Source organism: Oenanthe melanoleuca, chromosome Z (assembly GCF_029582105.1).
Source record: "Oenanthe melanoleuca isolate GR-GAL-2019-014 chromosome Z, OMel1.0, whole genome shotgun sequence".
Lineage (NCBI taxonomy): Eukaryota > Metazoa > Chordata > Aves > Passeriformes > Muscicapidae > Oenanthe > Oenanthe melanoleuca.
The window spans coordinates 43,542,305-43,664,200 of NC_079362.1; the positions used below are offsets into that span (position 1 = coordinate 43,542,305).

Genomic DNA, 121,896 nt, shown 5'->3' on the forward strand with positions numbered 1-121,896 from the left:
GTGAGGAAGCAGGGCTGGTCCCTGCATCACATCCCCTCTGCAGGACCTGTGCCTGCAGGCAGCTCACCTGCCCACGGAGCCTCAGGACGGCCCCAGAAGCACTGTCTGGCAGGGGCGTCCAACACCAGCTGTGCAACACCACCTGCCAGCTCAGGCTAATTTTCTGTGGGACATTTCCTCCTTATGTCTCCGTTCCATTATTCATACATAGAAGAACATACACATTATTATATACATTAATGGAGCACGTGGCACTGCATGAAAGCAGAAGTACTCTGGTCATCACCTCTGTCCCTGCAGTTCCTTTCTCACATCTGAGACTCATGGCACATGTGCTGTGCTTATTTGTGGGAAATCTAAGTGTGCTGAATAGCAGAAAGATTCTGTTTGGCTCTAAAGTATGTTTATTTATTAAGAGAAAGCATTAATTTCTGTTCCAAGTAAAGTTTCATCAAATTAACTCTATAGAATCTGAGTTTACTATGCCCACATAAGAAGAGTGTACCACGTCTGCATATTTAATTTTGGTTTTTAAAATGTATTAGTCAACTGCCCAACAAAATTACAGACAGAATGTGACTGATGAGAAAATAAATCCAGTAAATAATTACACTTCCAGTTTCTGTTACTAGCAAAATCCTTTGTTTTGAAGCAGCCAGATTTTTCCCTTTCACTCCCCCAAAATAAAACACCAGGCTAGGATAAAACTGAGTACTAACTAGATTGGCAGGAGTTAAGTACCACACAAACCCCTGGCAATTCACAACTGATTCATCCATTTTGAAATCTTGGACTAGCTAAGCCACAGACGAAATAAAACAAAACATAGTTCCTGGGCCCTTTAGAAGGGACAAAAATTACTCACAGATGGAACAATTTTCCAGAAGTAGATTTGGCTCTCACAGTTTGCAGGCAAGCCCACACAGGATGAAGCGAGTTCCATTTTAAAGGCATCTAAACCACAAATCCTTTATTTACTATATAAACTCCTACACTGACCCACGTGACTTTCAACCCTGCATGCTTCCATTCCAAGCTTACTTCCCACACCTAGCATTCCTCCCCAAAATGCCCCTCCAGCAAGGTGCAGCCTCTGCCAGACTCTGGTTTTTTGCCTGTCCCAAACCTTTTTGCATTGGTGCATCTCTACTTTGATACAATAAAGCAAACAGCCTGCATGCAAAGGATAAGATTTGAAAGAGTAAATTTCCATGGAAACCATGAAGCATCAAGGCTCATGCTAGCAAAGGCCACACAGATCTCTGATACACATGTAGGGCATCTACAAGTAATGAGAGACCCAGCCCCTTGTGCCTGAACACCACTGTTGGTGTTTCACTGCTCGGCCCGAAAAGTTCTTGCTGCACTTGAGAAATGAGGTTGTCCCCTTAAAGGACCAAAAAAAAAAAAAAAAAAAAAAAAAAAAAAGAAAAAATAAATTTGTCCAAAAAAGTGGATTAACAATTTGGCCTTCTTTTGCCAGGAGGAATTTCTAGTCTTTCACTTGAGCTCAAACACACAAAATCTCAGCACACAGCCAGCCTTTTCCCCATATCAGGCAGAATTGACACTTAACATGGTATTCTGTCCATTCACTGTTTTTCCAAGAAGGTCTGACAATAAACTTATTGCTGGAAAAACAATCATACTGTCATAGGCTGGCCTGCTGTGTTCAGTATGGAAATCAGCCACCCTGTTCTGAGTTAGTTGTGCATCACCACACTGATTTCCAGGCTGCTCTTCTTAAAGAAACGACAGAAGTGCGTGTTACAAAAGGTGAGAAAACTTCAAGAAAGAGCTACAGCTTTCATCTCAAGACATCTTGCAGTAGATCTGAACATGTTCTTTCAGGTTTCAGGTTGTTCTTCTCTTGCTCTGTGCCAGCAAGATGACTCAAAAAATCTTTAGTTCAGCAAGGGTTGTCAATCATTTGCTCTTCATGTTTAGAGAGAGAGGACAAATTTAATGGACTTTTGTTACCTGGGCTCTGCTGGATCAGTTCCCAGGTGCATGGAGAGTACCACAAGGCACTGCTTCCCTTTATTGTCTCCCTGTTGCCCTAGAGGCAGAGTATGCAGAAGCAGACTTCTTTCTCCTTTTACAAGTGAAGAGATTGCCCTTAGCACTAAGCATTTGTGTCTCAAACTCTCCATATTGCCCATACTAAGAAAAGCTGCTGTTTCAAACCCTAAGCCAGAGCCTGTGTGCAAAAACTTCAAGTTGGTTTTGTGAAGAGTATCATGTTTCTCTTACTTTGTTGAAAAGCTTGCCCTTTGTAGCATCAGCTGTAATATCATCACTGACAAAAAGACTGTAAAGCTGCTCTCCTTTTACCCTCTGGGGAGTAGTCAAACTTAGTTCAGTAACAGCATTGATTGGATCCACTTTAATTCTCTCAGAACATTTAAAGTTTGCTTTAAATGGATCTAATGCTGTTATCATGAAATACCAAGTTTAAAACTGCTCACTTACCTGCCAAAACATTGCATAGTCAATAGCATGCCTGTTTCTTACAAGTACAGATTTTCATTGGCAGAAATGATCATGGATATGCAATAAAGACTTCATAAGCCACAAGAAGATTTTTAGCTTACTTCCTCTACCTAGTGCTGAGAAATACAAGTCTGGAGTACCAAGAATAGAAGGGAATCAATATGTATTTTATACTACAGTTATAGTGCTCGGTTTAATTTTAATTGTATGTGTAAGTGTTAAATCTCCCTTGACCTGGGGCATGGTGCATTTACTATTTACCATTTACTATTAAATGACAAGAGTTCATAAAAAGGCTATTCTTTCCCAATGATTACAGAAATCAGTAAAGATGCTTACTCATTCTTGGCATTAAAATGGAGCTATATTGAATAAATTTTGCATTTACATGTAAATTTCATGTCTTTTAAGCACAGCTAAGGAGACAAACCAAGATGCCACAAGCATCTTGCCAAAGAGACAGTACAAAACTGCCTGAAAGCAGTAAAACATATTTTGAGAAGCACCTTCTCAGATCTTTTGGCAAAAAATATTTATCACTGGAGACTGCATTCAAGGTAGCACTGGCCTTTTGGTATTTGGAGGGAGACTTTTAGGTTCTGCAGGAAGTGATGCTGGTGGTCCAGCTGCAGAGAGTTGCAAAAGTCAACATCTCTTAGATGTGACACAGAACAGAGGTTCTTAGCACTAGAGATTACATATCTGGGATAAAAAAAAAAAACCAAACCAAAACCAAAACAACATACTCAGATCAAGTAATTGCATCTGTCTTCTTAAATTTTTCTTAATGTAATGAACATATTACAGTGACCTTTAGAATGTCTAATGGGTGATGCATTTAAGCTTTTTGAATATTTAAGTCACCTTCAAATTATGTTTCACTTGTTTATTTCTACCTTAGTCTGTGCAATAAGTGGCATCATAGTCAAGATGGATTAAAAACAATCCAACCACCACATACAGATAATTCCAGATCTCAATTTCATATTTTGTCTTAAACCTCAACTATAGAAATAATCCTCTGCTGTTTCACTTGAACTACGATGCTGGTCTGGTCTGTTTTTCTAATTAATAGAAAAAGCTACTACAGTAAATAAAAAGATCACTGCTCTTCATTTGTGATCAGAATCATTCTACATAAGGTTTGTAAGCATCAGAAATTTGAATATATTTTGGGATGTATTTATCTAAAAAGCTCTTAATGAAAGCAGGAAGATTACACAAACTTGAATTATTAAATGCAAGACAGAGAGTCTTCCATTTAAGAAAAAAAAAAAAGTGTGTCTTGTCTTCTGCAAATGTCTTCAATCGTATTTATTTTGATTACTACTTCTATTTTATATTCTATTTCCAGATCCCATTGTTAGTTTTTTTCTTTTCATAGGACTAATTCTTCAGTTCTGCTTTAAATCAGTCTTTCACCTTGTTCTGAAATTCAATATAGCGCAACTCAGTGCTTTGACCACAACCAAATACAAAGCCCACTATGTCAGCTGTTCTTTGAAAGATTTTTTTTCCTTTTGCAACCACTGCAAATTTTGAAATTCTGCTGATAGATGGGGTCTCTTGTCTACTGACCTGGGCATGCTTTAGCCCACGATGTAAGCACTCTCTGCAGGACTCTGTAACAGTGAGCAATACAAATTGGTGCTATGCAGACAAGGACCTAGCAGTGTAAGAAGGAAATAGTCCTTGAATTTTCTTTATTTTCATTGGCAATGTCAAGGGGTTAGCATTGACTTCAGTCATAAAAAAGATTTTCTTATCTCTTTCATTTTGCTTCCTCTGTACTCCAACTCTGTGCACAGTTAAGCATAGTTCGTAAGTTCATAGTTCACTATTTCAAACCTCACTATCTGAGGACAATTTTTAATTCATATTTATTCCCCTGAAATAAATCCAAAAGTGTGTAAGAATGTACCTGAAAACTAGATTACTGCAGAGATGAAGACAAATAACTTGTAATTCACAGAGTGCAAGGATTATGAGAATCAAGGACAGAGAAATGGTGGAAGAAAGGAATTGCTATGTGATATAGCAACAAAGACAATTTAGTTTGTAGGAGGAGTATGGTCAGTGGGAGTATTTCTGACACAGAGTATTTCTGTCACAGAACTAAGTGTTAAGCTGTTGTGGTTCTGCTCTGAGATGTTCCTCTCAAGCCTAGATAAAGAGAAGGAAGATTTATACTTTCATTGAATTAGACTGTCCTTTAAGGAGACTGTTATGTTATAATGACATCATTTACAATTGCCTTATTTCCAATTAGTATTTCAAACATTATATTAAAAAAAAACATTATTTAGTGTTCTGGAAACATAGCCAAAAAAGCTTTTGTGTTTAAAGTTATACTCAGTTTATATTTTCCTCTCACTTCATTCACTAGCATAAACTGGAATTTTAAAAAAGCAGTTAGTTTTAGCCTTCTTAATAAAGTTTTTCATGGTGCTCATTATAACTGTGGAGTACACAGGTACAGTCCCCAGATTCCTCATCTTATTTATTTCTAAAAACAAACAAATAAAATAGACCCAAAAAATCCCAACCAAAAACAAACAAAAAAACCCCTAAAACACCAAAAAACCTGAACCAAAACCAAACAAAAACTCCCTCGAAAACTCTGAAAGCTTTAAAAATTAATTATTTATTATAAAATGTACACTTTCATTACCACTGATCATGGTATATAATAATAGTACCAAGGCTGTTTCAAAAGGTGTGTAATGGCAAGTAACATTTAACCAACTGCAAGTTAAACAGAAATGTCAGATGATCTTTGAGGCTTAATAATAAGTAAATACTAACAGAGGAAGGTAAAGCACGTATTTTGCATCTTTTGCAGCTAACTCCCAAAGGCAGGCTAGTTGATGGTATGACAGCAAACTATAATAGTTACCCAGTGATACTGATCTACCTGCATTTTAGTTTGTGGTTTTGACTCAAGTGAAGAATGAGTACCATTGTGTATATGTTTGTATTTTGTTTCCCAATATACAGAGTGCTGATAAGTAACATTCCTAACTTAAGGCACTTGTAGGATGTACTCATCACTAAGAATTTAATTTCCGAATACTAAGTTTAGATGTCCTCTTAATATGGGCTACTGGAAACTTGTTACTGTAGTTACTTTAAAGAATTATAAAGACCATATCCGTGCTGTTCCAGTTTTGTCTGGGATAGAGTTATCTACAAGGGCTATGGGCTATCTCTTGAATTTGTATCAGAAAGGGTGTTGATGTCACAGGGATGCTTGCATTACTGCTGAGCAGGGCTTAAGCAGTGTCAGGCCTTTTCTGCTCCTCACAGCACTCTACCACAGCTCTCTAGTGGGCTGGGGATACCCAAGGAGCTGGGAGAGGACACAGCTGGGACAGCTGACCCCAAGTGACCAAAGGGATACCCCAGACCATATGGCATCATGCTCAGCATACAGAGCTGGGGGAAGGAGAAGGAAGTGTTCCTCATGCCCAGCTACCATCCTTCCAGGAGCAAACCTGCTCCAGCACAGCCTTTCCCATGGCTGCATCCCCCCTCAAGGGGCATATGTGCCCTGCCATGGGCTTCTCCCTGGCCACACACATTGAGGGGCTCCAACAAGGTGTTCTTGCTGCAGCATGCACTAATCCCCGGGCCACAGCCCTCCCAGAGGAGTACCTGCAGTGGCACAGGCATATCCATGGACACAGACACTTTGGGGTGCCCTGCTCTCTCCTGTGGGTACTCATTCACAGGCCACAGTGCTTTCAGCTGCTTTCACAGAGGAGGGCCAGCCTGCCCAGTACAGAATGAGCAGTGATGCCCTGGCCATCACCACAGCATTCCCAGAACATTCCCAGTCCCAGCAGAACAATGTGATCAGCAGCACAGCCCTATGGCAAGCAGAGAAAGCAAAAAGCAGTCATTAACAAGCACTAATACACAGCCAGGCAAGTGAGCAAGCAAGCACAGCAGCTTGTTGATTAACAGCTAAGCAGCATAACTGTTAGTAATTCAATCTAGCACATTCCTATCAAACATTATTTTGCACCCTTTAATATTCACACTGAGTAACAAAAAGGACTCTTGTGGTTTAATTCTACCATCAGCTAGCTACAGGGTCACTACCCCACATGAGGATAGGAGGCAGAATCAGAATGATAAAGGTGAGAAATCTAATGGTTTTGCAATAACAATGATTTAAAAAATAAACAGAGGCTGCACATGCAAGCAAAGCAAAACAAGGAGTTAAATAATCACCTCCCATGGGTAGGAAAGAGCTCATCCATCCCCAATAAAGCAGTCTTCCATCATATATGATGATGACTGGGGAAAACAAAGACAATCACCATGAACATTTCTTGTTCCTTCTCCCCTGCTCTATATGCTGAGCATGATACCATATGATCTGTGATATCTCTTGGGTCGATTAGGTTCAGCTGCCTGGTTGTTTTCCTTCCAGCTCCTTCTACACCCTCAGCCTTCTTGCTGGTGGGGTGGGGTAAAGAAAAGTAAAGGCCTTGATGCTGTGTAATGAAACCAAGTAATAAAGCATCTTTGACTTACCAACACTGTTTCCACCACAAATCCAAACTATAACCCAACAGTGGCTATTACAAAGAAAATGATCTCAGCTGAAACCAGAACCAGAGTTTTAACTTAACTCTATGTTGTCATCTTTTCCATCCTGTTTCACTTGTTACAAATGGCAAAGTGTGAAATAATTTAGATATTTCAAATGTCACCTGTTCCAAACTGCAATTAGCATTTAAAAGCTTAACATCCATTTTCATTCAAATATGCCGCCTCTGTAGTCATGGTAACCTCCTCATCAGCTTTATCTTCCAGCTTTAGAAGGTACTGCTGGGGTACTGGGAGATGTTGTTATTTAGGATTTTTCATTTGTTTCCCTCCTCCTTCCCTCTCCAGCACAAAAAAACACACCTCTGTGCTTGCTTTTACCAAGTTGATGGCTTACAGCAGCAAGAAAATAGACAAAACAAAAAAATACTGCAGATATATATATATATATGAACGTTTTACTTCTTGGAGCTTCCTGGAAATAGGAATTGGTGAAGAAGGGTGGCTTATGAATTCAGATGGCTCCTCACACATGATGCAGTAAACTACAGATAAGGTATTAAAAGCTATAGATCAGCATAAATATAAATAAAAACAAAAATCTAGTCACATTTACAAATGTGTAGGAGTAGAATCCAAATACTTAGCAGAGGTGCCTTCTCCCCTCTCTTTAAAGGAAAAACATTGAACCAACTCTGAGGCAAATATTGCTCCATTCAAATGATTTAGTTATTCTGTATTTAACCACGATACACTCTGGTGTTTAATTTTGTGTGAAAAAAAAGAGATTTTTCTTATTGTTATTATCCTTCTTATACTAATGTAACTGTGCTTATTTATTTCTCTCTTGATTATTAGGCAGCATTTACATGAGAATGGGTCAGCTGATTCAAAATGCTTAAATCATTGGTAGAGATACTCATCTGTGAGCCACATAATTTTTTTTACAGATATTATTGTCCTTGGCTTGCAACGCATTTTTATTGTTGGGAGAAAAATCATTTCAAGTACAGAGAAACAGGTGGACATTAGAATTCAGATACATGGAGTTTGGATAGTAGATAATATTATTATAGAGAATATAATAGCATAATTATAGGAGATTTTCTACATATTCTCCCTGTGGTCATTTGTAAAAGTCACCTAGTTCCAATTTTTAATTCATAAAATTGGGGTACTATGCACAAATCTCAGCCTGCCTCTGGGCCATCTGTGAAGCTGTAAAACCATTTTTGGTATTTTTTCAAGTGGCTGCTTCTCACAGACCGCAATCCAACAATTCAGCAGTCACAAGAAATTTTGTAAGCATACCCACTCTTAGTCCCTGTCGCACTGTACAACAGGCACAGGTTGAATGTTTGAGTTGTAGCTACTTCATTTAGGTCTTGCAAACCTGGATACAGAAGTAAATCTCCATTTTACCTAATTCTTATCTACATGGGGTCTCTGGAAGCACGGCTAAAAGCAATCTCCACTTGTGTTCTTGCATCATCCTGAGACTGAACAAAGGCAAGTGGAGATAGTCAACAGGCCCCCTCCCTCAACCCTCAGCCACTAATGACCACCTCCCAATAGGTAACATGAAATAAATGTACACTGCACCAGCAGATTCTGGCCTTAAAGGGCACTCTGTGTGTGTGACTCAGCCATGGCTCTCACTAGAAACCACCGAAATTTTGGAAATATCTTTACAACCTTTTAAATCTCCTTGATGGCCACATAGTTCCTAAGATGCCTGCTGTACTTTGGTGTACCTGGTTTTGCCATCTCCTAAGTCTTTAAAAACTTATAGGTTTCCCATTTATGCCAAGGGCAAACCAAACAGCCCAGGTCCTACAAAATACCTGTGCACACCAGACTTATCCTAACAGTCCTTATTTTTCATGTGATGTCCTAATATACTTATAATACCCATGTATTATAATTTAGGACAAATTCTTACATTTTTGTATTCTTTGTGAAGCACCAATCGGCAGTTATTTTCTGTTTGCCGAGGGGTGAAATCTGACCTCAAAATGAAGCAGGTAGAAACTGCAAAAGGTTATTATTTATCCCAAAGAGAGCTCACCTCTTACAGTAAGGTTTTTCAGAATGTGGAAAGGATGTCACCAAAAGCAGAGAAGTGTTAGTGAGCTGTTTGCCAAACTCTTCTCGAACTCAACAGCTATCCCACCCAAAACATCCAAATATCCTTGCTCTTGTCTGGACTCTGCATTTTTCAAGGACTTCCAGATGAAGTTCTTCTTAAACTTCCCTGAGCCAATCAGGGTCTTCCTGGGGTGTTGGCCTGCCTACACTGGATTACTTTGGTTTATCCGTGGATTACCATGTAGGTTTTTTTAACAATGGCGTAAGGGTGAAGTGCAACTGGTATTTCAAAAGAGCATCACCTGTGTACTCTAACACTTCTCTGGCATACGTCAGAGGAAATTAACTATGGCAGAGCTGCATTGTAGCTGTTTCAATGTTTGTGAATTTTGAAGCAATTGCTTAATGAAGCACAGCTTACTGGGAAAATACTAGTTTTGGAAGCAGAAGATCAAAATAGAAGGGGGCAGCTCTGGCTAAGGATTTCTCCTGTTTTCTCGTGTGTTCAGTGCATCTTTATTGTTCTCTTTGGCAACTTTGAAATGCAGTTAGAAGAAATTTCTGTTCAGCAGTAAATTAATCACGAAGAATAATTTAATCGTGGTCATGTCGTCTTCCTTAAATCAAAACCAAAACGAATCGTCCTTCTCTTTCATTTCCTCATTTCCCTTCGTGTGTCACAAAGGATATTTTGATCAGAAGGCCTCACCTCTTTGAAATAACCCCGCTCTTCGAGGCTTATTACCTTTGCTAGAAGCGCTGAATTTCACCTCGCTTAAACCGCGCCAGCTAACCCAGGATGAAGGGGGGAAATTAGAAAAAAACCAATCGGTCGCCCCCGCGGCTCGGCCGGCGACCCCGGTCCCGCGGGAGCGCGGCGGGCGGGGCGGGCACGGCGGCCCCGCCTGCAGGGGCGGGTCCGCACCGCCGCCCGCCGCAGCCGACCGAGCGGGGCTCAGCCGGGCCGCCGTGCCCGTCCCTTCCCTGTCCCCGTCCCCGTCCCCATCCCGCTCCTTGCTGCCCGTGCTGCCGGGCGCCCGCGGCCGGCCCGCAGCGCAGCGCGGCGCGGCGCAGCTCCGGGTGAGCGCGGCCGGGAGCGCGGGCGGGGGTTGGGCTGCGGCGGTGCGGGGACTCCCATCGGCGAATTCCCGCCTCCATGGGCGGTACCTGCTGCCCAGGGGTGACCGCTGCCCCCAGCCCGCCGCCGGTGCCTCCGCGGCTCTCCGCGCTGGCGGCTGGAGCCGCTCCCCTTTCCGAGGTGGAAAAAGTTTGTGCGGCGCGGAGCGGAGCGCGGCGGAGCGGTGCGAACTTGGGCTGAGTTAGGCGAGGCTCTGCGGCATCTCCGCGGGGGGACGGGGAGGAAGGCGGGGCGGCGGGGCCGGGGTCCGCCGTGCCGGGAGCGGTCCGGCCGAGCGCTGCCGAGCGATCCCGGGCAGCGCAGGGACAGCGGGCGCTGCTCCGCATCCCGCTCGCCGGGCGGCCCCGGGAGCGCCGGCACCGGCCCGTCTCCGCCGGCGGCGCTCGGCAGCGCTGGCGGGGCCGTTCCGGTGTCCTTACTGCTTAATGTTGCTGTGGCAGTCCGTCGAGTGTTAACTCTGAGGCGGAAAGCAAGTATCTCTGCTGTGCTGCTGCGTCTTGCGGATGAAGTATGTCTCTATGACGTCTTAGCGTGGAAACTGTTTGAAAAAATCAGGAGAAACTGCGAATGACTTAAGAACTTATAGGGAAATAACTGCATGTAAAAGCTATAATCCTGTATTTGAGGATACAAAATCAGTAATTCTGCTGATTGATAGAATGTTCAGAATTCTGCTACTGCTACAAATGACTTGAGTACGAGATGTAACAAAGTATTTTTGGGCAGTAATTGTAAAGACTAACATGCAGTTTTATTGAGACTGTATAATGTATTTTGTTTCTTATAAAATACAATACTTACTGTGCAAGATGTATATGTAGCTAACTTCTACATTACACATATCCTTCTAATTCCTTAACCAAAACACCTGTTCTTATCTAGAGGTTTTTTCTTATGTTAGAAGTGGTTATTCAAGAACGCTCATCTCTGGCATGTATGAATAGTCATTCTTGCATAATTCCTTACCATTTCATTTGTTTCAGGATCAACTCTTCTGTAAATTTAAACAATTTTCTGAAGTGTTGGTAAGAGGGACACTTTTAAAAGGTGCCACATAGGTTTTCTTACATCCCACATTTATTGCTGAATGCATGATATAAAGCAAAATGAGGGATGACTGAATGTTTTGTCTTGACTCGTCCAAGACAGTGTCCTAAGTTTGATCAGAAGCAAGCCAAGTCTCTCTGTAAACCTTAGTCCTAAAGAAAGGACCTAAAGGAACTTCCATTTCAATCCTGTTCCAGCATCAGAGTGTTCTACTTACACATCGATGACTATTGCTTTGTGCACACATAACAGTTCAATTAATGCTGCCTCAGCTGTCTAAAGGTCTGATGAGATGCTTGTTAGCACTTTGATTGCTTTTTCTGGCACTATTGCCCCTGCATTTGGGATTTGGACATTTCATGTTCATAGTGGAAAGTAATTACAGCAGGTAATAATCTTTGGTATATCCATTAAAATAATAGGTTCTTCATTTTTCTACAACATCTGAGGACAGTTTTTACCTTCCACTAGGTCTTTGTTTTTGTTTGTTTTGTTTTTTTTTTCTCCTTTGTCAACAACTGAAGAGAGCAGTGGCTCAGAGGCATGCGAGAGCCATAAAATGAGTATTGGTAAATTGTTGTCCACGGGGTTACTGCTTAAAAAAAACATATAATTGCTGTGGCTGGTGGGATGTGATAGAGCTTTATGTTACATATTCTGCTTCAAATTTTAAATGTAACCCGGTCTGTAAAATGCTTTCATAAGTTTCTAATCACTTCCTGTTTCACTAATATCAATAATATGTTTGTCCTTTTAAGATGAATGAAGAAAATACATCCTATGAAGAGTAAAAGTACTTGATTCTGGGAAGACTCTTGCAGCACTTCTAACTTTAAAGCTGGAGAAAAGTATGAAGGAACAGTCCGTCTGACTCCCTCATCATCTTGCAGAGAACTCAAAATGGCTCTTCAGAAAAAAACTGTTTTTGGTGTCTTGGAGGAGTGGTGTTTGGCAGAACCGCTGTTTGGTTGCAGGTGGCACCAGAATGTCAGGAAAAAACTGAGACTGATACGGATTGTAGGGCTCCTTGTCAGTGTAGTGGCCATTAGTACTTTCTCGCTTTCAATGAGTGCCTTTTTCGAGATGGAACCACGTAGCATGGCGCTGGCCAGCAGCCTAGGTAGCCAAAAGCTGGTGCATGGGCACCAAAGAACTCTCTTGGATTTCACAGAACAGAATGAAAACGGCACTCCAGATCCACATGCTGCTATGAAACACGAAGCTGGGCACGACAATGAAACAGATGATCATGCGAAGGGAGAGTACCCCGAGGACCTTTTCTCTCTTGAGGAGAGAAGACAGGGAGCAGTGATCCTCCATATAATTGGAATGATTTACATGTTCATAGCCTTAGCCATAGTCTGTGATGAGTTCTTTGTTCCTTCCTTGACTGTCATCACTGAAAAACTGGCCATTTCTGAGGATGTGGCAGGGGCAACCTTCATGGCTGCTGGTGGATCAGCCCCAGAACTCTTCACTTCTTTGATAGGAGTGTTTATATCCCACAGCAACGTTGGCATTGGTACCATAGTGGGATCTGCCGTGTTCAATATCCTATTTGTTATTGGAATGTGTGCTTTATTTTCTAAAGAGATCTTGAACCTTACTTGGTGGCCACTCTTTCGAGATATGTCCTTTTACATCATTGACTTGATCTTGCTAATCATCTTTTTTCTGGATAACTTCATAATGTGGTGGGAAAGCGTAACACTCCTGACAGCATATTTTTCCTATGTGACATTTATGAAGTTCAATGTCCAAGTAGAAGAATTGGTGAAGAAATTTTTAAACAGGAACAAGGTTGAGAAGGTAACAACAGATGCTGAAGGGAAGGTTGGTCAATTTTTAGTTGAATTATATATGTACTAATGTCCTTATAAGTGCTGAGTCCTTCTATAGCATAAGGCTTCTAATATAGTCCAGTAAGCGATATAGAAAAGTTCCATGTTTTGGTCAAATGTCTTTTTGTTTAATCAAACTGATATTACTGAAAATAAAAAAACAAATAGCCTTCTAGTAAATCAATAGCTTTTAACTCCAGAATAATCCTGATCTCACAGAAAGCAAGAAAGAAAATGCCAGCAAAAAGACATAAACCTTTACTCAGCATTTTGGCACATTGATGAGGTCTGAGCTATTTTTTCCCTAAGCTTTTGGATTAAGCAGTGACAATAACTGGGGAGGATCTTGTGACAAAATTTGGCTTTCTATAGACTTTTAATGCACTTTCTTCCTCAGAGAAGGTGCAAATAATTCAGAACAAAATTATACAAAGGTATTTTCATACACCATCTAGTTTTTCATCTACCCAGTGCTAATAATACAACATTAACTTCCTTTTTAATTAGTGGCAGTTATCTGAAAAAAACTCATGAAAAGAGTGACCACAATGGCAAAAGTAGTAGGTTTTCTGTTTAAGGAGGATGGTTTCCATATGCTATTTGCAACTATGCAAACTGATTTTTGTCCACAAGTAGATAATGAAATTTATGCACAGAGGGCTTGGTTGGGTCTTCAGCAATTATTATAATCTTTTAAATAGCTTCTTCTTAAAGCAAGCAATATTTAAGGGACCTATGAAGCTGAGTTGGTTAATACTTAGGCAGGTAGCAATATGTTGGAATGTCTGCTTTTATATAACTCTGGATATATTCATCAGATAAGGTTTTATTATGCAGTAATTATTCAGATTATCAGGGAACTAGCTGCTCACTGTTCAGTTTCTTTTATTTAGCAGTCCTATATGAAATGGTTCAAAAGAGACACAATCCACCAATGTAAGTGCACAGCACGTTAACAGGAGGATAGAGACACAGCAGAGCTGGATATTTTAAAAGTTGACAGACAGATTCACTTCTAGGGCAAGCCACAAACCACCAAAATTAAACCCAAAAAAAGTCTCTTTTTTTTTTTTTTGTTTTTTGTTTTTTGTTTTTTTTTTTGTTTTATTGTCTGATGGGGTTTAACAGCTGTACACTTACTTGTAACTTTATCTTTTCTCTTTTTTTTTTTTTTTTTTTTTTCTCAAAATCAGCATGCTTATCTTAGTCTTTCTCAAAATGTGTAATTGGGATTTTATACGTTAGTGAAAAGAAAGGTCAACACCAAAAAAATACTTGCCTCTATTAGCAAAGGGTTTCTTTAACTACATTAGTTGGTTTCTAAATAATCTAAGAGTTCATAGTGCACTCTAAGTCCTTTGACAGTTAGTGCTAATAATATGTAGATAGAAAGACTGTGGTATATGAAACAGACTTCATCTGTCCAAAACTGAACAGAAAATATAAATCTGTAACTGGTCTGAAGCATTTATCAATGTGAAAAGCCTTGTGTTGTCCAGGCAGGCTACAAGGTAAGGGAGAGTAGATGTATATCAAAGTGTTTAATTATTTTCAGCTGAACAGAAGAATAAATCATATGCGAGCCACATTGAACATTATTTATATTTGAAGTACTCTAGATGGACTTGATTTTAAAAGGATACCTTTAGGACCACTGATTTATTATTTGACATTTTAATTACTTAGTGTTTGTTTATAATACAGGTTCACAGGTTTCAGATAGGGGTGAAAATAAAAATAAAAAAAAGGCTACTTTTCCTAAAGTCACAAGCCTTGCATCATACGTTTCATAAATATATTTTTCCAGAATTAACTTGAATTTAATTAGAATGATAAAATAATGTATTCATAAATCATTGAGGAGTGAAGAACGATGGAAGATGCTCTAATTTTGTTGCAATTTAGCTAATACATATTTTGTGCTTCCTAGGGAAAATAGCTTCTCAAGGTGTCAGGCCATGTTTCTACTCTGTGAGCCATGCTGTAAAGACATCTTTTTGAATATTTCACTGATGCCTTGAAATTATAAGGCATTATGAATTATATTATTCTTCAGCTGAACAGCATTAAGCAGGATGAATGAAATTATTTTCTTATAGCAAGGATTTCACAGATTATGTTTGTTGGATAAAATCTCAGTGAAGTTTTCTCTTAATTCATTTGCTATAATTAGATAATTGGTTGTCTTGCTTTTTAAATTAAAAAAAGAAAAAAAAAAAAAAAAAACGGGAAAAAGAAAAAAGAAAAACTATTATGTGTAGTCCTAAGCCTGATAACTAGGACTTTCAGCTTGAAGTTATGTCTAAAGCAAAGGATAAAAGGCTTTTATAGTCCCAGATCTGGTGCCTCATAGTGAACAGGATGCACATGAATATTTATTTCCTAAACACTGAGGGTTATAAGTATCACAGAAGTGACAGTTTTGGCTTTTGGTGGCAAAAAATATTTCATTTCTATGTTAGCTGTTAGCCTAGATTGCTTCCACTCATCAAGAGCATGTATGTACAATTGTATGCATTGAATTAGTACACCGAACACAGAATTTGCAATCTCAGTTGTTTCTGATGGAAACTCTTTTGCTCTCTCTCTTCCCCCACTGAGGCAGAAAATTAATAGTCAGCTATCTGGAACTGGGTGTGTTAAAGTCTCTTGAAATATTTTAATTTCAGGAGAATAGTGAAAATTCTCTTTCCTATAATCAAAATTTCCTCTGCCTATCTGTTGCTGATTCTGCTGCTGTCACACTGGCAAGTATTCTGCTAAAAAAATGCATGTGTTGTATTTATCTTTAAGACTGTTGTAATCTGAAAGCAGCTCAACAAATTTGAGAAGTCTAAATAAGGCATCATAAAGCTGGATAGTGAAGGGTTAGGTGGCTTATTAGCAAACAAGTATCAAAGAGTAAAAAACTGATCTTGAGATACTAAAATGTGTTTTATGTTAATTTCAATGCTTTTATATTCAGTTGCCTTAAGAGGGTAAAGAAAGTTTTACATTCTCAAGGACAGTATTTCCCATGAGGAAAGGCCTTAGGTATGAACTGATCTTTTTTCTAGCACTCTCTTTCTCTAGGTGTATTCATCAGGTTACTGGAATGGATGGGTATCTCTGTAGATGAGTTTTAGGTTACTATCCCCATTCTAAAAAATTAAAGCACACTTTTTTGTACTAGAAAACTGTGAATGTTAGAACTTCAGATCTTATTTTCTTTACTGTGTTAGTAACTTGTACAAATGTAAATGCAGGCAGAGTACTCTATGAATTTCATTGAGCTCACTATATTCCTTCACATGCTTTCAAACATATACAGTCTGGATTATTAAAGTGTCCATGCTGAGAAAATCTGGTAACTTTAATTTTCAGAACAGTTTTGTGGCACTGTTGAGAACAGACTTGCAGCTTTTTGCATTTGGAGTCCGTAGGGTTCATTGGCAAGGTTCTGCTTGAGCTGTGGATAGTTCTGTGCTTTGCACCACCCCTTAGGGAGCCTGATGGCCTGATGCTGATGAACTCCAGAGATCACTGTGAAAAGGATAAAAGGAAGGAAGATAGATGAGAAAGCAAGGCAGCATGAAAAGACAAGATAAAAACCAGATGGCCAAGTTCTACAGTGTAGGATGGCATATGGTGCATGTGGATCAAGGTGGGTCCCTAAAGGTCACACTGAGTCAGCCCTACAGTAGCAAGTGCCATCCCACCACTGGATATCCCCAAAGCCCCTTCCAGCCTAACTTACTCTGTGGCATGACTTTTAGCTTTTATGTAGCTATCCTACAAAGAACAGATCATTTTTAGGACTGAGGTGGAGAGTTTGGTATTAATTTGGTATCTTCCTCAGCCAAATGAAGATATTTAAAAACATAAGCCTGCTACTGATTATAATAGGAAGAAGAAAATAGAAAAGGCTGATGGGAAAACTTCTTAAAAATATGACTTTTTAAAACTTTGCTAAGATTTCAGTCTCTTCTTCTTTGTGTTGGTGAAGATATGTTGAATGTATTAAGTCACATTAAAACATCATGTGGAACTATATTTCAGTGCTAAGTACTTTTTATTCTTTTGATGTAGCATGGAGATCATTGCAGAAACGCTTGAATCTGATTGTTCAGTAAATAATTCAAAACTGTTCTGTTTGGCAACTAGGAGAGCAGAATGTGGGTGGTGCAGAGATATTGTGCAGTGACATCTGTTTTACTGACAGTACTATTTTAGATAAATAGCTTATGGTATATACAATGGCATAGACAGTTGCAGTTTTTCTACATTTACAGAGAACTGCGTTTGGAAAATGAGCTATTTTTACCAACACAGCATAGTTATTATTTTATTGCCAATTTTGTTGTCTTAAGAAACTTGAATAGCTTGTGTGTGGTATTTTAAGATCCACATTGATCTCAACTGTTGCCACAGTATACTTAATGGCAGTATTTGCATTCTAAAGGAAAGCAGCAGTATTTTAGGTACTTCTCTGCTTCGTGGTTGTATTAGCACTGCACATGCACATTCACTGTTATAATGTCTGATCTAATATGTGTTCAAGGTAAAACAAAATTATCTGCACGCACACAGGAAAAACTGAAATTTCCTTTTTTAATGGCTTCTTAATTTTGAATCCACAGATCCAGTAACTGTAACTCTATCTATAGAATAACCTTTCTTCTCTCAGTACCAAGAAAATACTTTTTTTCATAGTTTTCGTAGTATAGTTCATAGTGTTTAACAGTTCTTAGGAAGATTTGACTTCTTTTATTCTGGAGACATTTCTCAGCTGGTCTACTTGTGCAAGAATATGTGTGAATGCAGAGCTATGAGTATCCATATCTTGCAAGACAGTGGCATTGTTTTAAGTACCTGTTTGAAACGGAAGCCTCAGCACTGACATTGAACCATCTTTTCTTTAGAGAAATATCTGGTTTTGTGCCATGTTTATCTGCTTTTATTCTCTCAAAAAACTTTAAATCTTCTTCTGTGTTAATTTAATGGTACTCCAGTAGCAGTAACTATGAGTTAGTTTGCCTTGAGATTTTTAGCATTGTTGTTCAATTTAGGGCTATTAACTGACATAACCATAGGCTGGTACTTTATATATGGAACCATTTGTACAGTGAAATGGGTACTAATCTCAGTTTCTTTTAGCACTTCTCAGTAATTTATTGACTATGAAGCAATGATTATAATTTTCACCGCTGGAGTCTCTGGTTTTTTTGGTAAAGAGGAAAAAGTGACAGTGTGCAAATGCTGTGTGGATTAAATGCTCTTAACACACGGCCATCCACTAAGATGCTGCCCTTGTTAATTACGATGGGAAAAAGAAGTCTAGAATAAACTAGCATTGATTAATAGCAGGGCAACAAAATATCCGTCAATATATTTAAAAATAAAAAGCATATGTAATTAAAGAGAAGTCAACTGATACATCTTAGAGGCTGTGCAAAACCAAGCTGTGTTGGCAAATGTTCACCATGCTGTGTCAAGACACGGTTAAATTTGTTGTACCAGAAGCTGTACAAAGAGAGGGAAACTGGGGACTTTGTACATATTTTTCCCCTCTGTCATCTCAGTTTTGCATACTTTGGTCCAGATCCTCCACAGAATGTGAGAGCTACGGGAGACTGTAGGTGGAATTTCACCCCAAATTGGTATATCAGACCTCAAAATATCAGCCAGCTTTGGAGTGCTTGATGTCTGGAGGAGCTTTACTTTAAAATCAAAAAGAGGTTCAGAGATCTTTTTTTGGCTTAGAGGCTGGTTCAGAAATGCCAGACATGGGTCCAGCAGTATGGTACTACTCTTCCATCTGAGCCATATTCCTCTACCTTTTCCCCCAAGATAGTTCTTCAGGTTTACCTCTCAGATAAATGTTTAACAAAATCCAAAGGCTTTTACAAGGTCTTCAGAATTTGAGGATGAGAGTGCTCCACTTCTATGAAATTACAGACAGATCTCCCACATTCACGGCTCATTTTTATTTGGTGCCACACTCATCATGTAGAAGTTTTGAGTGGCAAGGCACAGCTGACTGCCCTACTTTCCTGGTCTTGTTTTAGAAGGCAATAGTGACCACTCCACAATGTACATTTCAGGCTGTGGATGTGGGATGTGGGTAGTGGAGGCTGCCCTAGGGCAGTGCTTGTTACAGTGTTGAGGGTGCCACATTTGGAGTGTGTGATGCTCTGAGCACTGCTGACTTCAGAGTGACCTTGGCCTTTCTGAGTGGTGACATTCCCCAGGCAGCCAGTACTGCCAGGGCCACAGGCCAAAAAATTAGGTTTGATGAAGTGCCTTTTTCCTGCTAATGATCTGAGGTTTTGTTGGTTTTATTAGCAGGACTCAGTTCTCCACTGCCAGCTGCAGAGGTGAGAAAACAGACTCTATTTTCTCCTTTCTCCTTTTCTCCTCTGATTTCTTTTCCCCCAAAAATTAATGGATTTTGCTTTTGTAACTATGGAAGAAGATTATAACCAATTTGAATTTTTTAGTGTGTAATGGACAGTGTGCTCACAACAAATAGAGCACTGCAACAAAAATTATATAGAAGTGGAGATCAGGAAAATTCTTAAAAATAAGGTATGTGCTCGTGCTTCTCTTAAAAAAAAAATCTGTGTGGGATGAATGAGTATTAAAAGTGTTTTATACATGACATATAGAACAGATGGGAAGATGTATTGGAAATGAGTGTAAATGAACAGCTGTAAAACCTGTAACTCTTAAGACATTCTATATAGCAACCTTTTTTTTTTTTTCTGCTTATAAAATGAACTTCAAAAGAATAAGACTTCCTTATTTCTTCCTTATTTCTGCCCAGACCAAGTTTTGTCTAAACTGCAAACGATGACGAGGGTGACATTAATAACTCTGCAGAATAAATGGTGTTTCTTCCACCTTAACCTAGATCAGCCATGTTCTGTTGTTTTTCAGCCAGCTTTTATTTAAACACCTCTTCTTACTATTTAACCTAATGGCTGCTTTCATTATTCTTTGCAGCAGTAAGTGTGCTATTGGCACAAACCAGAGATTCAAATGTTTTCTTGGCACTGACAAGATTTTTTGAACCTACAATGACAAGATAGACCAAATACTGGGTAATTGTATTAAATTTATCATGCACAGGTATGTATCATGAGATACAGGTGGCTTAGAAAAAGAAAGGTGACTAGTTTTGTGACTTTTTTTTTTCTTTTTTAAATTCAAAACCGCTTATTAAATACTCCTGAAAGTCACTATCTTCCTTTATCAGTGCAAACCAAATACCTGAATAATACTTAGCTGTGCATTTCAAAATGCTGGGAAATTGATCTCTCAAGCAGAGTGCCTTATACAATGATCCTGACACTGTATTGTTCTGAGATAGGCACGTATTTTTTAACTATTTTTAATTTTCCTACTGAAGTAATGCAATAATATCTGGCCGCCCCTAGACTAGGTGCTTAGATAACTGTGTGAAATCAGTTTCTTTCCTCATTGGAAAGAAACTCATAGTGGGAAAAAGATAAATGCAATTCACAGTACCTGATAAGAAGAATGTGATTTGTCATGTATACAATTTTGTGTACAGTTAGCATACCATCAGTGTTTTCCTGCTCACCCAAGCTGTCCTTGAGCTGCTGATTATTTATTAAACATAGATGTCCAAGAGGTGATTTAAAGAAGTAGCTTATTTCTCTATATGATCTTGCAATAGATCTTCACAAGTGTCATCAATGATATATCTGGTAGAAGGCAGCATTTTTTATGTTACAGGACCTAAGTCAAAACAGTACTGTTGATGTTCTGTTTTGCTTTTGGGGAAAACAGTCAGGTCAGATGGTTTGGATGTAGTTTGGTGTTACTGTACATTTGTGTGTTTGAAATCCTTGTAATTGTATTGTTAAGAGCAGGTCAGTTTCACAAGCAAACTGCAAATCCTAAGTTAGAGCAGACTTGGGGCATGGTTTTGGCCCACAAATTGCATCTGACAGAATATATATTGTAGTACATTACCACATTTTGTGTATTTTGCAGGCAATACCCTTTTCTTTGAGGAAATTAGTTATTTGCTGTCATTGGTGGTTTGATAATTTACCTGGGTTCCAATCTGAAAAAAGGAAATGAAAAAAAAAAAATGCTATGTTGGAAAAACAGCCACTGCCTTGCTGGTAACAGAAGTGGACCTCAGGGCTGGGGAGGGCAATGAGAATTCAGTGTGTTGATCATGTATTTGTTTCTACAGCAGGTGGAGGGTTCAGAGCTCATGCTGCTTTATCTAGCAGTATAACTACTGCCCTGCCTTAAACACTCACTCACTTTGGGTGATTTTACTGTCCCTGTCAGGTACAATTTCATCAGCACAGCTCAAAGAACAATTGCTGCTAAGTTACTGTGTTTTGCTCTATTCCATTTCCATTCCATTGTCATCCATATTGTGATTTACATGAACAGCCATAAATAGCTGTGATCTTGGATGACTTTCTTTAAGGTGAGTGTGTGAAAACAGGCTTAAAGGTGTGTCTATGCAATGATATTAAAATTGCTATGAAGCCCTGTTTTTAAGGGAATAATAGATTGGTGCAAAATATTTTCCTGTATGAGGAACAATAAAGATAACAGGAAATTTGTACTACAAACTATGCTGACAAATTAATCAAAAATTTTCCTCAGGAATTAATCCTGCTTTATCACCTCTTAGCTGCTTAATGCTGTGAGTCTAGTCTGAAGTCACCAGTAATACCAGTGACATTTATTGCATAACCAGCTACTGTAAACTCTTCACCCTCCCACATCACTGTAAAACAGCTCTAGCTGATATAGATCACTGAGGAAAAGGCATGTCTGCTGTCACAGCCTTTGTTTGGTGACCTTCAGGGCATCATTTGACACCTGTCTAGTTATGTAGACTTTTGCCCAGGGGAGAATTCTGAAGTTTGTAACATTGGAGGGTGAGCACCTCTTTTGGGATTAATTAGATGTTAATTTTGTTGTTTGTTTGTTTTTTAAATCTGTGCTGCAAGCTTTTATCAAATTACTAATTAAAGTTCTTCTATTGCTACCAGGCACAATTACAAAGTTATCATTTAACTAAAATCTATGGCAATCAAGTGTTTGAGTGGAAAGCCCCTGGATTTTAGAACTCCAAAAATTTCTGTGTTCCAGGAGTATTTCGAAATAATTCATACTATTAGTTACTTAGAGATTTTTAAAGTCAACTAAAATAATTTGAAAGTATCGTGCTGTCTTACAGCTAATTTTGTTACCATATATATTTATTTTAATATTCCTGTTTTCTGCTTTATTCTTAGTATTAGTTGTATTTATGTAATACACTTTCTTTTCATTTAGAATGTTTCTGGGTAGAAGCATATTCTGTTTGAAGTCTTCATCTTGGCTGGATTTTTCAATCCTGCAGTGAAATTAATGTGACTAAATACTCTACAAAGTTTGAGTTAAGAAGTGGTTGGTGTTTACTCTCTACATTGTAAATCCTGGAAGGCCATTAAGTTTTCCAGTTCTGAATGAGTTTTTTGGAAGCAGACACAGCAGTGCTAATTTCTTTCCAGAAGCCACAGGCAGAATACATGAGTTTCCTCTCAAAACCCGTGGCAGAATTTCTGAAGAATTCTTCTTTTCTGAAGAATTTCATTCTTCAGAGAATGATCCTGGGACTACATTGAGGAACATTGGTGTAAGTTTTTTGTTCTGTTTCTGAAAGAAAATCACTGCCTGCTGCCTCTCTGAACTGTGCTCTGCACATTATGATGGAGTGGTTCTGTAGCCTTTTGTCTGTCTCATTGCCATTTCCCATTTCTGTGTGTGTTTGGCACACCTACATGTACTTGTGCTTGTGTGCACACTGTCAGTCTGAAAGGTGCCATGTGTGCCATATAGGAGGTAAATCAGAAATGCTGCAGTTCTCCAGGATGGGGATTTCCATGCTTCCTACACCATTTCACCTCTCTTCTGCCTAGTAACCCTTTCCCAAAGACTCACTCAAATATTTAAGGTTTTTGAGGAGCACATTCCTCATAGGATATTTCCAGAGTACTTATTCAGAAAAAAAGGTCTCTGTTTTCTTCTTAAATATGGACTCTTTCCAAGCAACAAACAAATAATTCCTGCCTGAGGCTGAGGACATGATGTTCTGAACTATTGACATATTTTACTGTATCTAATGTATCACATTAATGAGTCCCTGTCCTGTACCTCTACAGAGATAGAAACAGGAGGTCTACATCATTGTAGTGGGATGATTTCTTGCTTTACAGTGAGGTAATTGTGATTTGATTCTATCATGGGAATGGCCCATGGTGCTATTCTTTACTACATGACATTTCATACAGAGAAAAGGCATTTCTTATTCAGGTGAAAGGCCAACATCTCTAATTACAGTCACTAAAATTTGTTACTTCAGTAAGAAACTGCAGTAAGTTGGGGTGAGAATTTATTACTTCATTCATTTAAAGTTGCCTATAAAGTGTAAGTCCTTCTAAGCAAAGGAATAGAAAAGTTTCTGTACCCATTCCTTAATTATCTCTTATAATACTAAAACATATTAGTAATTATTTGCAAATATCTATCTGTCTCAAAGATAAGTATTTTCAGATAGATTATTATTGAAATTACTTACTGAACTATTTGGATAACTTTGTGTGTCCATTTTGTACTTGCAAGAAACACCTTAAGCATATTTAGAATATAATATAGTGTTTATATATTTAACATTAAAAAAACCCACCCAAACATGCAGCCTCTTCTTTTTAGGGCCATGAGAAATAAATGTTGATTTATAATCTCATACATAGACATGTGTGAAGAAATGCAGACTCTCATCTTAAAATAACTGCAATAGGCTTAATGACAGGCTGGACTGAATTGCAAACTCATGCCTTAGCTTTGGATTTAAGGGTTAAGATGTGTTTCTCTCTTTCATTTAATTGTCTTAGAAACCTGTGTTTTTCAAGCCTCATATAACATTGTACAGTGTCCTGTAGGAAAGTTTGTTTTTTTTTCTGCTTGCTTGATTGGATTACTGTATGCAAGAAAATAAAAGGTCAGTGTATTGATGGCAAAATGGTCTTGAAGCAAAGCAAGAACATGGTGGCATCTGAGAAAAAGGTGGTCAGGCTTGGTGGAAAGAAACCAGAGATCATACATGAGGCTCTCATTTTGCATCATGCTGGTTTTGAAGCATCTTGGTAAGCATATCCACTTTGCCAAAGCTTTAAATGTTAGTAAATTTTCTGATAAGAATTCTTCCCATCATTAACTTAATCATCCTTCCTTAAAAATGTTAGGAAGGATTGTAGGGAAAAAAGTCAAATGGAACTTGAATAAACCCTATATGTGCAGATTTTTATAATTTCAATAATTATTTTGTTTTCTTCTTTTGTGAGGTAAAGGACTAAACTCAAGGAAAGGTGGCTTTGAAGTTGATGACAAGTTTTCCTGTTGATTTTGATGAAAGTGAAATTAAGCCCAGAAGTCAGGACATTGAGATTTAAGATCTGGCTGCTTCTCTGATCTGTATGTGCCACTGTATGATTCCAAGCCTGAGCTTGGAATTAAATCATCCCTAGCAAAAAAAGAAAGCAATTTCTTTTGCACTTGTAGCAAGAGAAACAGGCTTTATCAGCTTTCTGTGCCCTTGGACTCAAACTGGAAAAGGGCACGCAGTGTTTCACAGCATGATCTGTCCTGTCATGTGGATTATTGATAAATATCAAAGCAATTATTAAGTGGTGGGATCATAATTGTCTTTTCCCAGACCACTGCTAGAAGCCACTGCTGCTTTCATCCTTTTTAAGGGGTCTGTCTCTTAAGGGGAAGAGTGGGCATGGGAAAAGTCAGTTGATTTCTTTCTGAAAGGTAGGAAAAGCTATTAGCTATTTTGTTACACATACAGGCACATTTTTGTGAGTGATCAAGTGGAAGAAAACTTTTCTCTGTGGATTACATACTCTTCATATAGAAAACTACTCTGCAAAAATACAAAGGTTAATTTTCAGATTTAATTGATCTACATTCAAAATTACCAGTGAGAAGCTCAAGATGCAGACAATTGCAGAACCCAGATTCATCTGGCTTAGCTGTGCTGCCTGACCTATGAATACAGTCTCCTCTTGTGTTACTTACGTAATCACTATTGAAAATGGGCATTTTTTTTAGTGTCATAGAGTCATTGAGGTTGGAAAAAACACTTAAGATTACTGAGTCCAGCTGTTAACATTGTCACCTCTACCACTAAACCATGTCCTTAAGAACCACATCTACACAGTTTTCAAATATCTCCAGAGGTGATGGAGACTCTCCTGGGCAATCTGTTCCAATGTCTGACCACCCTTTCACTGAAGAAATTTTTCTTAATACCCTGGTGCAACTTGAGGTCATTTCCTATTGGCCTATCCATTGCTATTTGGGAGAATAGAATGGCCCCCACCTGGCTACACCCTCCTTTCAGGCTAGCGGTGGTAGTGTAGTGAGTAGTAAGGTCATTCCTGAGCCTCCTTTTCTCCAGGCTGAACAACCCCAGCTCCCTCAGCCACTCCTCACAGGACTTGTGCTCCAGACCCTGCTCTGGCTCTGTTCCCCTTCTCTGGACATGCCCTCAGTGTCCTTCCTGAATTGAGAGCCCCAGAACTGAGCACAGGATTGGAGGGGTGCCCTCCCCAGTGCTGGGTACAGGGGACAATCCCTGTCCTGGCCCTGCTGGCCACACTGTTGCTGGAACAGGCCAGGATGCCCTTGGCCTTCTTGGCCACCTGGGCACTGCTGGCTCATGTCCAGCTGGCTGTGGACCAATACTCCACCAATAGGATCTTTAATGTTTAATCCTCTCCTGGCCTGGAACTGGGCAAAAATCTGGGTTATCACCTGCAGCAATAGATTGGTAAAACCTGAAAAGTTGTTTCCTGTGCTTTTATTGCAATACCATGAGTAATTACCACAGTGCTGCCTTTTCTAAAACCTGGAATTACATGAGGTTATATGAAGGTGATAGCCTGATGTCATTTAGCATAGGGTCACCTTTGAGATAGAGTTAATTCAAAGTTACTGTTTTTCTGTGCCACGAAGCAAAAGAAAATGCTTACATTTATTTGTTAATCTAGTCTGTGAACATTTAATTTGCTCTCTTTCTATTCAGGTTAGTATGTAGATACTACATATGGTTCCAAACAGGTACTTGAGGCAAATAAGCTATTAAGTGAGTCTTACTGTTATTTATAGAAAAGTTATTGGCACTGCAGCCACAGACACTGTTAATGTACATGATTCATAGCAGATTTTTCTGGATTATCTTTTTTATAAAATGAGGCATCCTTTTAACTTTCAGAGAATTACAATATTGGTTAACTACTTAATCCATTCTTTAATTGATCAAATTTCTGGTCTTCCATATGGATGATTGAACATTTACAACAAATGAATTAAATTGCATAGAGCTCCTAAAATAGCAGGGAAACCCTTGCTGGGATTCAGCAACTCCAGCTTCCAATGGAAAAAGGAGTGGTTAATTAGGAAAATTCAGATTACATTGTTCTTGTTCCATCTGCTTATAACTGGTTTTGGGTGTTTGTTCTTCACAATTAAATGGTAATTGTTGTTTTCAAATATTTCACAATTTAATGAGGGAACAGAGCCTGCTGTAAGGAGGTGTGTACATACAGTCCTTAACAAAAGGAAATCAATTTGCAGTCATGGCTCTTTCAGGCTTGTTTGTTGAATTTCAGCAAGTAATTTATTTCACAATGTTTCAGATCTCCTCACAGTTGTAAAATCCTATGCCTGCCTTATTCATTTGTGAAGAAGAACCTAGACCCTGAGAGTCCTTGGATGTCATCCCATTAAAATAATCAGTGTTACAATATCTGTGTGAAGAAAGAAGACAGTAGCATTTCACTGATGAAATGCAGAGCATCAACTGTTTCTTCCTGTTGCAGTGGTTCTGACCATCACCCTATTTTGACATCATGAGTGAATTGTCAAATTCATCATTGTAACGATTATCTTGTTCTATCAGTGTAAGGGTGAAAGAATAAGGCGTAAGTGTAGGAAATTAGTATTGAGAAATGGGTATTTTTAAAAAGCAAAATTCCTTCCATTGCAGTAAAGATTTCATGCCACACTTCATTGTTATGTCTGTGCTACTTCATCCACTAATTTTGTGCCATACATGTCAGTGTCCATTTGCCAAGGAAAACCTAAAATTTACTCTGTTCCCTTTGCCAACCACCCCTTTGAGACATGAGTACCTTCTTTCTAAATGTAGAGGATGGGGTGGGGGAGATTGGCCGATGGTAAGCCTCAGTCCCTGCTCCCTGCCCTCTTCTAGGGCCAATGCTGGTTTGCAATTTGCTCACCAAGCCTCTTAGAGCAAGGGAAGAATAAAGAAAATTATCAGGTTCTGGTCAATGAGCCTTTATTTACCTGATTTCCTAATACGTTGACATTTCTGTTCCAATGTGTCTGCTTTGTCAGATGCTGTCAGGGACTGAGATTGTTGCATCACTGTTTCCCAAAGTGTGGGCCAAGAAACGCTTTCTGGCAGTCTGTGAAAGACCACATAGCAAAGTGCATCTTGACATCAAGAGCGGAAAGATCTGTTCTTTCAACTCTCAAATGTCAGCCAGGATTGTGCACTGCAGAGAGCTGAACAGCTGCATGGGACTGGCTTTCTGCTCACAGTAGATGGATATCAGCATTGTTGGTCTTAATGGGTTTTGGATAGATTCAAAGTGCAAGAAGGACTTTATGTAATTGCAGCGTATTCTGTGCAGAAAGTGCTGACCATTACAATGTTGTTCAGCATCGAACATTGCCAACAAAGGACGCAGGATTTTCTAACTCATAGTGATGTCCTGTACCTTTCTGAGTTTTTATATTGGAGGGAAGCTGCACTGCTCAATATTAACCCCTTCAGCAAGGAGAACTTTGATAGAAATACAGTTTTTCTAGGCTTTAACTATTGCTATAATCTGCAGTGCTCCTGATATAAGAGGCTTACTTAACTTCATGAAATATAAAGTTCAGTGTTGAGAGAGCTGCTAATTTCTATGATCAGAAATAACTATGGAATGTATCTGTGTTTATGAATTTTACTTTTGATAAATGCAGCACCATTTCCTGTGAAAAATGCTGCTGCCTTTTTCAGTTTACTTCCAAAATATGATGCTGCTATATTGTCTGCTGGGTGAATTTACTCCTTATAAAGGGCATGAAAGCTTATTAAAAAAATACAGGAAAAATGTTTTTCATGTGATTGAACTCTGTGGGGACTTCTGGCAGGGCTCTCCCAGGCCTGTGGTGGCTCTTCTCTTGCTTTTGGTTAGTTTCACTTGGGTACTTAATGTCCAGGGAAGCATGAACTCTCCAAACTGGAATTTAGGAGAAAACCTTTTGTTCAGATGACCAGTAAGGTTAGATACAACACTGAAAAGCCAAACTCCTGATCAGCACAAATAGTCATGCTTGTGGTGTTAGCCAGTGGTTTTCTTCATCAACATTAGTGGCTTCTCCAGTGCAGCATGTATGCCAATAATACACTTGACATGAAGTAAACTTCTTTTATTAATTCTGCTACCACATTAATCCCTTTCAAGATTATGAAAAGGTGACTGCATTTTGTCAGAAAAAATTCAGTCAACCTTGTGCAGGTCAGGACTTCTTGTAACAGTTGACCATTTCCATCCAAATTTCAAGGCCTGTTTTTTTTCCCTGTTTCACCACTTATGAGTTGGCTGAAGTATAAGATATAGTTAACAAAAAAATATGCTATGAATGGGATATGTGAAAGCAAAATAATAATTTACTGAGTCTATTTCTTTGTCCTGTGAGTCAGGAAAGAACTGCTAGGTGGCTTGTATAAGCTTTCAACAAAGCTAAATCTGAACGAAGCTAAAAAACACCTACAACCTTGAAGCATTAGCAAGTCTAAATTACTCTTCTAAATTACTATTCTAAATTACTCTTTTAGCAAGCTATAGAACTAATCATGGCACGCATATCAGGGGATCACAGATTAGTAGCCACAGAAATGAGCAATCGTTTTCTGTTGTAAAATACACATATCAAGAGTGGTTCAGACCATTTGTCTGTGTTGTGGCAATTAGGAGAGTTAAGGTTAATATTTCTTCTCACATTGTTGAAAGATGAGCTGAGGCCAATCATGGGAGATTCAAATGTCAGCTTTCATTGTGTGCAGTATTTTTGTGATAGGCATGCAGATGCATTTTAATTGGGTCCAAGATGCACCTTGGACATTCCGGCTGTCTGTTAGTATATTAGAGAAAGGTACCTATTGTAAGTATGCCTAGGGCTTTTAATCTCTCTGTAATGACAGCAGAGGGTTTCAGCTTACCAAGAGGAAAAATCAGCATAGGCAAATGTGTGTGCGTTCCTGCTGTGATGTGTTCCCATTACATGCTAGTCCTTGAGCAGAGAAATACATAAATAACAGAACAGTCCATACCTTTCCTCTTTTTATATCTGTATTTAAACCTTCAAAAGAACATCTGTGTCTCAGAGGACAGTTCCTCTGGAAGAACTTGTTAAGGATGCAGAGATTAAAACAGAGAGGCTACTCTTCACATTTGTCCTTAATAGATGTAATGCTACAGTAATAATAACACCAGTGCTTCCACAATCAAAAACTTTTTCTGTGTATTAAGTCTGAAATCAGGATGACAATGTGTAATAGTGCCATCTGGTGACCTTCTTTCGGATTGTGCAGTGAAAATATGTGATTCAACACAAGACATTCCACTCAGAAACACAACTAAGCCTTTAGATTTAAGTTTATAGATTCAAATTCCTTTGAAATTTGGAGTTATAAAGAGAGGATATTTTATCAGCCCCTTAGAAATAGATGAGGGTATGCTGTCCAAGCATGTGTATAAAAAAATGGAGCTCTAGTGATACTGGTATTGAAAAAACACAATTTTTACATATCCTGATAGGTGTATGTGTCTTGTTGCTTCAGCTGAGAGCTGTGCTACCCATTCAGTTTGATGAGGAATTCAGATTATTCTTAGTGCACCGTTTCTTCAGCAAGTCAAATGACACCTCCTGTACAGGCCAGCCTTGCTGTTGCTGATTAGAGCTGATCTGTCACGGCATTTGTCATGGGGCTCAGTCTCCTGTGGGAGCAGCACATTCTCCACCCTGCTGCAAGCTGTGGCTCTCAGCCTCTTGCTTGATCCTGAGATAATAGGGCTGAAGATCCTGTCCAACCTCTCAGCTGCAAAGAGCTGCAGTAAAATAAAAATACAGCCTCCTGGCTTTGCAGATGGATCGCCTGGAGATCTCTGTACCCCTGCTGAGCTTACTCAGAAACAAGACAAGAAATCTGATAATGCGTCTTGCTCAGCAGCAGCTGAAAAGCGAAAGATCATCTTAAGCTTTTTCCTAAATATGTTTCCCGTTTTCCCCACCTGCTTGTTTCTAAGCAGGGCAGAGGTAAAGGAGACACGGTTGAGATTTTCAGTAGGTTACCAGTGTTGCAAGTATGAACAGAAATGTGCAAATAAATAAGAACTTTTAATAGGCTAGACTATACTCACAAACACCATGATTTTATTTAATGGCAGTAGTAAAAAAAAAAAAAAAGTACTACAAGGCGCGCACCAGCAAAAGTATTTTGTCCTTCAAGTCCTTAAATTCTGGAAGTCAGATGGCTCTGTTAAATTCTGTAACCTTGAAAGACAAGGTGAATGTAAGTTAAGTTTTAAGCTTTCTTTTGTTATTGAAGGAGTTTGATGAAATATATTGCCCTTCTGAGCACAGAGAGTGTAAGCAAGCTCACTGAAATAAACAGCTTTCATTAAAGTATTTCTAATGAGGTTCTCCATTTAGAATCACACCTGGGTTGAGGCTTACCTTCCTCTGGAGATTGTCCAGACTCAGCCCACCTCAGGCAGCTCAGCTACTGTGGGTTATGTGAGGGCCATACCTGGCTGGGCTTAGGAACCTTAAGGAGAGAGGATCCTCACTGCCCCTGGGAAATCTGTTTGACTACTCTTGTAGTTCAAAATAATTTTCTTCCAAGGGTTAAGAAAAAATGTCTTGTATTTCAGTCTATGCCATTGCTGCCTTTTCTTTCCCTGGGCACTACTGGGGAAGGTCTGGCCCCTTTATACATTCCTGTCAGGTACTTATGCACATGTGAAAACTGTCCCTGAACCTGCCCTGCTCCTGACTGACCAGCCCCAGCTCTCTCAGACTCTCTTTCTACAACATGATCTGTTCTGCCTACTACCGAGAACATCTGGAATGGAAACAGGCAATTATTTTTCTTTCCTGTGGGCAAATTCAAGAGTTCAGCGTCTTTCCTCAATCTGAAAACTGTCAGTATTTTAAGGAGTTATTTTCATGTCTGGGTATTAATTTTTTGTGGTTTTTATTTTATACATTAATTTTATACAGAACACCCTCATGTTTGTTTTATATTTGAAATTAAAAAGGCAGCAAGAAGTGTGGTTAGGCTGTTACATACACTACATCAAAGTAACTATGTATCAAGCAGAATTCTTGTTGGTAACCTCCAAGTACAAAACCTCAAAGTTTTTAGCCAGAGGAGCATGTGTTTGCATTTTTGTGCATTAAGTGTTGTAGATGTGCTTCTCCCAGATCAATGTTTTAGATTTTGCTGAATAAATTCACTCCAGCGAATTTCAGCTTGCATAACTGTTCTGAAAGGGCCAACTTGCTCTGCACAGCATGAGATTTGGAGGAATGATATGGAGAGCTACTTTAATGTTGATCTGGACCTCTTGCTGCCTATTTAGGGTATCTTAGCAAAAGCTTCAAAAAATGAGTACCTGGAGAGGACATAAAAGAACTCATTAGCTGGTGTCCGTGAAGAACATGACATAAACCAGAGGTGAGCAGGTTGTCCTTCTGGTGCAGGTGGAATATGAATGAGTAGGGGAAGCAGCACTTTTCTTACAGAGCCAACAAGTAAAAGGTGTTTGTTGAAAATGCTTGAGACATGCTACTTTTTAACAGCACAACCTATTCCTGCCGGTCACTTTGGCTGTCTTGCTTGGGACAGCCCCATGGCTTTCTCTTGCTGGAGAAACCCTGAGTAGTGCAGAGTTGAGATTGAGACAGAGATTTTTTTGAACAAAAACCGAGGTGCCCTATAGGGCCACTAATGCCAAATTCTAACACAGCTGGAGTACATTATAGAAATCCTTTTATATCTCTGATTTCTGTTGGTCCATGAGCCTGGTATGAGATATCCTTGCAATTATGATGAAACAAGTTTAACTGAGACAAAACCTACTTTTATATTTTGTGTGTTTGTATTTTAAACCAGTCAGCCTAATGGCAACATTCTGAAATTTTGCCTATTTTAATTGTCGACTCATTTTTTCAAAGACTCTTTTCACTAGAGGGAAGTTTTTGAGAAGTTTCGGTAGCCCTGTCTTATCACAGCAGGTACATTGTCCATCACAGTAGGAGTTTTTTGGACAAGAGAAAGTAGGACAAGAGAAATGGGAAGCTATACTGTTACCTGTTTTCTGCTAAGTACTTGCTTTTTGCAGTGGACTAATGTGGTTTTGGCATATGGCTCTGTTGTTTGATTCATATTAAATCCCTTGTGAAAAGCACATAAAATTTTTGTTTATGTAAATTAGTTATTCCAACAAAACATACAGAAAGGCTGTTTTAATGATAATAAAGTATGAAGCACATGAAAAACACTTATATGAAATGGCAACAGTTAACATTTTGCTTGCAGAATCATACCTTGGTACCAGGCCAGTCTTAGGAGAAAAGAGCTGAAACAATGATGTGACTGTATTCCAGAGATTACTGTAAGCATTTTTTTGCCCACTCTCAAATCTTATAGAAAAACATACCGATCTCTGATGAACTTTTCTTCAGGTACAACATAAAGAAGAACTAAATTAGTTGTTTGCTTACTTTATACTGTCATGGCAGGTGCTACAGTGGAAACCAAATGCCTTCTGTGTGAGCAGGCTCTGAAGAATTGACTAGGACTAGCTCAATGGTCTGTTTTCCATAGAAGTAACATCTTATTGAAAACTTGGACATCCAAGCAGCTCTAAACAGGATTAAAATTCAGTGTTCTGCCCAACACCCCCATCCTTTTTTTTTGTTGTTGTTGTTAAAATTACTAGTAACAGAGCTTGCTCCTGAGTAGCTGGTATTTTTCTCATTATATGAAAATAAGTTAATCATTACCTTTATTTTATCAACTGTTTCTTCCTCAACACATTTATCCTTTGTGCCTCACAGATTAAAAAACCCACCATTATATTTACTTACTGTTACAGCAGCATTTTAGTTTGGAAGGCAATAAAAATACATAGAAAGCCACAAGTGCTTGCTTTCATGTACACCAAGATGAGATTTATCTGGTGTAAGGCTCTTCTAGTATGGGTATTATGATCTGACTCTCTTCATAGTCCACAAATAGAGGTAAATGCATCTGCAGTGCTTATCTAAGACAAAAAAACCCTGTGTCCACCAGAGTTTTATTACTGCATTTAAACTAATGCATCCTATCTCAGTCACCAGAACAGTTTGTCTTTAATTATATATTCTCTGCAAGGAATGACATGCCAATCAATTTCAGGGCTAACTTCAATCCGTTGAATCACCCTACCTATCAGCTGATTTCCTTCCAGTTATTGGACCATGTCTGACAGTTGCTAAATGTGAACATCCTTTGAAAGAGACAAATAATCAAGCAGGTATGTGAGACATGAAGTGAGGTGCAATGCAACCCCACCTTTTAAAGGTCCACCTTATTCCCCAGGAAGACTCTTCAGACAAGGCTTCAGAAACAGTCCTCAGAAGAGTGATCAAGGTTGCTAATACAGGATTGACCCATGTCTGGGATCCTTTTAGCTAGCAACCATGATGGGCAGGTTTTCTGGCTAATGTGTGGCAAGTATTAGGATCACATTGCCATGAACCCTTAAACCTGAATTTCAGTTTTTGCAAGAAACTGGTGAGTACCTTCAGTATCTAAATCATAGAGTTACAAAGATTCCAAGGATTCACAAAGGTTTACCAGCCCCTTTGTACCCAGCACAAAGTAAATCACCACATCAGGAGGAGTAGAAAGGATTAAAACAATTGACTAGTTATGAGTGACTGCCAAATGCAAATTGTAAATTATGAAGAGGTGGAAGAGGGAGTAGAAAAATCAGCTGGCAGATTGTTGTAGCATTCCTATTTTCTATCTTCTGTATGCTGATGATAGAAAAATATCCTCAATCTTTGTGAAAATAGAACTAGTTTACTGAAGAGTTAAACAAGGTGAATGGCAGCTGTCAAGCAACAGGGTTAATTTCAGTTTGAATGAGTTATTTAGGAACAGTCAGGGACAGGCAGTGGCTGTTGTGACCTTGACTGAGGTAGACACACACAATTGTTGACACATTTCAGGTTTTTCTGCTCACAGCTTTATGCCAATGTCCTGAACAAAGAAGTATTTATAAGAAATCCTCTGTAGGTGTACCAGTGCTTAATTTCCATAGATATGACAGGACACTATAACCACTAGGACATGATGCTGTAGGTGTACCAGTGCTTAATTTCCATAGATATGACAGGACACTATAACCACTAGGACATGATGCTGAAGGCAGTAAAAGCTGTGGTTTGCTTATGCCTATCTCACCAATATTCTGTGCACTGTAGTGGTTTCAGCTGTCTGCAGCAGCTTGATGTGGCCTAGGAGTGTTCTTTGCATTCAGTAATAAAGGGGCAGTTTTAAAGCAGTTGCCTCATTCAAATGTGGTAATTGTTCTAGCAGGGAGATTTCTCTATGTAGGGGTCCTCACTGAATTAGAGCTAACTAGGCATGCTGCATAAATCACAGTGGGACTAAGTAATTTAGGAATGGGCTCTGTGGGGCTGTTATTCATCAAGAGTGGCAGAAACCTATCTGTTCCATCACGTGCTGTCGTGATTCTGTGAAGTGAGAACTCTGTGACAAGACAGACCTGCTTTTTGTGAGACGAGGTCCTTCTCTGGTAGCTTGTACAGCCAGTGGCAGGGTGCCTCATGCTCATGGGCAGTGTGCAGTCACTGGAGCTCGATGCAAATGGGAGTATTGTTGTAACAGCCTGCCCAAAAGCGGCTGTGCACCTGAGGATGCTTTGGCATTTTATTTTTATGTCTCACCATAAGATAAAAGTGAGGGATAAGGCTAATGTAAGCTACGACTATATCATATCTGACTGAAAATGTTTGGGGAAAATTAATTACTGAACAAGGCCTAAGTACTGCTGGATCCTATGTTTATTTCTTCTTTCATGGAAATGTGCAAAATATCTGTGAAGTAGGTTCTGAAAAATACAAATAGGTATTTGGTTGTTCTCGTGGTAGAAGATAGTCTTTCTGTCCTCACAGGTAGAGGGGTGTTCTATCTTGTATACAGGACATGATGTGAAAACAGAGACATTCAAAAGCAATACTACATTCCATTTGTGATCCCTCCTAGGCTTAATCTTTTTAGGTTCTTAAAGGAGCTTATTAAGTCTTGTATATGATAGCTGAGGCATAGAATGAGGAGAATACAGAGGTGAAGTCAACTTTATTATAAAGGTCCATAAGGAGTCCTCGTCTACAGGAAAGGAGTCCTCAGACCCTACATCATCTTATTCTTTGCAAAAATCTGTGGAACATTGGTGAATAATAGGTAACTAATTTTAAGGAAACTAGTCAGCAAGGATAATGCTCCCTCTGTCATATTAACAGAGTAGAAAGCCTAGTAATTTCTTCAAGTGAATATCTACATGACAGCTAGAAATTGAAAGCTGAATTGCTCTATATTAATCGGCAGTTATCCACATACCTATCAAGTTAACCTATGCTGGTTAACCAAAAAGGGAAGGGAGAGAAAATCACGTTTCACAGAATGTTCAGCTCTGAATAGGTCTGTGGGTCCTGGTGATTCAAAGCAAAGCTCTCTTTTAACATGCCTTTCTGTAGAAACATCATTTATTCCAGCCATCCAGCAGGAAGAAGAAATACTTGATTTAATATCATTTTAATCTCTTCCTACTTTAGGCACTGCTCTGCACCTTACACAGACTTAGCATTCATCAGCCCTGTTATGTAAACTGAATTATACACTACTTTGTTGAGTGGAGCTCAGTAAAGCAGCTTGCAGCCACAGTTCCTGGTATTTGAGCAAGCACCCCATTCTGTAGGTTTAGCTTGGAATGGAATTGCTGACACTATGAGGAGCAGTTACTTGTTTTTTAATTAAAGTCCATATTTGGCAGCAGTGTCAATTGAGAAGGGTGATTCTTTCACAGAGTCAAATAGCTGTTTGAGTCTCTCAATAGAAGCAGTAGAAACTACAGAGTCTCTCAATATAAACAGTGAAATTCCTAATTCCTAAATTGCTGCATTATAATATCTGTTATCTCATTTAAGTATTGTGCTGATCCTAACCGTCAATAAGCCAACAACAGCACTATGACTCCTTATATTCATGAGCTGATTTTTCTGGAAACTTCAATATTATTTGGTTTAATATTCAAGTAATATTCATGTAATTCAAGAGTGAATTTCTGAATTACTGTGAATACTGTTAAGAGAGTTGTTTATGTAGAAGTGTCTGCACCCCATCATTTTTTAATCCTTCATTTTCATGGGCCTGGATTGCTCCATTTGTGGGCAAGGGAGAGGCAGCAGGTGCAGAGAACCAGCGAGCACAAGGTCAGGGAGGCTGTGCTGCTGTTTTTCCTGGGGATCTCGGCAGCAGTGGCACTGCTGGCTGCGTGGTGCCTGTAACCTCTGACGGGGATTGCTGCACCACAGGGCTTCTGGGTGCTTCTGAGATGTGGGCAGCTGCAGCAGAAGTGGCTCCTCAGCAGGCAGGGGCTGTCTCAGAGCCAGGGCTGACATTCAGGATCCAGCTGTAAGCTGGGGCACAGAAGCAGAAAGGTGCATCTTCCTGCCACCTGGAGTGAGGTACCAAAACTTTCTTCTGCCTGTGTCACCCCACCTACCATGTCCTACTGTCTGTCCCAGTAGGTTCCCTGCTCATGAGCATGGGCTGAGCAGGAATTCATTTTGAGGCGCTTGTTCCATGTGCTGAATGTGAGGCCAGTGGGCCTCAGTTAGGAATTTGGTTCCAGGTTTCTGTCCCTAAGATCCTCTCCCACCTGGAGTATTGTGTCCAGCTCTGGAGTCCTCAGCACAGGGAGGACATGGACCTGTTGGAGAGTGTCCAGAGGAAGCCACCAGGATGCTCAGAGGACTGCAGCAATCCTTCCCTGAGGAAAGGCCGAGAGAATTGGGATTGTTCATCCCAGAGAAGAGAAGGCTGCAGGAACCTGTCTGTAACCTGCCAGTGCCTGAAGGGAGCCTGTAAGGGAACTGGGGAGAGACTTTTCAGCAGGGCCTGTTGTAATAGAACAAGGGCTAATAGTCTTAAACTAAAAGAGGGTAAATTTGCATTAGAATTTAGAAGTTTTTTTTTACAGTGAGGGTGGTGAAACCCTTGAACAGGTTACCCAGAGAAACTGTGGATGCCCAGTCCCTGGAAACATTCAAGGCCAGGTTGGATGGGGCTCTGAGCAGAGGTGTAGAGTGGAAGATCTCCCTGCTTGTTGCAGGAATGTTCAACTCTATGACCTTTTAAAAGTCCCTTACAACCCAGACTGTTCAATAATTCTAAGATATCTTCACAGGCTCGAAGACTTTTGGAGCTGCCAACATGTCTGTGCAGTCTCAACTATGATTTTGCTCAGTGTTTATTGCAATACAACTTGTTTGCTACGCTCTGATAAGCAAGAAATATTGATATGATGGTAAGGAAAGATGTGGAAAGAGAGGTTATTGAAGGTGATATTACTTTCAGGAACTGATAAGCCTGCAGAGGAAGAGCCAAACAGATTTTTTTTTTTAAAATTCCTTATTAATTTAAAGTAGGATGGTTAAATCAGGCCTCACATAATGGCAGTTTTTGCTACAATACAGCTGGCAAGATAGTTTAAATGAATACTTCTGTTCCAAGAAAAGAAGATGACATGTTTAATTCCAGAAGTTCTTGGCTCACTTTTAGACAATATATTTAACTGAGTTTTTTCCAAATTCTACAAAGAATTATTGGTATGCATCTTCATAAGTAACTCCTGTATGTCAAAAGTATAAGCAGTACTCTTTGTAAGATGTGAAAAAAAATGCTATGTTTATATTACATTTATTCTTACAATTTTTCTGATTTTATGATATTTATTTTATTTCCTGACTCTTTTAAGTTTTCACTTACAATTAATGAACTCACCTTGCAAAGGAAAAGCTTTCAGTTATCTAATGTTTGTTTGAATACTCACTTCCTATATAGAGAATATTGTAGATGTTAAGTGAAATTATTTAATGATAAAATTATTTTGCCATAATATGACACAGTGCTTTTTGTGATTTTCCAATTTATATTCATTCCTCATGGTAGAGCTATGTAAGTAATAAACTGGGTGCTCCTATTGAAACATTGCCCATAAAATATTCTTCTATTAGTAAGATTACAATCTATTTTACAAGATAATAGGCAGCAATAATATAGTTGGTTAGGGTTTGACTGCTTTTATAAATTACATACTCAACTAAATATTTTAATATAATTATATAAAACTGATTCTAAGTTAGTCAGCTGTTGTGGAAGTATTTAAATTTTAAAGATGAATTTTTTTTAAATTAAGTGTTCTTTGGGATCTGCTAACAATGGGATAAGTTTAAAAATAATTAAAATTGAAAAGATGACTTTAAAATGGTAATACAGCAGACCCATAATAATCCACATATTTCTAACTCACACAAAAATTGTCTCCCCTGTTCTCAGGAAAAGAGGAGAAACACTTTATCAGGAAAGACTTCACATCAGGCTTTTGCAGCCAGGATTACTAAGCCATTGCTTTCTGTCTGTTTCATGCAGCTAGTGCATTCTGATGTGTTACCATAAATAATTGCTGAACAGCATGTAATGCCTTGTGCCAGTGCACCTGTGGAGGTACTGAGCTACAGTTCCCTACAGAGCTTCCCATTACCAGCTCCGATGTCGCACTGGTTCATTTATTCTTCTAGAAATGTGAAATCCCATTTTTGCCAGCAACTGAAATAATTTTTAATTCACATGAAAGGATCTCCGCGCTTTCTGCTCATTTTTTAGTGCACAGGCATTGCAGAAAAACTGCAGAATCACAGAATGGTTTGGCAATCCAAAAAGATCATGGAGTTCCAGCCCCTCTGATGTGGGCACGGATGCCACTCACTCACACACTCACTCACTCACTCACTCACTCACTCACTCACTCACTCACTCACTCACTCACTTACTCACTCACTCACTCACTCACTCACTCTTGCTCAGGACCCCATCCAACCTGGCCTTGAATACCTCCAGGATGGGGCATCCACAGTTTCTCTGGGCAATCTGTTCTAGGGTCTCACTGCCCTGTTAGTAAATAATTTCTTCCTAACATGTTATCAAAATCTCTCCTTTTTTAGTTTAAAACCATTGCCCCATGTCCTATCACTCTCTGCCTGTGTGAAAAGTTCCTCACCCTCTTTTTTATGAAATCTCTTAAGTTTATAAAATATTGACGCTATTGACATTAAAACAACAGGAGGGGAAATTATTTCCAATGTGATGAAGTTGTGTCTGTGCAGTATCAGATAGCTCTTGGAAGTGGTTGTATTTTATCTCACTTCATGCATTCTTTCACTCAGATGCAACAATGTGCAGCAGTTTTCATTAGCACATTTTATATCCCCTTTTTAAAAATAACAGTAATGAATTACTTGTTCTAGTGATGCAGCGTTCTAGGGGTTTAATAATATTGGGAGGTTGCTGCATGTGATGCTGTGTCAGCAAATTGTCTCTGCTTGATCCCATGGCAGGTCCTAGTGGAAGGGCACAGAGTAGGCATCATCAGAAAGCTGTTGCACAATGGGTAATTTAAGTTGTGTCTGAAACTCATTTTAAAAGTCATGAGATATAAATCAGGCTCTCTCACCAGACCTTGAAAAAGAAAAATAGGCATTCTAAACCATTATTTTTCTAAAGAAACATTCATAAGACATCATTTCTGATGTGGTGATTTAATTTCTTCCTTCTCCTTGCTCCAGAGACATAATTATTCACTGCTACCATCTATTCTAGTTCCCCCCCACCATCTCCCATTTCTGTAATGGCTTTAATACATGCTTTTTGAAATTTTGGAAGATTAAAGTAAAGGTCACAGTTTTCTTGAGGTCCATGTCTCTGTCTTAGCCAAAAACTTACTACCATGCCACATGATCACATAGCAATACTATTGCTGGCAAAAGAATATGAAGGCAGAAGTAGTGAAAGAAGTAGATAGGCTATGCATTTTTCCCAGGACTATAAATGTAAATTTTAAACAGACATTTGACTGCTATTCTTGCTCAAAGTAATTTTCAGTCAAAGATTAAAAAGAAATTAATTATACATGGAAGTAACTCTGTAGGAATTCTATGAAGAAGTGAGTAGATGCCATAATCAAAAATACTTTCCTGCAGTAACTCCCTCTTTAAAAAACAGACAAACAAAAACATTGGAAAAAAAGGGGAGAGATACTGCTACATAGTGAAGCCTTGCAGCAGGTAATCTCTGAGCTGCAGAGATTGAACTTTTGCTCCCTTCTGAAGAGGGGAGGAATAGGAAAAGGGGGAATAGGGGGAGAAAACTTTTAGTCATAGTTTCATGAAAAAACTTAACCATTACATTTTTTGCCTGAGAGATAAAACCTAAGAGAACAGTCTCTGAAGTAGTGGACTGGGACAGAAAAATATTTAGCCACTGGAAAAAGGAATATTCTTTTCTGGAATTTCGTATCACATGTACAGTTTTTCCCAAAGATGCATCTGCTTGAATTTTCATTGATCCCATTTCTAAAGGTTTAAAATTCTGCATTATCAGAAGTTTTAGGGAAAAGTGAATGAGGTTTTTGGGCGAGGTGGCAGAGATAGGAAGGTTTCTGAGTCAGTTTCCTTGCCTGTCTACTTCTTAAACCATTAGCATCCATGGATTAGACTGCAGAAGTGTTTGTGAAGGAGTTTAATGTGCCAGCTGTGCAAGGCAAAATGGCATGGTGCCTTTAAGGTGTCTTCTGCTAGGAAGAAAGGATTTATAAGGCAATATGAGTACAGTCCCCTGCTGAGTGCTTGAAATAGTCACTATCTTCTGTGGCTTAAGCACAAAATATCCCATCTTGGTAGGCATGAAGTTACAGATAATCTTGAATTACTGCTAATTGTCACTTCACATCTAATTCTAGTTTGCTTATAGTAATTCTGACTATAGTAAAAACCTTCAGAGATTTTTGTTTCAAAATTGTTATTTAGTGTACACAGAGAATGCAATTATATGAACCTTCTTGCTGTTCCGTCACAAAAATAAGCAGATTTCTCAAAGTGACACATGAGATGCAAAAATGTACTCACTTTCTGTCAGTGAGATTTATTTTTGCAGGTGACTACAAAGCTTTCTAAAATATCCTTTCTGTCCAGAGCTCCTTCCTGGGAAATAATTTACCCCAGTTTTTCAATCTTCTCTTCCCATTACCATACTTTAAGTGGGAACAGTGACAAGATCCCATCCTATCAGGAGTCTGCAGAAGTCTAACAACTGTTGAAGTGATGACTAGAAGACAATTTAAAAAAGTAGGTTTGCTTATTAAAATAAAGTGTTCTGATAGTAATAATAATAATAACAACAAGAATAAGAACAACAACAGTAACAACCACCAAATCAAAACTACAAATTCTGCTTCTTTCAAAATGTTGTGTTTTGAAGATTAGAGGGGGAATGTGTATTTATATGTTTTGAATTTGCTGCTGTTAAAATTAAGAAGAATTCTGTAACTTGCGTATCACCAAGTAGATGGAATGCTCTTTTGATAAATCTTAGTAAAATTCAAATCTCCTCCTGGTTTTTCAACAGGATATGTTGCAAGTATTTATTGCAGTACCTGACAACATAGCATTGGCATAGACTTACTTGTCTGGGTGCTTAAAATCAGAGGCAATTATTTTATGCTATCCTTTTTACACACTTCTCAAAGCCACAGGAAAAAGGCAGATTCAAGTGTGGGTCCTCAGAATTTGACCATTCCTATATGCCAACCCCCTTTTTTTCAGGATTAATTGTTTCTCTGACCAGTTTATAACCTTTTGTTCTGTCCTTGCTTCACTGATGCATTTTGAAAACTCCTTTGTGTTCTCATTATTGTATTTTTCGTATACAGAGAAATAAAGCTTTGAGGTCTCCTCTTTTCTCCTGTTCACTGGCACCCTTCCCAACTCGTGCCCTAATCAGAACCTATATTTCCTTTTGGCATATGACTGGAGCTCTTCACTGTCTTGCAGTTGAGCCTTTGTCAGTGCCTTTTTGAAGGGCTGCCAGTCTCTACTAAAAACACTTTTATTGGCACATCCTAGCATTTAGCTTTGCCACAGTGAAAACATACTCATGATCATCCTGTTACAGAGTGTGACCTTTCTCCTTTTCTGTAGCTTCTTACTGATAGTTCCTTGCAACAGTTATGTTGCTGCTTAATGAACTGTGATTCCCTCAGTTTTGATCAGTTCTGCCTAACTGAGGTAATGGAATATCTTTATAAAACTCTTTCTCTATATGGACATAATTGTAGGTACCTATCCAAAGTATGCAATCTGTTATTTACTTATTAATGCAATTTCAGTGATTTTTACTTACTGTAGGTGAATTCCAAAATTAGATGGCAATCCTTTTTTTAACAGCAAGTTACTGAAGCCAATGAAGCTCTTCTGTGCACCAAAACATCTTAGAAATAATGCTAAAGAATTCCATTATAATTTTGCTGAATTTTAATAATGTTTAGGAAAAAAACCTGAGTTCACAGATTTTGTTAGAATCAGATTTGGCTTCATCAGTACTGAAGGGCATAAAAATGCTTAGGCAGTGAAACAGGAACAATATATCTTGATTTGCAGCTTTCTGCCCCAGTAAGTGTCTCAGGACAGACAGCATGAACAGTCTTTTGTTTCTGTGTCTTCTCATAGGTGTTGCTTCTGTTCATTTTGTAACCAATGTGTACTCTTTATAAGGTTGTAAATTAGGTTCTGTGAAAATATCAAAAGCTTTACAAATAATTTTAAAAGTCAAACTCATCTTCTAACTCCTTTCTCAGTGTCACAAAACAATTCAAGTGAAAACCAGTAATATCTAAGTATAACTGAGTATTTCAAGGCAACATTCAGTCTCTTTCTTTGACCTTTTCCTGTCCATTGGGGAACATCTGCATTGTTTTCATCAAACAAGGACAGACTTTAGTCAGTGTTGTCAGCCTTATCTCACAGCAAGAGCTATATTATAACACATGCAGGGAAGGACATGGACTGATTTCCAGCACATCATTAGTGCAGAGAAGTCATCAAATAATGATATTGCCAAATGTACTACTTAAGCTTCAACATTCTTCATGAAAACCAGAAAATGATAAAAGACAATTTCATCAGAAAAAAAGCTTTAATGTTGTTTTGGGAGAATGAATAAAATATGTATTCAAAACCAAAACAAACCAAAACAAAGAACCTTCCAGTTTTGAGCTTTCTTAGCTTGAAATCAGTTAGTAAAGCCAAAGAAATACTCGAAATATTGGAAGATGCACTATGCAAACACCTGTGGATATAGCAATACATGCAGAACAAGAAACATCTGTGACAAAGCACATACATTTTAAGAATTGAAAAGTATACATATAAACTTCTGGGAAATGTGAAAAGAATGTTATACACATTTATTTAACCACTCTGCTGATGATTCTTCTTACATTGATTTGGTCCTTGATTATAACGGGTGACCATGTTGGTTCATGCTTACTTATGTTACAGTCTTGAAAAGAATGCTTGTTTTCCATAACACAAAAAATAAATCATTCTGAAAATATTTTTAAGATGCTTTGAATCTCTTCTTCAAATTTATATATGCATTGCAACAATAAAAAGCAATCTGAGCATCACACAGAAATAGTAGCTCTTCAAATATTTGTTTTGTCACTGACCAAAAAGTGTTGCCCAAGACACATGGGATTTAACCAGAAGCAGATGGAATTAGAAATATCAATTAACAAGGGACTAGTGAAGATGCTGGATGATTAAACTAAATATTTAGCTCATTCTTTTAATTTTTTTGTATGATTGGCAAAGCTCTTCACAAAAAGTCTATATTATTATCTTAAATTTGCAGATGAGGAAACAAACAGCAATAGAGTGCATCAAAGGGACTAGCCCTTTGGTGTTAGCAAGTACATCTGGTTTGTAGAAATTTAAAACTCTGTAGATTTTTCTAAATGTGCAGCAATGGTGCAACTCTATCTAGAAGGAAAATTGTCACAGAGAAGACAATTTCAGCTCTTGGCACATTGCTCTTGTACTTGCAATATTTTCAGTGACTAATAAAAAAACTGCATAATTCATTGAGGACCTGCCTCACAAAGGTTCTTAAGCACACATTTTAGTGGGATCAGAGATACACTTAATAAGATTTTCAAAATAGGCCCCTCAGTTTCCAGCATTTGGAGCAAGTATTCTGTGAGGCTGCAGAGCTTGCACCAGGGAAACAGAATTTGCCAGTTATAGGGAAAAGGCAGATTTAGTTTTAGGACTCAACTAACATTGTATGACCTCAATGTTTTACTGTATTCTGTCAGATCTATCACAAGAAGCACTTGTAAATATCTCTGTTCTCTTCTCCACCTCTGCTGGGACTGCCCAGGTCATCCAAGTCTTACCTGTCTTAATAAACAATAAAGCTTCCATTAAAGGCAGGATTCTCATGCTTTAGGTCACCAATGTCCTTGCAAGACTAGAAAGAGTGGCTAGAGGATATTTTTAAACCTTTCATTTATTGGTAGATGAAGAGCTTAGATCAAGTCCTGCCTTAAAGAAATATATTGCCTCACTTAATCAGGCTCATTATTGAATCAATATTGTTTTCCATTTTGTATTTTAATTAATTAAATAAATATATATACAAGTTCTACATAGGTACCTGCTTAGATACTTAGAAACTGTAAAATGAAAGCTTTCAGTAGGTTGTATGACCATTTTCTGCCCTCAGAATTGTAGAAATTCTGTCCCTGCTTTTGTTTATAATGGTTCAGAAGTGATAGGACGTACAAGATTCAGCAGCACTAATTGATGCTTTGTGGATCTGTTCTAGCATTTAAACCAAGAAATTTAAATACAGTGTAAAGAATGCAATTCCATTTTCTGTTTAGAAACAGGAAAACAGGATCTAAATCTAGGTCAAGAAGTTGACACCTTCTTTGTTAGGTTTCATGTTTCTTTCTAGCTCTTCCTTACTGTGCATAATTGAGACCATTTACCTGCCCAAAATGAAGGAAATGGTAAAATGCAAAACTACAAAGACCTGTTATGAAGTGCTGCTGCTGCACTCCTTGCAGCCACTTTAGGGCTTTGTCTGACCATTCCCCCAGCTGACAAATCTGTGACTGCCTTCATGTGTACACAGCTCTGACCAAAATGTATAGACTGTATAGGAGTGTACCCCCTTTTTAAAGAAAATATTTGTAAAGTGTGGTGTACTGAGCCGAGTTCTGTAACTATTGTGGGAAACCTGAGGCTGCTTTACTGAGGTGAATCGAGTTCCTTTGGTGCACAGTTGTCTGGCATCTAAATAAACTTGTGAATTAACATTGTTTAAATAAAAATGTGGGTATAATGAGGGGAAGAGATCTTCCGTATTATGGAGCTAGCATTAGGCTCCCTTATCTTCCAGCACCCACTGACCTGTGCTTGTACACTCAGGAGATGTCCAGGGGTAAGTACATTCCTGTTCTAATAGAAGAAATGACAGACAGAAATTTCCCTCCCATCTGGCAGGCAAAATTATGCCCAGCTCTGTCCCAGCAAATCTCAGAGAGGAAAGAGATGTCACAAATTCGTCTGGTCAAATGCCAGATCCTGATTATCCTTTCCATTTGCATAAAGGACAGCACAGCTGATCTAAGCTGACTGTAAAGCACCTCTGGTAAGAGTGATTTGGATAGCCTAAGGATCTTATATTTAAATGCGACTTAAGTCCACTACTAATTTTATTCCATTTGAAGGAAAGATATTTGTGCAAAATTACTCAGAACTTATCTAACTTGTCCAGCACAGCAAAATCCACATACAGATGCAACTGAGATTTGATCATTGTTTCTGTGATTCCTTCAAAGGACTGTAGAAACAGTTTGCAGTTTTTTCCACTAGCCCTGCTATTCCCCCTCAGAGCTCATCATCTGTGTGGGAGAAGCAGCAGATCAGTGTTTGCCCCAAATCCAGAGAGGACTGCTCTTGTTCTCACTTCAGTGGTTTATAGTCAACTGCAGCAAAAGAGCCTTAGCAAAATTTCTGCTGTGTTGGTCTCTTCTGGTGATCTACACAGGTATTCATTGTATTTAGATGTAGTGGGGGGACACAACAAAGGGAATTTATGTGACTCCTGCCTTTGGTTGTGTGCAGCTGTACCAGGGATGCTATGAGAATCAGGGGTAAGGAAAGAGGCCTCATTAGTCACTGTGGACGTGGGCTTCCACTGAGATTTGTCTTAGTCTTCTGGGACTTACATAAAAGTCTTTTAATAATAAAATATTAGAAGGAGCAATTCATGTTATCCAGAAAAAGAGTCAGTATGAGGAGCACTGTACTGTGGATGTAGAGTACCTCACAAGCCATTCAGGTAAATTCAGGTGAAACACAGCAGCCATGTGGCAGCACACTACAACAGTGACAACGTAAATAAAAATACAGAAAACTGTTGCACTCGTCAAAAAATATTTAATATAGACCAAATAGCCCTTTTTTTTTCCCCCAGATGTTTCTTATCCTCTCTCTGTCTTGAATTTTTGTGTTGTTTTACAGTGAACTGTAGCTCTCTTTCAGAGAGAAATAAAGGGACTTTCTTGGACAGCCAGCGAGAACAAAAGGTGTTAAAGTCAGTAGAAGTTTAACTTCAGGAGCAGGCTGAGTGATTTTCAGTCCACTTTTTCCAAATGCTTTGTAAAATAAACACAATCATTGCATTACTTACATAAGGCTTAAAATAAATGAAACTTCTGAAATTTCTATATTGCAGCCTCTTTGCCTGCAAGCTCTCTGACTGAACAAATCAAAGGCTTGGTGTTGGGACATGGGTACTTTATTTTACCTTGTACTGTAACAATATTTTTTATTAGTTTTGTGTCGTTGAGACCAAACCTGGAATATCTATATCTAAAAGATATGAAAACCATGGAATAGTACACTTAACAAGTGCTTGTAATATATTCTCTAGAAATCCAAACTCACCATACTCACTTTCTCTGAATACTGCTCAAACATGTAGACAGTGAGCACTATTTAGTGACAATAACAATTATAAATATGGTGAAGGGATTATTTTTGTGTCTGCTCAGTTCATCCTCCAAACAGTCTGAAACACTAGTCTTTGTCATCTAAGACTTTCTGACCCATACTGTTGTTTGACATGGTGTTTTGTTACAATATCAGCTGGCATGAAAAAAGTAAAGAGGAAAAAATAATAAAATCAGCATTACTTGAGAAGATCAGACCTGGCCTTTTGTTGGAGTCAGGCAAAGGATGACTGGAGTGTAGGTTCTGTGTATTGCTGCAGCACCCATGTCTAATATAGTAGTTACATTTTACCATGGAAACAGACTCATCTTTTTATTTCCAATCATAATCAGTATAGTATTGTTAGGCTGGCTTATCTGTAAAGCTTTTCTAATTGTTATTTTTGGATTATTATCGCACATTATAATTAAATGGTCTTGGAAGTTAAACTTTCCCAGAGCTGGGACAGGAAAGGCAATTAAAAATAAAGAAAATATAAAGAAATAGTTTGACGGAATGGGCACTTCACAATTAAGTGAGAAATAGTACATAATTTTACTGAATGTCTTTATTTTAACCACATTTAATAAAAGGACAAAAGAATGGCATTTCTGTGACTCTGGAATTGTGAAGTTTTGGAGATGAGAATTACCAAACATATTTCTGCCGTGAATGCTGCAGAAATTAATGAGTGGCATTGTCATGATGAATGCATTACCATTTTTCCTGTTTTGATTATGATTATTTGAGATATGTGTATGAAATCTCATGTCTAGAAAAGCTAGGATTATTGCTTGTGATGTTAGTGCATGACACTAAATAAAAATGATAATTAATATAATATAATATAATATAATATAATATAATATAATATAATATAAAGTATTCTAAATTAGCTATACCTCTGTGATTGGCCTTACTTGATGTACCAAAAGAAGACAAAGGACATTAACTTTTCACTGAGTTAATATAGCTAGGATGCAAAATGACAACCTCCAAAGAGCATTAGCTAAAATATTCCTTTTAATTTAGTTTTGTTGAATTTGCCTGTTATGATGAGCACAGAAATTTATTGTTAAGCAGATTCTGAATGAAAGTGATAAGAATAAAAAGGAAGCAAACACATGTGGAGGACATCAGAAAGGAGTGTGGAGCAGTAGTCACAAGTAGTAAGTGGAGCAGAGATGGCCATCAGAGTAGTGTGTCTGAAGCATTTTGCAGCAGGTGAAATAGTGCAAACAAGTAAAAATATAAATATGCTCAAGGAAACAGTGTATTTTATCCTTTGCCTTAATGAATGAAGAATCATTTTTAACAGAGAAGGCATTTTCAAATATTTAAAGCATGACACTGATATAACATGTTGTAAGAGTGGAAGAAGTTTCTGGGATTTATAGTCTTTTCTAACAGAAGCTGAAACACAGAAAATTGTCATATAGAGAATGATTTCTTCAGCCTTCTTTATATCACTAATGAGGCTTCATGCTGAGCATTTAGATGGGAGACAGATCAAAATGCAGATGCTTTATTTGGTTACCTTAATAGCTTAATAGGCTTTATGGATTATTAGTCTCACAAGCCTTTTTGAGCTTATAAAATCCTAATGTATTTGCTATTAGAAATTATGAGCTCAGTCCCAAAAACTCTTACTTGTGTGAGACCCTTGGTGAGTTGCCTGATCTTTAAGGGTCCGCAAGATGGCCATTCTGTGTTTACAAAAATATTGCAGAAGAAAGTGCAACAAATTCCCAAAGGGAGCCAGTTAGCCTACAAAACGACCTTATTCCACTCCAGTCAGTCCCTTGCTAAGGATGTTTGCTCCATTTGCATTCATGCTAACCAAAAAATAAATTGATTTGTATGGTAGATGTTAATTAAAACTGTATTTATTTTAAAACTGTGGGTTTCAGTGACACTGATGAAGGAGTCATCACCTAGAGCAGCAATATCAGGCAACAAAGTCTGTTCAACTGCATCTGAACTCTGAAATCCAGCTCTTCACATGCAGACACAAATCTGCTCTACAATGCATCTCCCCTGGTTTGCCATGGTTTTCCCAGGGATAAGGTTACACTGCTGTTATCCTCTGTTATCACTTGCTGGATGACCTTCCTTTTGTGTAGTCTAACCTTGCTTTTTGTTTTGCTTTATGCTGTTGATTTCTTTACACTAGACCAAGTCTCCTTGACCTTGAAGATGATGTTAAGTCCCTTTATATTGTCATACTTGGTTCAGAATTGATGCTTATGAGCGTTTTGCCATAGGACTACACTTGTGGCTGGAGCTATTAGAGCAATATCCTTAAAACATCTTGGAGTGGAGTTACTTGAGCAGATGTAATGAAGGGTTAGTTATGAAAACTAGTTATGAAACTTGATGATTCTTCAGTGCTCAGGGCTCTCTAGTTGACAAGCTGCTTTTTTTATTTAACACTTACAGCTATTTTTTCCATGGATATTTTTATAGGCTCTTTTTTCCTTATGTTTCTTTCATTCAGTGGTGTAGTTCAGGGAGGAGAGAATGACCAACCATTGATGCAGTATATTCTGGCTCAAGTAGCATAAATGTGTACATTTTAGGGTGAACCAACAGGGGTCATAATTGCATCTCTCCATGACATTTAAAAAAAAAATTCAGCAGACAAATTCACTGCTAGCAGAGTAGTTCTGTCCATCTCTTGTGTAGAATTGAGATTTGCACTGCATGGCATTTTCCTCCAAGGTATTTAAAGTTCTATCACGTATTTCTAACCACAGCAAAGGTCATGTAGTTTTCAGTCCTAAGATCAGTGACAGACCTTGCAGAAAATCTGGCAATTTTACACAAAAATGCAAGACAAGGCAGTGAATATATTAGTGCTGTAAAACTTACAAATGAAAAATAAAAAGTAAGAAAGAAGTAAGATTTATTCAGAAAGTGTTGAGGGGGAAAAAATCCGCACAATTAATTGGCCCTTCTGAGAGTATCAGACTGAAAACCAAAACAGAACCAGACTAAGAATCCTGAATCCCTTATTTTCTGCAGGAGATTCTGAAACCTTTTTCATTAAACATGTGCAATGGCTTTGCATCTGTTTAAGATCCTAAAATTAAAGGACTTTTAAAAGGCAATGGAAAAGTTAATTTTTTTTTGTTTGTGTGCGAGAGTGATTCACGTACTACTGAAAGCTGAGGTTTAGCTTAGAAGGATCTAAGAAACTAAGAAAAAGCAGCTATGAAGAAGCCTGTACCTTTTACCCATAAACTTTTAAGGAACCATTGATTTTGGTGCAGAAAGGTGGAAAAGTTTTGCTGATCCCTTGGAGGAGATAAATACAAAAATATGGGATATAAGTAAGAAGGAGGTTTGCTTCTCAGTGTATACTAGACTACCTCTTGCATATTGCCACACCACCATGCTCAGCCCTTTAATGCAGAAATGACATTTACTTGCTTTAACTTGTTTAGTCCTAATACGTGGTTTATGCCTATCTACGTTTACAAGGTTATCCTCACAAGGATAAAGCAGCAAAAATAGTTTTATAAATGAAACTGAGATTCACCTTCATAGTTCCTGAAATCAGAAGAATTTGTGGTATTAAACACTAGGCATGACTTTGAGTAAGTGATAAATAAGGCAAATTTAGAGGAGATAAATGACCTAGAAGATGAAATGCTTTTTTTTCACCAGAAGAAAGCAGTTCATGAAATTTAGATCACAGAGCAAGATTTCTCTTCAGCTATTGAAAGAAGGGAACAAATTAATTAAGAAAACTGAATGTATTTTTTTCTACAAAGTCAGACATGCAGACATCACAAAAAACTGTGAGGTCCTAGATGACAAAAACAAAGTGCAGAAATTATTCTAATTCTCCTCTCTTTAGAGGGATACACATTCTGAGAGACAAAATGCCTGAAGTAATTAAACGAATTAGTGCTCCAATTATCTGTTGGAAGAGTTACATGAAAATTGATAATAAAAGACTTGCTGCAAAGGCTTTAAATCATTCTATTTAAATTAAATAGCAAGCAGGGTGTGATTATATGAAATTCATAGTGTGGTGATGCCAATGAAAAAAACTTATTTTTCTAAATACATTTTATGTGAGTATAATCCATACATATTTTTACAACTCTGTGTGTAACATGACTTCTTTTTTGCAGAAATGATTCGGTTTTGTTTGTTTGGAGCATTTCTATTTCTGGTTTTGTTGATGTTCTGATATACTTAATTGTCTTTAGCTACAAGGTATGCAGTGTCTTTCTTATTAGGCTTTCACAGTGCCTTCATCAGAGACATACGAAGGCCCCTTTGTAGGGTATTCTTTCATGGTCCCAGAAGGCATACTTATAATTTACTTATACCACAAATGTTTCATATCACTGTGGTTTTCGTGAAAAAAGATACAATCATAGATCTCAGAATAATTCTTCCTTGGGAAGTTCTGGTTGGAAAGATTTAGCCAACAGGTCTACGTTTCTCTGGTAGATTTCTCTCCTGTCTTTCTGAGAGATAAAAGTGCCTGCCCCCCAAAAATCAGTGGTTAGAATTCAGCCTGCCCCTGGGTCTGTGATTGATTCTCAGGGAAAAAAAAATCACTTTAAAGACAGAAACTGTAGGCAGTCATTTGATCTTTTATTTAATGAGAAGATAGGTAAGAGGAAAGCACTGATTCTGTGGGCAGCACATTTACTTCAGGCACGCAGAATTTGTACTTTCTGTTTTGGCAGCATTTTGTCTGGTCTAGTTTTCCATCTCTTACCTTGTTTTCATCCAAGACACCATGCCATTTTATGTGGCCTAAACCAAAGAATGAGTTCTTCTGTCTTACATACAATTGCAAATTAAGCTGGTAGAGTTGTGTTAGACTGTTTATTTCCATCAGTGTAGTTAATACAGTTAATGGAGTTAATGTAGCTTCTCCACAGAACTCATAAGAATCTGAACAGCAGTTTTTTCAAAAGGTGTACTAAATTGTCAATTCTATGTCAATTCAATCTTCAGGTCCCAAGTCTTTGGTGAAATGACCAGTCCATGCAAATCTGTATTTTGCTATTCGCTAGCTGTGCCCAAAATATTGCTAGGGGTTGGAAATGCTGTGATAAATTCTGTTAGTATGACAAAATCTGCAATCACCCAGGTCCACTCTCCAGTCCTTTTTTCACAGATGGCATTACTAATCCAGCAGACAGGAGCAGCTCTTGTTTATACCCAACCAGAACAAGCCTTCAGCTAGAAATGAGACACGAAAGGGATGGAATCCTGTTATAGTTGCTGCTTTGCCATCCTTTAATGAGCTCAGAGAGCAGTTTATAATGTTGCCCTTACTTGCCTGTGACTCTGGCTGCTGTGGAGGCCAGGAGTGAAAGCAGTGAGTGGCGTGGCACGTGGCTGAGCCACAGCGTGACTGCTTGGTGGTGTGTGAAGCTGCCCTGGACGCTGTGGCTGGGAGTGACCAGGCATTCCTTCATCTGGAAGAAACACTGGCGCAGCTCACCATGATTTGCTATAGCCTTAGGAAAGCTATTTTAATCGTGTATATATTTTTTTAAACAGCCATTGCTGTGAGAGCTGACTAGCATGGGTAGGATACGAAGTGGCTTTAATGCTTTTTTGCAGAAATATCAGGAAAATTTGTCTTCTTGGAGCAGTTGAAGTCTCCAGATCATCAATGCAGTTTGATATGGCTTGTCAGGATGAGTAACTTGATCCTGAGCCCTCAGTCTTCCCAGCTCTCAATGTTGTGTGTCTGACACTTGTGACTTTAAACTCCAAAGTCTTCAGATTTTTGCATCTGGCTCTTTGCTGGGAGAGGCTCCAGGCTGAGCTGACAAAATCCCGACAATCTACAGGGGGAAAGTAGAGCCTGACTGTATGACTTCAAAAGCCCTTGTCAGGAGAGGTCTAGGAAAAGGTGTGGAATAGAAGCACATCCTACAAATAAACTTTATTATAACCATAATAATAAAAATTCAATTTTGCATTGCAAAATGTGTCTTTTATTTTCACTGTATTTTTGCTTTATATTTAACAAACTATGAGATGGACACCTTCTTTCAGCATGCTGTGGAATAAATATCACCTCTATTCCGTCACGCATAATCAGATCATGCTCTCAATTAATTTAGTTTATGCTAATGCCATGAAATTAATTCCAAGTGGTGTGAAATCAGACTTTGAGCCAGTTTTTTTGTTGCTGTTTTGATCTGTTGGGCATATGCTAGTGTGCCCTGTACTTGTTATTTTTTTAAGATTATGATTTTACCTGATCTTCTTAATTTTTGTTATGTAGTTGCTAAATCTCTGGGAATCAGAATGCAGACATTTTGACAATTCAGATTTAACTAGAATATTGAAAACCATGATTGTTTTGAGAGGATATTTCTGTGATTGTAAATAGGAGAGTTCAGTTTACAAACAAAACCCTGTTAGCAGGACTTGAACAGTGACAAATCTGATGATTCTGTCCCTTTCAATAAGCATGTTTTTTTGAACCAAAAGCAAAAAAAAAAAAAAAAAAAAAAATTTAATAAAACAAGTACACAGCACAACTGCAGGATTACTATTTATGGAGCATATTAAAAATGTACATACACAGAGATGTCTACTATAAAACTGCCAGTAAAGCAAACAGGAGGCAGACAGACTTTGGGAGTTCTAATTTGTGTTTCTCCTCATTCTGCCACACACTGTTTTACAAATGGAAAGATGACTTGACAAGATTCAAATACATTTATTCCTTTGACTCTCTTGGTCAGCATTACAAGCACAAAAGGTTAATGTAAAAGACCATGTATGGAACCTCATATAATAAAAAGTAACTTAAATTCATAAAATCCTGATTGGATACTCACAAACTCACACATGAAGGTACCCTATTGAATGACAATTTAGCTTGGAAAAGACGGCAGTTATCTAAATCTCAGGTGAATATTGTGAAAAGAATCATGTGTGCATTGTTCAGTAAAGTTTTTACATGCTAGTGGAGTGATTGCAGAATCACACTAAACCAGAAGCATGTAGATTCATAGCAGTGGAGTTTTCCAGTTTATGGATTACTTCCAGATGGATTAACGCTGCACAGCATATAATGATTTCTGTTTCACTTTAACTAAAAGTTTTCTTTTTATGACTAATTTAATTGTATTAAAGTTGTATCCTGGGGAACCAGGTTGTTCCCTCCTGGAGATTTTTTGTAGATCCAGCAGTATGTGCACTGGAAACAGATTTATTTTGGGATGTTAAAGCCAAAAACATGCTAACCTAGAATGTAGCCACAGGAACTGGAGTTTGGCTATTAAATAATCCACAAATGCATATACTAAGGCTCAGAAAGTATTTTTGTCTTACTAGAATTCATACCCAAAATGTGTTTAATTATGGGGGCCTAGCTTCACTGTGCAAGTTCAGCTCTTAATGTCAAATCCCCTCTGTCTTGAGTGACTTCACTCAATGCAAGGGTGTAGTTTTTGTCAAAAACTCTCCCCAGTCCTGCTATTTGGTATACCTTTTACACTGAAGAAGGACTGTTTGGGCTGGGCACTATTGAAAGCAGTGGGATGTAATAGCCCTCTTGTTGCTAAGTGCAGATAGTTATAACCATTATAACCATTATTGAAAGAAGATAGCTGAAACAGTGGGAACATCCCTCTCAGATACAGAGGCGTGCCAGTCCCTGAAACAGAAGTGTTCTAGTGGGTTGGGTTTCCATGGGCGTTGTGTGATGTGCCTGCTACTGGGATAGGAGGGGAAAAAGCCAGCAGGAAAGTCTAAAATACAGTGGAAGAAGCACAGGTTCTGGGGGAAAAATCATGAGAGATAAGACCTCATCACTGGAAGCACAGGGCCAGGCACTGATCTCTTCTCTGTGGTGACCAGTGACAGGAGCTGAGGGAATGGCCTGTGGCTGTGTCAAGGAAGGTTTAGGTGGGATATCAGGAAAAGGTTCTTCCCCAAAAGGTTCACCCCACCAAAGGGTGGTTTGGCATCAGAACAGCCCCCCAGGGAAGGGGTCACAGCACCAGCCTGACAGAGCCCAATAAGCATTTGGACAGTGCTCTCAAGCACAGGGTGCGAATGTTGGGGATGGGGCTGTGCAGGGCCAGGAGCTGGACTTGATGATCCTTGTGGGTGTCTCCAACTCAGCATAGTCTGTGATTTATGACAGAGGCATTTGAGCAGTAACTGGTGGCTAAAAGGATGCTTACAGCTGGGGTAGTGGCATGTTCTTGTGCGTGTGACCTCAGCAGTTAGAGACTACAGACTTCAAGATACCAGACTTTAATTTTTATTGTAGTGGAATGGAATTACATAAAAGATGGATGGAGTTACTGTGAGTTTCTCTTCTCTTGCTAATTGAAAGACCTTGCAGACTGTGATTTTGGCTGGTGTCCAAAATAACATTTCTCAGCAAATGTCTCAGAGAAATGTCATGTTTTGCAGTGCAGCTTATCTGGCAGCTTACAGGTGAAGAAATGCTTTTGCCATAGGCTGTAAATGGGATAAAGAGGTGAAACACAGCTAAAAGCTGTACCTTAGCAGCATCTGTAGCTGCTTAGGCTGCCACCCTCACTGCTTCACCATGTTTTCCTGTAGCTATGGTCTCCTGTTACAGCCATGTAAATTTTTCCCAACTCCAGCACATCTGCTTTCCCCAATGCCTTATGCTCTTCGATCACAAGGAGAATTTTCCTTGGAGCTGTATGTTTTGCTTAAATATTAATTAGGAAGCTGTTTTGGGAGGACCAGAATTTGCAGAGATGAGCAGCAGAGCCACTGCTTCTGCACTGGCCATGGTTTCCCTGCAGGCATCTGAGTCATAGTTGTAGGGACAAATCAGTAGTGTGAAAGGCAGTGTGAAATAGCAGACTGATGAAGGAAGGGGAGCACAGAGATTTTCTTTCTATCCTTGGCTATGCCATGGAGGACACAAATTTCTCTGAATTTCTCTGATGATCCAGACATTGAGAGCCAAAATAGAGGAGGTCTGATTTAAGGTCTGGATGTTGTAACCCTTCATTTAGGAAGAACAGTGTCATTTAGGTCTTTCTGCCCCAGTTTCATCTCTTAGCTCTAAAGGAGTTAAAAGTAACCTGGCACATGCATACTGCAGATTGTCCAGAACATATCTGGTGGTCTCTAGAATCCCAGCATGCAGGGATGCTCTTGATTTCAGAGCCAAAAATCTTAGGTCTCTTTCATCTAAATTCTAAGCAGAACATTGTAGAAAAAATAGTTAAAAGCAGATGTAATCAGAGTAAGACAGAAGCTAATGTAGTCCTCTTTTTTCTTCTCCTAATTTGAAGAAAACTCTTTTGTTTTATCTTATTATTGTAAATGAAATCTGACTTGCTTTTCTGTCCATAGCTCCATCAGGCACATTTACAGTACAGTGCTGGTTTCTTATCTGCAGGTTCTTCTGTAAAATTTCTTCTTTATTTTTTCAGAAAATATTTTCTCCCTACTATTTCTTACCCCTGCACCAGCTATAAGACAAACCCTTAGACAGCATTTCTATGTTTCATTTGATAAGAAGGACCTAAGTGACAGTGATGGAAAAGCTGAAAATGGTTATCTGAAGGATTAATACAGAGGCAGATGGTATTCAATGTCAGTTAGGAGGACATTGAGCCTGAAATTCTGTTTAGTCAAATAGGTAAAATTAAGATACTTTCTTTTAGCAATACTTTGTCTTGGACATGATGTCTAGTTTCGCATTGTAAAACTGAGAACATGCAATATAATCTAGTTAGTGGATGGATGAAAATAATTAAACCATCATATTTTCATTTGTTTCCCTCTTACAATGTAGAGGAATTAGTCTAACATCCTATAGGATATTAAAAGCACAAGTGTTCTGTGTGCTTTGATTACATGAATTCTCATATAATCTTGTAAACCCGTAGGTTCAGAGTTGTTAGAGACATCAACAGTGCAAAAAAATCTAAAAATCTTAGATGTTTGTTAGCTAACAAATCATTGTAGGAGGTACATTTTGATCCTTTACCTATAACTATTGGAGATGCTGCTCTCAAATATTTGCTTTGCAGCTTATTGAAATGAACCGCTATGTTGTGCTCAGCAGGAGATGCAAAACCCATAACAGCCAGTTAATTGCTGTAGAGAAGGCAGTCATACCCAGCAACCTGCCTCTGAGGCAATCAGCCCTCTCCATAAGAACAAAGTTCTTTACAAACAGTGCCTTTATTCCTAGTTACCAAATGGGGAAATGGAGGAACAGAAGCTGACTGCTAGATTTTGCCTATTACACTGGTGTAAAACTGATACCCATGTTATTGCAGCCCATAGCTGCCAGCATGCTCTCAGGAATGATAGTTTCATGTTTTGAAACTCAGCTATTTGAAACTTTTGTACCTCAGTGCCAGCTGTATTGGTGATGCTTTCCTTTAGACCAACTCTCTCTTTTTTCTTTTTTTTTTTTTTAAATGTGAGTTAGACCACTTTAAATGTTATTACTGTTTCGTGGAAATGATAGTCCCACAGGATAGCCAAGGCTTTCCCTTTGGCCAGTGTTCTATGTTCCATTATCTCCCTTTCTAGCACTGTGGGAAACATCCACTGTTGGCAATACTCAGCTAGCCTTCCCAACATCATTCATTATTGTATATATTTTTTTGCTCACATTCTTCCTGCAGCCCCTATCCAGAGAGCTCAATGAGGCATTTCTGCCAGCTGACAATAAAGTCAGCAGAGATCCTGGTAACAAAAAAGTCACCTGGAGGGGAAAGGCTGCCATGAGATAAGATGAGAGAAGTGAGCAGATGTTGGTGGAACAGAGACACGACTGAGAGGGCAGCTGAGGATGTACTGATTCAGCATTTCCTCCCTATGGGCTTGCAGGCAGGCTTCTTCTCTGCAGCTGGAGCTGTCCTTCAGGATCTCCAGGGTGCTGGAGGTGGAAAGGCAAGGAAACTGCAGCCTTTTTGCCCATGAGATGAATCCTCTGCATTATACAGCCAACTGACTGCAGTGAAATTTATTCAGGAGCTGCAAATCAGCATAGCAACAGCCACAGTTGAGGTTTGTCAAATATTTTCCCTCTGGGAATTATTGTGACCACTTCTAAGGCAAACTCTGAAACCTCCATTATCTGTAGCAGATACTTTTTGTATTTAGGCAAGGAGAAGTACCCAGAAATGCTTGTTTTGCTGGCTTCTTACTAAGCCACTCATGTTTGATTAAGTTGCAAGAAATGAAGAGCAAGCTTTTCCTGTCAGGAGTTGCAGTTCCTATGGTGTAGTTGCAATTCAGATTCAAACCTTTCCAGTTTCATCCTTACAATTTGTTTCCTGTTTCATAGGTGATTTTACTTCCAAAATTTCTTAAGTTTCAAGAACTTTTACTTGGAGCACTCACTAATGCCTTCTCACATAATGTTTCTGATGAAGTAGCAGCATATTAAAGACTTTAAATCCACGTTTTTTAAGGTTAGCCACATAAACCCATACTGAAGTACTTATACTGTCACTTGTGAGCACGTTTTGTTCATGTGTATCAAATGACTGCTATGTACCTAGATTTATTTGTTTATTTATTTATGGATCATTTTGCCCTCCTGAAAGCTACATAGACATACAGAGCTGTGGTGCAAAATTATTTGACTCAAAAAATAGCAAAAGGTGACTTCATTAGTAAGTCTTGAAATGAGGATAAGAGGGACAACTTTAAACTGCATAATTACTTCTGACACTAAGGTGATTAAAAACTCATGAGGTCTTTAAGCGTGAGCTATTACATTGCCACCCTAAGCCAAAGATACCTGACTTTAGGCAAGTTCAGAGAAGGTAAGAGACATGGGGCAGACTCTTACTTACACATGATGAATAACTAAACACCATATAATTGGTTATACAGTGTGATTAGAAGAGCCTTATTTCACACAGGGGGATGCACAGATATCTGGAATTAAATCAGTTGACCTAACTTCAGTGTGTGATTTAGCAACTGATGGCTTACACCATCCTTTTGTCGCTGCTCAAATCAACTAGGATGCATCTCTTCTGAGCATTTATGAGGATTCACTATGTGCATGCACATTGGGTAATTGCATGAACAGACTGGCATAAAAGAGACAACTGATCGGAATTAACAAAGCCTTTTTGCTTTTTCCAGAGCCTGCAACTTTCACACACTGCTTCTAAGAAGCAGTTGTAAGTGGAGCCAGACCATTTTGGTCCAGCTTAATGCCTTTGCAAGTTCAACCTCTAATTCATTAAATTCTTCATTTTGATAAGAAAAACAACTTTACAACCTCAGTTTAATTTTGGATGTGGTTTTGTGAATCATATTTGCTTTCTTCAACAATACAGAAGTCTGCTTCTTTAGGTAAAACTCCCTGGTTTATTTTACTTTTAGAAGGGGAAAGGTGAAAAGAAGGAAGAAGGCAAAGTGAAAGAAAACCTTAGCGTATTTTTCTACAGTGTGGTAACTAAAGCTTTTTCCTCCTCTGTTTTTAATTAGATCTAAGGTCCTGTATGCAGTGTTAATTCACAGTCTGGATTCAGATACTGATGTCTAAGCAGTAATATATAAGTTAAAATCCTTACCATCAGTTTACTATAGCTTAAATACAGAGGTTTTCCCTTGCAGCTACTTACAGCCTTTTTACAAAAAATTATCTAGAGAGTGGGTAATGAGGGCTTCACCTTCAGTTATGAAGTTCTACTGACTTCACTGCAGCACCTGACAAAGGTTCTGGAGGTGGTGATGGTCAACTTTTTTTTCCATGGATACCTAGAATTTTAATTTAAGTATATTGGGACCACTAGGATTTGATTTTTCCAGCCAACCATCAAGAAGGCAAAGGTTATAACTTCGGATTGTTTTTGAGTATTCACAGAAAGGAGCTCTAAGGGATTCTAATTTGGCAAAATTCAAAGATGCCTGTATTCAGAGAACTAGCTGAAGTATTGCTTTCATTTTTTGGTTCCCTCACTAAGCTTATTAGGCTTATTTCTGAAAAGCCTAGCTGAATTCATTGCTAGAATTTTACTAATGCCTTAACCTGACTTACCATATAATTTCAAAGAAATGCAGAACAGTTCTATTCCAAATACATTACTAGTGCTCCTTAGAATACTGGATTGTACAAATCAACTAAAATGTCATGGGTTTACTAGATTGACTTCAGTGGCTGCCTTTGAAATCTATCTTTTTTCTCCAGTTCAGTCTAACAAAAAACCCTACAGACCTTAGGTGTGAGGTTAGAGAATCCTAGAAAAGTGCTCCAAGAAAACTTACTTTCTGTAATTTACTTGAGGACTGACAAGTGTGACTCACTGCCAGCTGTGAAGTGGCTGTGTCCAGATGCCACCTTTTAAAGCAGGCATAAGAGAGCTGGAGAAGTTCTGTGCTAGAAAGCATCTTGAGACAACTTTACAAATTCCTGTCTGGGCTCAAATAATACAATAACTGGAGACGCCGTATTGCATTCAGAACCACACTGCAAACCAACAAATGTCCCTAAATGTCACTATTCCTAGAAAAGCTGATTGATTGATTGATTGATTGATTGATTGATTTTTAACAGCTTTTCATTATCATATTTGGAAAATATTTATCAAGAAGAAAACATATGAGACCTCACACTGTGGAAAGGGTGTTGAAATCCCATTACATTTTTACTTGCATTTGTTTGACAACTTGCTTTTCTCATGTTAGGAGATGAGAATGGGCAGTCCAGTCCACTGATTGTTTCTGGCTACTGAGCCTTTAACATGGAAGCTTTAATTAGAGCAGCAGCTGCTTGAGCTGCAGACAGTCAGCTCTGATTCTGGCTGTGGATGATTCACGTTACTAGCCATCTCCTGTTAACAGGAATGCTCAGTGTCAAATACCTAGAGCTTTTTATAGATTCTGCTCCCAGCTGTCATGATGCCCTTTATGTCAAAGGAAAGCACCAGGAGACCCACCAGGCACTTAGTGAGCCATCACCTCTTACATGAGTTGCACAGACGCCTGGTTTTCAACAACCTGTGTTCCCAAACAGGCTCAATCACTTATGAACTTAGGTCATTGACAAAGACAGATGTGTGAAAAGAATACCAGAAACCATCTCTCCCAGCAAGTAGACATTTTTTATGTATTCTTCCTGAAACAAAATGTTTTAAAGACTTTCAGCTCATCTGAAGCAAGCTTGAATAAATGATCATTGGTGGCAGCAGGAGGATAGACAAATTCTTATGTCCTGCTGTGGGTTATGGAAGAACTAACAAATACTCCACTGAATTCTCCAAAAAATGTCTAATGATTAATCATTTTATAATTCTGATAAAAACACAATAATGGATTGTGCCCCAAATACTTTTGAATAAGAAGGTACGCTAGAATGCATTTTTTTTTCACTTTGCAGAATCATAATAAATTCATGGTTTTAAAGAGATCAAAGCAAAAGATAATTTTTATTAGTAAAACCTTCAGAAATGTTTGTACTGTATAAGACATGGAACTTTCATCTCTTTCTGATCCTAAGGGAACTAACATGCAATAGTTGCTATGATTTAAGAACAAACCTAACTTTATAGCTAACGTGTTTTCTTTTAAACATCATTGTTGAGTGTGTCCACAAATTAAGTATTTGCTCCCAATGCAAAGAAGCTTCATGAACTGGATCAGTTTTTAAGTGTTGTTTCATATTAAGACAGCATTAAATGCCTGAATACCCAATGTTTCCCCAAGGGAAAAATGATACTTTAAGACACTTTCTCATGCAGTGTATGATACCAAAACTAAATAGCAAAGACATGTTCAAAACTTGCTGTGAACAGTAAAACAGCTTCATTTTCCATCCTGGTGTGGACAAAATGCCATCCAATACTGTAAACAGCAACCCAACTCAATTTTTCACTGTCATAGTTTAAGACACTATTTAATAATTTATTAATTATTTTTGGTTTTTTTTTTATTGTTACTCCAGGATATAATCCAGGAAATATAAATATTTAGTATCACCAGAATGTCAAACAATTGTTTACAATCCTGTTTTTGAAATTTTCCTGAATATTTTTGCTAGAATATAACTTTACTGACAAGTTAAACTCAGAAACAATTGCATGGATAATGTGGAAAAAATAATTTTAGAAATCCATTTCATGGTGTATGTCCCAATTTGTATTGGCAAATAATTAAATTATTTCACTCTTCTGTTTTCTTAATGCATATGGAAAATGTGTTTCATTATTCTTTTCTTTTTTATATAATTATATTTTACTAACTAAATTATATGGTGCAAATTATCAACTAGCTCTTTTTATGCATTAATTTAGCCTCATCCCATTCTTTTTCAAAATAAATGAGAAATGTTTCCTTCAACATGAAATTTTGAAAAGTGATAGTCTTCAGACCTTTGTGAGGTAGAAAGTACAATTTACTCAGTTTCATCAATTATACATTCTCATATCTTTCAATATTAAATATAAAAAAAATAGATTTTTTTATCTTCAGAAAAATCAACGTTTCAAATGATAAATTTTTTTAACTTCTAATCAAGTTCCACTTTTACACATTCATCTATCTATCACAGACTTTACCTCTATTACTATAGCCACTGATCTTTAGGGCTCAACTACCCTAAACTGCTCTTTTTTGGAGACAATAAGAGTTTTTCCCACTTGTCCTTTTTTGCTTTCTTGCAAATTTTGCTGTGAGATGGATTTTTTTTCTGTGAAGGTCCCTCAAAATACTCACATACAAATAGTGGATTTGCTCATTTGTGTGGGTTTGTATCTGAAGGACACATGAATATGTATAATATATAACCATACATATGTAGACATTAGGCAGCATTTTCTAAGATACATCTACTTTTTAAACGATATTTTAGAACACAGATTTTGTATTTTCTTTCTGATGCCTTTTATTTTTATTCCTTTCAAAGTTCTTTTTGTGATTGCTTTCTTTAGTAGAGTATAAAATTTTTTCCTATTATTTTCTAACACAAAGATAGATTTATTTTAGAGGTAACAGATAATTCCTTTATTAGAACAAAGATGTTTTTGTTGTCTGATTATCTTTTTTTCGAGTTAATAGTCAGAGCTCTAGCAGTATATTTTTGACAAAGAGTTTAGTTCTCATTATTCTTGTATTTGTTATGGAACATAAAGGATTTGCTCTGTCATCAGTGTTTGCTCATAGCTGCTTGCCTTGCACTTAACCTTCAAGGTTAATTAACCCAAAAGGCATGTCAAAAAAATTACTGATGAAGTGTATCCAAAAACTGGGTTTCACTGAATGGGAGAGAACCTGTTCCATAGAACAGTTGTGATGTAATTTGTTTTGTGTGTATTACATAGCACTAAAGAAGAGTCCTTGAGATGGAGAAAATAATTTAACATCATTCAGTCTCATTTTCCTCATGGCAGGGCAGTATGTGCCATGTTGCTTGCCCTTAATCAGAGCTGCCAGTTTGAGCTAAATGGTAATTTGTAAGGAGTGGTTAAACTGAAACACATTTTTTCATTTCCTTGCCTAGTCTCTTCCTGCAAAATACCAAGGTTACTCCATTTTAGGCTTCTTGTGGAACAGTTGCTCAGCCCTGAGTTTCTTGTTGCCCTTAGCCTTCTCTCTTCACTCTCTCAAACTGGTTGCTGCACAGGGAGTTTGGCTCCCTGGGTAATTTGTATGAAGTGAACACTGTGATCTGCAGCCCAGCTGCTGTGCCAGGCCCTGAAATGACAACAGTTGCTGTCCAAGAAACTGCCAAGAGTTAAAGACACTTGCACACTGCAGTGTGAATTTACTCTGATTTCCTTGATCAGTAGGATGCCTTGAGTGGTTCAAAAATCTATCACAACAGAATTCATAGGAACAGACATGTGTGATGTTCTGCTGCCTCTCCATTCCCTGTGTGCTCCATCTGACACTTCTTTTTGTTCTTTTTCCCATTCATGCAGTCCCCTAATGCTGGAGACAAGGATGACCAGACATTGACGGTAGGCAGCAATTATGCATCTGAGCATTTGTTTCTCAGGAGGGTGGTGAGGCAAGCCTTACAATTGGTTTGGCATGCATCAACATTTTTCTAAATTACTGGGATTTCTTTCTCCTCCTATATTGCCATAGAGTTTAAATAATTTATTTCCAAACATAAAGCAGTGAATTAATCTTCTTTATTGGTTTCTATAAGTTATCGTTTTTTATGTGTATGACTCCAAAGATTAATCCATGTATTATTGCCAGGTATTATTTTCTTCAGTGTTTTTTCCCCTCTAATTAGATTTCAGGGTCTTTCTAGTCAGTAGCCTGTTGGCTCTCACTATCCTTTTTATTGAAACGAACTGCCACAAAACAGTCTTACTCTATGAGATACATACAGTGCGTTGATTATTGTTCTAGGCAGTTGCATGGGGAACAGAATCTCAGAGTATGTTTTATATTTAATTACAAGCACGCAAAAGATGCTTGTACCTTAAATTCATTGCTGTAGATGTCTGTACTGCCTCACCACAATCTCAGTCTCTTTTTGCCATGAGAATCCAGTGGATTGAGCCAGAGCAAGGACCATATTTCTGACTGAGTGTCATTTAAAAGAAGTACCGTTCACCCTTTCTCTGCATACTTTTGATCACATGCATACTTTCAATGTACTGAAGTAATAAAAATTATAACTTGCTTCAGGGATTCCAACAAAAGGTTCTGTAAAGAAACAATTTTTTTTCTTCCTGATGCAAGTATGAGGTTTTCATTTTCTCAACATTTTATGAGTTTTCACAAAGAAGCATTCTTTTTGCCATGTTTTTTTCCCCTGAGTCCTGGGAGACTAATGGCTCTTCTGACAATCCATCCTCTTCTGAGAAATTGTCTATACTTCTGGCAATGAGTGATAAAGTCTGTCACTTAACAGAACCTGCTATAGGCAATACTTCAGAATGTTTCATTGTGCAGTGAGGTGTGAGATTAATTCATACTGTTTCAGACATCTTTGCACAGAAACAACAAAAAAAACCCCTAAATTCTTCACCATATGTTTTACCCTAGACCAAGCCACGTCTCCAGCGGGGAGGAAGCTCTGCATCTCTCCACAACAGTCTGATGAGGAACAGCATCTTCCAGCTCATGATTCACACACTTGACCCACTTGCTGAAGGTATGCCTAATAATTTATTTTTTTTTTGGCTTTCCGATGCAAAAGCAAACAAATTATTTATTTTTCCTTTCTCTCCACAAAACTATTTTTTGCTTTTCTCTTGTTTTCATCTTGCTTTTCTGAGTGTGTCTAGATTTTCTGAGAGAGTTCTGTACTTTTATGGTGTGATATACATACTCCCACCAAGACTTTCAACTTAGGAAATATGTTCATTGCTGTGAAACTAAAACTGGTCACTTGGTTGATGCATAACTACTGATTCTCTTCTCTTCCGGTGTCAGCAGCAATGTAAAAGTTACACAAACTGTATCATCCTGTACTTTCATAAAGATTTTTGTTTGTTTTCCTCCCTGATTTTGATTTTATTTTTAAACAATGTCAAAATGGTGGATAATTTGTCAGGTGCACTGTAGAAAAGTGTGAGATTCTGTTGATTTGACTTCAGGTTGTATAATGCTGGCATTAATAAAAATGCACCCAACATTCCTCTCTATTATATGTATGTAAACTGTTTACTTGCTTTATCCAAAAGTGGTGTGATTATTATTTCTTTGACAAATTGCAATAAGAAGACAACTGCCTTGATCCTAGAAGCTGGCAGGAAAACCATATTGGCTTTGCAATTGTGGAGTGATCTGACTCTCAGATTCTAGTGGAGCAACCAAAAAAATTCAAAGCCTTGTGTTATTTGATGTCTGTGTGTCTGTAGGACTTCTCTTGCTGCAATAATAGATGTCTCAAGAAATAGCACTTGTGAAGGAATGGGGAAGTACTAAAGAGACAAAAAAAAATATTACTGACAGACCTTTCAAACTTCAGTGACCAACAACTATATATAGGACTTCACATGAGCATACATGACAGATTGAAGACTATAAGAAAGCTAGAATTGTTGACTGGAGCACAATTTGAAGCTAATGTAAATTGAGAATAAGATAATCTCTCAGGTATTTTTCCATTGCTCAAGCTTATTTCACTTGTTACCCATACATAGCTTGTTCAGTGTTCAGACCTGTCTACTTTTCTGCTGTAGTAAGCTTGCACTGTGTAGTGTGATCCAGAGACTTTCCCCTTCAAGATAGGGAAGGACAAAAGAGGCTTCAAATCTGACATTCATCTTGGTAGAGACAAAAGCGCTACATTTATGAAAATTAGGTATTACTTGTAATTAAGTTTGTCAGGTAGCTCAATCGTGGTTTTCATTATGTCAGTAAAACTATTGAGATCAATGTGGATTGATAGAGATGTTTGCAGTGCATAAATCTCACTTGAATTAATCAAGCAACATTTTCTTCAGTGTTTCTTTGCACATAATACTTCACTTTTTACAGATTTTTTTTCCTTTCTGAAGTCTTACATTTGTCCTGGAAGTAATACTGTTTAAATAAAAATGGGAATAGAAATATGTTGTGGCCTTCAAGTGAGTGCAAGGCAGTAGACATTTCATTGTCTGGACATTTTGTTAAAACTAACTCACTGAGTTAAATTTACAAAGGGGAAAAAGAATCTACCTGCATTTTATATTTTAATGCAAAATTTTCATAAGAAATGGCCAAAAAACTGCTGGAAAATAGCCTATGTATGTGCAGATATTTAAGTTGGTATATACAAAGAAGCCAGTATTTCAAGCTTTTGCTGACTTTACAGAATTCAAATTTTAGTTCATGACAGCATGAAAGTGCAATTCATTCAATTATTTGTTTTTGCACATGAAACTCTGGTTTTAGCTTTTTATAAACAGCTTTTTGTGACTGTAGGAAAAATCTGATAAAAATACATCCATGTTTCTGTCACACATTATTAACCTCTTCTGAGGCAGCGCTTCATTTGTGCACAGACTCATCTTTCAAGATCATTTGCACTGCAGGCAGTTTGGAAGGCAAATATGAAGAGTACTGAATGTCTCCACTGAACACACTAGTTTTCTGATATTTTAAGCTTTTAAGTGTCCATATTAATTATTATCAGCTTATTCTGCAAACTTCCATGAAAGAAACGGTGTTTTCATTTGATGCAAATACTGTGTCTGGTCATGGCAGGTAATACTAGTTAATAATTTTGGATGTTCTTGTATTTTAATCTTATATTCACTTAAAAAGTATGTGTGAAAATGGATGTGGGTACCTACTGTATACAATATTAATTATCTACTTGGATGTGTATGAACTTTACCTACCAAATTCTCCCCATGTTTTTTTTCATGTTTTAATCTGTGTATAATGACATTGAAGAAGCAAATTGGTGCATCATCTTTATTTTAAGAGTCTTTTGCCAGCTAAGTAATTTCTTAAGCTGATAGCATTTGATTATTGCAAATTGAAAGAAATAGTATTTATTAAAAGTGTCTGAGAAATGCAGTCCTTTGCTCTATAAACCCATTATGATTTAAAAATGTAAAGGATTACCTGGTGCCTTCTCTGGCCAATGTGGCTCTCTTCAATTTACATATCCTTTCCTCTACCGCAAAAAACTCAACAGTTTTGAGTTTTATGTAAGCAAATAAAATTAGCTCTGCTGCACTCATGTAATGAATGATGATGGAGCAGCTGCATGACCTGTGAGGCTAAAGGGTGTTTTCCAAATAATTTGATACAAGTATGGATCAGACTCAGAGGAATAGCAGAAAGATGTTATAAAAATTTTCAGTCTTACTTTAGCCAGCTTGAATTTCCTCAGTATTTCTGCCAGATGATGACTTAGATCAATAGGTCAAAAGCATTGCATCATTTGCTGAATTTGTTGGATTTGTGGAAAAAGAGCGGTTTATGAAAGCATTAAAAGGTGCCATTCTCAGAGAAAAACGTTTGGAAGGTGTTTATCAAAGTTTACATACATGGGGACTCTGGCAACCCCTGGGCATACTCCTGACACCTCCTCCTCCTCCTTGTTGCATATCCTTTTCCTGCATTTCTCTAGCATTTACTTTGCCTTTCTCCCACTGGATCTCACTCACCTGCACCCACCTTCTTTCAGCCTTCTCCCATAAGATGCCTTCTTCAGCACCTGCTGTCCTTTTGGGGGCTGGGTCTGTCAGTCAGGTCAGACACCAGCAGCACTGCAGCTGTCACAGCCAAGTGGAAGAGTGTGGGTAAAGCTCTGTGCTTGATTCTTGAGGGCTTCTAGATCAAATATTGCCTTTAGCAGTTACATTTCTAATTTTTGCACTGCTGCTGAGGGATCCAGATTTTCTTCCTCTTTAAGTCAGTAATACTGTTACTTTCCCTTGAATAATTGCAAGGGAAATGGGGCCATGGGAAAGTGTGCTGCACTGTCATTTGGAGGTGTGTGGATTTTTGCAAGGGTGACAGAAGAAGTCCCATCTGCATCCTCTTGGTAGCAAAAGCAGTATGGAGTGTATAAACAGGCTGTGTGACTATTAAAGATGAGCTTGACCTACACACCATTATTACTGCATTAACATTTAGTGTATTTATAGAAAACCAGCTCATCAAATTTACTTCTGAATAATTCATTTGTGTAGTCAGAACCAACCTCTGCCACAATTGAAAACATCTTAAAAATGCACTTGATTGCAAGTAGGATAACATGAAATAAGAGAGTAAGATTTATTTTCCACAAAATGTGGATAAACAGAGCAGTCCCAATATACTACACACTTGTGAACCTGTCCTTCCTTTTCCCTTTTCGCATAACTGTAGTTTTGGCTTGTGGCAGTCTTGTGAAAGCCAGCTTGCAAACTCTCCAGGATCAGTAGGCTTGCAAGGTGTTCAGCCCACCTCTGACAGATGAGTAATATCTGAGGAGCTGCTGGATATTTGGCTCTTTGCATTCAGGCAGGTGTGCAGTCATGCTGTGGATTTAGCAGTCTAGACAAGGAAGGCTTCTCCCCTTCAAAATCTTGGTCTCAGTATAAAGCTTCTAAGAAGATAAGAGTTCAGCCACTCTAATAGGTGAATGTGTAGGATGTTTGTTAATGGGACATGAGCTTTACATTACAGCTGAGACATCATGACTCATTAAAAATATATGTATTTATACAACATTATGTTTTTGTTTGCTTTTATCTTATTACAGAAATAATGACCTTGATAGACATCATTTCCTGAGGATTAAGATTAATGACTGCCTGTGTTTCAGGCTATCATCAACTCTCAGCCAGTCATTAATCCCCAGGAAATCCTATGCCATATTTGCTTCTGCTTAAGTGCTAGTCTGGCAATCCAGCTGGTCTGTTCATAACACTACCCGTGAGGCAAGGATGGCATCATCTGACCTGCTGTGTTGGTCAAGCCCCAGTCCAAAATCCAAGCAACCTGAACATAACTCATGACAACCACTGATCATTTATAGCTGTTTTCTTCTGAGTCCTGTACCTCAGATACCTTTGTCCTAGTTTTGGAAGGGATATTCCTGGGTTATGAAAGTGTAGCTTTTACAAAGATCTCTACATTTTTTAAGAGAAGATGGCTGTTGTTGTGCAGTTGGAGCAGGGCAAGAATAAGATGGTAAGTATTTTTTATGGAAGTGTGCCATGAACAGTAATCCTGTCTTCTCCCTGTAAGCTGTAGGTTGCTTTAAAGATGACTCCTTCAGGAGTGTGGAGAGAGCATTTTCTCTCTACAGGTACTCTGTTGAATAGGGAAGATACCAGCACTGAAGTGAGGAATTAGAGCACCAGTGCAATCTGAGGCTGCATTGTTTTTCTTGCACAGCTTTATCAAGATACAGGAAGAATGAGGTCTTTTCATTATCATAGCACCCCTTTTCTGCCTGCTGATAATGTGCCAAAGGCCAGCAAAACATCTCCCACAAGTGAGGATTTAGCTGGTTGCTGACTTTCTTGCTCCTGTGTGACAAGGCTATAACTCATATGCAAATGCCATCCTCTGCATGAAAATGAGTGTGATATAAATCTCTGTCATGGCTTAGTCCCCAGTGAGAAGTAGGTATCTTTGGCAATTTTCTCCTATTCCCATCTCGAGTCCTATTTCCAAAATGGAAAACTACAGGATGTACTTCTGCAGAGAATGAATTGTTTATCTTATATGCTGTACTTTTTTTTTTTTTTTTCTTGAAGATATAAATATGGTGCATGTTATTGGTGAGAAAAGTAACCTTCTGTTACATAAAGCTGAGCTTACAATTCTGTCACTTCCTTCACTGAATGCAGAAAAATACAGTACTGTCACTGTTCTGACAAAAAAAAAAAATGAAACCTGCATTCATACTTCTCAGGAAAATAAAGAAGAATCCTCAAAGTTTTTTTACATAGTAGTGAATTATTTATAATGGCTTGGTAGATGCTGTTGTGTTCCTACATACTGGTCTTAAGGACTTTCCAGCTTTTCCATTCACCACAAACTATTCTGCTTCATTTGCTGCTGCCACTTGGGTACTTTTTTTAGATGTCATGGAAACTGTCAGCTCACCCCAAAGACATCTGACAGAGGTTGGGTTTCCTTTGCCTGCACGGTTACTCAGCAGCCTCCCAGCAGTTGTCTCATTTTGTAAAAAACTTATGTTCTTACTCTTCCCACGGCCCAGGTGAGCTGCACCATCATGTCTGTGCTGGCTGCCATTGGTGCCATTGGAAATCTTGTTTGCCTGAAGCTGTTTATTTGCTGTATCCTCAGAGAAGTAAGGCCAAGCAGCTCAGCTTACACCAGCTCATGGGTAATGCTCAGCTCCTGCATGACTGAAGTAACCTGAGCACTTCCACTTTCCTTATCTCCGTAATGTGGATCTCAGAAGTTATTTTCAGCCTTAACTGTTCTTTGATTCTGTGATGTTGGAGGACTTGAATGCACTTCATAGAATCACAGAATTACAGAATGAACTAAGTTGGGAAAGACCTTTGAATTCATCTAATCCAACCTATGACCTAACACCTCCTCATTAGCTAAACCATGCCACTGAATCTTTTTTCAAATGCATCCAAGGACTGTGACTCCACCACCTCCCTGGGCAGATAATTCCAGTGCTCAGTCACTCTTTCAGTGAAGAAATTTTTCCTGACATCTAACCTAAACTTCTCCTGGCACAGCTCAAGACTGTGCCTTCTGGTTCCATGAGCTGTTGTCTGGTGAAAGAGACCAACCCCTACCTGCCTACAGCCACATTTCAGGGAGTTGTGGAGAGTGATAGGGTCACCCCTGAGTCTCCTTTTCTCCAGGCTGAACAACCCCAGCTCCCTCAGCCATTCCTCACAGGGTTTGTGTTCCAGCCCCTCACCAACCTCGTTGCCTCCTCTGGACCCACTCAATGGTCTCAACATCCTTCCTAAACTGAGGGGCCAGAACTGGACACAGCACTCAAGGTGTGACCTCACCTTTCCAGAAAAGAAAGAAATATATCTTCAGAACTATATAAGCACAAAAGTATTTTACTCAACATGAAGAAATATGCAAATCTAGACAAAATTAATGAAGTAATTTCAGATGTTATTAACTATCTCTGCTTTAAATCTGTCATAATTCTTGGGCATCCTTTAGGCATACTGTAGGCCTGCAAAGAAGTTAAGCATCCTTCTTCTTGCACCATTGCTCTTACCCAGCCTGTCCTTCGCTCCTTTTCTGTCCCATCAAGAAAACAGTCTTCTGAGCACAGTGCTCAGACCATTTTGGCTCTCCTCTCAGCTGCAGACTGAAATGTTTGCAAGGGATTTCTGCCAGAGGAGATGGGTGCTCCCTGCCAGGCTCACATACATATTAATAGCTGTTAATTATAGTAGGGTCTTCTCTTTAACTCCTTCCCTTGGTATTTCAGTCTGATATGGTGGTGGGAAACCACTGGAAAGGACATTTAGGCTTGTCTTCACAGTGCAGTGTCACATCAGGCAGATGCTCATAACTGGCTTTATGTGTCTAGCTTTCACAAAATTGATGTGGTTTTTCTCATGTAGGTTGAAAGGGACTCCTTGCATTTCAGAATCCAGCTAGTCCAATCCCCTGCTCAAGCAGGATCAACTGCAGCAGGTTGACTGTGACAGCTTCCAGTCATGATTTGAAAATGTTCACAAATGGAGACTCCATGGTGAAATGGAGACCCATTTCAATGTTTGCCCATCATCCCAATACGTGTCCGGATGGATTTTTCTGGGTTTTAGTTTCATGTCCATTGGCTCTTCTCCTGTCAATGGGCACTTCTGAGGGAATTATTGTTCCCTTTTGTTCTCTCTGTCCCATCAGGTGCTTATACAATGGGGATAAGATCTCCCTGTACCTTTTTTCCTCCAGGCTGAACAGTCCTAGCTGTCTCAGCCTCTCCTGTTATGAGGGGTGCTCCATCCCATCATGATCTTTGTGGCCCAATGCTGGACTCCTTCTGGTATGTCTACAGCTGCCCTGTACTGGTGAGCTTGGCACTAGTCCCAGCACCCACATATGTCCTGTGAGCACTGGCAGAAGGAAAGTATCACCTCCTTGACCTGGTGGCAGTGCTCTCCCTATTGCAGCACCCTAAGGGTGCTGTTGGCCATCTTCACTGCAGTACTAGGCACTTTTCTGGCTTTTTGTGGCATGACTCTCCATGCAGTCATTAGCAAGTGATGCCTTGGTTTTTAGCTTTTATATTTTTCAGAATCTCTACTGCTTAGTGTGTAACTCTGAAACTTCATGTTAGGTATTAGTAAGTTCTCTTCACAGGGTAGTTAGAAAAAACAATCCCTTCCCAGCTAGAGAATCAAGGACAACTGGTAACCAAAAAGCATCAACAATGGTGAGGGAAAGGGGCAAGCCAGGGGGCTGAGACTTCATAGCCTGGGGCTGTGGTTGGATAGCTGACCCCAATATACAGGTGAACCAAAACTTTGAAAGGTGTAAAACTTGTAACTGGGATCCATCTTGGATTTAATTTGTAGCCCCAGCCAGGCTCTTACACGGCCCATAGTGTACCCTTTCAATAAATACCTATTTTATTCATTTCGTTCTGTCTAGTCTCTGTTCTAGGTCAGGCTTTCCAGGCAACAGCAGAAAGCTTTTTCCTGGGGAATTTTTCAAACATCTAAATGAGATGAATGAAGAAATGGGGCACATCATTCTCCAGCAAGGTCTTCTTTCACCTTTCACTATGTTTCAACTACAGTAGAGACCACCAAAAATTGTGTTCCTAATTTAGGTACCTGAGATTCCATGATAATGTAGATGAGATGAGTATTTTAAAAGTATCTCCAACATCAAACACTCCACACTGCCAGAGGTAGCAACAGTGTAGAGTTAAAACCCATATGGGTTACATGCAGCTAAGGGCACATCTATTTGAATAGGCAGTATTTTAGATAACCTAGTTAATATCTGTCAGAAAGAAGAGAAATTATATAGCTGTATCCCCCAGTATTACTTAGGACTTCAAAGTCAAGAATGGATAGAAGTTGTATTTACAAACTTCCATGTAACACACAGGAGATATAAATGTCACTGTAAACAGCTGTGGAACCTGAGCTGTCTATAAAAATGTGTGGTTTTGGCATAGAGAAAAATGATGTCTTGGGCTAGTGAAGTGAATTCTGTTATGAAGTTTTTTGTTCAGCTGATTTTTTATATGTCAGTCATAAATATATAGTGACGATCAACAAAGTAGACATTCAAAGTCCAAATTATTTTACTGAGTGGATCTATTTAGCTTACATACAGGAACCATTTCATTCTTGTCATAATTTCGGGACATAGGTCTTGCTTTTTCTATATATCAGAAGACTTCCATGACTACAGGATGAGTGGGTTTTATCCTAACCACAGATATTAAAAATTGACAGTGTTTTTGTTAAACTTGTTTTGGTTTTTTGTAACTTCATGGGCAATGAAAGCTGTACAGATTTCTCTCAGAAAGGGCAGTTCAGTGGGCAAATTCAGCCCTTTGTTATAATGCTCTCCAACTCTGTAGCAATAAGTATGAGATCTGCTTATCTTCAGAAGTTCCCAAAACTCAGAGAGAAGGCACAACTCATTGTTGTGCTAGTTTAATTGAGAGAATTTCTAGTTACATAAAATTGAAGCATAGATCTCCTTTTAAAATCAGTATTGGTCTTTGTAGGCAGAAAAATGTAAATAATGGAAGTTTTCTGATGGTTTTTTAATGTAGTTTTGAATCTGAAATATAATCCTTGCATTTGTTTTGTTGTCAGTTTTCACAACAATTTATTTCTGCATGCCCTGTTTTGTTGCTATAACTATAATCTACTTAAGCTGCACGCTACAGACAGAATTCTTGTTTTGCTTCTTCATAATATTTTTCAGTGATGACCTGTTCTTCAGACAGCATATAGAGAACTTGCAGTTCTCTACAGAGGATGCGAGGAAGACATGAATATTTAAATACAAGCATGATCCCAGCACAGGGTACAGCTGTCCTGACTGTGTATTTACATGCTTAATGGCTTTAGCTTCATTTTAAGTTTCTTCCTAACTCAGTATTTCTTTGTTAAAATATGAACAACGAAGAGCATAAATAATGTATAAACCTGTACAGGAATAATACTGTCTGTGAGGGGATTTTCATTGAACTTGAGAGTGGGAGATTTCCTTTAGTACAGTTTGCACATGACAGATGACTTCATTGTCCACAAGTTGGTTGGATTTTATGACTGGCTAGTGAAAGGAAGGCAAGATGTCCTTCTGTTATTCTTCTTGGATATGCTGGAAAGCAAAACAGCTGGAATTTATTCAGTTGGAGTTGTAGGTTTCCAGACCCTATGATGCCTGGTTCAACAGACACTCAAGGAAATCCTGATCCCACTAGAACCAGTTCTTGAACTCCCATTATCATCAGCATAATGAGGTTTTCACTTCTTCACCTTGGAATTCCTATTTTCTTGAATTTTTGAAAATTGTTTGAAGATAAATACCATCTTTAAAGTCAGCAGGAATTCTGTTTGATCCAGGCCAAGTCATTTCTGTTGTATTGGTTGTCTTTTGGTATTACTGTATTATAGAGAATGTTTGGCACTTGTCTTCAAGAGTTGATGACAGATGGAACAAAGGTGTCTTATGAGGGAAGAAGAAAAAAAGCTCTCAGGAACAAGCAACTTAATAATTTAATTTAAGAAAAATAAAATAATGTAAAAATATCAAAATCTGTGTCTGACATGCAATAGTAATTTAATTTACTTGCTGCTCCTTTGCCTATGTCATTGACCATCCCCTTAAAAATATTTGCTCTTCAGCCCATATCAATTAAAACCTCGACAGATTTCCTTCTGTCACCACAAGAAGATTTGTTAGATGGTATGGGCTGAAAACAGTGGATTTTCACTCTTGATTTTAAATGTTGCACTAAGAGCAAAGTAATAGGCAGATCTAGCTTTTGGATGTCCTCGCTATCTTAAGCTGCCCAGAAACTCTACTGATATGATTGTAAAAATTTTTAGTTCTATTTCTATTCACACTCCAACTTGATCAAATTGCAATAAACCAATTATATAAAAGGAGACAATTCTAATAAAATTATTTTCAGGGTAAAACCACCTAAAATAAAAAAACAGGACAAGGACACATGAGGAGAGGGAACAGGAATAGAAGGCTTGCAATTTAAAGACAAAATTAAAGGTGACCACATGTGTTAATAGAGCTCAGATGCACAAAGTAGCAAATTATTTAGTTACTCCCTATGTACTGCCCAATAGCCAAGTATCTGAAAGACTTTGTTTACATTATTTTGTGTATTTGTTTAGAGTGTTAATAAAGCAGTACTGGTAGTATTGTAAGCAAAAAAAGATGTAATTCTGAAATTCAATGCAATTTTTTACTGCGATACTTATATCGAAAAGGGATCTGTTTGTATTTTCCACAGAAACAGCTCAGTGGCAAAGCCTCCATTTTTAAAGGACTGGCAGCTGGAAGATCCACAAGTGAAAATGTAGGGTACAGCATCTGATTATCTGGATGGAGTAGGAGAATTAAGTATTTTGCTTACTAAAATAATATTTGTTTTCTCTCCTCTGCATTCTGCAATGATATTACATATGAACTCCCAGGGCAGTCCCTAGATTGGATATAATTACTCAGTATGAAAGCTAAGAGGTTTATGAAATTTGTAAATGGTAGGAGCCCGAATGAGATTCACTGAAAAAAAATATTTCAAATAATTTTTTCTTTTTAAAATTCACAATGCCTGACAGCCTTCAGTTGGTGGTATTTTTTGTGTGTTTTTATTCTAATAGTGTAAGCATCTGCTTTTGTTAAAGATCTCTTAGAGGTTAGGACTCTAATTTTAAACCTGTATGTGAATCTTCACTAGATCTTTCACAGGTTCGTAGCATCAAGATATCTTTGTTCCTAATCTAACATCATTGCTGAAACCAAATCAAACTTTGATTGCAGTTTAGTCTGGATAGTCTATGACTTATGAAGAAGAGTTTTTAAAGTGCCCTCCTTTTTCTGTTTATGGATGAGACTGATCATCTAAGTTTTCTCAAAACCACGACGTCTTAAAAAAACCCAGTAAAGTAAGTCCTTGTGCTCCTTGATGTTATCATATGAATTCCTCTAGTTCCTTTGACTAGTTTTTTGGCCTGCTTCTTAAAAAATGCCAATAAAGAAAGGGCATGCTGTTAAGCATGATTACAGTAATAAGTGCAAATCAGAGGTTATATCAAAAAGATGTAAAGGGGAAAATAATGTATTGGTAACCTGGAATTTGCTAACTTCAAGAACTATGTGTACAACCTCTCACATGGAAAACCTCTTCTCTCTCCAGTACTCAGCCTTTATAAGTTTAGAAGTTTTCATTATTATTTGCTTACTTTCAAGTTCTTTGCTGCATGCATGTTGTTAATTTAATTACCAGTTGTGAGCCCTTAATTTCACTTCTCTTCAACATCTTAGGTATTCAACCTTTTGGTAGTTTTAATTTATGCGTATGAAAACTCAGGAAAAGTATATGTTCTCCATCTGCTTGTTTCAGAATCCCTCAAAATTTCATTTAAGTCAAGCTCCCACTGATGTGGATTGAAGATTAAGCCTTGACACCTTCATGACTGTAGAAGTCAAACAAAAGGAGCATCTAGTAAATGCAACAGTGAAATTGTACTAAAAATTATGGGATTGCCATCAGTAATTTTGCTTTACCAGATTTGTTTTAAATAATAGATATATCAACTTAAAAGCTTTTGATTAATTTGGAGGAATTCTCATACAAATACATTTTTTATGGAAAGTGAAAGTCTCATGCTTGGTGAAGAAATCCACAAGGAGTTTCTTTCATTTGAGAGTCTGGCTTAATATTTTCCATGAAGGGATACATACCTTTAGTAATGCAGGTTCCTGTCTCTAAAATATCTGTATGGCTTATGAGTGGTTCTAGAAACTCTCAGACAGGCTAATTTCTAACCTTACTAGGGTCAGCTGCAGTCTGTATCTGAGATCTTAGTCACAGAAGAGTGAAGAGAAATATTGGTTCTGTTTTTCTTCTTTGTCAGCCTGGGGCTATATACATAGAAGACAGAAATGAGTATTTAATCCCAGACCGTATGTTCCATACTTAGTGAGTGAAAAATAAACTGGGTTATTAGCTATCTTATTTAATAGAATCATAGAATAATTTGGTTGCAATGGACGTTTAAAGATCACCTAGCACAATCTCCCTGCAATGAGCAGGGACATGTTCAACCAGATCAGGTTGCTCAGAGCCCTGTGCATCTTGACTTTGAATATGTCCAGACATGGGGCATTTACCACATCTCTCTGAGCAATCTGGGCCACTGTTTCAACATCTTCCATATTAAAAATATCTTCCTTATGTCTAGTGTGAATCTACTTTCTTTCTACCACAGTAACTCCTACTAAAAAGTTTGTCCCCATCTTTTTTGCAGTTCTTCTTCAAGTGACAGGCTGCTCTGTGGTCTTCTCAGAGCATTTTCTTCTATAGGCTGAACAATCCAAATGTACTGTCTTCATAGGAGAGGCTCCATCCCTCTGATCATGTTAGTGACCTTCCTCTGGACTGTCTCCAGCAGTTCCATGTCTCTCCTGTGCTTGGACTCCAGAGCTGATGCAGCACTGCAGGTGGGGTCTCAGCAGAGCAGAGCAGAGCAAAGGGGCAGAATCCCCTCCCTCCCCTGCTGCCCACGCTGCTTTGGATGCAGCCCAGGACATGTTTGGCTTTCTGGGCTGGGAGTGCCCATGGCTGGGTCATGTCCAGCCTCTCCTCCCCCAGCACCCCCAAGCCCTTCTCCCTAAGGCTGCTGTCCATCTCTTCATCCCCAAGCCTGTGTTGGAACCAGGGGCTGCCCCAACCCAGTGCCTTGCACTTGGTCTTGTTTCACTTCTCATAGAATTCCCATTCCCAGGTCCATCTGAATGAAATCCTGTCCTTTGGATGTGGCAACTGCATCACTTATCTTGATCTTGTCTTCAGACTTTCTGAGGATACACTTGATCTCCCCTGTCAGTGTAGTTGATGGAGATATTAAATAAGACTGTTCCCAGAGGGACACCACTCATTGCCAGTGTCCATCAGGACTCTAAGCAGTAGACCACTACCCTCTGGATACAGCCATCCAGTCAATTTTTTTCCACTAAACAGATGAATCTCTCTCAAATTCAGTGAGAGGGAGCATGAGGGGATCTTACAGAAGTCCTGGTAAGTCACATCTGTAGCTCTTCCCTGGTCCACTGATGGAGTCACTCCATCATAGAAGGTCACTGAGTTAGTCAGGCAGGAATTTTCTCTTGGTGAAGCAATGCTGGGTGTCTTGAATGTAATTTGAAGTCACAAATAACATAACCCATTAATGAACTTTTTTTTTTTCCTTTGGTGTGGTGTGACACCTACAAACACAGTAGAGAACGGTAGGTAGTAAGACAAATGTTGCTGTAATCCTTCAGGAATGTCAGACAGGATTACCAGGAACCTTCTGTTCTTTTCTGGTGTAAAAATATGCAGAAGGGAACAAATTAATTCAGTGACTCTGTAACTGTTGGGATCAGCTGTTAAGCTGCATCTCTGCATCCTCTTTGTTTCATGTGACCAGAAGGGATGAAGGTACTGGCTGTCGTCCAGTCTTTCTACTATGACCTCACCATGGGAATTGCATAGCATGCTCACAAAATGGAATTGTCAAGTTTAAATTGTATTTGATTTAGGGATAATTTTTAAACTATCCTTTTCAATTACATTTCAAACAAGTTTACTTTTAAAGCTGTGAAATTTTTCCAATACAATTTTTTTTTTCTGAAAAGTACTTTATTTTCTTTTTACTTAAAGTTATATTAAATAGAATATATCTTGATATAATAGAAGAACTCAAAAACAACAAGCAGACTTAGGCCAAATTTTACAGCAGAAGTACCATATATTGGAGGCAGACTGTATAGAGGCAGATCTGTCATGCTGCCAGGCAGCACTGGCCTAAGTAATCTTAAAATCCTCAAATATAATTTACGTGAATTCATGCAGCTGATGTTTTCTGGGATCATTGTATTGCATTGCAGTCAGTGGGCTGATGATTGTATAAAGTCTTCCACTCTGGATATAGGACTATAAGCTTTGGAGAGCATAATCTCACCAGCAAGATAAGAGTTTTCCTGGAAATAATTTTGCTAACTGCAGGAATTAACCTAGTTTAATCCTTGGTGTGTTGAATTGCTGAAGTGCCCAGAACATGATTACCATCAGCATCATGCACTGTCATGCACCACCTTGTTTCTCTTCTTTTTTGGTCTCTATAAGGTCAGATCGGCCCTTTTTTCCTTTCCTGTTTGTCTTTTATCTCTCACTTCAGATGGGAAGCAAACCGATTTAAATGAGATTGCCAGTGTGTGAAATGTCTTGCCTTGCTCTCACCCTGGTTTCTTGGGTTTTTTGGGTTTGTTTGGTTTTTTTTTTTTGAGATTTAGAATTCACAGTTGTTGTTGGTTTCCTCTGAAATCTCTTCTGCTTCACCTGCTGAGTCAGAAGCCCCTTGTTATTCTGTTAATGCTGAAGTTTGTTGCTGTGGTGCAATGTTCTTCTCAACCTCATTCATGCAGTTCCTCTCTGCCAACATTTTGTTCTCCATGTGCCTCCATTTCTTTATTTACTCTCCTTTTGGCAGACTCTTTCTGACGTACGTGTTCCAGTCCTGTCCTCAATCTCCAGTGAATGCCTCAGCCCAGGTTTTAGCAAAGCAGACCTCAGAAACATGTAGGCAAAGATCAGTGAGAATAAGCAAAGGTGCTGCCTGTAGAATCAGCAAATACTGAGCCCTTATTAAATAGAACAAGTAAAGCTGTGTATAGGGAAGTCTATATTGAAGTTATTGGGAGCTCTGTCCAGATAAGGAAATTAAATCTTCAGGGCTAAAATTAGGATGTTAAGACAATACCTTCTTATATTACTAGAAGCTACAAAGGTTTTGTTGCAAGATGAAGAACATTTTTACAAAACAGTATATGCATTCTTTATTGCTGTAAAACAATAGAATTAATTCTATCTTTAAATTACATTTTTCTTTGCTTTAAGAGAGACTTAATGTCTTATCCTATTGGGCTTACTTATGGGCAAGTAAGGCACTACATTGTACTAGCAAGAGTATAGGAATACTTATAAGTTTCTTTATAATATGCCTTTGTAAAATAATTACAGTCCAATCATATGTGCTAAAAAAATAACAATTATAATATCCTATATGTTTTAGTTACATGGCACAAGGCATTCTCTGTCTCTGCAAAAAATGTAAGATTCTTTTTTTTTAATATATCTCTCAAAGTGTCAGATTTGATATCATCGCAGTATTTGACAGTTAAATCTAATAGCCAGGCCTCTACTGAAATTTGCCTTTGTGAAAAATTGTTGAAAAATCATCATGCATCGTTGAAAAACAAAATAATTGGGTATCACTTTTGCATTTAACTGCTTAAGCTGTTTCATAAGTATGAAAAGAAAATTTGAAAAAAAAAAGCATCATCAAACTGTTAAATATCCATTTTTTTAGCGGTTGCATTCTGTGAAAGGTTGGATGCTGAGAAACTCAGTTGCAAAACTTTACATTAAAATTACAAGTGGTCGTCCACAAATTCCTCAGCCATTTACAAATTCCTTGTTGAGCTTAATTTTTCATTTTTGTTTTCTAGGTTTATATTAGTTACTGTATTTATACATATCATAACATATGCCAAATGATAAAAAAAAGCACTTCAAGAAAAGGAGTATAAAGTTACATCTGGAGTAAAAAGGTGATTTCATGCAAGAGTATTGCACAGAAACAAATAGCAGTAGCCCTACAGACCTGGAGACCTCTGCATTCCATTCTTTTTTCTGCCCTGATAGAGTATAGTAATGCAATATATTCAGATAGATTTAATGATTTAATTAATTTGGGTCTCATATCACCTGATGAAGCTTGTAACTTTTTTGTGATTTCACAAGTGACAAGAGAGTGGTTGAATTAAGTAGCCCCTCTAAAGCCAGTCAACATCAGCACTGTATCAAAACAGTGTTGGGAGACAGCATTATGAACAGTTCCTAAAATTATATGTTTTGAGATTTTTTTTTGTTTAATTTGGATAGATACAGAAATATTTGAATATCTGGCCTGGGGAATGATAAAAGAGCTTAGTTTGCAAAATTACCGTTATTTAGGTACTCTTAAGGTCTGTTATCTTTTCCCAAATGTAAAGGCACCAAACTGGCAAGAAACTTGAAAAGGCTAAATTCTAGATTTCAGTGCTTCTCCTACATCTCACTTTAGCAAGTTTAACACTTTAGCTAAAGTCAATGACTTGTGAAATTTTGGAGGGGAAAGCAGTGCCATTTCTGTAATTTCTGTTTTGTTGTCCTGGAAAATGTTTTGCGTAATCACTGTTCCAGTTTATGAAGCACATGCAAAAAACATGTACATTTCTTGAATGTCTGCTGGTTCCTTATCTCTGTGTCTTTTACTGTGATGTTATAGAGCTTGGATCATATGGAAACCTAAAATATTATGACACAATGACTGAAGAAGGTAAGAAATATTTTAGAATTGTTTGTATGAGCTTTTTTTGAAGCCCTCTGAGCGCCTTTTATGTGTTTACATTTTTCTTTTTTTTTCTTGGTCCTATTTTCATTTTCTCCATTTTTTAATAACTCCTTTTTGCATGTCTCTATTAATGGCTCAATCAGTTATGACTCTTTTTTCAAGTTTTTGTTTTCAACATTTCAGTTCTGCTATTTCAGGTAAGGAAATAAAAATGGGATGCTTTCAGCAAAGAACATGTACAAAACCATACTTGCAAATTATATGGCACAGTTTAACACAGATGGTAGGTGCTTATTTGATACTATGATTTACAATGCATTCAAGAAGAGGAATTAATGTCTGGGTTTTCAAATCACTCAGAAAAATTGCTAAGTGACTTCAGTTTACTGTATTATTGAAAAGTAATGAATAACCTTTAAAAACTAGGCATGTTTATTCCTGGAGTATTAATTCTATGCTTGATTGCAATGCAAAAAAAATGCAGTTTGAAGTCTTCATTCTAGCACTACAAGAAGGAAGTAATTAAGGCCTGAATCAGGGCTTAGTGAAATCTCAGGAAATTTTTTTGCTGATTCAAAAGCATTGCAGTTCTGTCATACTAATTCAGGAAAGCAGTTGACTCTATAATAAATTTCTAGCACATGCTTTTCGCCCTAGTGCGGTCAGCATCTCTACAATTTGGAATTATCCCTGAACTGAGACCCTACAGACTGATTGTCTGTAGGATCAAGGCCTCTTTTCCAGCTCTCTGATTATAATGCCAGACAGATGTTTTCATTATGTTAAGTTTAGAAATTAGCACCATGTTTGGGGATGGGGAAAGTCTTGAGTCCTGTAGAAAAATTAGCCACCTATTCCTACTTGTTTTTAATCTTGGAATTTTAAGACAAATACCATAATTCTCTCTTTTTAAAAAACACAGTTGCTTTCTAGTGTTGAGTAATCTTGAAGATTTTAAGAGAATCTTCACTTCATGACTTACTCATGATCATTCCTCTGGGAGGATGGGAAGTGATAATGTCTGTTTCTTTCTCCTGTATCTGCTGTTGATGCACCGATATAACCGTCGGGTTCTGGGGCTGGCTGTGGGGGATGGTCCCCTGCACCTTTGCACCAGGTGTTGGAAGATGCTCTTTTCATCTGTGGCAGGCCTGATCTCGTAGAATGGTCTTGCCCCACTGTGCTCCATTGCCCAGATTAAGCATCTAGTTCACAGGGGTGGCACCAATATAAGAAAATGTGTCTGAAAATGGATTTTAACAGGCAAACAGTGGTGTCTGTGTTGTTTAAACACACCTCTCAAACACCCATAAGTAGCCATTAACCTGGCCACTCAGAAATGGCTACCAGAGCAAAAGCTTTTGCACTGTGTCTTATCTCAGTCTTCATTACAATAAAGATAAATAGGTAGCTTTGCAATGTAGCCTTAAACCTGGGTATGTTGGGGTTTTTATTTTTTATGGTGCAGTATTAAATCTGCTACCTGAAAAGCAGCCTTCTAAATTCAAAAATACTTTATTGACATCTAAAGATAATTATTTGTAGGGAAACACCTGTTGCAGTATAATGCATACATGTATGTATATTATTACTGTGCCTGTGCAGAAGTAATGATTTTAATATTCAATGTAATCTCAGAATGTTTTTCTCATGAATAAATAATTCAGGACCCTACTTCAGCAGCAGGAAAAATCCAGAATCAGAAATAAAAAGGAAGCTCTGTGATGCAGTTTACCTTCTCAAATACAACCATCATCATTTTTACTTGTCTTTCACAAATCAAGTAATGATTAGGGTAACTCAGAAGTTGTATTTTGATCAAAGTGTACTATATTTTCAGCTTTCTGTTTGGATTTTCAGAAGTTTAATTGCTATGACTCTGCATCAGACTTACTAGCATTACCCATTTTCTTCTTTCTCTTCCTTTTTTTGACTGAGGTTTTTGTACCTTTTGTACAGCAACTTAGTCACAAGAGCACATAAATCCAGTTATAAATCCATTGACTTTTTTTCTGATAAAGTACATCTTTATGTCCAGCCTTCAAGTCTGGAGTGGAGATAGGGAATATTCTTTCAGTCTTCTAGTGAAGAAACTCAGGTGCATTTATTCTTCCTGCTGCATCAGAGCAATCAGACAAGAAGTAATGGTTAAGCTATAATACACAATCAGATTCAGCCTAATGGCCAGAGCAGCATTGTGCTCCATATATTAGAAACTGATTTTTATTGTTTTGATCATTTCTCTTTGGTCTGAAAGTGACTTTAAATTAATTTTAGATTATTCAGGTCAAACTGAGAGAGTAAATGTGCCCTACAAGATGAGACGAGACCTTCACTGCAACCTTGTGCTTCACCTAAAGCCTACAGCAAGTCAAAATTGCATGTGTTTTCATTTGACATTTCTGCTTGATCTTAAAGAAGGAAGCATGTAGGGTGGATTTCTGGAATTGATTGTAATGACTCACTAATTATGTTCCACAGCGGGTCATGAGGAGAATTACTAAGTACAGTTCAGAGTGCTCAACAGCCACAGATTTGACATGTTCAGATTCATGAAAGCTTGGCTATAGCTACATGGATACAGTAACTTTCCTTTGATCACAGACTGAAAACAAGGCAAGTGGTAGAGTCTTGAATTTTTTAAATGAGTGAATTTGTGAAGAAGTGTTTTCACATCAAATTAGATATTTTTCTGACCCAGGGAGCCTGTAGACTGCAATCCAGTTTGGAGATAAAGGACTGGCTTTTTAATATATCCTTTATCAGGAGGAGAATCTCTGCCAACTGATGCCAGCTGGAGATGCTTATGCAGATCAACGCATATCTACATTATACAATACTGATTTGTTTGTATATATTCAAAATAAAACCATGTAGTTTTAAGCTGCCTTCTTTGGTAACCATCTGGCCTTGTTCACCTCTTCCTTCTACTTCATTCTTTGCAAACAAAAGTGAGCTGCCAAATCTGTTGGAGTTTAGTGAACCTAGATTAACTAAGAATTTTCTCTATCAATCTGTCCTTATTTAGGACATTCATGGAGGCACATCCTAAACCATTGTCATTCACCTAAACTTTCATTATTCCAGCTGTTGTGAAAATCTCTGTTACGTAGTCAAACCACAGTACATAGGACTGTTCCAGAGGAAACATAGGCACCTACTTCTAGAAATAAGAGCAGTGGCATAAGATTCCTATGCTTTATTTAATGACCCCACCTAAAGATAAGAAGAAAGACATGAGAGAATACTTGTGCCTAAGATTGACCCTATTGTCTTTCTGAAAATTGGAATGACTTAGGTACATCCTCATCAGATCCTTTTTCTTGGTTGCTCTGTGCCTCCTCTTCAGTGAACAAGTTTTGATTTGGTTTAAAGGAGGAAAATGGTAGAGAAAGGGAGGGAGGGAGGGGGCATTGCTCTGCTGTCTTGTTACTTTTTCACTGTTTTCATGCAAGCAAGTACTACTGCTTTTTTCAGTTTCATGTTTTCGACAGTTAATAATGTATTTTAATAATTTCCTTGCACTTTTGTTACCTACATTGAGTGAATCTAATGGAAGGTAATGATGTAAAACAATGTAAACAATGCATCTACTGAGAAATAAAACAAATCACATTTTCCATTTCAAATGTTGATTTTAACTTCCATGACAGTGACTAACAACTGTGGAACAATCTCCTGAATGAAATGCTGTAACTTAAAATTGTTAGAAGTCGGTGTCAGAAATTATTTCTAAAGATTCTGGGAGGTTTTTGTAAATGTGAAAAAAATTTACACATTCAATTAAGCTAATCTAAGCCTGTGTGAATCTCTGTGAAGATATTTTCTTTTCAGTTAAATAATAGCCATCTTTCTCTGTTAAGAAAACCTACACAATTTTACACAATCTTGAATAAAATACTAGAAGATGCTTAGGTTCATCATCATTTTAATTAACCTCTAAAACTGAACCTTTAATTGAAAGGTCCTACACCATCTTGGAATAGGTGGAGACATGGATGGCTCCACAGTGATTTTTCAGAAAGGGTCTCAGCTGCATCATTTTCATTGCTTGCATAGAATGCATTTGTATATATGAGGCATCACAAGCTGATTTCTCAAACATGTAAAACTGAGTTGGAGTCTGAAAGCTAGCATGATCTTTTAGCAAACTAAAATTATATCAGGCAACTTTTAATATCTACTAATTCTTCTGGATAAGCATTTTTAAATGCCCCTAGTCTTTCAAAAGACATGCCATGACCCAGCATTTTGGCTTAAAATATTTGGGGATATGAATTGTATTTTTCTGAGGTTTTTCCCTCTTTTATCTGCTATCCCAAAGAATTCCTGTTCTTTCTCTCACTCTCTCTTTCTTTAACTCTTTGTTACTTCTTCCCTTCTAACTAGAATCTCTGCCTCTTACTCTGTGCAGAGAAATAATGAGATGCCGTGTTATTTATGGCTGTGTTCTATGCTTAAATACTTTTCTGCAGGCGTTTTACTCCAGGTGCCAAAAAAGATAATATTTGCAAAATATTGTGATTTGCTAATTTTTTTTTTTTTTTTTTTTTTTTTTTTTTTTTTTTTTTTTTTGAGCATGATGTGTTTGTGAAAAGATAGGGACTGCAGAAAGGACAGTACTGCAGTACTGCTTATTAAATATTTGTGGTATTTTTATTACTTTCCAAGTGGTTTGCTGTTGAGAAACTAGTTCCACTTCCCCGCAAATGGTGACTGCTAGTCCCTGTGAACTGCTCATATGCTTCTTCACATACAAGAGTGTGGGTACAGGGGTTTGAACCTTCTGTTTTAAGGAGGGAAGAGAGGATTTCTTTCCTGACTAATGATTTATCCTTGTGTACTTGGAATTTCTCCAAGATTTTAGTTTGGCAAGAAGTGACTGTTATCCAAATAACTGAATTAATTCATGACTTTTTACTTTTACTTTCCACTGTTTGTCTTGTATATAATTCCATTGAAATATCTTCTGGTCTTAAGTCTGTGCTGGTTTTGCTGCAGAGACACCAACAGTTTTCAATGGAATTTTTAAAGTGGAGATAAAGAATTAAAAGAGCTACGGGTCCTGTATTGTAATAGTATTTTTAATTAGAAATGCTGTAAAATGGCCACCAGTTAAACTTTAAAAAAATATTTTAAAATACTAAAAGACTAAAAGCAATCAGGATAAATCAGGAAAGGTAGATACATCAACTTTCTACACATCATAAGCTGTCACAAGATGTCCAAAGAGACGTTACATAGAAAGACTTATCAAGGAAGAAAAGGGTTTCATTTCACTTAAGGTTTGACATCTTTGACATTGCTTTGTTTGAATGTATCATTTGAACACAGTGGTCAATAAAGAGTGACAAAACCTGGCACCTTTGGAGAGTATGTTGCTCCAGAGAGAGTATAGAGGTTGAACCGCATGGTTAACTTCATGGAGTCAAAAAAAACCCAACCTGGCAGGTTTAGAATTTACCTTTAAGACTCTGATATGAAAATCGTGTATTTTGGAGATTTCTTCTTCCCCTTCTTAATCACAGAATCACAGACTATGCTGAGTTGGAGACACCCACAAGGATCACCAAGTCCAGCTCCTGGCCCTGCGCAGCACCACCCCAGCATTCACACCCTGTGCCTGAGAGCACTGTCCAAACACTTCTTGAACTCTTGAACAGGCTGCTGCTGTGACCACTGCACTGGGAGCTGTCCCAGTGCCCAGCCACCCTCTGGGTGCAAAACCTTTTCCTGATAACCCACCTAAAGCTCCTCTGACTCAATTTCAGGCCATTCCCTCAGGTCCTGTCACTGGTCAGCACAGTCTTCCCCTCTCAGTGAAGTTGTACCTGCAGTGAAGTCTCCCCTCAGTCTCCTCCAGGCTGAACAGACCAAGTGACCTCAGCCACTCCTCATATGGCTTCCTCTCAAGGTCCTACACCATCCGCAGGGCCCTCCTTTGGATGCTCTAACACATTAATGTCTTTTTAATATTGTGATTCCCAAACTGCCCCCAGCACTGGAGGTGAGGCTGCCCCAGCTCAGAGCAGAGCAGGACAATCCCCTCCCTTGCCCAGCTGTGATGCTGTCCCTGATGCCCCCAGGACAGAGCTGCCCCTCCTGGCTCCAGGGCACTGCTGGCTCAGGTTCAGCTTGCCACTGACCAGGACCCCCAGGTCTCTTTCCATGGCACTGCTTTCCAGCATCTCATTCCCCAGTCTGTCCATACATCCAGGGTTGCCCCATCCCTGGTGTAGAATCCAGCACTTTCTCTTGTTGAACTTCACATGGTTGGTGATTGCCCAGACCTCTGATTTGTAAAGGTCTCTCTGCAGGACTTCCCTGCCTTCAAGTGCATCAACTCCTCCGGTTTTGTATCACCTGGGAGCTTGCTCAGTGTCCCTTCCAGTCCTGAATCCAAGTCATTTATGAAGATGTTGAAGGGCACAGGGCTGAGAATGGAGTCCTGTGGAACCCCACCAGTGACAGGTTCCCAGGTACCCCATTCACTGAAACACTTTGTGCCTGACCTATGACCCAGTTGCTCACTTCGTCCCATGATGTATTCATCCAGCTGTGTGCTGGACATTTTTGTCCAGAAGGATCCTATCAGAGGCAGTATTGGAAGATTTACTGAAATCCAAAAAGATCACATTGATTGGTTTCCATTGATCAACGTGTGATGGTAACACGTGTGTGTCTTACCTTGTCATAAAAGGAAATTAGGTTTGATAAGCAGGACTTTCCTCCATGAAGCCATGCTGGCTGTGATAAGTGACTGTGTTGTCTTTCAGGTCTTTCCCAGAATAATCTTCTCCATAATTTTACCAGAAGTGAGTAGAAGTCACAGACACATAGATGAGTCCAAAGTGACCAAGCTGACCACGCTCATTATAATGCAACATATGTGTTAATGTGAAATTCTGTTCTATGGTTACTACTAATCGAGAACTGAAACAGTTTGTGTTTGTTTATATCTTAATTCATCTGTATTCATCTTCTGCTTTGGCTGAAATCTTACGCCAACACATTTATAGGTGGAACTTTACTGGCTTCTTCCAAAGAAAAATTATAGTTTTTGGTTTCAATTTCTTGTTCTATTAGTTGCTGAGTTCCAAAAAAAAATTACATTTTTATTTCCACCAAAAAAAAAGGGGAAAAAAACCATGAGATACTGTTAGCATATTTGCTGTTTGAGAAGAAATTGAAATGGATTATCCACAGTGATCTATGGAGCCAAAGCTATGACAAATAAACTTTGCATCTCAAAATGGCTCCACTGTAATAATCACAATGTTTTCTTTTAGGAAAATTCAAGGAAAGGGCCTCAATTCTGCATAAGATTGCCAAAAAGAAGTGCCAGGTGGAAGACAGTGAAAGGCAGAATGGAGCTGCTAATCACGGTGAGTGCAGCATTACAGATTTATCACTTGCTCCTGAGGGCCTCTTTCACTGTTTTATTTTGTTTGAAAATTTTTAATCAGTGCTTTCTCCTACATTATGTATGCTATTTTAGTAAAAATACTCTGATTCTCTGTACCAAAGAGTATGAAGTTTATGGATGGGACAGAAGCTAAATGCAAGAATAGAAAGCCAGTCAAGGCCTATGGAAAGCAGGTTGAAAAGAAAAAGCAAAACTGATTTTGCTTATGTTTTGAAGTGACAGAGAAGCAAAACTTCCTTGCAGAATATACAGGAAAATTTAACTTATTAAATAAAATGCTCTAGTAGAATATGTGTTTTATATGTCACAAAAAGTACCACATTTATATTTAAGATTTTATTTGTCTGTATACTACTTGCTAGGAGTCATTGAGGCCTGTCTATGCTAATTGTACAAAATTAAGTTACTAGGGTTTGCCATTAAGGCAAGAGTTTGTATTTTAGTTCCAAAGTTCTTATGCTAAAGGAAAATCTATACCATGACCTTTCTTTACTTTACCTCATCACATTACCTGCATTAGAAAACCAGATACACATGTGACCAATAAAATCTGAATAACTTTATTACTTGACACTTTTTCTAACCTTGTGTTATGTTTAAATATTATTTATTTCCAAAATCAGGCAGTTGGTTGGAACAGTCTGGTAATAAACCATAATGCTGACTGTGGGGTTAAGAGACAACACACATATACTAAAATAATTACAGATAGTCTGGCACTCCTCTGTGGCTGTGATCTCAGATTTTTAATTTAGAAGAATCTCAGGATAGCAGTAATATAACTAGACAGCTGTATTTACTTCTCTGCACAAGAGCATACCATAAGGCATGTTGAACTTGAGTAAGGCATTTCATATTGCTATTCCCCATTACTTTGTATTGTCCAAAGGATTTTTGGCCATTGACATATTTGTTTGCTACATACTTATAGAGGTAATTACCACTTAGAGAATTCCAAGACAGTCAAAGAAGAAATTTTAATAAATTTGGCATCAGAAACCGAAGGCCTAAGCTTATCCCTTTGACTCCTGTGGAAGTTTAGCACAAGGACTACAGGATTCTGGTTTAAAGATTGTCGTCTCTAATTAGATGTTATTACACCATCTGTTTACTCTTTCCCACATTTTTGCATGGAAGACAGCAGGATTACAGCTTGGAAGCAATTTTACTAATTGGAGGGGTTAGGGTGTTACAAAACTTAGGTTGCTGAATGCATCCCTCACCTGAACATGCAGCACAGTGTATTCTGCAATGTTAGGGGTGAATGCTGTATGTCACCTTTTACCTGAAGTATTGAAGAGCACTGAATATTGAAATGAACTTAAATATTTCTCAAAATGCTAGCTCACTGCTTGTAAGATTTTTATTGAAAATGTGTAATAGGCAAATCTTTTCTCTCTCTTTTAACACAGATGTTGGATCAACTTTCGTATTTGATAATTTGCTCAGACTGAATGTGTGACAGCTATTTCACTAGTATATTTGTAATTTAATGTTCTGATCTCTTGTTTTCCTGCTATTATCTATGGATGATTACACAGAGAAAGGTGCAAAAGTGGAAGTTGCAGTAACACCACCAAGTGATTCGGGACCAGTGCAAAATGGAATCGCCCATAATGTTGAAGAGGTTAATGACTTTTTTATTCTTCTTTTTATTATTGTTTTAGTAAATATATTACATGCTTTTTTTTTTTTTTTAATATATTGTGCTTTTCATTGAAAGTAAACATATTAATAGAATGAAGCTGATAGTATGAACTGTTCACATATTATTTTGTTTTCATTTACAATTGAACCCAGTGTACGTTTTGCCATATATAAAAAAAAATTGCCTTCTGTTCCTGCCCTTCTGTGTAATGGAAGGTGAGAGTCTGGAATCTATTCTTTTGGGAAACATCTTATCTGTGAAGTATTTTTACTTTACAGATAAGAAGTTTGCAGCCCTAAATATAGTGAATAGAAATTGGTTGTCACATTTTATAAAACCTGTTCATTTAAGAGAATCTGTCATGATTGCATCGTGGAATATCAAAATTCATTATGAAAGAGGACCTGTACATGAACTTCTGCATCCTGCCTTCTGTTATCTTGCTTCATAAGTCTTTTTTCCCCACTGAGATTGTTCAGTGAAAACAACTAAGAGAAAGCAATCTTAAGCAATCACATATCACAGCAATGTCCACATGCTATCAATTTACATTGTAATAAAACATTCCCTAGGCTTGTTCAGAAATCTGCAAGGTCAAGGACTTTTATCATTTGAGATAATGGTTTCAGTTTCAAGCCACTGCAGGGGAAGAAGGGAAAATTATTGCAAGAGTACATTACTCGGCAATGTGCAATTCCTTTAATCTCCCTTTGGACAGTTTAAATTTGCAGTGATGAGAGGCTCTGGAACTTTTATGTTAATTTCAGCAAGCATTAGGACATTCTGAACGATGATTCTTATGTATTAGATGTGGGATACATTATTTATCCTTATCCAAATGGCACAGTAGAGCAAAGCAGGAAGGTTTGTAAGTGGCAGAGGAATGACTCTGCAGATTTAGCTCCATCAGCCTGAATGAAAGGATTTCAGGTATCTGCTGTCAAAATAAAAACTAGCAGTCTCCTAACAGCATTTTGAGATGGTCCAGGCTGGGTTCCTCCCCAGTGGCCTTTCCAATTTTGTCTTCTTCCAGTGGTAACCTGGCAGCTTTCTTAGGCTGCTTGAGTAATTGATATGCTGAAACCTATTTTGTAATTTAAAAGTACATACTGGATTTTTTGAGAAGTTGTAATAGAAATAGTCCATTCACCCATGGAACAAGTCAATAAGCTTCCATAATGCTTAGGGTCTCTGCCAGCTCTGTAGTGTACCAGAGCCTCTCCTCAGTGTGTTGCCTGGCTTTTTGTGCATACCTTCCTTAAACACCTTTCCAAACTCTAGCATCACTCTGAAGCTAAAACGGTGTGGTTCCGTTTCCTTCTGCTCTGTATGTTGATTTCCTGGACACTAATAAGAATACTCTCAGTTTATAGACGACAACAAAATTTGGAGGCAACAACAGAAGCCCACCCACAGCATTTCTGTGACGCTTTTTATTGATAAATATTAAAATTTGAAGAAGGACAATTGGTCATTACTCTCCTAAGCCTTCTTTTTAGCTTGTCCAGACTTGACCTACAAATAATCTTGAATTTTGATCTTTTTGCAACCAAGTGGTCTTCATTTTATATTGGTACCATTTGTTTCTGTTTCTAAGTAGAATTCAATCAAGTAGCTTGAAATTTTGATGATTTTTCTGTACTCTAATGCAAAAGGAGTTGCTGTAGTGTCAGAATTTGGAAAGAGGGTATAAAATTACTTCTCTCTGGTTTTCAGTTTGTATAATCTAAAGATAAGGTTTGTGATCCAAAAGTGCTGTTGAGAAAAATCCCTTAAAAGAACTGTTAGTGCCTCCATGTTGTGGAAATGATAATTTAGAACTGAGAAAACTAGAGACACTGTCAGTCTGGACTGAGAAAGCTTCAAAGCTTTCCTTTGGGGGAAAAGAAATGTTGTCCTGAAAACTGCAGGATGTGAAATGGATATAGTCACATAGTAAGTTATCCTGAAGCCATGTTTGCCATGAGGATGCAGAAGACCTGCAAAGGCATCTAATTCTTTCTCCTCCATTGTCAGGTTCCTGTGTGGTCTTCATGCTTTTCCCTCTTGCAAAATAAGCATATTTGTAGGTTTTTTCTTACTTTTTACTGATGCAGATTATAGTGTCTGGGTCTAAATCCCTAGACACAAGCATTTTAGAATACCAATCTCTATATTGGAGTTAGAATTGTCTGAAAATAAGTACATTAAATAGTCCATGTTCCTCTAGTAAAAACAAAATATGCATATAAATCCATTTTACATATAAATCCCTTATTATTTTAAAATCACAATGTTGAGGAAAAGACCCTTGTGAAAAAATGGCCTCAGGCTAAGACTGCAAGAAAAGGAGAAAAAATAGCTTTCATATTGTATTTTATTTTTCATGTATTTGTAATTTTTTTTTAATAAGCATAATATTCCCAATTGCCATGACTTAGTTTTTCATTTAGGGGTTTTTTAGAAACCTCTTTATACTTTTTTCCAAATTATTTTTCTTTCTTCCTTTCCTTCTTTTTCAAGAAGGAAAGGCTTACATAGAGCTGAATCACCACACAAGACAGATGAAAGGACACTGTAAAGTTAATGACTTCTGCAAGGTGTCATGACTAGGAGGATTTCACCTAATTTATTTGGGGGTTTTTTGTTTTGTTTTTATTTTTGCATTTCTCTCTTCCAAACTCCACTGTCTTGCTTTTCTGTTTTTCCTGAGACCTTAACCCCATTTTTCTTACTCCACTGTCCTCCAGGGAAATCCAGCTGTTCTCTTTATAGCTCAAGCTCTTCAGCAACAAGAAAAACTCTCTTCTAAAGCTGCTTGCAGAAATTTAAAAAGGGTGTCCAGAAAATATATCCAGCAACCCAATCATTAGTGCCAGACAATGAGACTCTTATCACCCCACTTATCTATAAGCAGCAGCCAATATCCTACTCTTTGATAAAACTGGGATCATCAGCTAAGAAGGACAGGCAGCTGTGGTCTCCTTCCCATTCCTTAGCCAGCACAGGAGGGAACAATACCTCCTCCCACCATACCATCTGTAAGACATTACTGCTTTATTTGAAGTCAGAAATTGCCTTCCTTTCTGCTGGATATTGTATCTTCCTTGGGGATCTTGTTCTACTTACAGCATTCTGCCTCTTAACCTTTAGCAGGTTGCCACAGAGGAGAAGACTCTGTTATATAAGACGTCATAAGAGTGGTACCAAGCATGCATAAGAAAACTAAAGAAGATAAAAGGACACTTACTAGCTCATTAAATGTTTTATAAAGTGCCCTTCAGAATGTGATCCTTCTGAGAAGACCAGTTCCACCCCCGCCACCTTCTTAACTAGCATTTGGTAGTCCTTTTAACCTGTGGCTTACCTAAAAATAGTTTCCAATCTGAAGATAACACCTTTTCCTCCCACCTACACACGCACACACGCACACACGTACACATGCGCACAGTTTTCCCTGTTTCCGTGGAAACCCCGCTGGAAAGCACTGACATGCCAACCATGACTGAGATAACTTTTCCATTAAAATATAAGGCAGTTTTTATGTCATGGGAGAATGGTGCAAAGGCTTCATTGTTTGCATTGGATTTAATCCACTTACCTGAGCAGCAGTCCGGCCAAGCATGTTTTGCTTTCCCCACTGAAGAGCAGCACCACCATTTCTGCACAGAGCACTGATGGGGACATAGCTCCCCTTCCCTGGAATACTCATTCCATTCACATCAAGTTAGCTTGGTGTGAATGGGAGTAGCATTGCATTCTCTGTCTCAGGGTATTGATCTGAGCTATGTTAAACATCACTATTTCATGGAGAGAGAGGGTAGAGAGGATTAGAGCAGCCTTCGTTGTAAGGCTGTGATATATTCCAGCATCCCTGGTATTTGTTTGATTCGTCATAAGAAAATTATTTTCCAAAGCCCAAATATGTTTTCAGTTGCCACACTTGGTCTAAAGTAAGTGTCTGCATCTTGTTTGCTCATTGTAACTTACAGAGAAGTGTTGCTATCAAGAGAGATTGGTCTTTATTTTCACAATGCTACTCAGTTGCCTACTCCACATTTTTGCTGCTGTATACCAGTTTTGACTTGAAAATTAGGACTGTGAAAAATGGCATGAAGACAGAGGCTTATTCTTTAGATGCACCTCCATGATACCATAGCTGCTATTTCTCCTGGTGAGCTGACTGCAGTTTTGTGTGTTAGATTCTGAGAATTTCTTCTCAAATTCCCCAAAGAGTGCTGGCAATAACATAGCATAAAAAGTAGCATAAAAGTTTTGGGAGCTGTGATTTTAGTTATTTCTGGAAGTGCCCAAGAGGACACAAGCAGCAATAGGAGAATCTGGACCAAACACCTACTTGACCTTACTCCTTCCCATAGAGTCTGCTCAAAAGGTAGCTCTTTTCAGTGAGTTGATGGTGCAGCAAGGATTAGCACAAGTTATCTCTCCTAAGAAGAGTATCCAGATATACAGAATGCATTCTGAAAGGTAATTGATTAAATATTACTGTCTGCTTGAATTTTACTCCGGAATTTGTGATTAAAGGTGTTGCTTTCTATCTTAGTCATCCCATAGAAATTGCATACTCTTGCACTAGCTTACTATCTCACCTTGTTTTGCTTTTTTTTTTTTAATGACATGTAGGAGAAAATAAATGAGTGATGTGGCATACAGACAAGAAGAAGAAGGCAGAGGCTGGAGGCTGTTCATAGTAGGGCTCCAATTGCCTATACTCTCTGCCTTTCTAGTGAAATACATTAATGTGAGATGTGCCCTTCTAAAGAAAAAAATAAACCTCATTTTGAAAATCATTACATACCTCTGAGACAGAGATTATTTGAGACCACAATCACATTAGTTTTTCTTTACTTACTCATTGTGAAAAGCCAGGTTGTACAGAGCTCATTTCCAAAAAAAACTCACAAACAAGCAAACAAGCAAAAAACCACCCCAAACAAACAAAAAAAAAAAAAACCAAAACAAAACAAAAAAAAAAAAAAAACAAACCAACAAAAAACAAACAAACTGAAGAGTCTTTTGCAGCAAAGAAAGAAATTTCCTCTTTATAGGTGGTGCAATATTCATGCTGTAGCATAAGCAAATAGAGCTACACATAATTCCTGTCCTAAGTTTGCTTTCTTCTGGAGCCCTCATTCTAATTATTTATTGATTAATTGTTTCAGCAGTCAGAATGCACAAGAAATGTATAAGCATGGGAATTATATCTTAGTTCTTCATCTTAGGTGGACTAACGGATTAATCCTCAGAATATGGTATTTATAGTTCATATGTTCTAGCTGTTATACAATACATGTAGTTGGTGAACAGTGGCAGATTCAGTATTTCTGATAAGTCTGAGTTGGTTCTTTGCACTTGTTTTCCATTTTCTTCTAAAAAAAAGTGTAAAATTCTGTTTAATGTTTTGCCAGAGAAGCAAGTGTTTTTCCTAATAATATGTAATATTAGTAGTATTAGTAATATGAGTGTAAGCATCTATGGATGCAATGATTTTGTGATGTTTGCTTGAGGGAGTGACTTTGGCAGATGGAGTTTGCTATAGGCTGTTGTTTATAAACAAAATAATTGTGGATGAAATGTCATCGTATGTTTGTACTGTTTACATAATATGAAACACACCATAATTTCCTCTGTTTGGAAAAATTTTACTGGGAAAATTGGATAGATTTAGATTAGATATTAAGAAGAAATTGTTTACTATGAGGGTGGTGAGGTACTGGAAGAGGTTGCCCAGAGAAGTTGTGAATGCCCCAACTGGAACTATGGAAGTGTTCAAGGCCAGACTGGGTAGGGCTTTTAGGTGATCTTTAAGGTCCCTTCTAACCCAAACCATCACATGTTTCTAAAACAGTCCTGAGCAAACCAGTAGGTGCTTTATTCCCTGGGATTACAGATAAGTATTTGATAGATGTTCTTGCATAAAGAACTGTGAAATATGGAACATCCATAGTTTTTGTGCCTTTTTAAATTGTTTGTAATGATTTAAATAAAAGAAGAGCTGAAGTAGCAAGAATAGAGTTTCGAATGTATGTAGATTGATTTTAAAAGAGTTATTAGTTAAAAATGTATCAAAGATAACACCAAACAGAACACTTCTAATCTCATTTCTTAAGGGGCAAAGGAGGCATTTTCCTAACAGGATTCATTTCCTTATCATTAATAATAATAATAATAGCAACAATAAAATATATGCCAGGGTACCACAATTATCCCATCTAGGCATTAGTATATATTTGATATTCAGCCTTGCAAATGTCTCTGTAACAATAAGACAGTCTCAGACATCAGCAAGAAGAAACGAGGATCCTATGCATAAAGAGTAAAAATAATTATGACAGAATAAATAAGGATTTCATAGAAACACAATAATGACTACTGTATGTGAGGACCTAATGCAGCTACATTTAAATCTTTAATGACTGGTTAAGGCATGAAGGGCACAAGTATGTCATTCCTGTCTTCAGGACATGATGTGGGAAGAAACAGGAAGACTCAGAAAATCAATAACTTGCTTCAAGAGTGGTGCCACCAACAGAATTTTAGGGTTTTTTATCATGAATTGGCTTAAACAAGTCTGGGGCTGCTGATGACTTACAGAGTACACCTGTCTCAAAGGAGCATAGGGATCAGAGTTAGCAGGGCTTATTGAAAGAGCCTTAAACTAGATTTGAAAGAAGAAAGGGATTAAACCAGGCATGCTAGAGATAAGACAAGGAGTTGGCTTATCATCAAACATCAATGTTTGAGGAACAGTGTGCTAGTGTGGTCCTTCAGCCTGCTCCATCATTTGCTGACCACACCAGAGCACATTTGAGATGTTCCTGTACTAATTCATATAGCACCTTCACCATCCCAGTGGAGGTGGTGGATCAAGATCCATGTACAGCTGCAAATATCTAAGCATCATCAATCCATTACAAACAGCAGAAGCACCTGACAACAGTCACATAGTAATTAAGGCTCCTCCACCCCAGCATATGACAGGAATAATAGCCCAGCTAAAGTACATCTATACCAAAAGCATGCAGTGTGTGCAACAAACAAGAGGTATTGGAAGCCATTCAGCAGCTGGAAAACTACGATGCAATTGCAGTAACATGAACATGGTGGATTACTGCACAACTGGAGTGATGCAATGGATGGCTACAAACTCTTCAGAAGGGGTAGGCAAGGAAGGAGAGGTGGTGTGGTAGCCCAGTATGTTATGGACTTTCTAGAGCTTGAAGATAGTTTTAAAAGGGTTGAGTATTTATGGGTAAGACCAACAAAACCTATATCCTGGTGGGAGCCTAGTATAGACCATCCAACCAGTTCAAAGAGGAAGACAAAAATATACTATGAGCAACTGGAGGAAGTCTTATAATGGCAGGACGTTTTACTTCTGGGAAACTCCAACATACCAGATACCTGCTGGAAGTACAATCCAGCAGAAAGAGAGCAGCCCAGGATGTTTCTGAGCTGTGCCTTGGTATTCCTGGCACAGTGGTGAGTAAGCCAGCCAGGGAAGGTGCCCAGCTGGACCTGCTGCTCGTGAACAGAGGATTAGTGGGAGATGTGGTGGTCAGAGGCCATCCTGGGCACAGAGACCACAAAAGGAGAGCTTCTTTCTATTCTCAGAGCTGTAAGGAGGGCAGTCAGCAGAACTGCTGCCTGGGACTTCCAGGGGGCAGACTTTGGCCTGTTTACAGGGCTGGTTGGTAGTGCTCCTTGGGATGTGGTCCCAAGGGGACAAGGGAGTGCGGGAAGGATGAACATAGCTCAAGAAAACAATCTTACAGGTGTAGGAGCAGGCAGGATCAGATCCCAGGTCCCCATGTGCTGAAAGAGGAGCTGTCTGGGAAGAAGACTGGCCTGGCTAAACAGAGCTTAGGCTGAACTGAGGAGAAAAATGAGAGTTTAAGACCTTTGGAAGAAGGGACAAGCAGCTCAACAGGACTACAAGGACATTGTAAGATTATGCAGGGAGAAAATTAGATGGGCCAAAGCCCATCCAGAACTTAATTTGGTTTCTGCAGTTAAAAGACAACGAAAGGTGTTCTAGAAAGACATCAGCAACAGAAGGAGGGTTAAGGACAATCTCCATCCTTTCTTGGATACAATGGGAAATGTTGCAACAAAGAATAAGGGAAAAGCAGAAGTATGGAATGCCTTTTTTGCCTCATTCTTTAACAGCAAGATTGACTGTCTTCAGGGTCAGTCAAACCACTGGGCTGGAAGACGAGGATGAGGAGCAGAATGAAGCCCCCATAATCAAAGGGGAAATGGTCAATGACTGACTATACTGCTTGACACGCATAAATCTCTGAGGCTGGATGGGATCCACTGAAGATACTGATGGAAGTGGTCACCAGCTGCTTTGCATCATTTACCAGCAGTCCTGGCTAACTGGGGAGGTCCTGGTTGATTGGAGTTGGCAAATGTCATGCCCAGCTACAGAAAGGATGGGAAGGAGGATCCAAAGAACTACAGGCCTGTCAGTCTGAGCTCAGTGCAGGGTTGGTGATGAAGCAGATCACCCTGAGTGCCATCAGCATGTGCAGGACATCAAGGGGGTTGGGCCCCACCAGCCGGGGTTTGTCAAAGGCAGGTCCTGCTTGACCAACCTGATCTCCTTCTGTGACAAATTGACTCATGAGGGAGTGGATTCAATTCAAATTGAATGAGGGAAAGGCTGTGGATATTGTCTACCTTAATAAGGCATTTCCCACATCATTCCTCTGGATAGACTGGCTTTCCATGGTGTGGATGGGTGGACTGGGGAAAAAACTGAGTGGATGGCAGGGTCCAGAGAATGGTGGTGAATGGAGGTAAATCCAGCTGTCAGTCCCTGGTGGTATTCTCCAGGGCTCTGTACTGGGGCCAGTCCTGCTAAAAGTCTTTATTGATAATTTGAACGAGGGGATCAAGTACACCCTGTCATTTTGCAGATGATGGAAGCTGGGCTGGAGTGTTGATCTTCTAGAAGGTAGGAAGACTCTGCAGAGAGGTTGGACAGGCTGGGTACATGGGCTGAGGCCAGTGATGTGAGGTTCAGTAAGGCCAGATGCTGTCTGGGGCCTGCCCTGTCACAACAACCCCATGCAACAGTGCTACAGGCTAAGGAAGAGTGCATAAAATCTTCATGGTGGGAAAAGACCTGGGTGTCATTTATTCTAGATCTCCTTCCAACCCTGACTATTCTGTGATGCTGTGCTGGCCAAGAGCAGCTAAACATGAGCCAGCTGAGTGTCCAGGTGGCCAAGAGGTCCAGTGGCATCCTGGCTTGTATTAGCAATAATTTGGCCAGCAGGATCAGGGCAGTGATTGTCCTCTGTACCCCTGGCACTGGTGAGGCCACATTTCAAATCCCGTGTTCACTTTTGGGCCCCTAATTACAAAAAAGGCATTGAATTGCTGGAGTGTGTCCAAGGAGGGCAGTGGAGCTGGTGATGTGTCTGGAGCACAGGTCCTGTGGGAAACAGCTGAGGGAGGTGGGTTTTTCAGCCTGGAGAAAAGGAAGCTCAAGAGAGACCTCATTCCTCTGTAGAGCTGCCTGAAAGGAGGGTGTAGCCAGGTAGGGGTCAGCCTCTTGTCCCAAGCAGCAAATGACAGGACAAGAGGAAATAGCTTCAAGATGTGTCAGAGAAGGTTAGATCAGATTTTACAAAAATTGCTTCGTGGAAAGGGTTATCAACCATTGGATCAGTTATCAAGCATAAAGGTAGTTGTGTCACCATCCATGGAAGTGTTTAGGATATATGTAGGTGAGAATATGTGTAGGTGTGGTGTCTGGGGACATGGTTTAGTGATGAAGCTGGCAGTTAGGTTTATGATTGGAATGGATGATCTAAAGTGTCTTTTCCAGCCTAATATTGCTATTTGTGGAAGATGAAGAAATGTGCCATATTCCAATACTTAGTCTCTGAATGTCCATGTCTGACCATAGCAAGGTGCTGGTGTAAATTGGCTTTTGTTCTCATTTAATATGGCAGTTTCTTTCTGATGGATTGTCATCAGAGTTCATCATATTGGGTGATGCAGCTTTCCCATTTGTCCAGTCTAGTATCACTGAAGTTAATTAGCTACAGAGTCTTAGCAGGGAATGAGTCTCGGAGTGGAGATGGGTAGGTAGTAGCACTTCTGCTGCCCTAAAGAAATGGAGATCTTTGCATGGTGGTGGCTGGTGTATCACAAAGTGAGCAGAATATTCTTCACTTCTGTTAGAGCATGTGAGGGTCAGGGCAGATACCAGAAGGTATCTAAAATGGTACCATCATATGTGTTTAGGCAATTGAATTCCTGGGTATATATCATGTTATAATTACATTTTCTTAGCAGCATTGCAGAATATAATCATACTGAACATTGCACGTACAGAGTTTTCATCATACAGACGGAAATAAAACTATATTTTCAGGATTAGTTTCTACAAACTGTGATGGTGCATATTCAGACGTACATGGCTGGAGCCACAGACAGTGCAGGAAATCTCTGCCATAAATCTGTGCTGAGTCATTTTCTGTCACTGCTGCTTAGTGCACAGCATGACACTCGCATTTGTGTGGTTTTAGAGCTGCCGAAATTATTTCCCATTCTTTTCTTCAACATCAGGGGATAATTTAGTATTACTTTGAAATTCATGGAAGCTAGATCTACAAATACTTTGAACTTCATTACTTCCACTGATTTTTGGAAGGTCAGCATTGAAAATGAGATGCCAAATCCAATTTAAAAAACAGGAAAGGAATATCCTTTCTGCAACATCTATAATGTATCCTGGAGTTAAACTATATAAAAAAAATTTTTTTGCCTGGACTGTGAACTTGTGTTTGGCCTTGTATTTTGAGGATAGTTGTCTTGGGGAAAGGGATGATGTAGGATAACTGGAAGGTGGAAAGATCTTGAACAGATCAGGATTTCTCAGGAAGATCTGGCAATCTCCAAAACCAATTCTTTGTGGTTCTTTTCTACAGCCACTCATGCTGCCTCTGTGTTCATGCACACCCAGAGGTGTTTGAGTCGGACATGAGAATAGAGCAAGGCCCAGTGTTGAACTACCATGTGTACTGGTTCAGTATTGCAGAACCAACATAGGCATTACTGTCTAGATATTTTTAAGACTCATGTGCAAACTCAGACTAATGCAAAGTTCTGTTGTGATTAAATATAATTGTTAATCATGGCTAATCTCTAAAGATGGCAATTCAGGAAGTACTTTGCCACTCAGTGCTGTTTATGCAGTAGTCACTTAGAAAGCTTTATTCCAGCTGAGTTGGCTGATTGAATTACACAGAGGCCATTCAGAAAGAGTTACCTAGGCAACCCTTCAATTGGTCCTTTTGTGATCAAATTTTATCTCAGTCATCATTTTTCAAAGCTGAGCTTGTGTCTCAGGTTGATTTTCCCACCCCAAAAGCATCTACCAAAATGGAAAATAAATGGATTTGGTTTTAGGAAGTAGCCTCACAAACTTCTCCTCCAGCACAGTTCCTCTAAAGTCAGGCTTCAGTAGATTTCCAGCAATGAAGCATAGTATGTCCACTTCAGTGAAGAGCTGAAAGCTGAAGGCAAAAGCTAGCCAGCCTCTTAGTAAGCTGCTCAGAGCCTCTGAAGTACTGTGTTGAGTGCTACAAATTGTGGTTATACATTTTTGAATCTTTTTAATGATCATAGCCATCATGACCTGCTCACTTTACTGTTGTCATACAGTCATGCAACTTGGGAGTTTCACAAAGTATAGGAGTTAGCAAAATGTCCTCTGTTGACATCAACATGCAACTCAGAAGTAGCTGCAACTTGTCAGTGTGTCAAGAGGTAAATAGGAATTTGCTACCAGTCCACTGATACGAGGTTATACCTTCATAGTGAAACATCCTAAGCTAAGAGCTGAGCTTGCTTCTTTTGGTACTGATCAGTTCTGGTAGTTGAACAGTTCAGAAGTTCACAATAGTGAACAATAATCCAGACCAGTTCTTCAAAATTAGCTGTAAGTAGAAAATGTTATTAACAGTATCAACATATGGTGACATTTCATCAATAACACTTTTGCTTAGAAAAGAACAACTGGTGTGGTCATTTAAATGATTGCTTCATATAGCGTTACCATCAGGTTTATGTAAGCAGTCTTAATACAGGGCAATAACTGAAAAGAAACTGATTATAGATCTACAGGAGGAGTAACATGCATATTGTGGAGATGTCTCAATTATTATCTTTTTTCAAAAATAAACCCAAGAACACTACCTGAAGAAGTCATCAAATGTCACTCTCATTGTCAAACAGTGGTACTCTTTTTCAGACTTTTATATCTTTCATTGACCTTTCTACATACCTTTCCACAGTTTTAACAGCATTTGCATTATACATGTCTATGTGAAAGTATTTTCAGTTGCCTGACTCTACAATTTATGTGCAGTTCTGGAGACATCACCTATCCATGTTAACAATTCTAAAGTTATTTTAATACACACGTGCCAAAGGCTGAGTCGTGCCCACCATACCTGCTCCATTTTGTTAGCAGAAGCAGTCTAAGGAAAGAGAAGTGTGTGGCAGCCAAGTGTTTTCTGTCAGAGGAGAGGGCTCCTATACACCTACCCTATAATAGGAGTGACGGGTGGGCAGCTTACACATAAATGGAGACGAGGGACTGATGTGAAAATCAGCAGCACAAATTGGAGAGGAGTGCATTTTCACCAAGTTGTTAGGAGCACTGCTGTACTGTGACTGTTCTGAACACCAGAGTCTTTGGGTAGAGACAAGGAGAAGCCCTTTCCTTGTGTAGAGGAAACACACACAACAGCGTTGGGGTCCAGAGCAGCTGGGCCATCTCCATCCTAGTTGGTGTCACAGTTAGAGGGGGCACAGCCCTGAGCAGCCCAGCCTGACCCCAGCAGCTCAGCCTGAATTACCCTATTTCCCTGTGGAGAAGACACTACATTCAAATATATGTGCATATATATTTAATATTAAGGTTTCAAGTTACTCACAAAAGCTTAAGTTAGACGCATGTATACATCTATATGCAGGCATAAAGATATACATCTCTGTGTGTGTGTGTGTGTGTGTGTGTGTGTGTGCGCGCGCACAGGCACATATGTGCACACATTCTCTCTTGTCTGTGTGGCCAGGCTTGATGCAGCCCAGACAAGTCTTAACCCCTGACTAGACTAACCCACATCCCAAGGGAAAGCCATGGCAACACTTGTCAGAGGCACCCTGTGCATCCCAAGGGAACTGCCACCTTGTCAACAAATGGACATCCTCGGGCAGCACAGGCTGAGGGATATGGTGTGTCCCAGCTAACATTGCTAGGTAGGTGTGGTGTTAATTCAATGTTTTCAGATGCCGTAGTTCTCCCTGAAACACAACACTGCCCTTGAACTCCTTTGGAAAGAATCCCTAACTTCATTCATCCACTTTGATAATCTGCTCACTAGAGCTTTTCTTACAGAATGAAGAGGATGAGGAGGAGCAGCCTCTCAGCCTGGCCTGGCCTGAAACCCCACGCAAGCAGGTCACCTATCTTCTCGTGTTACCCATTGTTTTCCCTCTGTGGGCTACCCTACCAGACGTCAGAAAACCTGTAAGTAACTGCTGTTTTAAGTCAGTGTGTCCTGCACAAAAGCATGGCTCTCTAGTTAAATGACAAAAATGGACTAGAGCTATTAGGTTTGTTTAATTGTATCTTCTTTGAGGAAGCGGTTACAACATTAGCATTCAAATCTTCAAATGTGAATGGTTCTTTGTGAGCAACTGGTAGGCAAAAGCTCTATAAAGATTATAATTTGTATTCACTTGTACTTTATGACATAAAGTGAATGGTCTGAAAAATTATTTGGGGCCTTCACATTTGTATTTCTGAATCTCTGCTGAACACATGAGTGCTGAGTATCTGTCTATCTGTAGTGCCCTAAAGGGTATGACTGGAAGGTTTTTAGACTGTCCGAATTTTTTTGGTAGTTCAAACATAATGATTTGCATTTCTGTTAAATTTATGTTCTATTAGACCTTTCTCTTCTACCCATAATCTTAAAATTTTCATACTAGGATGAGATTCGTAAGTCCTTTCATGTATAAAATACTTGCTAGTTTTGTCCTAAACACAGCTTGAAGTAATGTAAGACTGACAAGTTACCAAGGCTCACCACTTTTATACTTACATATACAAATAGACCTGACTGGGAGGGATCATGGAAAGTAAAAGAGAGAGCACCAAGAGCTGAAAAAAAAAATTTAGTGGTGTCTTAATCTCTTTTCCTTTCTGGATCAAAAACAGGTATAAAACTGCTGCAAGGGAGGCATACACAGCATGTAAGCTTATAAATCAACACCCTGAATTCTTTTTCCTCCTCACACACAGTGAAAAACCTTCCCATCCCACACACTGAAAAACTGCAATTCAGTGCAAGAAAAAAGCTAAAATAAGATCTCTGACTTGTTTTTAGATAAAAGGTTCCAAAGGCTATAAAGTGTAGTTTTCCATTCTGATGCTTTTTTCCCTTCCCAATCCTTAAGCTTTCATTTTCTTAAAGAATACAAAAAACTCTGAAATCACTTTAATTTCATAACACACAGAACATACTTCGTGAATTTCAAAATTGTTTATTTCTGAATGTATGCCCTCCTTTTGTCATTCAAATCCATCCATGTTATTTTTTTTCATGAGTGAAAATGAGTGAGAAATATTTATGGGCATTATTTTGAATTTTGAAAATCTGAAAGTAATATAAGTAGACCTGTAGCTTTATCCAATATTCTGTACTGTACAAATGAGAACAGTTTTGTAAATAATAGTTTTGGAAAATTAATATCTTGACAAGTTGCCTGAAACTGTGTGATGTGATGTGATTATTAACACTAGTACCATTCACAGCAGAACTCCATGCTGACATCCAGCAGCTAAAATACCCTGCCATACCACAAAAGATACACATGGTTATATGTGCCAGACAGGCAAGTGGACAACAGAGTTTTAAAATTCCATTCACTGAAAGGAGTAGTTTTTTATACAGACTATTAATTCATACAGACTATTTTATTGAAGTGCAGATAATGTAGTTTATAATTACATGTAGGTTAACAGAAGAGGTAATGGGCTGAATCAGTATGACAAGCTGCTTACTTTGAACATTGCTGTCAAAGAATTAACCAGATGATTGCATAAACTATCTAACATTTTAAGTATGCTTCATTAATGTATCTTCAAAATATTCTCACTTATTTCTGTGTGCCATCCCCACTAATCCCTTCCTAACTAAATGGTGCCTGCTATGACAGCTCAGCATGTGCATCAGAAAATAGTTTTCAATGAAATCTGTGAGATTGAAGTTAAAGCAAACCTAAAATAATACTCAACTAGACTTTTTAGATAGGCCTGCCATCAGGGGCTCGATATGCAAGTGTGGTAATTTTAGTCAGAAAACCAAATTCTGCATCAGGATGCTCAGATTAGCATATGCATATATAAAGTAAATGCTTGTGTGCTATATACTGATTTGAAAGACCATATGGAGCCTTTGGCATCCTCTGTGGGTGTCCACTTTTCAATTAGTTCTTCTTTCCATCTAGAATCTTTTTCCTAATGTATATTTTATCTCCACATAAAGGAGATGGTTTGCCTGCATTTATTTTTATATTCCAAGATACGTTTAGCTCCATGAAACCCAGAAGCTCTAGAAAAAGTATTTCATAGATGAGGTCTCTGGTTCTAAAGTTAGCAAAACCCTGCTGCCTTATTATGCTCTGGTGCACACATATGCAGATTTTTATATACTTAGAGTAGATTATGCATTAGTTCAGCTAACTGTCAGCTGATTGACTAGCTGAGATGTTTTAACGTGTTTAGTGCCTTAATAACACCTGCTCACAGTGTTAAACTAGTATATATTAAAATCCTTACTATAACATCAATATTGTTGTTGGCATACCCCAGGGGTGGGTGTGCCCTTGGGGAATTTCTTTCCCGAATTTTTGCTCAGGTGTTTTGAACAATAATGGGTATTTTTCCTGTACTAATGGCTTGTTTCCCCAGTGACTCTGTAAGGTCACATATGTAATTGCCCACCTCCTGGAGTAACAGATATTGAAAGACTGAAAGAAAAATTATGTGACCTCGGTGCCCCAGTCAGTCAGGAGCAGATATTGTACACCACCTCTTTTATTATTTTATTATAACCTTACTCCACTGCCCATTCCTTTGCACTACAGACAGGAAAAATGACTTCTGGGGCTCCATTCCTGCCATCACTGGATCCATATGGGGGAGTTCCTTTCTGTCTCTGCAAATTCCCATTACAAACGAAGAGCTCCCATGAACTCTTGTTGCCATACAGAGATGTACTGTTACCAAGGGGACAAGGACAACATGTTCCTGTACAGATCCACTTAGAGGAGCAGGTTCTGAGTAATCAGAGTTAAGCACTGTTAAGTGTGAAAGAAAGATCAAACTTTGCAATGCAGATACATTTATGAACGAGACAAACACGTTGAATCATTCAGGTTAGAGATGTTGGTAATAATGCTGGCTAAAATTAAAAGAGTTGCCTTCCAAATTATTCAGCACACACTGCCTTACAGGATCAAGCTCTAAGAAGAAAGGCCTTCATCTCTGGACTATTTTTTGCTACTTATAGCCCTGGTTTTCAGAAACTGACATTAAATAAATACATAAAAATGTATCAAGAAAAATGTTTTTAAGGTTTCTAATAGACAGGAACAATACCAATCCATCTAATCTATAGTGGAACTACAAAATCCTTTTGCTTTTGTTAAAGGAAAATAGCATATGAACTGAATGAGCCATGGCCTCTCTCATTTGTTACTAGGACCACAAAAGAGCCAGTTGCTAATAAACTCTGCACTCTGTCTTTACAAGGCAGCCACCACAACAGCTACTGAAAAAGATGGAGGGAAGTATTGCTGTCTGCTGTCTCTGACTAATTATTCTAGGGAAATGCTTAGAACTTAGAACTCTGTATTTCAAAGAGCTAGGGAATAGAAATTGCATAAATCTCAAAAGAATGCTGAAACTAGTTACAAAACAAGCATGGTGATTATTATTGTTACACTCTGGAAAAAAATTCAGCATACAAAAAAGAATCAGCATTCTTGTTTTGGCTTTTTAAAATTTTCATCTATATGCAAATTATATAGCTGCACCTATGGAGTCTATTTTTTATTTCATCACCTGTAAAATGTACAATCTTTAAATTTTGCCCTTTCTGAATTTAAATGTTACCCATTTTAAAATAGGTAATTTAAGTGTTAAGCCTATTAAAGTATCTTGGACTGCTGCTTATCAGTTAATTTTAGTGGGAGAGGATTATCTAAGACAGGCGAGGAGTACACATGCTGCAAAGTTACTGACTCGTAATTCTTAGCCATCCAAATTCCGTGGGTGTCTGACTCAGGCAGTGTCTTCTTGTTTTGCAAGAACCATTTGGTGTATATAATCACACCATAAACTGACCAGTCTGACTTTAGTTGTATTAATTTTGCTTAAATCAGTGTATGCTTAAATCTTGAGTATTGTGCAGTGATCATTCAAATTGCATTGCTGCAAGGTTCTCTGTGCAGATTTTGTGACCAAACAATTCCAACAAGTTTATTGCTTCATTGTCTCATTAACCATATGTCTTGCCAAAAGATGAAAGGAAATTCACAAGGAAGATGAAAAATGTTGAAAGTTGGAAAAGTTGACTACTAAGAATGGTAAAAACAAAGTGCTAGCTGTTTAGTTTTTAAAGAAGAAATTACTATTTAGATCCATTTATTTTTACCAGTCTTAATTCTGCTCCTGCTGGTGGTAGATTTATATGTTTCTTTCAAATTGTATTCCTTTTCACACTAAGTTCTTCTGTCCCCCAATGCATATAAAATTTTGATTTTAAACTTATAAGTTCTACCTGAGTAGGTTTTAAATACCCTAAGCTCATTATCATATTTTCTGGTTTGAGAGAAATTTAGAACTTTCTTTTGAAAAAGTAACTCTGTAATGAGTTGAGAAGCAATCAAGAAATAGAGCAACCAAAGTACCCTGAGTAGTTCTAAAAGCAGTGCTTGTAATAGTAGTGGAATTTATATGAAAAGGTTGTTTTCAAGTGCCATGGTGGTTATTTAAGGGTAATTAGTTTAAAACACTTACTGGATGACTTCTTTTACTCCAACAGAAGTTTAGTTATTTATATTATGAGGGTGCATAAAATGGTTTGGGTTGGATGGGAGCCTTAGAGATCATCTGGGTCCAACCCCCATGACATGCCCAGGGATACCTTTCCCTAGATCAAGTTGCTTAGAGCCAACCTGGCCTTGAACACTGCCAGGGATGGGGCATTTGCAGCTTCTCTGGGCAGTCTGTTCCACTGTCTCGCCATCCTCATCCTAAAGACTTCTTCCTAATATCCAATTTAAACCTACTTTCTTTCAGTCCTCTTCTGTCACTGCATGCTCTTGTAGACAGTCTCTCCATCTTTCTGGTAGGCTCCCTTCAGGTACTGGAAGGCCACAAATATGTCACCCCTTCATTCTCTTCTCCAGGCTGAACAATCCCAATTCTCTTAGCCTTTCCTCACAGAAGAGGTGTACCATCCCTCTAGTAGTGTTGTTAAACCTGTACCATATTTAAGTGTGTTCATTTGTGAAATTGTATAGGTCAGGTTAGTCAACATGCTTAGTTTTCAGGAAGACATTTAGCACTATGCAAAGTGCACCCAGGGAGTGAGTAAGTGCTCTGTAGCACAGCCAGGAGCTGCACCTGCTGCTGGAGCAGATAGGGACCTTCTATTGGTACCATGATGTGGATGAGTGTGCACAACTGCCATCGCTGACTTTACCATTTTTACATCAGTTGATGTTTCGAGCTCATTCCACTTACATCAGCAGAAAGTCTACACAGTCTCACTGAGCTACAGGCCAGCCTCATTGTTTTCAGATTCAGCTGGAAAAACACCATGACATTCCTGCTTGACCAGCTCTAATGGCCAGCCCAAAACACTGATCATCTCTAGGTCTACAGCCACCCTGTGGTTCCATGGTGATCAGGTCCTAAATGAAGCTATTTCATACAGATGCCTGCTGAGTTTGTTATGTAAGAAAAGCTGCCTGTGTAGCTCTCTAAACTCCCTTAAAAATAAGTGTTTATTATGGCTTGAAGAATCTGAATGAGAATAAATGGTATTTCTCTCCAGAAGTCACAGTGAGGGAAAGCTCTGCAATCCCATCTACTCCCATAACATCTAGGAATGATCCACAGTCTTATGATCCTCCTGGTGCAGCAGAGGCATGACCTGCAATGAAAGGGCACAAAAATTTTGGAGTGGAAGTGGATTTAGTGAGGACCAAATGGGAAGGAGTACTGCAGGACTGAGCAGCAGCTGAAAGATGCTTTCAGAGTGCTTTAACTCACTTCCACAGGCAGTCCTACTGGTTATTTGTGCAAATTTATAGGACTCTGCTAGTTGCATGTGAGAAATCATCTGGGGTAAGATCTGCAATTCAGAAGGTCAGTGACCATAAAGAAAGATAGTAGAATTCATTCACGGGACAAATTTAAGTACTGATTTGATTTAGATAGTGTTTGCCTGGTGCAGTACTGCAGTTTTGTTTCCTTTCTTTGGTATTAACTTGATCTCTTTTTGTTACACATATTCAGTTAGTCAATAGGAAATACGGAAAATGCAAAAGATTGGAAAGAACAAAAAATAAGCCATTCATTGCCTGCAAGAACATGTCTATTCAAAATCTGACACTAGTAAGGGAGACAGTCAAAATGAAAATTAAGTTACTTTGGTGTTATGCAGAGTTTTTAAATCACTGAAGGGCCTGACAGTATGTTTTTGCATGTTTTTATAACATTTTAACATTAAATTTCTCTACAAAATAAAGCATGGAAAATACGTTCTTAACCTGTAGAGAAAGTGAGTAGGTTTCACAAGCAGAGTAAATAAATTGTAGGTGTGCATGTTTTTTAGATCTGCCATATAGCAGTCTTTGTTATACTGACTGTGCAATTTGTTGCAAAAAGTTGCTAATGTAGGAAGGAAAGATACAGGCACCTGTTGAAGCAATTTAAAAACATTGATTCTGAAGAAACATGAAATTATTAATAAATTTAGAAGTCAATCCACTATTGAGCTAAACACATATGCAAACTGCATTGTAACAAATTATTATAAAAATTACAACCCAGAACTTGCCATTCATCATACAAGTTCTTATTTTATGACTGAACAATTGGAAGAATGAGGCATTGGTAAGTAAATACCAATGTCAGGGCATCTGTTTCTTACCTTTCTTGACATATATTTTGATTATCATTTGATAACCTGCTTAGAACAGGCCATTAGAAAAAATGAGAAGCCACTCTCATACTGAGAAGCAATTAAGAGTATGGCATGTCACCCTTCAATATAGGTCTTCACTGTTTCTCCTTGTTTCTGTTTCAGACATCAAGAAAATTTTTTCCTATCACGTTTTTTGGCTCTATCAGCTGGATTGCCTTCTTTTCTTACTTGATGGTCTGGTGGGCACACCAGGTAAGGAGGTGATACTGGTACAAAGTAAAGGCCCTGCGTTATGTTTTGCACAGTAAAAGATAATTTCTAATCAGAGTCCCTCTATCTCCTGCGGGGTGCTGATTTATTTTGGGAGCTGTAACCATGGATGAAGTAAGTCAGTGCTCACTAAATGGAAAATTGTTCAGAGAGCTGTGGTTGGCCTGACCACAGGACTTGATCACTCTCTTAACATCAGAAGCATCAGTAACTGCCTGTCAATACCTTATGCTTCTATTTAAAAGTCTTATCTTTCTCCTGATACGTGGGGAAATCTGTGAAAACTAGTATTTCTCACATCTTGCCTGGTATTCTCCAAGCTAGTGGGGAAGTCCAGGACAGCTGAAAACATTTCTTCACTGCAGGACACTTTTTTCTGTTTTTTGTTTTTTAAAACCCTTCTAGGTTGGAGAGACCATTGGTATTACTGAAGAAATCATGGGATTGACTATTCTAGCTGCTGGCACGTCCATCCCTGACCTTATTACCAGTGTTATTGTAGCACGCAAAGGTCTGGGGGACATGGCTGTATCCAGTTCTGTTGGAAGCAACATATTTGACATCACAGTGGGGTAAGTTCTACACCAAGAAAATTGTCTACTTTAAACAAGTCTTTTGCTCTTAGCACATTGCTGTGGTATTGCCCACAAGCAGCAATCTTTAAAAAGGAGAGTGATGCAAATAATGCAGTGAATGTTACTGTGGCAAGTAGAAGTTTATAGATAGATGAAGAAATATTATAAATTCATTACCTGATCCCTGCTTTGATATATCACAGAGAGGCTTAGGCAAGTGAATTGCACTTTAAAACTGTGCGAGGGCATTGTGCCGAAAGGGAATTTCAAAGCTTTTTATACTTTTGTGAGGTTGCTGTTTGCTTTCTGCTACCACTCATTGTGCTTATACTAGAGCTTTCTTTATAAATGGTGGTCAGGAACAATTCATTGCCTCTGCAGTATTCAGCATGTTTGCTGTAATAAAAACAGAAAGTCATTGTCTTGTGTAACTCGTTTAGGCTGCTGTTGACAAGTGATTAATTTTTTTTCCTATACCTGACAAGTCCCAAATTACAAACCAATTCCCTGTTAACAAAAAGGACCCTTTTTATAGCTCTGACAATGTGAAGCTACATGAGACTGTGCAGAAATTTTCTGTTTACACTTCACTGCTTCATGGCAGCTCTAAGGTAATGATTTCTGGTATAATGTTCTAATTCAAATTCTTTTTTTATCTTTTGAGACCAAGGTGGATCAGGTTCAGAAGTAGTGTAATCTATGCCTCAGTGCTTCAAAAATGTGCAGGAAATACACAGATAAATTCTGTTTTTGTTCCTACATTCCCATCTTCAACACAGGATGGAGGTACTGAAAATCATGTCCATACTTTCAGTTTCTCCATCTTTGGTTGTTTCTTGCCATCACACACAAACAGAAGAACAGGTCCAGTCATAGTTACAGTGCCAGACAGCCTAGTTGTAGAACATGGTTTTCACAGCTGAAAATATACCAGCAACTGCATGAAGGTACAAAAAAGGATCCTGAAGTTAGAATGTATAGTAAGTATCTTTTTTACTTAATCTATTAGCTAATGGCAGTACTTTAAACATAGTAGGAAAACTTGGCCACTTTTCTATTAATCTCAAAGCATTAAGTCTTTGAAATATCTACATTCAGCAAACCTGTAAAATACATGAAAACCATGTCCTTCAACGTGGAGTACAGAGGATGCATTACAAACTTATTTCTCTTTTGCAGTGCTTTCTTACTTTTTAAAAAATGTTTAATCTTCCTGACGAGGGAAATGGTTTTGTCCTGCACCAGTCTGCCACATTTACAACAGAAATGGCACAGTTGAGCTGTAGACTGGTGCAGTTAGTACTGCAGCTGTAATAAATTATTCTCTCCTGAGCTGCTTATTCAAAGTTTTAATGTTGTGAGCTTCTGACAACTCGCTTCATGCTTTCTAAGCCTGCTAAGCTCCAATCAGTGTCTTAAATATTTATTTCAGCTTGACATCTTGCAGAGGGATATTGTCTCCTTCCATGGCGTGAGAGATGAGAAATGCAATGACAGCAAACACAGAAATAGAAGTTAAGCTGAAGTTCAATTGAAGTTCACAGTTTAACAGAGGTTTATACAGTAAATGTGGACAAATATACTTAAGGGTGAAATTTTGTGGGCAGTGCCTTGCAGAGTGCTGTTTCTTCATGGCAAGGACACGTTTATTTGCAACTCACCCTTCTGTCAGGCAGGCTCTTGGAAGGAGTGCAAACAGCTTCTGCAGAGGGTGTGAAATCTTGAAACAAATGAAAGGGGGTTTCCTCTTCACAGAGGAAGATGATTTGCCAGCCAGGGAAATATAATTCACCTCTTCGTGCTTCACTTTATGCAGGAAGCCTTTGGTTATGTTTTGAATTGTCACCAGAAACTTACTAGTGGTCCCTTCTGGACTTCTGCAATGTTTTGAATTAATTTTTCTGTTTCTTAACAGCCTTCCTCTTCCATGGCTCCTGTATGCTGTGGTTAACAGCTTTGCCCCGGTGACAGTCAGCAGCAACGGTCTGTTCTGTGCGATTGTCCTCCTCTTCATCATGCTGCTCTTTGTCATCCTCTCCATTGCTTCCTGCAAGTGGAGGATGAATAAAATCCTGGGTTTCCTTATGTTTGGGCTTTATTTTGTGTTCCTGATTGTCAGTGTCCTTCTGGAGGACAAAGTGATCCAGTGTCCTGTCTCCATCTAGTGGAAAGTGCTGTTTCTCGACAAAAAAAAAGAAAAAACAAAAAACTAACAAACAAACAAAAACAAACAAAAAAAAAGAACAAAAACAAAACATATATCTTTATTAAAGAGAAGATAAAAAGATACATCTTGTCGAAACAAAACAGCTAAAAGAAACCACAGTGGAAGACTTCAGTGGAAATAACCCATGGATCTGTAAATTTCCTCTTCCTCAATTTTAAAAGAGTGAAAGAAAAGGATACAAAGAGTCGATCTCAGAGCTGAAGAACGGCTGCTGCTGGACAGTGCAGTAAGACTGAAGGGCTGGGTCCGGTGCACCGAGGGTCTCTCTGCTGCAGAAGATCCTCTCTGCTTCTGCTCTGCCCACGGTACACACCCGCAGACTTCTCGTTCTCTGAGGGAGTGTGCACAGACACACGGTGTGCTCGCTCTTAAAGCTCTCCTCTTCTAAGGGGAATGCTAATATTAACTTTGTGGAGGCACCACCCCCCCACACCCTGGTACAGGACTTTTCCGATAACCTGCTGAATCTCCCGAGTGGAAAGCATACACCAAGTGATGAGTCACAAACAGGGAAGGGTGTGTATGTCTCTTCATGTAAGTGGATTTATATGATGTGATTTCAGCAAAGCCAGGGAATTCATCAGTGTTTTGATCATCTGCATCACAGGTCTGTAAAGGCAATCAGCAGGATGTTAATGGTGGTTTTTTCCATCTTGCAAAACTCTTCAGGTTCCAGAAACTCTGTCTCTGGCGCTGAAGGAGCCATGATGCCTGACCATTTTGTAACTGGTGCAGATTTTCATTGCATTCTCGTGCAAAGACCAGAATGGGGATAATCTTTCTTCTCTAATAGCAACGCAGCATGCAGTGACATCATACAGCTATGTGAACACACTTTTTTTTCTAATGCAGCAATATCAACAGTACCAATGGCTTTCAGATGCTGTTATGAGTTTGCCTTTTCATGCCAGAATAAAAAGGCTAATTTGCTTATGCATAGTATTTCATACAGAAAATAGAAGTAGTTATAAAGTGGCAGCCTAATTGCTAAGTGAATATATACTTTATAGGCTTTCACTATTACTTGGAGTGTAAGGACCTTCACAGCTACATATAGTTATTGCTGGAAGAGATCTCCAGCTGTTGTATAAAGCTGGGACAGTTCACATTTGCTGTTATAAATCTTGAAACTAGGTAGGAGAAACACAATTTAAATACAGTGGAGCTGCAGGAAACTTACATGAAAATTCTTCAGTATTGCTGGAAATGTGTATGTCTAAAGAAATTCAGGAAGGAGTGAAAATGCAACGTCCTTTTTCTGAGACACTGAGAGAAGGAGAAGGTCCAAACCTAGAGAAACAAACAAACAAACAAACAAAACAAGAAGGGGTAAAGCAACAAATGTTCATCTTTCTGTAGTTTGGCTGATTTTTTTAAAAATGAAAGGACTGGAGAGAATGTTAAGAAATTATTTCACATAATCATAATTTGTTTGTTTAAGTCTTTTGTGCAATTAAGAGTTCATGAAGTTTCAGTGCATTTCTGTGACCCGTTTCAGCATTGTTTTATATGTGTATTGTGCTCACAAAGGCAATGATATTCTCATCTGTGTAACAGAAGGCTCAGCACATTTTATCTCGTCTGTTTTTCTCTGCTCCACACTCTGTTTGTTTCTCACTCATCCCCTTTGTCCTTTACTGTTTTCCTGTTATATATGTTTGTATGTAATGGTGTATGATTAGAAAGTAAGGACTTGACAGAAAACAATGGTAGAGAAAACAGTACAAAATTAATACTAGGAATATTTATGAATATTACGTGATATCATGAAGAAAAAAATGAGATGTTGATGAAATAAAGGAAGGATACTAGGAGTTGCAATGTCTGCTACTCGTATATTGTCCTAAGTCCTAGTTACATACAGAATCAGTATTTGATCTTAATCAAACAACAAGCTACATCTCTTGCTTCTTAGTGCTTTTTAGAGTGTGCTTCTCACATTGAGAGCAAAAACTTGTCTTTGTATTCAAGATCCTCCACTGGTGCAGAATCCCTGTCTTAACAATTGTGCTGCCCATCTCTAATATTAGTTCCTAGGGGTGTACCTGATGGAAAAGTGGGAGTATGTACACAGCTGTGGTGCCCTCTACTGACACAACAGCGACCTAAAGCAAATCTGTAGCCCAAATTCTGACCTCAGCTGAAACGGGCCTCCCAAAATACAGAGCTGACTCCACAGTACGCTCTATTCCAGAGGAGTCACCAAATGCTTTTGTCTGTGATGACAGTGCTCAAAACAGGCAATCCTTTCTCATGCTAGACAAAACACTGATCTAAAGGAGGGGCTGTGTGTGCGGGCACTTCCAAAATGCTGTGATGCCCAGATTCACTGATCTAGCATTTCAAATGGAGAAACCAGACCAGAGTCCACAATCTCTGTTTTGTAAACGACTTTTTTTTTTTAACTTTTTTTTTTTTTTCCCCACCACTTCATGCCATCATGGTGTAACAACTCCCACACTGGAATAGGAAAACTCCTACCTGACTTTCAGAGCCTAAGAGCACTCTCTTGAACTCAGGCCAGAGTAAATGGCATCAACAGCTTGTAGGAAGACCTTTATGTGTACCATTAGGGACTGGTATCCTGTAATGGCATTTCTGTACTGTCTTAAAATGTGTCTCGTTTCTTTCCCAAGTCCCTTTGTCCCTATCACATATTTATCTTGGAAGGTATTAAAAATAACTTTTTCTCCTCCAGAATAAGACACTTCATGGCTCACTGCCTTCTTTCTGTTGGGCAGATAATTTTTCAAATGGCTGAATAATTGTGCCAGTGGAACCTCAGATCTAGAAGTAGTATGACAGATTTCAGCTGTGTGGTGCTTTCTGTGAAGGCTGTCTCTGAGCAGGGTTTGTACTTGCCAAGGCACCTCTCTGCTGCTCGGGTGAGCTGTTAGTGGATAGCTGGATGCTGATGTGCTCTTTGATTACAAGACAACAGCACTGCTGGCTGGTAGAGGAAAAGAGGAGTGGGATGCAGGGAGAAGCTTAGCCCCTTATCCTGTAGAAGGAATGCAATCTTAAACTGGAATGCTGAGAGAACAGTCAAAAACTGTTCCAACCCAGTGACTGGATGTCAGTGAGTTGTCCAGGTTCAATGCTGCCAGAAATGCACACACTTGTTGCAACATTCCTGTTTTACAGTCTCAGCAAATTTCTCAGCATGAAGTGTTTCTCATTGTTCGTAATTATTTCAGTGTTGGATCATGAACTCTTCTCAACATTGCACACCTAGAAGCCAAAGTCCAGTTTCTATTTTCTTCAGCCAAAGTTCTGAACAACTTCCCTAGGGATCAGTCCTTCACACTGCCCAAATTCTGCAGCAAGCTGGTTGGTGTTGAAAGCCTCTTCCACCTGCCTGCATGCCTGTGCTCACTTACTCAATTGACACTGCTGTCTGCATAATCCTTATGAAGTGTAAATGAATAATAAATACAAAAATTGGCATTATGATAAAGACCCTGTTCTAGCCTAGCTCTTTCAGGACACCAGCTTGGCAACAGGGCAAGTAAGATAAGAATGCAACTTCAGATTGAATAACCAACCCTCTGTGGCACCATCATCTCTGAATGGAATCAATGTAGAGTTTTTGGAAGGGATTTCCAGTAGCATTTGAATAGGATCACGGTTCAGATTGTAGCCAGTTTTAAAGGTTTTCTGCACTAACTTCGTTGGAATTAAATATGAGAATGGGCCCCATTGGTACAAAATACCATTGGAGTTCTACAACTATTCTCTGTTTTCCCTCTGCAGAAGCCACCCTGGTCACAACTTGGTAAAAGCTATAAAGTGTGATTAAAAGTGTGGTGAAGATTCTCTCCTTAAGAACTAAATGTAGACATGGAAAAATCTTTCAGCAAAGCTCTATGTATTTTAAATTAACTATTTTACTGAAAGCTAGTGCTTTCTTATAGTGCAGACAGGCTCTTGTGTCTGTATGCTTCTGCTTATGTATCCAGTTGATGTGGCTGACTGCATAAACTTCATGAAGCATAAAGCACAGTGGGTGACAAGCAATCTTATCTAGGTGTCATTTGTTTGTAATGGCAATGAATCTACCATATAATTTCCACATATACTACTCTAAAGTAGTCTATGGTCACTGTCACTCATGGTACTGTTTTGTGTGGATATGAAGGTCCACAAAGTGGTAAGTTAAACATGTAGTTAATCCAAGTACTGTGAAAAAATAGATGCTTAGAAATATTAATAATGTTTGGGTGTTTTTTAAGGGATTATTTCTCTGGTTGTCTTTTACTTCATTACTTATTTTGCAAAAAAAAAAAAAGGGGATATTCAATTTATTTTTTTTTTAATTATTATTCTTTCAGCAGTAATTCTTTAAAATAGCATCTTGTGGTCCATATAACTTATGTTCTGAGTCAAGTATGAGTCTGTATCAGATGGCTTTCTTTATTTATAACAAGGAAATAATCCCTTCTCTAAGAACTGGCCCAATGAAATACAGAAGAATTCTGCCATTAGCATGGACAAGACAGAGAATTTTATCTTAGGTACCCATATTCCATAAATAATACATAATACATAACAAACCTAATTGTCCTGGGAGCTATATACAAAGAGATAAATTACACTCACTTGTATTTGTGGAAACATTTTTACCTCTTGTAAATAACAATGACACAACTAACTGAGAAAGAGGTTTTGAACAGGTGATTCTGGTTTTTTTCTGCTATTTCCGGAAAGTTAAATGGAGGAATTTGCACCTGTAAAAATACTTGCAGAAAGTGATTTTGAGATGATCAAATGGGATAGTTTGCACTCAACACTGTGGAGAAGAATCCTGCTCCAGTCCTTCAACAGCCATGGGTTTCATTCCTGGTTGATGTTAAAATTATCCTTCTTGGGTCTGTTGCCATCAGTTACAGCAATATCGGTATTTGATATCCATAATTTCCATTGGAACTGGGGAGCGTCACTTCCAAATTGAAGTTCTGCAGTTCAGTGCACCCATCAGATACAGCAGTGACGAATGGCTCACAGCCCTGTAGCCCAGACAGGCCATCCTGCAGGTCTGCAGAGTGTTGGGTGTGCAGCATCCCAGCGCTCGTCTGCCTGGGCTGCAGTGGTTCGAGCCTTCCCCTGCCTGTGCTCCTGCCTCAGCAGATGCAAGCTGTGTCTCCTCCAGAAGTCATGTCACCACACTAGCATGGCTCTGAGCCCGTGCTCCAGCCAGCCAGGCACAGGTCAGCCCCAGCCTAGAAGCCATGTAATCCCTTGGAGTGTGGGTAGCCCAGACACGTAATTGCCCATATCCTTCTACATGAGCCATAAGTGAAACAGCCCAGGACAAGACTAATTAAAGATTGGTAAATGAACTGTACATTCATGTAGATTTATTGTAAATTCACCACTCATCAAACATAAAACCGATCCCAACAATGAAATTTGTACACATTTTTAAAGATCGTGCACTTTACTATTTTATTTTTATTTTTATTTTATGTCACATAGTTGTCTTAATGCAAAAAGAAGCCATAAAAACCCAGAAGACTAGTATGGGGTTTCTAAGTAAGGGGATCATTAATTTTAAAGTAAAGAATCAATTCCATGTCTCTATTTAAGGTATAATGTCAAATACTGACAAATAAATGTACAGCAAAGCAGGATCTGGTTTTGCCTTAGTGATGCTGTGAGTAATTTGGGGGAGTTTGCTCCTCATCCTCTTGAGTTTTCCTGTGGGGCTGTACAAAATGCTGCACACTACCTTTGCAGTAGGGACTCAATCCTGCTACCCTTGTTCACCCCAGGAGAAGGAATAAAATGCTTGCAAAGTCAGGCCCAATGAAGCAATTAAATCATTCTGCTACTCTGATATTTTCTCCCACTGAGATCACAGTAAAGGAAGCTCTTTATGTTTTGTAAGTTTATAAGAGATGAGTTGCTTCTGTCAGTTTTTCAAAAAGTTTTCAGGGTCAGGTTATCCAATAGAAATCAATGATTGATTTTAATCCCTTAACAAAATTAAATAATACCAAAGGATTTCACTTTGTTTTGTGTTCATTTCCATTATCAAGATCTAATTGCAGTTCTAATTTTGCAAACCTGACTCTGACTTACATGAATTAAAATTAATTCTGTCACTTAAGATGGCAAGATCAAGACATGGTATTGCAATGTGAAAATAGTAGTGTGTTATAACCGACAATCAGATGCTATTTTTGTAATAAAGTGTTTTTAGTATGTTTGTTTCACTTTGTAGTTTTCATACTGTTATCATCCCTCATTTTCAGCCTATTGTAAGAAAAAATCTGAAGTCCCCCATCTTTACTCATTTCAAACTTTAAAAGTAAAAATACATTGTCACTTATTTTTTATTTTCCAAGACCAGGCAACTCCCTGAAAATTTCTGGTTTTCTCATGTGTTTAAGTGTATGGATCATTATTCACTAGATGATACTCTTGTATGTCTGAATCAGTATATTCTTTGTGAATATAAGTTTGTATATAGTATGAAAGTTACCTTTATTTGTACATAGGCTCTTGGAAATAATCCCTTCTATCAAGGTCCTACTTCACTATCTACAGAATGTTTCACTGTGGTGTGTACACTTTCTCACCTTACCACATTAATACAGAGTTCTTAAGATAAATCACTTAATGTAACTGGGTTGTCTAAGTGTGAATAACAATAACAACAATAAATAACTAATAAAAAGACTAAAAAGTGTGTCAATTTGCTCAGTAACTTTTGTCTTAATGGTCTTGGGCTTGCTATTACTCTGAAAATAGTATTTTATCTGCCTTCTCTGGGTTGAGTGATGATCTGCAGTACTGCCTGTCATTACAGTGCTCAAGCTGCACTGCTTCATGCCTTTTGCCATGTCCAGTGCTGCCTTCTGTGTGTACACAGAGTAAGGAAATCACCTGTCTTTTAGTGAGCTTAAAATGTTCTTAGACAAGGGTTTTTCATCTGCAGCCCAACGTGAACCCAAACCACCTGGAGCTGTGTCTGTTGTTCTGTCCCAG

At 38.4% G+C, this 121,896-nt stretch overlaps 1 protein-coding gene across 9 annotated transcripts; it reads left to right on the forward strand.

The window, feature by feature from the left end:
* The first annotated feature begins 10,041 nt into the window (after positions 1-10,041).
* On the forward strand, positions 10,042-121,567 carry SLC24A2 (solute carrier family 24 member 2). 9 transcript variants are annotated; one of them, XM_056514489.1, is made up of 11 exons: positions 10,062-10,218; positions 12,082-13,156; positions 64,419-64,457; positions 65,503-65,611; positions 82,440-82,490; positions 89,795-89,890; positions 91,473-91,558; positions 105,006-105,137; positions 111,997-112,086; positions 112,510-112,676; positions 114,595-121,567. In XM_056514489.1, exons 2-11 carry the CDS (start codon positions 12,224-12,226, stop codon positions 114,842-114,844), a joined length of 1,953 nt encoding a protein of 650 aa, XP_056370464.1. In that variant the 5' UTR covers positions 10,062-10,218; positions 12,082-12,223; the 3' UTR covers positions 114,845-121,567. The 9 variants fall into 9 exon arrangements, with proteins under 9 accessions (XP_056370467.1, XP_056370472.1, XP_056370464.1 ...); XM_056514491.1 differs by lacking the exon at positions 10,062-10,218 and adding an exon at positions 10,297-10,396; XM_056514490.1 differs by lacking the exon at positions 10,062-10,218 and adding an exon at positions 10,345-10,439.
* The last annotated feature ends 329 nt before the right edge of the window (positions 121,568-121,896 follow it).

Coding starts and splice junctions, on each gene's coding strand:
- SLC24A2 (XM_056514489.1), top strand. CDS start 12,224: ATGGCTCTTCAGAAAAAAACTGTTTTTGGTGTCTTGGAGGAGTGGTGT. Junction 13,157..64,418: donor CAACAGATGCTGAAGGGAAG/GTTGGTCAATTT, acceptor CCATTCATGCAG/TCCCCTAATGCTGGAGACAA. Junction 105,138..111,996: donor TACCAGACGTCAGAAAACCT/GTAAGTAACTGC, acceptor TTTCTGTTTCAG/ACATCAAGAAAATTTTTTCC.